This window comes from Lytechinus variegatus, chromosome 7 (genome assembly GCF_018143015.1).
Source record: "Lytechinus variegatus isolate NC3 chromosome 7, Lvar_3.0, whole genome shotgun sequence".
Classification (NCBI taxonomy): Eukaryota; Metazoa; Echinodermata; class Echinoidea; order Temnopleuroida; family Toxopneustidae; genus Lytechinus; species Lytechinus variegatus.
The window spans coordinates 30,974,997-31,119,175 of record NC_054746.1 but is presented as its reverse complement, the minus strand read 5'-3'; the positions used below and the strand labels follow the sequence as shown (position 1 = coordinate 31,119,175).

General features: G+C 34.7%; 4 protein-coding genes and 1 long non-coding RNA gene across 13 annotated transcripts; 4 read left to right on the top strand and 1 right to left on the bottom strand.

Moving 5' to 3' along the window:
* The first annotated feature begins 3,345 nt into the window (after positions 1-3,345).
* Positions 3,346-10,892, top strand: LOC121418999 (thyroid transcription factor 1-like). 2 transcript variants are annotated; one of them, XM_041613258.1, is made up of 2 exons: positions 3,346-4,255; positions 7,016-10,892. In XM_041613258.1, exons 1-2 carry the CDS (start codon positions 3,895-3,897, stop codon positions 7,786-7,788), a joined length of 1,134 nt encoding a protein of 377 aa, XP_041469192.1. In that variant the 5' UTR covers positions 3,346-3,894; the 3' UTR covers positions 7,789-10,892. The 2 variants fall into 2 exon arrangements, with proteins under 2 accessions (XP_041469192.1, XP_041469191.1); XM_041613257.1 differs by having other exon boundaries at positions 3,347-4,255; positions 6,920-10,892.
* Positions 10,893-41,894: 31,002 nt separating this feature from the next.
* On the bottom strand, positions 41,895-109,361 carry LOC121418996 (5'-3' exoribonuclease 2-like). Of its 5 annotated transcripts, none has more exons than XM_041613249.1 (35): positions 109,193-109,361; positions 106,761-106,888; positions 105,745-105,918; positions 104,576-104,687; positions 104,220-104,309; positions 103,305-103,377; positions 101,537-101,587; positions 100,844-100,861; positions 99,894-99,983; positions 99,699-99,748; positions 99,228-99,299; positions 98,768-98,821; positions 98,212-98,291; positions 97,506-97,563; positions 96,195-96,350; positions 95,789-95,833; positions 94,160-94,252; positions 93,184-93,293; positions 92,592-92,676; positions 91,816-91,974; positions 90,261-90,350; positions 89,783-89,855; positions 89,256-89,339; positions 88,599-88,699; positions 87,852-87,940; positions 87,146-87,202; positions 86,598-86,666; positions 85,797-86,015; positions 84,808-84,840; positions 81,641-81,883; positions 79,097-79,224; positions 65,212-65,245; positions 51,243-51,471; positions 42,404-42,760; positions 41,895-42,125 (listed from the first exon to the last, which is right to left on the bottom strand). In XM_041613249.1, exons 1-34 carry the CDS (start codon positions 109,265-109,267, stop codon positions 42,698-42,700), a joined length of 3,285 nt encoding a protein of 1,094 aa, XP_041469183.1. In that variant the 5' UTR covers positions 109,268-109,361; the 3' UTR covers positions 41,895-42,125; positions 42,404-42,697. The 5 variants fall into 5 exon arrangements, with proteins under 5 accessions (XP_041469183.1, XP_041469184.1, XP_041469186.1 ...); XM_041613250.1 differs by having other exon boundaries at positions 79,112-79,224; XM_041613252.1 differs by lacking the exon at positions 81,641-81,883.
* LOC121418997 lies at positions 109,321-134,566 on the top strand. 2 transcript variants are annotated; one of them, XM_041613256.1, is made up of 16 exons: positions 109,321-109,390; positions 111,216-111,400; positions 113,317-113,387; positions 113,939-114,102; positions 114,581-114,693; positions 115,228-115,337; positions 117,440-117,542; positions 117,965-118,051; positions 126,189-126,331; positions 126,676-126,785; positions 127,160-127,329; positions 129,217-129,323; positions 130,323-130,464; positions 131,420-131,503; positions 131,734-131,843; positions 132,257-134,566. In XM_041613256.1, exons 1-16 carry the CDS (start codon positions 109,336-109,338, stop codon positions 132,297-132,299), a joined length of 1,797 nt encoding a protein of 598 aa, XP_041469190.1. In that variant the 5' UTR covers positions 109,321-109,335; the 3' UTR covers positions 132,300-134,566. The 2 variants fall into 2 exon arrangements, with proteins under 2 accessions (XP_041469190.1, XP_041469188.1); XM_041613254.1 differs by lacking the exon at positions 109,321-109,390 and adding an exon at positions 109,743-110,197.
* LOC121418998 lies at positions 119,103-126,182 on the top strand. Of its 3 annotated transcripts, XR_005970538.1 has the most exons (6): positions 119,103-119,427; positions 120,905-121,102; positions 122,648-123,092; positions 123,611-123,777; positions 124,051-124,906; positions 124,938-126,182. It is a non-coding gene; the product is annotated as an uncharacterized LOC121418998 (long non-coding RNA). The 3 variants fall into 3 exon arrangements; XR_005970537.1 differs by having other exon boundaries at positions 124,051-126,182; XR_005970539.1 differs by having other exon boundaries at positions 122,631-123,092; positions 124,051-126,182.
* A 3,438-nt stretch (positions 134,567-138,004) lies between the features above and the next one.
* On the top strand, positions 138,005-142,794 carry LOC121418995 (monocarboxylate transporter 1-like). The gene is made up of 4 exons (XM_041613248.1): positions 138,005-138,330; positions 139,435-139,572; positions 140,669-141,580; positions 142,039-142,794. The coding sequence occupies exons 1-4, from the start codon at positions 138,123-138,125 to the stop codon at positions 142,155-142,157; spliced, it is 1,377 nt and encodes a 458-aa protein (XP_041469182.1). The 5' UTR covers positions 138,005-138,122; the 3' UTR covers positions 142,158-142,794.
* The last annotated feature ends 1,385 nt before the right edge of the window (positions 142,795-144,179 follow it).

Genomic DNA, 144,179 nt, shown 5'->3' with positions numbered 1-144,179 from the left:
ATGGTATATGGACTAAATGGCTATTGGATCAACTGGTTATTAGATGGAATGGCATTAAACTAAATGAAAGTAGACGAAATGATGATGAACCAAATGATATAGTTGACGAGTTGGCAATTGGACGAATTGACATTAGACGAATTGGAAATAAACCGAGCCTTTTAGGGTTAAAGATCATTACCATCATACTAGAACTAATCTGGGTCGGTTCTTGCTTGTTGCAATGGTTTGAATCCCATATCATCCTCCATTAGCTTAGCGTAGCAAGCGAGCGGAGAAAAAATAATTTTTAAGATCAAACTATACATCATGAGCCGAAGATATCTCGGAAAAAATCGTGTATATAATTGCCATCACCGTATCAACGTAGTATTACTAAAATCTGGTGGTTTGTTTCCCGCCTGATTCTACGAGCGAACGGAATGCGCAATTTGGTATTGAAATTATTTTCTTCTAGGATCGACAGTAAGACAAATTGAAAAGAAAAATGTGAAGAAAGGGTCATTTTTTCTAAATAAATTTCAATAGTAGTATGGAAGTGGAATAATAATTTACGATAATCTTTGATTATTATAATGAACACCTGAGACTGTAATGCCTTTGCTATTAAATGGTGATGATGGCTTTACACAAAATCGTGCTTGATTTGACACTGCGCTATATACATTTAAATGTCAGTTGTATTACCACAGTACCCTGTATGTATAAACATGATAAAGGTTTGCGATTTAGTCAAATTGATCTCATCTTGAGATTGATCTCTTTTCTTATCATTCAGGTATTCTACAAAGTTTGATGCATTCTTGAATCTGTGTCTGACTTTATTTAATGTTTTATGCATTACTATGTTGTTAGAAGTAGTAGTACAAGAAGGAGCAGTAGTAGCAGCAGTAGTAGTATAAGACATAGTAGTAGTAGTAGTAGTAGTAGTAGAAGTAGTAGTAGTAGTAGCAGCAGCAGCAGCAGAAGTAGTAGTAGTATAGTAGTAGTAGTACACTGTAAAAACTGTCGTGTTAAAACTGACACCAATTGGTGTTAATAGAGTACCACACCCTGAGGTGTTAAAATAAAGCACTAGAGATTGAACATAACACCAAAGAGTGTAAAAGTAACAACCATAGGCAGGCGCGGATCCAGGAGGGGGCCGAGCCGGCCCCGCCCCCCCCATAATTTTTTGACAACCTGCAGAAAAAGTGTACTCTTTACCTTGATAGAAACTACGAAAAACAGAAAGAAAAGTAAGAAAGAGGTATTTTACCCATGATGTGTAATTTACAGCCTCGTAACGACCGGCCCGACCCCGAAAGGAAACCAAAAAAAAAGGTGAGGGGAAGAATTGGAAAATAGACTTTATATAAAATTTTTCGCTCGCGCTTCGCGCTCGCATTGCCTGTGTAATGAATGCCATTCGAGAGGGTTAAATGACACCAATATATAACCAATATATATACAATATATCCAGTTCTGATATCAATTTGCACACATTTTTTAGCTCGCACATCAAGCTTTCATTATTTTGTTTGATTTACACAAATTGTTAATGTGTATCAAAATGTTCAGCTCGCGCTGCGCGCTCGTATCGTTTGATTTGTGAGAAACCTATGCTCTTTGGAAATTCTTACCAAAATTTGTCAAAATGCTCCTTTATCATGTCAGTATATCAAAAAATTAAGCTCATGCTTTGCGCTCGCATCTAATTGTTTGAGACTCACAGCTTGTTTATTTAAATAAAAACGCTCTTAGACTGTTCATTTTTTTCAGGTCGGAATATCAGAAATTTTGAACTCGCGCTTCGCACTCTCATTATTTAATTGGTGATACTTGTATCCTCTTCATTAATCACTAAAAACAGTCCTAATTGAGTCACTTTTCACGTTACTATATGATAAAATTTCGGCTCGCGCTTCGCGCTCGCATTGTTTAGTTGGATACTTATCTTTGTTCATGATTATAAAAACTGCTCTGAATCTTCAGTTCTAAGGACATAAAATATCAAAGATTTTTAGCTCACGCTTCGCGCTCGCATTATATATTAAGACCACATGAGATACCGTTTTTTTATAGCAATAAAAACTAACATTTTCAGTCTTTAGTTAGGACTACCCCCTGAAAAACCAACAAAAAAAAAGCCAGATTGTAGCGGCCAATCGAGAAAAATGTTGATCAAAATATTTTTCGCCCCCCCCCCTATTGGCGAAAGCTGGATCCGCCGCTGATAGGTGTTGTGATAACACCTATAGGTGTAAAACTAACACCACCAATTTAATACCGGTGTAAGTAACTGGTGTGGTCCTCTATGTACACCAGTTAACACCAGAGTTTTTGCTGTGTAGTAGTAGTAGCTATAGTAGTAGTAATATGAATAGGAGTACTAGAAGTCGTATTAGTCGTATAGTAGTAATAGTAGTAGTAGTAGTAGTAGTAGTAGTAGTAGTAGTTGTAATATGAATAGGAGTAGTAGAGGTCGTAGTATTCGTATAGTAGTAGTAGTAATAGTAGTAGTAGTAGTTGCAGCTGCAGCAGTAGTATAGTAGTAATAGTATTACATCGTTAATTGTTATTGTTATAATTATTACTCTAGAATTATAATCATTACAGCTATTACTTCTATAATTATTGTCATTGATAAAATAATGATTATCATTATCATCATTATCATCATCATTATAAGTAAGTATTATCATAATCAATTACGACTCTTATAGGCTCGGAATATATATTTTACAATGAACACGGGAAGTATTATAATCAATATTTGTATTATATATTGTAATTATAAACTGTATATATACACATTTTTATGATATCTTTTTTTTTGCGCTGAACAATTTTTTTTTGAAATAGAAACGAACGAAATCAAGCATAAGACAAGGAGCTTCTATAGCAATCATGTTTGATCAGTAGCCCGATCGTGCATTGGCCTATTATTATTATTTTTTAGATTACTTGAAAGAGATTATACAGAAGTGTATCTGAAAAAGTTCTATATATATTCGAGATGCGTCTATTTGTTGCACTCAAGAAAATTCAAAATATCATATTTTATTTATTTTTTCACCCTTACGAAGATGGTTGCAATTTTTTTTAAGAGGTGAAATAAGTTTTAAATGTAACATCGTATATACCCCGGATATATAATAACCCATCCAGGGCGAGACTGCATGGAGTAGGCGTGGCCTAAGTGCGAAGCCCTGCTAAATCACACACGCACTTCGCTCTTTCATATGTAAATGCAGGCTTGAGCAGTTGTTAATCAATAATTATTATTGGTCCTAGATTTCTCCCTTCTCACACTCTTCACGCATGCGCTAATCAACCGCTTAGCCGCAAAAGCAGAGAGAATAGGAGATAAAACATGGCAATGCGGGAAACTTGGGTTGAGATTCACAATTTTTCTCTATCTTTCATTTAGGAGATAGAGTTCGTCTTTTGTGTTACATGACAGAAATAGATATTTTCTCGCCTGAGCTCATGAAAATTAATCATCGTTCTGTTGTCGTGTTACAATGCTCCCCTATTCTGCATGGTCCGAAGTTCTCTTGGAGATTGCGGCAACACTTTGATAGTTGGGGAGAGAGAGGGAAAGAGAAAGGAAGCGCGTGGCGCCCGGTACTTAAGAAGACTGCCACTGGTGGTGGAGTGGATTTATCGTGAGAGCTTCCTTACCTGTAGGACACTCCAACGGGGGCCCTCACAAAGATTTAGCTTTGACTATTGAAAGAGAGGAACTCGGTCCACTCATTCATTCATCGACTCACTTGAAGCTACGAGTACTTGATAAGCGCTCTCCATACCAGATAGAGAGAGTCCTTTTCTTTTTTTCTCCCACGGTGGGAGCTTCAGTATCAAACCTCTTCCAGTGCCGTTGATGCCTGGTTTATCTTCTTCCAAGAAATGTCATATAGCCCCAAACAGACCACTTCGTTCTCTGTCACCGATATCTTAACACCCCTTGAAGAGAGTTTCAGACGGTCTATGTTAGATAGTCCAGGATCCGCCTTTCCATCGGTCTTCTCAGCCTCACCGAGCATGCAATCGGCTTACCGTTCCCCTCAACATTCGGCTCATCAAGGCATGCAAGTCTCGCCGATGAACATGGCTTCGGCCAACAACCCATACGCCCACATGCACGTCCCTCAGCTGTCTCATAACTATTGCAACGGATCGGTCGGGGAACTTACCCCGCACTACAGCGATCATCGTCCGTCAGCGGCGAGCTGGTACCACGGCGCCAGCCCCGACCCACGTTTTACAAGTAAGTAATTTCTCTTTATTTTAGGGCCTTCTTTTGCTAATCAATTTATGATCAAAATGGTATCATAGTGCATACATACACTCCAAAGAGTAATCACGCAAAATGGTATTAGGCCATGGTATTATCAAGGTAACCTTTAAACCCCCGCCTGGTAGTGGTAGGCCATACTCATGACTTGTATACCCAGCTGCTTGGCTTTTTTCTTGGTGCAAGTTTAACGACCCATCGACATGCTCAAATATTATGCCAATAAAAATATGACATCAGACGAGTTTAAACATTGGCCTACTCTACTAACAAGGGTATTGTATTCGGTTCCATGACTTAAATACATCTCACTTTTAATATATTACACCTCTCAAACAGAATGTTTCTCGCCTTAGCTTATAGAGTATTATTGTAATCACGGAAATCAAGAATTAGGTATCATTTTCAAAGTTTATATGAATACATTCACTGGTTAAATTTGAACAGTTCTCAAAAGTTTGTTTGCTAGATCCTTCTAAAAATATAAAACCAACATCATTATACTATTTTAAGTAATAAATGTTCTTGCAGTTTATGGTACATATAATTTTAAAGGGGTGCGTTCTCAAAACATCGCTTCAAATAAAAAAAGGTTTTGTTTGAAAAGGAAGCGTAATTATTTAAGAGAATCCAGCATGCTTGTTTTTTTCATCGACATGGGCTAAAGTACATCAAAATGAGTACATTCTTCGATTGACAGTTTGAAATTTGTGCATTTCTTAATGAAGAAATTTTTACATTTATATGTCAAAACTGAACAAAGCAGTTCAGAAATGAATTTCCGCTCTTAAAAATGTCAGTCAGTGTATACATACACATAGATTGGTTTGGTAAGAAACGGTCAGCATAATGCATTCGTCAAGATAATTAACTTTTATGTATTCAATTATTTTCTTTTGTTTTAAAGTGAAAATAATCAGCTATCAGAATCTCCTAAACTAAGTGTTAACAGAAAATAGCAAACAAAAATACTTCAAATACATACAAAATATGCTGGAAAGTAAATTGATTTCTTGATTATCCATCCCAGTGCGTAATCGTGCGTGCATGTGACACAAAATACATCAAAATACCGATTAAATTGGATACATTGCAATAGAAAAATTAAAATCACTGAAGATACATCCATATATCGTGGATTTGATTGAAGCATGGTCTAAGTTGGATTTTATGGGAAATTGGCAAACAAACGTGGAATTAATTGGGATCTTGAGCTGCACTTGATATCCACTCGAGACAAGTATTAATACGTCTTGACCTCTGTCTTGTTAATCTCATAACAAAGAGATCAATGAAGGAGAATAAAAACAAGGATCTAGACCTATTCAAGTTTAATGAAAATGATAGAGAAAAGGGAATCAGTTCAATCTAACTTTGACTTTTTACAAAGCGCTAAAAAGCCCAGAACAGTTTCAAAACGCATAATGTGGGTCTCCTTAAAGTATAAACCTGTTATGTTAGAAAGCAATCGGCGTATAATTCCATGATATTTGGGAATATCCGTTTCGTTTTCGCTTTATTTTATCAAGACAAAATCGGAGGAAGGAATTTCAGAATCACTTAATCAGTCATATTTTACAAATGAGTACGCTTCCTTTTAAGATAATGTACATTAACAATTATCAAAATTCGTTGGCAAGTAAATAACTGTCCATCGAGAGAATAAAAATGAATATAGATTACCTTTCTCGCTCAATGAAATTGGTTAAAATTTATATCGCTGAAATAAAGTATGAAATTTTCAATGCTCTAAAAATGTGTTGACTTTCAACGCAGAGCGGATTAGAAATTCTAGACGGATAATCATTGATGAACAGTTACCATTTTTTGTTAATCTTAAAAAAATTATAATTGTAATCTTACAATAAATCCTGATTTTTATAGTAGATGTTATAAAAGTCAAACGATTAGAACCCTTTATATTTTGAATACAAATTAAACTTAAAGAATATTCAACATAATAATACTTCGTTAAATAATGTAGGATTTATATTTCTAGCTCGATGTAGAAACAAAACTGATAAATTCCTTTAGATATTAGACAATATCAAGTACAATCCGACACAAAACTTCATTACTTTTTATGGTCGCATATTTCTTCTTAAAATCACCGTATCATTTGATTTCTCCCTATCCATTGGTTTGAATAATCAAACTGTAACGTTTCGGCGCGCTAAGAAAATGTGGGTCATTATTTCTGTCAATTAGTTAATGATTCATGAAAGTATATATATTAATCTGTCAAAGGTTAACCTTTGTTATGGAATCATAGCAAGGTTTGCAATATATGATTTTTGGGGTACTTAATACTTGAGACGCAAATGTAATATTATATTTTTTTTACAATTCCCTTCTATAATATAACGTTTCTTTATGATTGCAATGTATTTTCAGCTTATTAGCTTGAATGGTTATGAGCAAAAACAGTTATGCTGCTAATAGTTTCAAAAATTGTTTGCATGGTTAGAGGAAGCTTTAATTATAGAAGATAGAATAAAGTATTTTCGTACTTGTGAAAAAATGGGAATAGTTTCATTAGTTAGTCCAATAGTCTGCATGCATTCTTGTGGAAGAAAAGTTGACATGCTAGAATGACTGGACTTTCCCCCTATTCTCCTTATTTATCATTTTCTACAGTTTCCCGTTTGATGAACCACTCATCCACAATGAACATGAATATGAATATGAACATGAATATGAACATGAATATGAACATGTCCACACTATCCGCAGTTGGCAGTGGGGATCTGGGCAAGCCGCTACTACCGTCCCATCGCCGAAAGCGCCGGGTGCTGTTCTCCCAAGCCCAGGTGTACGAGTTGGAGAGGCGTTTCAAGCAACAGAAGTACCTATCAGCGCCGGAGAGGGAACACCTTGCTAATCTCATCAACCTGACTCCAACCCAAGTCAAGATCTGGTTCCAGAATCACCGCTACAAGATGAAGAGGCAGGCCAAAGAGAAGAACATGCAGGATAGCAACACCATTTGTCATCAATCTCCTCGAAGGGTGGCGGTTCCAGTGCTCGTCAAAGACGGTAAGCCTTGTAATGGAAGCGGTGGAGGAGGGGGTGCAGGGGGAGATTTAACCGATGATGATGAGCGCAGTCTCAGTGAACAGGTGGAGGGGGTTAACGACCAGGGCGTGGTCGGTGGTCCCCAACAACCGCAGCCGCAGCAGCACCAGCAAGCCAACGCCACGCAATCCATGACATCGCAGCAAGCCGCTGCAAACCACCACGTTAGCATGAAAGCGAGTCCCGTGGAGCCGAGCTCGTGCGGGATACCCATCAGCATCCCATCCAGCGATTCAGGCATCGGGCTCAGTCCTGTTTCCGTCCATGCGCATCATCAACACCCTCAAAGCCAAGCTTCGTTGCATCATCAGGCAAGTGCCATGCACAGTCTTTATAGCCCCAGTGCAGGGGCCACTGGTATGACCCATAATGGTGCTGTCAATAACATGTCGGCAACGGCCCCTTTTCTCCTTCACGGTAGAACGTGGTAAAACATTTTATGGACAAAGGTATATTCATGAGGACAGAAATGATATGAACTAAACATAGACCGACATAGACATCCTACCCAGATTATCATGATTATGTTTCCTCATGCAACGATCACAAAGTAGATATGCACTGCAGATGTGAACACTCATAGAACAACTAGTAATTAAAATCATGTAGATTGTCAATCATTGGATGTTAATGACAATTTTTAAAAAATGAACATGATCTCGGGTGATGCAACTTATGTAAGTTTGCGAAGCCAAATTGAATTGATATAATTATTTGTTTTGTTTACAAATGGAGATATCACTGTCAATATTTTTCACCACAAAGTGATTTAAAAATTATACTTCGTTTTCAGTCATGTTAAGTAACTGACCAACTAAAGTAACATATTGTAACATACACTATAAAAGAAAGATTGAGTAAAAATTTACCAAATATTACGATAAAAGGACACGTGCATAGTTTGTTGTGCATATTTTGTCCGATAAGAGGCAACTGCTTTTTTTAGTAGGTTAATTTCAATGCAACCTTGGGTAAAATTTACTCAGTATTTGGTATCATTTTACCCAACAAACACGTATGTTCTAATTTTACCCAATATTGGCCAAAATGTTTAGAGGTAGATTAATTTCATGAGCGGCAAACTGTTCTCACGCGATAAATCAGGAATTCAAAAGGAGTTGAAAATATTTATCCTTTTGGGTTATAAAATACTTATTTAACAGGTTGAATGGTTGCACATGAATGAGTGATGTACTACAAGTTTTCATTCCAGAAATCATGATTTGATCCTTTCCTTTTCAAATAAAATTAAATCAGTATTATTGTTGAATTTAGAAAATTTAGTCATTTGTATACTTTCAAATTTTCTTGGTCAATGCTATACTATGATTTTATTTTATATTTTCAGCTGGGAAAATGGAAAAAAATGTTTTTTGTTATTAATATCACAAGCTGCAGTGTTAAATAAATAGTTAAGTTTGTGGCCAGTGACATGAGATTATTATATGGGAATACGGTTCCAGAGTATATCTGTAAATAGATTTTGGTGTATTAAAAGGAAAGTAAGATTATGGGTTCATTTTCTTTTAATAATTATATTGTCAGGGATAGTTTCGCATTTAACGACAACCTAGTATACTCCTCATGGACGACTCACACATTGCGCCAAGATTAATTTTGTTGTAAATGATATATATTTCTCTTTTTTTATTGTCACTTTTCATGTTAAATGTACAGAAGAGGTATCAAAAAATGTTGATAATACTGATTTTGTCTGTTATATTGTGTAAAGATCTCAGTCCTGGTGATTGATATGTCATTTAAAAATGTAATTTATGATTTATATATTATTTTCATTGTGCTTTCCATGCTGAAGGAAAAGTATTTGATTTGAATTTATTTGTGTTACGATGATCGTTATTGCATGAATGTTAGTTCTGGACACATTTTTTTTTCATTGTTTATGTGAATTTGCATAATGCATGTTTTTCCAGGTCAGACAGTTTCTAATTATTTTTCTCTAGTGAATATTGTATTTGGCATCAAATTTCATAAACAAAAGTCAACGAATTTCAAAATTTTGATACTGACAAATTATCATAAAATATTCGTCTTACAATAATCAACATTATATTTGTTTCAGATCATGTTTTTTTTTCTCTCTCTTTAACTATAAAAACACTATGGCAGATTCAGCACCCCCCCCCTTCCATACATATCTCTGCTGATGACTTCTTTATTGCGATGAAAATTGATATTGAGGGCAAAATTAATTTTTTATATTTTGTCTTCTTTATCTCCTACATTTCTTTATTTTCCCGATATTATTCTCTCTCCAAAATGTCGGCGACAATATTGTAACCACAATAAGCCTTAAGCGAATGATTTTGATCAATTATGTGAATATTTGCCTTAAATTCAAGTTGTATTGGTTAAAATTCCATTTTTGAAAAATTTTAGTCTGATATGCAGGTAAATATCATGGATAATTTAAAGTCGTGCATGTAGTCGGGTGTCGTAAATTAGGTCTCGAAACTTGTACGAGTCTCACACAAAAAAAGGGGTCAGAAAACGTCCCGACGAGAGCTCCCATGTATAATATAAAGCTCCCTTCAGACTTTTTAGGGTTTAAACAGGCCGGGATTATAATTCCAGGAACAGTTTGAAAATCAATCAAGTTTGTATGACACGTTTGTATGAAATGAGCCTGTGAAATTTAATTCACGTAACACTCATATGTAATTGTATAATGGCAAATCGCACTTCGATATTTCGTTATCGCGCAATAGTGATTTGATTTTGTTACCATAGTTACCGGCTGCATCATTTTATCATGATTATCCGAGACGGCTCTGAGTTAAATGTGGAATAATAAAACGATTTTTCTTATTCATCTTTGGTTACATTGAAGCCTTGATCGCGCAATTAAGATATGAAAGCAACAGGGAACCCTTTTTTTATCGCTGGGTCAGGCATTTACTAACACAGCATTATTGGACAGCGAAGAGGCATAAAACAGAAAAATGAAATGTTGTATACGGACCATGTTTATCAGTATGGTCTCATGGACGGGTGTTTCTAAACGAAGGAACCAAAGTGCATCCTGTTCATGAAAGAAGAAATTTTCATTATTTATGTTTCAATGACAGAACGTCTAATTATGCTAGTCATAAGAACCCGATTTAAGAAAACATTTAACATTGAGCATCCGGTAATATTGAAATGATTTGTTGGGAAACTCGTCGTTGTGGAAATAACCTCGATTACGATCGCTATATGTATGCAAGTAAATGATAATTATTATTTTCTGTTAACAATATTCATCGATGTGTAGCCACTATATGTACCATATAGATTCCGAACCTGATTGATGCCAATGTTCATCATAATGAATTTCTTACATAATTACTTTATAGTGAATGTCTTCTTTTTTTTCGATATGTAAGTCTGTCTGGAATCGGCCTCGTGGATGTGACTTCAGTACCGTAAAGGAAATCCGATTCGCTTTATCAAAATGGTTTGTTTTAGCATTGATGGATGGGGTACTCTTGATATTATGTTTTGTCCTTTTATTAAATTGGAGAATCACACCTAATACTTTTCTTCTTTGTATTCTATGTTTGCTTCGTCTTCAGAAATCTACACTCTAAAAAATGATGGGTAAAAGTGCTCCATGAGGGTAATTCTGTGTCCATCCAATATTGGGCATTTCTTTTGAGCATTTTTACTTATATAATGTGATGAAAATTTTGCCCATTTTAAATAAATGCTGCATATTTTTGTTTAACCTTACTGGACAATATGCTTCCAGCATTTGGTAAAATACTGCCCGAAATTGATTGGACTCACAATTACCCTCGTGGTGATAAAAAATGTACCATTTTTTTAACAGTGTATATATATATATATATATATATATATATAGGAGCTTTGATAAATCTATTTCAGTTGAAAGAAATAAGAATTTGAAGAAGCATAATGTTTATTATTCACCGTTAACCTACAGCACCCCTCTTTGTATTCTACATTCTTATCTTATTCTTTTGGCTACTGTATATAGTCAAATTGGACTTGGTTGAGAGTCAAAGTGACACGATATCTGAGCATTTTTGACTAGAATTGAGTTGATTGCCTGTTACGCCTAGATCATTCTGAGTCATATCTATTTGAGAAATCTGAATCAGTTTAATGTAGAATATAGGTGACTTCCCCCAGCTGAAGCAAAATCAAGTTACCTTTGATTTCACAGGTATATAAACATTGACATTATGCAAAGGAAATTATTAAAATCCTTGTTTATGTCATTCTACTTGATCAAATGCTTAATTTTGACTATATAGTTTTGATGCAAATCTTAGAACAAAACTTAAAACAATCGACTCAATTTCAGTAAGCATGATATAAATTAAATGACATGTCTCAGTAACCATGGCAACATTAAAAACTTATGACGACCGGTCAGGTAAACGTACATAAATATTCATATGGAGATGGGCCAATATACATTATACTTTTGATCCAAACTGACTCGATAATAAGGTTCAGAATTTTATCAACCAATACAAACCAGTTAACGATATTAGAAAATTTTCATGATTGACGATCAGATGACTGCATTACATTTTTTCTGAAAGCGTTTTGAAACCACACTAATTAAGTCACCATTTTAAACACCCCCATAAAAGAAAAGAGACTATTCCTTGCATTATCTGAGTTAAAATACACACATCCATGAAATAGGTACAAGCAAGAGAAAGGAATACTACAAGGCATCCCTGTAAAATACAACTAAATAAAACGCAGCCAAATTCTCGTAAAACCAACAAAGAGATTAAAACGTTTTAAAGGGAGATCCCTCGGAAGTAATTGCTTTTCAAATTTGTTTAGTTTTCGTGTCTGCAAGAAACGCTCACCCTGTCAGTCAGGAGATCTAAAAGAGAGGGTGCAGAAAATATAGGGGCGGGTGGGTGAGGGAAGGCTATACTGATTTTAACTATACCAAAGCTTCATATTTAATATAAAAATCACTGATTCGCATTGTTTTTCAGACTTCGTGATTTCCATTAGGGAAAATAGCGAGTACGAGCCAAATACATATAAGATACTGCTGTCTGAATAATATTAAACAAATAAATGAATAAAGGTATTAAACTTTAGTCTTAAGTATTGAGGAAAAGGAAGCTAAATAAATGTGAAAAGAGTCTATAGTGCTTTGTAGTTTATTCTTAATTTGAATACTAAGTATATAGTGCTAGACGCTGAAATATGATATGAGTAAATTATACAGAAAAAAATGTAATACCTAAATTCTTTATTTGGAAATTTGAAGGGAAATGACTACAGCGTAAAACAATATGGAGGAGAGTGAATTTAAAAATAAACAGAACAGGTATGATAACAAAAAGGGTAAAAAACAGGGTAAAAACAATGCTTAGAAAATGATAATAATTATAGAAATACAGGAAAATACGATTGATAGAACAGACCAAGAAAAGGAAGGTATTGATCTATATAAGTAATAATTAAGAGAATCGAGGAATGAGAGAAAAAAATAATCAAAGGAGGGGGAGTGAGGGAAGTGGGCAAAAGAGAAAGAGAGAGCAAAAAGAAGAGACAAGGAGAGAGATCCTGGGGAGATTGACATGGGTTTTGTGTTGGAGCCAGGAAGTCGGATCTGCAGTTTGTCTAAGCGGCCTAGACAAATTTGTACTTCTACTGTGCACAGCCGCATGTAGCCCGACTAAACAACACTATCGGGCATTATACTACCCTTAAAATGTCGCCTCACTAGGACCGTCACCCCCATAGCTCCGGTACCGGGGATCCGCGGCGTCGACTTTTACACGCCATGAAAAAGAAGGCAAGACATTATCTAATGTACAATTACATGCACATATCAAAGGAAATACATTAAGGAAAGTGGTGTGGGTTGAGGTACAGGAAATGTGTTGAACTACAACATCAGTGCGACAGAAATCATCCCACTTTCCCTGTATTTCGTCTTACGATGGCACTGGTCTATTTATAAACCAATCATTATTTTGCGCGTCATCCTAAACACAATTAATGCATGACATTAAGAAAACCTTCGACATTTCAATGAATAGTAACTCTAATCTCGAAATTGGATGTGAAATCAATGAATTAAACTTTTCATTTCTCACGAATGGTGGAACGGAAATAGCCACTATATTTTACTTATTCTCCTTTTTTACGAATGGCAAGGATGTGGTGTAACTGAAGAATAGTCTATGAACAAAGGGGTTGAAGAAGTCATTTCTTTTAATGGATATCTTTTCATCTATAAATAATAAAACAAAAGAACATGGAAATATTCTCGACAGTGCATAGCATTAGTAGAGTAGTCACCCCCGTCAATAAAACATAATTCTGAATATCAAATGCAACTTGATTATCAACCAATCTGGGGCCTTTAACACAAAGCTTAGCAATGATCATTTTGAACATTTTTATGACTGATTGCATTGATTATGCAATGTACAATCAATCGTAAAAATTAAGCGTACGATCAATCGCTAGCCCTTGTGCTATACGGGACACAGAAACTCATATTAAGAACTGTAACTTTGATTTACTGAGTTATACGTTTAAATGCATGTAGACGTAATAGAAAGGAATAGTAATGATAATAAGTTAGGCTGGTATAATTTGACACTTTTTTTAAAAGGAAACACCGGACACTACACAAAATATGTGGGTTGGTAAAGACAGACGGTATATGGTTATACTATTAATTCTGAGTAATAAATGAATCTTATTGATTTAAATTTGAATGCTTCATGGTGACACACGTTTGATAAATATTCAATACACAAATAACAAAAATCAGCGATTGTTCTGATTTCCGATTATCTTTAACTACACCGCATCAGCGCATGGGATTTCTGCACGCCAGTATAAGAATTATTTTTGTAAATTCATTATTTCTTTAAGAGATGATCCGCATGCAGGATACATAATAATGATATCACTGATGAACTGTGAATATCTGTTCATGTCATCGCCGTCTGTACACAAATCAACGTTCAACTAAAACAAACAGAGAAGAAAAAATGGACTAGATTAATATTCTTATCACAGACGGGCAGCAGAAATATTGATCTTTCTTTATCTAAAAGCCCAGCAATTTGGGTAATTATTATTTCACTATATACATAACAGGGTATTAGTTGGCGACCTTTGCCGTATATACTACCTTTAATTTATTTTGAGAAAATGTCACAATTTAAGAAATGGTAATACTTTTTTTTCAGTAAACTGATATACTGAATATCATTTTCCATGAAAAATTATCAATGCAATTGAAAATGCCAATTTCGTTTTCAATACACCGTTTAACATCTATTAACATATTATAATATATATCATCAAACGAAATATGATTTTTTTTATACGTATACTCAGGTGATTTTTATAATAAAATAAACAACGCATTTAAGATGAGATTCAGTGTAATAAAGAAATTAACATATGTATACGTTTAGAGCAAAATTTAGACCACTGCTATTCTATTATCTTTTAATTAAATTCAAATATACGAGATGAAACGTGCAGGCCTGTAACATAAAAATGAAATGTAACACTTTTAATAAAACAGAAATTCAATGGATGTATCTATTCCTGCTAATAAAACCTGTCCATGAAATAATCGTAATAATTTATTTCATATTTCAATGAAGATGATCACAACTCATGTCAGTAAATATACGGGTTATTAGATGACAGATTGATAGAAAAAAAAACAGTTTTGCCGACAAAGGATTGGAAAACATCAAGTTAACAGACATGATTTTCTTTCTTGTTTCGTTATGCTTGATCTATTTCGTGGACTGAAATCTATGTTACGATATTTACAAAGTGTATCCCTGGGGCTTGCTGTTAAACATCACCAAAAGGGCACTGCTTTCAACAGGGGTGTTCAATTTGGAGAAGAAAAATCTTATTTTATCCAACACGTCATCAAAATTAAAGACAGCCAATGCATTTTGGGTTGTTTTGTGATCCCTTACCGATATGCTGGTGTTTTCTCAATTTTTATAAAGATAAATTAGAAGTAAGTTTACCATGTAGTTTCTAGCCTCAATAACAAAACAAAACTTTTGGAACATAAATCATTTAAAGAGGGATGAAAGTGGACGAGAACTCTCAAAATGCGATATCCAATAAAGAACTGCCAATTGGCGTAAGGAAGTTTGACTTTATTTAATAGATATTTTATCTATTAAGGCACATTTTAAAATACTTTTTTGGACAGAGCTCACAACGATACTTATCCATAATATTAAGATCATATTCCGTCTCTACTCCCTTTCCTTTTCTTTTCCCATATTTGAGATTACAAATATCCCTCATCATTTTCTCTCTCTTCCTAGTTTATATAAACTATCGATCGTTTTTTCAAATTTACATTGCTATCTTCTTCTTCTTTTCATTATCCTATTTTTTCTTCCATAATCCCTTTACTTCTACGTGGCGTAATTTGATGGAGATCGAGTCTTTAATACGATGCACTATTATAAAAAAAAAATGGAGTAAGCGAAGCAATTGAGCCAAATGATCACCTTTTAACATAAATTATTAATTCTGTCATATCCATTTTGACTTGGTATGTGAAAAATTGAAAACATATCAAAGGAAATGCTTTAAAATGTATCATTAATAATGAAATACATTGTTTATCATAAGATACTTTTTTTGTTTTACAAATTACGCCATCAAGTCAGGGATATCTTTTTTATGTTTTCCTTCCACTAATTTGATTTCTTTGCTCCTTACACAGTATCACAGAATTGGCTCCTATACACAGTCTTCTTTTTCTTCTAACATTTTTTTTCAATTCCTCTTTTATTTTTATTAAAATGACTATGGAATTCTTCCTTTCTATGTTTATCAAAATACGTTATCACATTATAATCGTCTTGAATATAAAATGAATTTTACGGTAAATAAAAGAACCCCTCAGTCTTTAATCTGAAAGTTCAATATTCGAAGTCGGTTCGAGAAAAGGAAGAGGAATAAACAAATTTTGTAATTCTTTTTTATGGCGGGTTTGCTTTCTCCGATAATATTTCCTTTTGGGTTATGGTCGATCATACGCAATCGAAGGCCACACAAATTTATCGTCCCTGTGTACATAATGTCTATTATTCAGCTCGGCATTTGATGTGTGTAATTTCTCCCCTATGTGTACTTAGTAAAGAAAATAGAAAAGGAGCCCTTACATGTCAAGAATAACTTGCATACAAAAAATGACAGCATTTTTATTTTCTTTTGCAAAGTAAGATTGATGATTGTGTGAGGCAGACTGTCGACCTGGCGGACAGGGTTTGTCGGGGGTTATGGGACGTGCTCTAATGAATGGAAGTGGGGCTGAAATGTGGCTGCCCTCCGTTTAAAGCTCACACATTATTCTTTTATCAAACAGAAGCTACTAAAATAAAACGCGTGCGACAAAAATGATAATCGTTTGATGTCTCGGTTCAACCTATCATTCTTATTTTTCAACACACGCTTTAACTCTCTTTATTTTCCTCCAAGATCTTTTTTGTTCGCTTCAACAAATACGAAGTTTGCTTTCTTTGTTAGACCAGAAAAAATAATCAAATTTGTTCGCGACTGACTTTGGAAAAAGTCCTATAGACAGAAAGCGGTATATTTCTGCATAGCTACTTTTACCAAAGATGACGGTTCAATTCACCCCCCCCCCCAAAAAAAAAAGCAATCATGATAGACCACTTTCGATTAGAATTTTTCTTTGTGTTAACAAAAAATGCACTCCTTTATGTTTCTCACCTACGAAAAACTACCATTTGCCCTCTAAAGCTATAGGGGCCTGGTATATTTGCACTTTTCTCCTAAATTTCATGTTTTTAGGATATGAAATTACATACTTTTTTTGAAAATGATTAATTATTGTGGATTCGCAAAACGGCAAACTCCGCCCCTGTTCTCTGGCCTCTTCTTACTCTATGTTTTGTTCAGTGAGAAAAATGACAAATGACTGAAGATGACAAATCTGACTTTTAATGACGATTGCTTCACACAACTTTCAATTCTCTTTAATTTTGGAGATGACGAAAATATTGATGGGTAAAGACTTAAGGTGTGGAGATAAAATTGCGAACTCGTCCACTCATCACATGGTCTAAATTAATCTAGTCTGATGCCACTCCGTCCATCAACATTTCGTCTAACATTCATTTGGTCCAATCATCACTTCGTGTAATCACCAGTTCGGCTATGACCATTTCGTCTCATAAGCATTTGGTCTAATATCTATTCAATTTTCTTTCATTTCACCCAATTAACACTTATTCGAATTAGACCAAATGGTATATGGACTAAATGGCTATTGGACCAACTGGTTATTAGACGAAATGGTGAGTGGACGAAGTGGCAGTTAGACCATGTGGACAGTGGACGAATTGAGAGTAAACCAAATAATAGTATAGACGAGATAGTAATTGGACGAATTGGCATTGGACCAATAAACCTAAATGGAGATATAATATAAAGAAGATGAACATTATGAGGAAAATAAGAAAATCTAAAACTGAGGAGGAGAGCTTGGAATCTAAATGGGTTGGAAGAGGGAGCCAGGAGTAGAAATCTAAATCCAATGGGTAAATGCAATTATTATCAAACTAAAAACCTTCAGAAGTTATAAAAATACACAGCTGAGTGAATCTAAGTTTTTGAAATATTCTTCAAAATGCATGGTAGACTGGCATTTAAAATTTGTCCCAGCCCTAGCTAAAACTGAGGCTAGATACCAGTATCTTTACACATTTTGTCTTTCCAAACATAATCGCACGACTGAAGTCTATAGAAATCCAATAATTGTGATGTTGTTGATACATGTTTACGACAAACATATCCGATATATGTATTGTTAAAGTTAAATAAATATAACCTTATAATTTTAGTGCCACAAATCTACACACGCATCATAAAATACAAGTCGCTTCAGACATGTCAGAATTGATTTAAAAATGTTGTGTTAGCGTGCCCTTTCTCGAATTTGAATTCTAGGTCCTGTGTGATGCTACGTAATGCAAACTATTTTTGATGATCATTTCACAATAAATATGCATATTCACAATAAAAGATAAAAAAATAATGAAAAATAATATATATATATCATAATGATAAAACACCCCAAAAAACAAAACAAACAAAAACACTGATGACATGAACAGAATCGGCAAACAACTAATACATTGAATTTTAAAGCCAAGCAAATTTCAATCATGCATTTTGGTAGCTATCTTTGTTTTTTTAAATAAAAGGTATAAATATATTATCTAAAGATTATTTAAATTGTTATTTTTGTGTCTGGTCATTTCGAAAAGCAAAAGCTTTCTAATGGAAAATAACATAGGATTAGTTTATTATTATCAACTTAAGCGTCACACGATTATTTTTCATGGGTATATCTTCGACTTTTGATAATTCTTTATCAGGAAAGAATTAAAAAATCATAATTTTGTTCGTGTTAATCCATCTGATTGCCAGGGAAAGCAGGAATGTTTCAGGACCAGTCTATCTTCGCTGGACGGGGAAAGTGGTAAAATAAGAAAGAAATGCCCTACCAATGGGCACACAACATCGAGTATCAGTGACGGTAATGGCGTTTTTGGTGGTCATTAATGAATGAAAATGACGACGACGATGATGATGATGGTTATGTAATGGTTGTGTTGTTGTTTATCATTATATCAATAAATGAAAAAGATGATTGTAATTACGACGACAACGACGTCGACGACGATAATTAATGATGATGGGGATGTGGTTATAATGGTGTTCGTAATTTGAATGATAATGAGGACGACGACGATGATGTTGATGATGATAATGATATAATCCATTACTGGCTAGAAACGATCATCTTCTCCAACAATCGAGTACAGCCATTAAATAATATGATCTACATTAGTCGCACAATATACATGCCCTTCATACACTCCCCTTACGGCAAGGTGATAGATGGCGAACGTGCTTTAATCAAATCACTAATCAAAATGTCATCAAAAAGCTCTTATTCTGCATCCCACACGGCGGATGCCACATTACTCTATGTCTGATGATAAATCTGTGTTGCCATGGATAAATGAGGGTTTTATATTTTATCGTCGTTCGTGAATTCCGCAGTAAGGCCTTGATGAATATCTTTAATGTTAGACAGACATTTTTTCCCCATCTATGATCTTTTCAACGCGGAGCAAATTGAGATCTCTGGAATTTGGAGATGGTCAATTAGCTCAATATGTCCGAAAGTGGGTTAAGGGTTATTTTATGCTTTACACTTTTCCCGCCATTTTGTTGGTCCTTAATTTTGCTTGCCGAATAACTTTGAGTGTAACTGGATGGGTTGATTGTGTCCTTTCGAATCTTTATCTTGTTGAGTCTTCTTTAATAACCTATGTAATAATGAATATTTTCAAAATCTCTGTCAACTGACAATCTTGACAAACACTGATTAAAATTGGATGATGATGATATTTATTGGTTTCATGATCTCAGACTTTTGATGATTCATTCATAATTTAAGGAATTAGGGCTCATCATACAAGCAATGGTTTCAATACAAATAGCTGTACTATCCAACATAGAATTGAAAAAGATACGATGCGCTAATTAAAAGTATTCTGTTCTGTTGTTGTTGTGTTTTCTGTATCTCATAATTTCCTGTTACTAGTTTCATATATTGTATGTTTTTATGCTGATTAGGCCACCCTGTTTAAATATTTGAAAATAAACCCAAAATACAAGTGAATGCAGACACATCATTATCTAACATATGAAATAAAAAATTAACGGAATTATCCACGCTGAAGATATTCGTATTCAAATAAATAGAGTAAAATTCACAAAGCAAAATGCTGAAAATTTGATCAAAATCGGATAACAAATCACGAAATTATTGAATTTAAAGATTTGCATTATTCCGATGAATCAGTTCTCTGCATGTCGTCATTGATATTCAATGAACAAACTGATGATGTCATATCCCCACTTGTTCTTTTGTATCTTATTTTATGAAATTAGGTTTAGTAAAAAAAATTACCAAGCACTAAAACAATTCGACTGAGAACTGATTAAGTGCATTAGTTATTTATTGCTGCAACTTATTTCATTATAGTGGAGACACATCATTTACATTTATTAATGTATGTCTATGAAACAATTATGATTTAATGTAGTAACATGATAAGTGGAAAGTGGGGATGTGACATCATCAGCCCACCTAATAAATATTCATGATGGCGTGCATGTAACTGTTTTCACAACATATTGCTAAACTTTAATATTCAATAACTTCGATATTTTGTTATCCGATTTTGATGGAATTTTCAGCATTTTGCTCTGTGAATTTTACTCTATTTCTTTAGATATATAGATATCTTCAGCCCGGAGCATCCCTTTAAATATCTTCTACTAAAATGGCACGTTCGAGTGAAAATGGGGGGGGGGGGTGTTTGTGTGGGGGGGATAAGGAGTCATGAACTGGAGATCAAGATCCGTAGATTTTATCAGCCGTGAGTTACTATCGACGCAGACTTCAGATTTTGACCCCGGTATAAAGTAAGATAAGCTGATATTTTTTCGTATCAGCGCCACGGCGATAATTTTATTCAATGTCATTGAGAATGGGAAAATATGAAAATACTATGCCGCTTGGGGTGGGGCATTTAAACTTCATATCGCTGTAAATAACAGTTTTGGGGTACTATTTGTATTGGAATGATAATTATAACTAGGTCTGATGAAAAAAAAAGTGAGTAAATAAAGTGAAAATAAATTTGAATATGATACAAAATATAAAAGTATCTAATCAATTCATGGTGTGATAGATAACTATTGATAATATATTGAAGATCAGGTGCACTGTCTTTGATAAGTAGACTCAAAGCAGTTCGGGGTCCATCCCTCCCCCCCCCCCCCCGTCTCTATGCCCCATTTCTATATTCTTACCCCTTTTTTCTCCCTACTTTATATAGTACCTTATAATAAATCAATTTTTGCCTTCAAATCTACCAGCATAATCTATATTCTAGATGAATCTTCCGCATTCGCTCTTAATTTCATTATGGAAAATAGATATAGGCATGTACTGATATGAATCACAGAGTATACGAGCTTTTTTTTATTCGGAAAGATATATCACCTTTCATCGCTGGTATACCGTCAGACGGATCGAAATGGTCGCTGGTTATTAAACAAATCCCTTTGTTTGTTCATTGTGATCCGGGATACATTCCTTCTTAAGTAATGATAACTTGCGAATTTAAAAATAAATGATAAGTAAATTGGATCCAGACCATACATAAATACCAAAGAAAGAAAGAAAGAAAGAAAGAAAGAAAGAAAGAAAGAACGATAGAAAGAAAAGCAAAAGAAAAACCAAACTAATTCATGAATGTGCAAGCACATTTATAGTTCGCGTTTATAATGATAATTGTAACAAATGAGAGACAGTGGATCAGGTTGCCATTGCAGATTTTGCGACTGACTAGAATTTACCCAGGGAGTGGGGACGTGCATACATGGTGAGGCGAGCATGACTGATTAAATAATTACTTACCGTTGGATTTTTATGAGACAAGACAAGTGATTAATAAAAATGACATATTTATCGGTGAAAACTATTCGATTTAAATCGGATTTGGCGCTTTATGTTTATACATAAATACACTGTAAAAAATGAAGTGCTAATTTAGCACTTACAGTGCTTGTATAGTGACTGCACTACGGGTGCTGATTTTCTAGTTTAAATTTGAACTAGAAAATCAGCACTGGTAGTGCAGTCACTATACAAGCACTGGAAGTGCTAAATTAGCACTTCATTTTTTACAGTGTATATATCTATATATATATATATATATATATATATAAAGTGGTACTTTGAGGGAAATGGCGTTAGCATTCGATTTCATTTTCTCATATAATTCAAATTTGATTATAATTTAATTACACTCCATTCAGCATTTCGTTGCCTCATACGAGAGGGGGCACCCCTTCCTTCATTTTTTTACCGACTTGTGATAAAACTGTATTATAGTCGTACCGTTCGACTGTACGTGGAAAGCCCACTCTTCTTCGCCAACTCTGCCGCCACATCGCGATAAGATTTCTACATCCACCCGCTCGCAACGAGGCTACAGAACTCGGTGACCAGACGCACTTCCTTGATCGCACGCAGCGAAAAGTGTCCACTTCTAATAAGCGTAAGAGACTCGAGCATGTCAACAATACCCCATTTGAATGGGGCTAAATGTCGTTACTAAACTCTCATATACCTCTCAAAAGCCTCTCATCCTTAATATTATATCGCTTCACACCAAAGAGTAGAATGTAAAGTGTTTAGATAGTAATTATAACAAGTATTTACTCTTTTAATACTGTTCAAATTGACAAGGGATCCTTCTCGTTTTAACTTTATCGAAGTGAAGGGCTTATAAGGTGTCAATTGGGTATTTTAATGGAGGCTTCTTGTTTATAATATCAGTATGAGATGCATATTTTGGCAATCACTTCAAACAGATTCATATCCTCTTTAAAGTAGTGATCCTTGATAAAGTGATTCGGGCACTCACGTTCCCAACCAAAATAAAACTGCTACTTGTTTTTACGATGGCGTAAAATATTGTTTTCAATAGAACAACATAGGCCTACATTTTCTATCTTGCTATAATGTATGTAGACGTATATACTTCCTTATGTTGGTATTTTAAACACGAATTGTGTGATAACCATAGCATATTTTTCTATTTTAAATCAGTAGAGTAATATGCGTTGAAAAAGAGCAATATTGTGAGGTAAATATAGCGTTAATTTCAAATTAAAAAGACGGCTAGTATCAGCGATATGTATTATAATAATAATATAGATTTAATGGGACGTCAGATGTACAAGAAATTGAAACAGTCGCGCTGTCATTTTTTTATTGTTGTCTAATCTTCACATCTCATCCATTATCATGCATGCAAACTAATATATTTATTTCATACTTTATTATTTTCTTTTTTTCTCTATATATATTTGAATCCGACATACAGAGTACAATATAATAGAAAAACACCGGAAGGACGGGATTGATCCGGTGAATGAATTTATTTACTTTCTTTGAATTGAAAAATTACCATCCAAATTATTTGGATATATTATTTCATATTGTTTTGTTTGTGCGAATTTCAAAATTTCTAACTTACAATTTAGATTAACAATGTTTTTCGAAATCACTAATTTGAAAAGGTACCGTGTCATCTGGTCAATTAATACTATAAATGATAACCAGATTCTTTTTTAAATGAATGAGTTTTTTAATGACCAGCAATTATAATTGTTAATTCTATTTCTATTTATTTTCCCCATGACAAGGCATTTATTCAGATTTGAAGAGAGTTTTTTGCAGTATAGCTTTTCGGATATCAATCCATTTTTTACGTTTGTTTGGTCAAACTACCATCTAACATTTAAAATAACACATAACGAAGGGTATTATTAATTCTCATCATAATTATCATTATTTTGATATTGTTATCGTGACGATTATCATTATCATCATAATCATCATCTTCATCATCATCATTACCATAATCATTATTGTTATTATCATTATCATATATGATTAGTACTATTATTATTATCGTTATTATCATTATTAATACTACTACTACTACTATTATTATGGGTACCCGGCAGGATTAATTCTTTGAATGCAAGGTATCTCGAGCTAAAGACGGGAAATAATAATGATAAACAATGCGCCTCGGAATAGATATTTCTAGATAGATGACGCTATATAGATGCCTAATGTTATGATTGTTATTAATATTATTGTTATTATTATTATTGTTATAGTATTATCATTGTAATTATCATCATTATTATCATTATTACACTGTAAAAAATGAAGTGCTGTTTTAGCACTTAAAGTGCTTGTATAGTGACTGCACTATACGAGTGCTGATTTTTTAGTTTAAATTTAAACTAGAAAAACAGCACTTGTAGTGCTCAGCACTTGTAGTGCAGTCACTATACAAGCACTTTAAGTGCTAAAATAGCACTTCATTTTTTACAGTGTATATCATTATTATCATCATCATTCTCATTTATTATCATTATCATCATAACCATTTCATATCACCACCGTCGTCATAATCATCTTTAATTGTTATAATTAAGATTGTTCTATTTACAGTAAATATTAGAATTTCTACTTTCTAATTTCGCCCATCCCTTCCCCTCTCTCTCTCTTTCTCTCTTCATCTGTACAATCCCATGTACATTGTTTTCTGTCTTTCTTTCGATTACCATGTTTATTGGTAGCTGCCCATAACATGACAGCAGCGAATCATTGATTGTGGAAACCCACATATCGATTACCCCCTGTCCATCATCCGAACCCCATCAGTGTTTACATTCCCATGCCAAAACCTCCTACTCCCCCATTCTACAGCCTTCCTCTGTGAAACAGAGGAACAGATAGATCTGGGGCGACATGGGCAATCTGCAATGGGTGTGGATGGGGGTAGAAAGATGCGACATCCCATCCTTTTGTAAAGGATGGAAGCCAGGCTCATCCCTTTTGGGGTTAATCCTTTCATAGAAACCCTTTCAGTCCTATTCATCGGGATAACCCTCGTGAAGTAGGAATGAATACCACGATGGGTACTCTGCAAGGGGTTACACAATAGGAAGGTGTTGATCAACCGCTTAACAATCCACGCTCGATTAAGCCACAACAGTCCCATATAATTTAGCCCAATTAGCAACAAAATACTCTATTTACGTGCCTCAGAACTCCGTCTTCAAACTGTTTGACACGAAGTGACAGGTCTCTTCCTATTTGCGTTACATCCTGCTGGGCCCAACCCTTGTCCAAAAAAGGAGGGGAAAGAATAAGATTAGGTCGAAGAGGACAATGTATTCCTATCTTCATTGGATGTTTGGTTTGATGACATATACATGCACGTGTGTCGTCCAGTCTACCGATCTAATGTGCCGTATTGTCACGCCATTTCTTCATAACATAGTATCACTGTAAAATGATCATAATGGCGGTTTCTAAAGAACTACTTACAAATACCATATCAATGGATCCTTGCACACCTGCGCGATGGCCTTATAAAAGCAGAATGCCCACCGATTATTTATCAATGAATGTTCATTGTGCGCTGACTATAATTTGGTCATTACTTCGCATATTTTATTGACAGGCACATAATGTAAGACGTCATGGGTTTTCCCAAAGATGGTCAAACGTTGATATGTACTTTCTAAAAGTTCACTTGACCTCGACGTATTGGACAATAGAACCCGTAGAAATGTTCTACGAATATGCATAAAATATGGATGCCCTTTTTGTTTGTCAGATCTTTTTTATGGATATAAAAACATTTTTTGTGGCGATCACCAATTTCTATCTACTTTTTATTTGCTTGTCATTTTTGTAAAACATCAACAACCTTAATTGTTAACTATAACTTCCCAAACGAATATCATATGAATGATAATTATGTTTATCATATAGAAATAATGTATCATCAAAACCAACATATTCTATAAAACAATATCCACATTGTCATGAGATATTACAAGGTCATTATGACCATTATTTTTGGTTTATTTTTTATGTAGTAAGGATTAAAAGGATTTAAGATGCAAGGTAAAATTATTATGTTTATTTGATAAATGAGAAGTTGCATAGCAGAGATCATTGCTTAACTTGATTCATATAGGCCTATATAATTATAAATGACGACAAGGATAAAGGACAAAATAATAACCCCACTTGTCTTGGTATTGGTGAAATTAATGTTTTGGGAACTGGGTTAGAATAAGAGTAGACGTAGACCCACATGCCAGTAGGTGATGAAGATGCGTAGTCACCAACTCCTTAAAAGAGACGACATTATGATAATAACGGGTGATACAAATTCATATAATTTTATTTCAGTGTTTGAACATTTTCACAATTCAACCATCAATATTTTCTTACTCAAAAGTAAACAGTTCTCCGTTTCAAACCATGATCAGATTTAATTCTATAGCATTGCAAAAATATCATCTCTATAAGCCTTCATGTCTGATATTTTTTTTCTGTACTTTGTATTTCCTCAGTAATGATTAGTAAATCAATTTCATTTCGATATATGCCAAATTTATATCCATGACAGAAACTCGTCACTTTTAACAAAACTAATGTAATGTGCTTTATACTTTCTACGAATTCTTTTTTCCTCGCTAATAATGATTAGTAATTATATGATCAAATTTAGTAATATAGACCATGCAAGCTTATATCTATTTTAGAAACTTGTTACTTTTAACAAGTTTTGATATCTCTTTTTTTTCTTCAAGTTTCCAATCGTTTAATCATTTAACGCTTTTTAATAAAACGAATGCACCTGCGCGTGTACCTTTTTATTTTCTTAAAATACTATATAATCCATATTCAATATTTCAATATTGTAAAATAATCTAGGGTTGAACTTGAATTCCCCTTGATCAGGTCTGTTTATTTTTCTTATTATTATTTGTAACGTCAAAATGAAATTATTTTTTACTCTCGATGTATTACGCATTGAACACCTTCACAGTTCCACTTTCACATTATACAAATAGCTGACCCATATCTCAGAAAGTAAATTGATGTTATCTTATTTGTAGTTTGCTCTGATCTGACGACATTTCGCCTCGCGAGTGCACCTTCTCCGTATTATATTCACTTTCATACCAGTGAAATCACATCCCTATCCTATATACATAATGTCTCCCTAGAGGGTCTTCATCACAAACTGATGACCAATGATGATTGAGTTCCTTTCATTTCCTTTATCAAACTTCCCTTCTTTTTTTTAAACCAGCGGGTGGCTCAACGGGTAAGAGGAGAAATGGGTACACTCATGTCCCCCCTTGCTTCTTTCTCCCATACTTGTGTTCCAATCCGAGCGGAACACGGGTCTACCTGTCGGCCCGAGCTGACGGCGTAAGCCCGGTGCAGTTTCGTGACGGTACTCGAGCAGCGCGAACAAATTGACTTGGTAAACAAAAAGCGGTTTGCGCCTTTCTATGTAGTAGCCCTTTTTCCCATCCATCCCTTTTTTTCCCCATCTTGATGCGATCGACCATCCTCTTCATACAATCTTTCAATATGCACAATCTTAATGTTTCTTCTGGAAAGGATGGATTCTTAATCCTGATGATGTTCAGGAAGCCATCGCTGGTTGGAATCTACCGTCTAATTTGCCATTATATTGATCCATTTCCTGACAATTTCCTCCCCGCATCACCTCATAGCTGTCATGCGGATAAGAGATGGGGTGGGGGAGGAGAGAGAGGGGGGAAGGGGGGGATGAAAGAGGGAGAGGGAGTGGAAAACGAAAAAATAAGCGAGATTAAACATGAAGTAGTCGGATATTTCAAACTACAGAAAACAAATAGAGAGAGAAGAATAAAGGGGAAGAAATAGAAAAGATAAGATTATAAGAAATGAAAAGTAATATAAGAATTAAGTGATGGTGAAGACGGGAGGTAAGGTAGGTGCATGATTCCATGAGTAAGGGTGAGTGAGGGTCTGTATGTGAGAGGGGGAAAGAGAAACAAAAATAATAATAAAATGGGGAGATAGCACGCCTATATAAATAAAAATGAATAGTATGGGAAATGTACCATAAGATGAGGGCGGTTGATAGAGGGTGGGTGGGTGAGCGAAGGTTAGTTTGGGTGGCGTGTGTAAGAGGGAGAGATGGAAAGAGAGAGAGAGAGATAAAGAAATGGGGAAGATGATAGGACTAAAATTGAGGGGGGAGTGGAAAGTGTGCTACAGAGGGCGAAGAGAGTGATATGGTGTGAGTGGGTGGGTGAGTGTGCGTGTGCGCGCGGATATGGCATGTAAGAGAGAAAGAATGAATTAAGAAAAGAAAGAATTAAAGAAACGGGGATACGTATACGGGAAGAGAGGCCGGGGCGGGGTAGTGCTCTTTAAAGAGGGCGGGGAAAGGATGTGAGTCGGTAGAATTATGTGGGTGTGTGAGGGTGTGGTCTGCGTGTACAGAGAGAGGACGAGAATGAAAATGGGTAAAACAGAAAATGAATGAGACGATAATATGAAGAAATAAAAGATGAAGAAAAATTGCAGTATATACGGTGGAGACGGAAGGCAGGGAGTGAGTGGGTGGGGGTGATGAGGATGTGTGTGTGTGTCATATATAGAGGGATAGTATAAGAAATAAAAAGACAAAGATAGAAAATGGGAGAGAAAGTACAAAAGATAAAGAAATAAGGAAGAACAAACACGCTCTAGTTGGAAGAGATATAGGGAGTGATTTGTGGGTGTGGGTGAGGGTGGGTGAGTACAGACCTGGAAGAAAACACATTACTTTTATATTGCACGGAAAATTGAACCAAGCCTTGCAACCAATCCACTTTCCCTCTCTAAATGACAAATGGGGTAAACTAGTGATTACGTCACCAGTGTTACAAAACTATAAAAATTGGCATTTACATTATTGAAGGAAATTCAACCTGATGCCATAGACATCAATCATGTTGTTAGTCGTTGAACATGCTTTTGTAGAAACATAATTATAACCGGTTTCTTAACTTCATAGTAGCCTGTGTAAGTGATAATAAATTGATAATATGACGGTCCTTTATTATACCAATCACTGTAATGCAAGTGTATGTTTAGATATTCTTGTGGGCACCAATATACACATTCAATGAATACCCTTCAACTCGTTAACGGCATTGACAGCATTATCAACCCCGGGTACCAACCCCCTTTCAGATTCCTTAACACGATCATTACCCCCACCAATCCCAAAGACTCTATTCATCCCCAGACGTCACTCAATGTCATCCTCACTATCTACTAACCTGTTTGGCATTTGAGGTAACAGAAGAAAATGGGTAAGAAGAAAGGGAAGTGTATCTGCACAAAAACGATTTAAAGTCATTACGAATTTCTTTTGACTCCGTGTAACGGTGGGGGTGACGTCACGCTGCGTCCGGATAAAGGGCAGCGCACGATCGCGCAGTAAGAACACCCAACCAAATCGCACGAAGCTAAATTGGCGGATTGTTTTCAGTCTATGGAGAATATATCATGTCCGATGGCAACTCGAAAAGAGAAATCAATGGCATTTAGTTTGATTATATCATACAATGTTTATAACTTCAAGGGTTCTCACGATGCTCATCATGGCGATGGTATAATAGGATTTTGAATGATGTTGACTGACAGGAATTATTGGGCTTCAAGACCTGCGGTCTTTTAAAATAAGAATGATGCGCTGCATAATATACACGGCGAGGCTAGAGATGGAAATCTAATTTTGACGTCAAGTAAAATTAATGTAAAAAAATATTTGTATAAATATATTTTTTACAAACACATTCATTTGTACGTGCATATGTCCACAGTATTTAATATGATTGATATTGATCAGATATTATTTAATCAAAATCTTTTTTTCGTTGGTTAGATAGATAGAAAGATAGATATAGATCAATAAATAAATAGATAGATAGTGGATAGATATAGATAGAGGAAAATCAAGACGTTGTAAGTAAATAAATTGATAAACAGATTTTATAGATTTTGATTCAAACATTCCCACAATAAACTGAATTGCGTAATTTTTCATCACAATATGGGGAAAAGAGCATAATACCAAGCAGGACATAGATAGTAATTACTGTCTGCTCGCATCCGTGTAACATTATGATGTGCAGATAGAAACGATAAATAAAAAAAATCCGCTTAGCAAAAGACATATACTGTACTGGACATCATCCTCACTCCAATGTTGACGCCATTTGTGCATGTAATAATCATTTTTTGATATAATCATACATAAATATTGTTATTTGATGACAAAATTAGTCCTGTCAACATGAAATAAAGATGAAGAAACATAATTATCGCAAAAATATAAAACAACGTTTTTTCTAATCAAAATCATGTAAATTTACTTATTTATCATCATGGCTGACATTTTCTCATGCTTTCTGTCAACATAAACATGATAAGCATATATAGCTTCAGGGAGAGTCTCATTTTGTATCCTATCATGTCACCCCACCCTCTCTCGCTCTCTCGCACTCTCTTGTCTGAAAAATAATCCTTTGTAAGTCATGCGTTATGGTTATTATAGAGATCCCAATCAGTTATCGGGGCAGCACTATTCCTATACCGTACATGGCATTTTCATTGGAGTTGAAATCCATAGATTGCCTCGGCGATACCGTTACGTAATCAATATTAGACGGGCAAATGGAAATGAAGGCGAGAGATAGGATAGCAACGACAATAATATGGCCATGAAAACCTCATTTAGCGAAAATGTTTCACTCATGATTCTTGGATTTCTATTTTGAAAAGATCTTTTCGATAAAATACCCAGATTGGCTCATTATTGTGGCGTCTGCGTAATGTTGCTTGAAATATCTGTTTCATCTTTTGTCGATGATGATTGTTGTTACTTGCCAAAAAATGGCCAGGTTATGAATAATGGCTTCATATTTATTAAAATATTAGATACCATTGCCGAAGTCGAGTGTCTGATTTCTCTCAGGGGATCTTATACAGGGATTGTACAACCATATGGATGCGTTTTACGGACCCTCCCTCATTGAGAATCACTAACTGTCTCTTAGAAAAATCAGATATAAGGATTGTAATAGCTTATGATAGCTATCAGTGAAAATAAACGACAGGTGAAACGATCATCAAGACACAAAGCCCATTACCATCCTTCATTCCAGCAAGAAATTATAAAATAAAGAATATAACTTTAAAAATATAAACATGATATCATTATCCATCCCTTTCATCTTTGTAACACCTCGAAAAATATCCAAGCACCATGATTATTTTGGGGAGTGAATGAATTTCTTTAAAAACTATGATAAACAATTACTTACATAAGGAGCAAAAAGGCACTAATTGTTAAAATTGACAGATATACCCCCGAAAAACCCCAACAAAGTAAACAAGCATAATATTTATTGACACATCGAGGATTGACATTCTATTCATACAAGATGTTATATAAATTCGTCTAGAGATCAAAGTCATATCGAAATCGATAACGAATTAATTCACAGATTGAAATGATTAAATGATTAATCAATAGAGTTTCGGCTTACAGATATTATCAAACATCAGGTTTTTTTTGCGGAATACACATTTCCAAATTTTCAAAGGTGCTTCAGCACATTTAGGTAAAGAGAAACAAGATATAGTTACTTATTATTCTCACTGAATTATTTTTGCTGGTTATATAATTTTTCTGGTAAGAGCACATAGTGCTTACCATCACAAACGCTAGAACCTCATATTCATTTTTGTTCACAAAGCATATATATATAATATACCTCGTTAGCTTCATTTCGATTATCAAACTTATGAAAGCTATTTTTTGAATTATGCTTAAATTGAAAGTGCACAAAGAATTTGATCTTGCTTTAAAACAAGAACAAAGGAGCCAAAAACTTTTCCAATTACGAATTTGCGCAATTGGCCCTTCCAAATCAAAGCTATCGTGATATAAAGTTTTTGTTATATCATGATTTTAATAATAATAAAATAATTTTACTTGCTTATATAGCGCTTAATACTAACTTTGTCAGAAGTCTCTAAGCGCTCTACAGTATATGCAGCATAATTACCCTGCATGGCTTTAGCAGTGCAGCTGTTACGCGCGCTGCGTTTCAAGGAATAAATTCCTGCCAGGTACCCTTTTACCTCACCTGGGTTGAGTGCAGCACATTGTGGATTAATTTCTTGCTGAAGGAAATTACGACATGGTTGGGATTCGAACCCACGACCCTCTGTTTCAGAGTCCGGAGACTAATCCACTGGGCCACAACGCTCCACAAGGGAGCGTTGTGGCCCATTTTATAAGGGAGTGATTCGAAGAATCGAAGAAAAAAAAATGTGCAACTTCGTGTTAGTCGATGGGAACTTTTCACCTAGAGAACGGAAAATGTTAATCCGCCGACTATGTAGCTCGCGGGTATATGGCATTTTCCCTGCCATTTCGATAAGACTATAACCAAGGTCGAAAATTTCACATTTTCTCGTGAAATTGTCTCATTTTCTTTACCCAGTGTATCCTTTTGTTTGTGAAGTGTTAATTGGAGAGCGATAGAGTAGTGAAGTATATATAATCAGCTAAATCAATGTCTAGTTTGCTCTCATCTACCACTTCACATAAAAACTCTTGAATTGCATCCTTTTCCTCTTCTCTTCACAAGATAGGAAGCTCGTCAAATGAAGGTAAAAGGATCTGCCTTTGCACTCACGGAGTTGGTTCAAGCTTACTATAGAAGTTCCTATTCTATCTTTCGAGTACCGTTGTAATGATACTTGAAAATGATGAAGCAGAACAAGCCAGCTAGCTTGGATATTACCCCCCCCCCCCCTCTTCCACTGCATAACATTGGTCATAGGTTACATCAGATGGCGCTATAATAATTCCAAAACAAGATTTCGAGGCAAGGTTCGAGACTGCAGTAAAAATGCACGCATTGATTACGTTTATTAGTTAGATGTTTATAGAGCCAAATACTCGATTACATTTTTATGCAATTGAGAAGCTATGAATTGTTTTTAGAGTTTTTATCTCGTTATCTTATTAACATTCGTCAAACAGAGAATTAAAAAAAGTAATAATACTGATTGTCAATGCGATGAAAACAAATTATAGGTACGTTACGTTTATTACTTCCAACCCCCAAAATATCTTAACCAGCTCAATAACCAAAATAATTCACAGAGTAACTTAAGTGTGCTGTAATACTAAACAAAAGATTGCTTTGTAATCTGCCAGCCGCGGGTCTGCCAGACGTGCAAGATGTAAAATTACCAAAATAATAATTTCAATTATTGCTAAATGAAATTGGGCTATTGGAAGCTTGATCGATGTCTTATAATCTACACTGCTCATCAAATTTATAATCAAATCTTCGAAATATTATCTTTTCGCTATTTCATGGATTGTTGAATACAGATCTCTTTATTGGTATTCAGTGAGAGAGAAAAAAGGAGAAATTGGTCAAAGAATATTTTAACGATGGAGTGAACGTGAAACTAGTGAAAGATGAATTCTGCTTTAGTTGGAAGATCATTCGGTATGCAGACAACCATTATTAGCGTTGTAATTCGTGTTTTCTTTTTCCCCCTCAAGCATGTCATGAGGCTATCTATCACCATGCAGCCCGCGGAGGGGAAAAAAGGAGCGAAGGGCCCGGTTGCGATTCACAATTGAGGGCCGGTGGCGGCCGGTACGAGCACCGCTCGACACGCTGTACCCTAGCGGCTACTTGCGACTCCCTCGTGTAATTGAGACTATATAGAGCCCGCATATCTGAGAAAATGCAAATCACTGATGACAATGCATACAAACGATATGTAAGGCAGGGGAGAGACGGAGAGAAATGAAGATCGGAGGAAAATATTAAAAGTGAAAGACAGAGAAGAAGTTGATAGAGATAGGAAGATGGAAGGCAAAAAGAAAAGAGAATGAGAGGTAAATTGTGGTAGTAAGAGATCAAGAAGACATAGTAATGCACATGTGACCACTATTCTTTTGTTTCTTATACTTTAGATCTACAGGCTATATAAGCTTTTATATGCAAAATATATATTTTTTAAATGTTATATTTCATATGGCGGTTAATATTCTTGTGTTTCTAAGCGCTTTGATTACTAACCTGCTATAATGCAATATTTTCGTCTATTTCATTTTCATTTTTGTTTAATCCAATTTTACTTTTGCCAATTGTATTTTACCCATGCTTTGATATATTTTGTTTTTCGTTTTTATTTTTGTATGCTTGTTCTATTTTGATATTATTTGTTATTATCATTTGTCCACGGCCTTGCTAAAAAGCAGCTTCTAGCTGAAAGCAGGCTTTTTAAACGTGATTGAATAAATAAAATACAAATACAAAAATACAAAAATTATTATTGATACGATTGTTTTAACAATTGTAACAATAATAATAGTAATCATATTCTAGTTTTATTATTAACCATAGATATACTGAGAAAGCCTACACGTATAGCGCAGGCGAAATGTAAATTCTAAAACGTTAACCCATTTGTGTTCATTTCATATAGAAAATGAAAAGAATATACATATATTATTATTACATCAAAGATCATATCCTGGCATCCATAATGGTAGGCTTATACGTGTATATATATATATGTGTGTGTGTGTGTGTGTGTACATTATATTATATATGATGTATATTATGTATATAAAGTCTACAATGAAAAAAAAATCTAAAAAAGGGTAGGTCTATAAGAACTGAAATATTAAGAAGAGCGAATCACATATTTTCCCACCCTTTTTCAAAATAAGAGTTCAATCGCCCGAAGGCGCCAATCTTGCGTGCATCACAATCAACGATGAGACCAAAATGCTTCCACCTCCGGGTATACTTTCTCATACACACTGCAGACTTTAATAATCCGATCCGTCTATCTCAACAGACTCTTTTCAATTAAATGTTTTTCAAGTTAAGGTTGCTCACACGGTTTTGTATTTTCGGAGAAATTAATTATAAATCAAATCATGAATATGGTAATTCGACTTAAAAATTGATTTTGCTTGTCAAATCAATGCATGTATTTTCCCACGGGAGCAAGCATGCATGCATGGGAAACCAAAAAAAGAAACCAAGGTGGTAATACGAAAACACTTTAGATGTATACAGCCATCTACATTAATTCAACACAAACAACAAAATACACATTTTCATCACTTACGATAATTTACAATATCATTTACTAAGCAAACATGTAATATTTATTTTTGTCTGATAAGAATGTTTTTAATAAGGTCTATATAATACGCAATTGCATATTTCTCTTCTATAATGGAGTAATGTATAGTAGATGATTGAATTGATACTTTCCCTTGTAAATAAAAATATTCTTATAAATTGAAAATTTGGAAAAAACAGTTGTTTGTTTCTCCTGTATATTTCTCAATCTATATACATGTTGTTGTTTTTCACAGGACTATATCGCAGAAAAAAAGGCTATTCACGTGATATTTTATATTTGACGACAGAAAATCCAATATAATATCTCAATATCATTACAGAAACACGAATATTTAAATCGACTGATTTCTTCAAAAAATCCAAAAATAATCTAATATTAGGAATATCGAGGAGAAAAGGCACTAATTCCCAAATTTTTCTTAAACAGAGAATCTGAAACAGAGTTGATGCCACACAGATTTGACGTGATATCCTATAATGTATTTATCTATTTTAAGATTGTTTTCAGCATTGTCCTGTTAACATAAAATCCCCAAGATAAGAATACGGAGTATAACTCAGATGCTACAACTGCTGCAGGTAGTCAGGAATATTAGTATCATTGATTTCACTAAAGAGTCAAATGAGAATCATTGAATAAATATTGAATAATAAAACTACAGTAAAGGAGAAATAAAATAATATAACTATAAAATCATTTTTGATAGACCTATAGTTTGTTTTATCTTTTAAGGAGATATTAAAAAAAAGAATAAGTTAAGTCGCAATTATTAATTCACCGGTCAATTCTGATATCACCATGTTAAGACTTTTTGAGGCCAAGCTGAGAGGAGACGGAGTAAAAGAAAAATATATATTTTAAAGAAAGAGAGGGGGCGAGAGCGGGGGGATAAGAAGAGACAGAGAATGAGACAGCCAAACAGACATTAGACAAAAGAGAAAAAAAAACTTTGGCAGCCGATCACGGCGATGGAATCGAATTCACTCTGTAACGAGTGCATACCGTGCGTGATACGTTTGCTCAGGGAGTCGGCGAACGCACGCAGACACGCGCACGCAGGAAGTCAGAGACCACCGTTTGCATATTTACACGTTAAAGTTGACTCGGAACAAAGAAAGTCGGTGGTTCCTTCTACACAGCCACCAGTTGTATTCGACTAATAGTGATCCTTAATTGTTAATCTATAAATTTTGGTTGAATTCTTTGCTATTTTGACAAAATGTGTATAGGGGCTTACTCAAAGTTACTTTGGGATTAAAACTTCTTTACCAATGCAGTAGCTTTGCTAAATGCAGTCAAGTACCATCAACTCAGAGGGCATTCTATGGACAAATTGTTACGAAAAATAAGTATATACAGCGAAGAAATATCAAAGAATGGTCAATAACAATGATTTAAAAAAGCAGAAAGAGAAGGGGGGATGGGATATAAGGCTATATATTGGCAATGCAAGTATGCAAGAGACAAATTAAGGTTTTGGGAAAATTGATTTATTTCTTGGTTCAAATTGTAAGAGATGGCAAAGGGTGTCGGAACTACGAAAATGTGTATGAATTGGCATTAATACCCTTTTTATCATCAACTTTGTAACAGATTCTTCTCAACCCTGCCCTAGATGAAATATGTTTGTGCTTTTTAACCCTCGATCAAAGTGGAGCGCCTCTGGCAGTCTCGCCTGCATTACGCGATTCATCACAGACCTAAAACATTCCCATAGACTCGTGTTTTAAAGTGGCACTAAAAAAATCATAAGAATAAGGATGAAATTCGAGGGTTGAATGTTTACTACCAGTGGATAGGATGTATGTCTGACATTCCATATCTGACCAGTAAAGGGTACATCGACCGGCCCATTTTGAAAATAAATCGGCATTTATGAAGACTACACCTGACAGGATCAAATTCATCATTTGAGACAGTAAAATGACCATAATTCTTCCGCCAGTAAAAAAAGTTCCAAAGTGGTGACATATCTTCCCAATTTGGAATAAGGAAGTTCAATAGTTACCCTCAGTGTTGAATGGTCAATCATATTCATTTATTTTTGTCAATCAGCAATATCAAAATTAAAAATTGAGAATGAGTTGGCTCGAATGAATATAAATAATGTTGCCTATCTGTTGTAATTAGGCCCGTGTAACCTTTAGCAGCGGAGCTGACTTAGGGTTACTTAGCAAATTGATACCATATCCCCACTTGTTCTTTTGTATTTTCTTAAAAGAAATTAGGTCTATTCGAAATTCTTTAAGAACTGAAAAATTGGATTGACAGCTGATTTAGCGTATTAGTTATTCATTGCTGCCAACTTATTTCATTATAAAGGAGACACATTATTCACACATGTATGAAAAAATGAAACAATTATGATTTCATGTAATAACATAAGAAAAAGAAAAGTGGGAATACGACACCATCAGCTCATCTGATGAATATTCATGACGTGCATATGATTTTTTACAAAATATTGCCAAATTTTAAAATTCAATAACATTGTTGTTACCCGATTTTGTGAATTGTACTCTACTTGTTTAGATATATTTTCAGATAGGAGTACCCCTTTAACTATATCCATAAAATCTAAAAATTGTGAAGGCAATTCAATAAATACCCCCAATAAGGTCAAAGTTTGACCTTAAATGACCTTAGTCATGAGACCTGAAACTCGTGGAAGATGTTAAGTGATACTTGATTACTCTTATGTCCAAGTTTCAAGAACTAGATCCATAAACATTCAAAGTTATGATGGCAAATCGACAAATACCCCAAGATGGCTAAAGTTTATTGACCACAAATGACCTTTGACCTTGGTTATGTGACCTGAAACCCAGGCAGGGTGTTGATTACCCTTATGTCCAAGTTTCAGAAACTAGGTGCATATACTTTCTAAGTTATGATGACCTTTCAAAAACTTAACCTTGGTTAAGATTTCAATGTTGACGACGACGCCGCCGTCAGAAAAGTGGCGCCTGTATAGTCTTTTATGCAGCGCAGGCAAGACAAAAAATAAAATGCATCAATCTCAAAGCATTATCAATACAGCTCATATTTTCAAGGCGGTAAAGATTCAATGACTAACTTCAATCTAATCAATTTCAATCTATTATACCCCTTTACTAAAGAATTTCTTACTCATCTGTCTCAGTTAAGGAATAATGGTTTAAAAACCGTTCCTCAAAGTGAGTTGATGCATCCGATTCATTAAAACATTTACATGTACATCGTAATACTTGTATTCACATTTTTTTCCGCTTGCCCGAGAATCATAAATTCCATTTTTTCCCGTTCATTTAGAACAAATAAAAAAAAACATTGCTTCACCTGACAATTCACCATCGACTCCAAAACCGAAGGAAAGTCCCGTGATAAGTACTGTCATAGAAATACCAATCTCCAATTTTCACTTCGAACACCAGGGCATAAAAAAATAAATCATCCACACAAATTACCCCAAAGACATAATGGAATAATTACAACAAGAACGAAATATTTTTTGTTAATTCAAACATTTTAATTTACAAGTCTTTTTCTGTTCATATATCAAACAATTTTTTTCTTTAAACGATCATTACATTATGTTAATATTTACACATTCAAAAGACCTTAATATGAACGCTTATTTAGAGAAATACCACACTGTGTTATATATCTTTTCTAAATTCTTTTGTTTCTTTTAATGGCAAAGATGCTGAAATAACCAAGTTTCTTACATGAGTTGATGCAACTCTTAAAGATTCATTACAACCAGAATAAATAAAACCAAAACACAGAGAAATTATCTAAAGCAAAACCCATGCCATCACAATCATTTTATCAAGTTTTATCATATAATTTCAGAAGTTATTTTTTTTTTACATTTGATTGAATCACTTGATTTTATAGCCATGGAAATGATGCCAAATGACATTTGTCAATGAGATCCGTCATGTCATATCTGTGTAAGTCTTAGGGCGTTGCAATATACAAAACAGTTTTATTTCATCTAAATTTACTGGAAAATCAGGATTCATATCAAAAGTAGGACATGATAAAATGTTATAAAAGACAATAGAAATAACATTTCAGATGGTGTTTTTGAAATATTTTAAATGTGTTCATTTTTCATGGTTTGGTGAAGAAGTGAAATAAATTGAAGCACATTTGTGATATACACTCTACTACCTTTTTGTCAACAGAGGAGTCATCTACAACCACAAACCTTATTTGTTTGTATTTTACTTATTTTCAATTACTTAAAAAACAGGAAAGATAACTCTTCAGTAAATAAAAAATACAAAGGCATGACACACATTGTAAAATTCGCAACATGATTGTGAAAAAAAATAATTAAAAACCATATAAAAGTTTGGAATGTTCTAATACAAGTTCTACTTCAATTATTTCCTTTTCTTGTGTCATATGTCCCAAAAAGTATATTCAAGAGTAAACAATAATTAATCTAAAACTCATATAATTTGTATGAAGATAACAATACTACCTCACATTTCCCCAAATAAACCCTTTGGTTTTAATGAGCTAGCATTCCATCAGGCCTTGCATAACATTGTGCTATCATCATGTCATCCTTCTCGAATCTTTTATAGGGAGCACCTGTGAGAACATGAGGGTTGGATTAATGGAAGGGGCAATTTCTGTGAGCAAGAGGTTTGGATACTAAACCGTAACTACTTGGCAAATTCATGTTACCAACGGAACACCTCATCTTTGTGATGTCATCACTCCACCAAACGCTCTCAGATATGAAAAAGTTGCTACTCTTCATAATAAAAGTCTACCGTGTTTACACGCTGCATCGGCTTGAGATGCAGAACCAAAAGCCAATGCAGAATCTGCTTTTGGGTTTATCTTGCATCGCGTTTACACACCGTCACAGCTCGCGGTACAGAATCAGCTCACAGGGCATAAACCATAGAGTTATATTTAAACTCTATGGCATAAACACAGATCAGTGGATTAAATATTGCACACCAACAACATACATCATAATAAAGACAACGCTGGATCCGGGCGCTTACAAGTATGTCACAACGGTAAAGTAATTAAAACGCGAGCCAATTGATGCAGAATTGGCTTGGTGTTTACACGTAGGAAAAAAGGCTGATTCTGCATCGGCTTGTGAACCTGATCCTATTATTTTGTTGGTGTAAAATTGCAGATTCTGCACCGAGAGCCGATGCAAGTCAATCACGTTTACATGCAACAAAAAGCCGAGTCTGCATCAGCTCTCGTGACTCGTGAGCCGATGCAGCGTGTAAACACGATAAATATCAATTATCATTTTTATTGGATCATTGCAAACAACATACCCTTACAATCAGAAGAGCAAACTGTTTTAGTTGAAAATTCATCATCAGTAACTATAAATGAAATCACAAAAAACAAATAAAATACCCTAACTTAATTCATACATGGATAAACAACACACTGTGAATCAATTAATCATCTTATACACAGCTTCCGCTTAATGAAAGTACCATCACCAGCCTGTTCAGGGATAAGCAAAGTGTTGCAGCTACGTCCAACCATAAATAAATTAGATTTCAGAATTCTGATAAGCAAAATAAGTCTTTTCAACAGTGCTTCTAAACTGGAGATAAAAAAATAAAATTGTTACGTTAAAAAGATCCATCACTCTCAAACTCTACTTTCAAACCCAATGAATAATGTACATGTATATGGTGTGATAAAGGTTTTTATCTGCATGCAGTTTGCATAAATGGATTTCTATTTCATACAAGATTTTTGGGAAAGTGTCAAAGGTATAAATGGTTTATAATACCTATTTTCTCACTATAAACAAAAGTTCATTAAATAATAAAAAAACATGAAACCTCAACTGAAATAAAAGGCATGACATACTAACACAATGAGTTAAAACATTCCAAAATCTTGAATAGCTTGGTGCTCTCATGCAGTAGTAAATGTGCTACTACCAAAATTTAGTGGTCTTGGCCAAGTGACTCTTCACTTAGGTAATGTATCTTGTCTCTTTCATGAAATATATCTTTTAACATGGCAGTTTAAAACGAAAATATAAAAATACAATCATCTTTGCTCAAGTTAACTCTGTATAGGATAAACAATTGTCAAAATCATCTGAATACTCAGGATTCCTATCCAATATATCTCATAAAAATTACAATTTTCTCCTCAATAGATACTATTTCTGTAGACCCATTTGATTCGACAAGCACAAATTTGAGCAATCTAGGGGTGTTGCATGAAGCTGTTTGTATAAAGTTACACATGACTTTCAGCACAACATTGGCTCCTTTCTAAAAGGAAAACATGGTACACACGATGTCCTATTTCAAGAGAACGCACATGAAATTCCTATAACCCTTATCAAGTTTAACAATGATAAAACTACATTCTAACAGGTGGTAACAAAACAAATTTTAACATACATTGGTTTGATTTAAACTTCAGTTGACGGGAGTCACTATGGCTGAGAACCTGGTGGGTGTTTCATAAAGCTGTTCGTAAGTTAAGAGCGACTTTAAGAATGACTGGTGGTCCTTTCTTGTGGAAAATGGTATACTAGTATTCATTGGCGATGGTTTAAGCGTGCAAGAAAGGTTCATTAGTCATTCTTAAAGTCACTCTTTACTTACGAACAGCTTTATGTAACGGCCCCCTGATTTGGTGCCTTGTCGCTTATCATGCACCGAGACTTGCGTAACTTACGAACAACTTTATGAAACACCATCCTGAGGACCATTTCATGTAGCATCTTTTGAAAAAAAATTTCACTGATAAATATGATCTTAGCCAATAAGAATCAGGTATCGCAGTAGCTTGTAACAGCTCCAAGCAAATTTAACTAGGAAATAACTTCATGAAATGCTACCCATATATTCATTCTTTCAAACCTGGATATACTGCTCTATGCTTAAACTAGAGGAGACTGAAGGCATTTCAGTAGCTTATAACAGATGCTAGTGAACATCACTGAGAAGTTGTTTCATGAAATACTACCAGGATATTATTAATGAACAGGGCCGTCGCCAGGGGGGGTGCGGAGGGTGCGAACGCACCCCCCTTCAGAACCAAAAAAAAAAAATGGTAAATGGTAAGCCAGTATCCTTCACAGACACCGAAACTGCATTGAGGAACAATAGGCATGTTGACCAGTATGTACTTTCTATATCCATTCTGGCCGGCGGGCTATATAACTGCATGAAATTGAGTTAATACGTTGTTTTTTGTGTTTTTGTGTTTTTTTTTCATAAAAAGCACCCCCCTAGAAAAAAGCTGGTGACGGCCCTGATGAATGATGAGATTTAGAGAAAAGTCGATGCATTCTTAAAACTGGGTACATTGCTCCAGTTTGGAAATACTGAAGAACTTCAAAACTATCCATTATTATAGCTTATAGCAGTTGCCAGTGAAAGAAGGATCACTTTATGGATATTATTGAAGAAACATGGAGAAACAATAATTAGATACTCAAAGTCTAGGTGCACTAGTCCAGCTGTGCTTCTACCACAGGAAAGCTTCGAAGCCAGATGAAGATTGGATGATGCTGGTTTTGGTGATGCCTGTATTGGTACCATCGTGATGGCATCTCAGTATCTCCTCTGGGAGTATCCAGGAGGTTTGGGGTATCCTCCACCTCCCTGGTTTCCACCCTGGAGGGGGAAAGGGGTAAAGAAAGGGATAGAGGGGTAAGAGAAGTATAAGAAATGAAGGAGGCAATTGGGGTGATTAAGGGTAAATATGGATCGAAGGGTGTAAATCAGGGGTGTAGAGGGTAAAGGAGAGAGGGGGGGGATAGGTGACCACTCGATGGAAGGGGTGCAAATCAGTATGGGGGGATTTGGTGGAGGAAAATATGGAAAGGAATTGAATGGAAAAGTGCATGGCAAAGAATATGGGATAAACAAAAAAAAAGGAAGGAATAATCAAAGAAATATAGAAAATGAGATTGTGGGGAGAGAGAGAGTGCATGAAAAAAAAAATTTAATTCAGTTAATCAAATGTATAGGACAACTTCACATATTAAAGATAATTATGACACAAAGAAGTAAAACTGATGTAACGAGCATAGTGGTAAACATAGCTATGTATAAGGCAAGTAAGACTTGTGAATACATACATCAAAATCTAAAATGAATTCAATTAATCTTTGTATTCTTTACTACACTTTGAAAAATACCAGTTTGTCAGAAGAAAGTGTAATATGAAACCGATTCAAAGCTATCAATCATCAACCACAGTCTACAAGTTTTTTCTGTAGAATGAAACCAGGAAACGCCATTTGTTCAAATACAAAACTGATCTCTAACCTGAAGTTTCATAAGTGACTAATGGAAAGTGGCATATTCAAACCATAAACTAATTCATTATGAATAAATTGTGTAGAAGTATAGAAGAGAAATATCAATAAAGGATACACCATTTATCATAAAACAAGTGACCACTTCAAGCAACAATTAAATTACTTTATTCAATGCTGCTGAAACATGAATATAATTCAATTTTGTTTGAGAAAAAATATTAATTTTAATCATATTGTATTAATATAATTGAATTTCAAACAAATCATGAAAAAATGCATATAAATCAAACACAATAATTCATTCATGTGTAGAGAAAGAATTTTCTGTTTTAGGTCAAGTGAAAGCTCATTTTTGTAAGTCTCCGTAACTCTCACTCACATACACTCTACTTGCTCTTGTTTTTCCTTTTTTGTATTATATCATTTTTGTATTATATGATTTATATGCACCTTAAGCATTCAAACAAAATCAGATACGGTGTTTTAAAATCATATTCTAAATAGAAATCATAATCAATATCACTATAAATGTATGAAAACCACTTCCAAGTAGAAGTTGAGAAAAGTCAAGGATAAGGCAGAAAAGAGAAATATAAAAAACTGCACATCTTTGTTCTTGATGTGTAGTGAAATAAACCATAGCCCAAAATTGCAAGTGACATTTAAAAGGCAAAAAAAAAATATATATATATATATATATGTATAGAACAGAGAGACCACAAAGTGGTGGACTCCTCCTTGGTTGAAATAAACTGGAAACCAAAATTGGAAGTGGAAATGAAAAGGCGGGAAAATATGGAACGGTGGCAGGCAAGCGAGATAGTGGTCTCCCTCATGGTTGAAGACAAGACAAGACAGCTATGTAAACACAGAGAGAACCTCACTGCAAACTAAACCAAATTCAAACCCATGTACAATCTACAATACCATAATTACTATTTCCACCCTAAATCATTGGTGTGCAAATACTAGGCTGGAAGCTATTTCCAACTATATCTTCTTATTTTACACATCCATACATGTTGATTTATGACTATGGCTTCGTATTCAAGCTTAGAATCTTATTAAATGCAGCCAGCTAGTTAAACACATAGCATGAAATAAGCCAATTCGGGCGAATAGCACACATCAAATGGCACAAAGTGATATTGGAGGTTCACTTTGCAGCATGATTGATTAACAGACTGGGGGTAATAATTATAAACTTTTATAGGAGAAAATCCATGGAATCTATAAATTAAAAGAAAATTGTAAAATAAAAAAAGTGAAAGCTTTGAAGTAAAACTTCTATGATACTCCTACATATTTTGTAAACCAAATCGTTTCAGCAAATATGTGTGAAAAAAGAGGTTACCCCCCTCCCCCTCTAAAAAAACAAGAAAGAAATCAAAACCAGAACGAGAGAAAAGTAGAAATTAGAGAGAGTAGAAATGAAATCAAAAGACAGGGAAGAGTGAGAGAGGGAGAGAGAGAGAGAGAGAGAGGAAACAAGAAATGAAATAAAGAAAAAGATAACAGGTTAGATGGAAAGAAGGAAAAAAAGTAAAAACAAGGGGAGAAGGGGGGGGGGTGATTTAAAATGCCCCAATTCGGTATCTGAAAATCCAATCTATGATATAATTTATAACAAATAATTTGCATTTTAATTTCTTGCGCCAAAACTTGAAAATTTGATTAAGCATCCACCTTTAGAGTGATGTCTTAAAAAAAAAAATCAAACATTCCAAATATATATTGGTAATTAAATTTCCAATGATGGGATGATTCAAGAGTTTTAATATTGAATTTCAAAACTGCATCATGCAAACATATCTCACTGCTTTCCTAAAAATCTATTGAATATTTATTTAAACTTAAGGAAAATATGATTCACACATACTGAGAATTTCTTATTGGCTAGAGGGGACTGGGATGCGAGGAAGGGATTGACTTCATTTTCCTTTTTTTCATTGGTTAGCAGAGCAATCAAGAAAATATCACACTCCTGGGCAAAATAGTCTAATAGGGTGAGCCCACGTGCACAACATTTACATGAAAAACAAAATGGAAAGTTGTATAACGACTAAACCCTGGAATAAAAGATTTTGGTTAGATCGGGGGCGCTCCCCACGTGGTATTAGCCGTGAATTTGATCTCCTGGAAGTGGGATTCCATTACAAGACCCCCCTCAGGAATCAGTACAGCCGTCGGCCCACAGTCCCAATGTTTGCAAATCGTCTTTGTACCAGTCCAGGCACACAATAGACTCTGGCTTTTGTCGCGGTTCCGTGCTGCAGGGGCGCGACATCTGATACGGGAGCCCGTTGCACTGGAAGGGTACGATGCTAGTGGCGAGGACTGCAGAGAGAATGACATCTCAATCGCCCAATCTTTTAACAGTTATCAGGTTAGGGTTTTTTTCTTGCTTTGGGAAGAGTCTAAGAGAAATAGCGTGATGTGCTTGAATGAAAGTCAATGGCTTATGCATACAATCTCTTGTGATAAGTAGAGGAATACAAAGACTGAATAATTACTTAAACCACCTCAGCTGCACTTGAAGCACTGGCAAACTGATCAGGACCTATGACTTGGCAAATTTGAAATTCCAACAAGGAGTACACCTCACACCAGGGCAGAGTGCTGCTCTGCTGGGATGCTAATGGCAGCATTTTAGATACTTTTCAATTCATTGATGAATCTTTTGAAGAAGTACCCAACAGTGCAGAACAAGACCAAGGGTACCCCAATCAGTCAGTCACTCCCGACGTTTTCACGCTTCATCTCATGAAGCATTGGCCACTCTGACAGAAATAGGTGCATGAATATGCACAGGGCTGGCGTGGGAGATGCGTCACATGCACATAGGGCAACGGAACCCCCACAATAGCCGACTTCTTCCAGACTGAAAACCTTCAGGAAACCAGTTAGGATTAGAGAATATCAGCTTTCATCAGGGACAAGATACCCCCTAATCATGATGGAGAGAAGTGAAAGAGGTTGAGAGGAGAAGCTTATAATGAGGCTCATAACTGACTCTCTTCAAGTTGAAGAGAACAACACCAATCCTTTGCGGCACTTCGCTCATGGCCGCAGACACTTCATCTTAATTTCTATTTTCTCTTTTCCTGCGAGCGCATGTTTTTGATGTATTATCATCAGAGTGGCCCCTACGAAGGCTGCTCATGTCAAAGGACAGAAATACCTGTTGGCTCTGCTCCTGTGGGGGTGGGGTGATTTTTGACAAGTGGAGCTGCAAATATAGGGGGGGGGGGGGTGAAAGACGAGATACATTACCTATAGTCATGGTAGAAAGAAATAAGGAGTGTAATTACAGCAATTTGCTGGTGTAGGTTTACGGGCATAAAAGCGCTCCAGTGCCCGCTCTTGAATCTCAAGGACTTGTGGGGATGCGTAGCTAATGGCATACACAACCACAAGTACCTACTTGTGCGCTTCCTGGCAGGGGAGAGACGAAATTTCATTGGCCCCTCCAACTTGTGTGCTCGGGGATGCCCGATCTTGGCATACGCCACAGCGTTTTTTTGCCCTAAAATGCTACGGCAAACTCAGGTATCATCGGTGATTACTAAATAATAAAATTTGCTCTAAATTCAAATTTAGCACTTTAGAAAAAAAATTGCCCATCTCATTTATTGAAATCAGGGGCTCAGAGCTATTCAGAATATCAGTCAGGGCAAGCTCCAAAGAAAACATTGAACTTTTCTTACACGCCTCCATTTTATCAAGAATTGTTTATTCAAGGATGAACAGGAAATGGCACAAATTCAGCCCTCTGGATTTATCAAAACTTTACAAAAAAAAAAAAACGATGACGATGGTTCAAAACCCAGAGGAAAAGTGAGATACAATTCAAGTACTGAGCTGGATGATATTAGATCATAAATTTAATTTCAGACAAATACACTGTCTCGAATAATCTAGGAGCACTTGTCATCAACAATACCTAGTTATAAAGGCCTTATTGTTGACACGAAAGCATGCAAACATGATCATATAAATCAAAGCGAGCTGACAAAACTTACATGTACTGGTATTAACCACAATGCAAATCACGTGAAAGGCACCAGACATTTAAAGTTAAAGCTAATTTATTGACATTATCATAGTCTCGGTGTAATATCTATACTGCTATATCAATTCATGAAAACTGTCTGGGGGTTGTTTGTGCCAACTAGTAAGATCTCGTACATTGCAGACCACTTTCTATCACTTTTATTTACATTACATCAACTACAGTTGTTGGATATAGAGGTTGATGAAATTTGTGACTTTTAATGCACATTTTTTTGTGCAAAGTGTATTCTCTGTTAAAAAAAATGAAAAAAAAATATTTAAAATAAAACTTTGATATCACATTTTGGCGCTTAAAATTTCACTTGTTAATGAAATTATGCAAAACTTTTTAAATGCCCTGACAATCAAAAGAAAATGAATTTAATGAATGGAATAAATACTAATAGAATAAAAAAAATATATGTTATATCTATTAAATGGAATATGGAAGAATTGTTTTGGTCTGCTCTCAGTATACTTAAATTGATGGTTAATATTATACTGCATTGACTAATTTTCCAAACACTTCTCTGGTTGTAATATTTTTTCGTCGTTTTTTTCTTCTTCATATCTGAATATCACATTACATGTATGTATTACCCTTTAAATTCATTTATTATTACATGGTACAAAGATAATTTAGAACACTGTTTTAGCTATGATGTAACAAGATAATATTTAAATGGGGAAACTATAAAAACAAGGAAGATGAAATCCTGGAATCTAGTCACATAAGGACAGGACTGGTAAATCAAAGTTATTATTTAACTTCTAATTAAGGCAAACTGAACACTACACGGCTAATCGGGAAACGCTTACCCTTACAATTTACAGGGATGAGATTTGATTTCAGCCTTCCTTAAATCAGTGTGTTCAAACTTGGCTACATGACAATTAATGAAGATAAGTAGCCAGTAATTGGAGCTGAGAAGTTGAAATTAAACAGGTAGTATGCATGTATTTCTCCTGGTTGGAGTGGGCCAGTAGGAGGTTAATAGCTGATTAGTATGGTTTCTATTAGATTATACATGATTAAAAGCTTCATGCATGATAACACTGTAGTCATATCTTAAACCATGCAAACAATATAGGTACACATACATCCTTGTGTATGCACATTCATACTCTGTACAACACGCATGAAATAAATTAACACCTTACTAAAAACCAAAATTAGAAGAAATCTTAACTGTTTTTTTTTTTCATCAATATTTATTCCAAATGAAAAAAAAATGGGACCACAAAATTGGAGAATAAAAATATTAGGATTATCAGTTGACAGCTGTTTGCTTCTGCGTATGTTTGCTTTATACGTATAAGTACACCATTCATTGTGCACTATTTAGGATAAAATTGTACAAACTTTGTACAACACTTTTTAATAATAAATAATGGCATTTTATTTCAAGACTGTTCGCAGCAAGAGCTGAATTGTACAGAATTTTTGCATAAAAACAATATAAAACATAAAAGTATCAAAATAGAATTATAGAAATACACAAAACATGAATATGAATCAACAGAATATTTTTTTTCAAAAGATAGCCAACAGTGTAATACACTTGAATTTTGAGCATACCCCAGATAATCATAATGCTCATTGTGATTCTATACGGATCAAAGATGTTAATTTGAGAGAAAGTAGAATACAGAAATAAAGTTGAGAAATTGATTGTTGATTGTGTAGGTAATAGCTGTTACAACCATCTCATTAAGTGGATTGTCTGAATTCATGGAAGTTGATAAACCATTGTCAAAAGGACTGAAAATCAACATGGTGCATTTGATTGACACTTTTCTACCCTTAAATCATGGTTTTCCAAGATATTTAATTCAATTTTGGTTGTTCGTAAAAATAAAACATCATTTCAAAATACAAACATGACATTATGAAAATGATGCATTTTGAAAGGTGATTTGGCAAACAGCAGAAAATAAAAGTTTAATCAAACAGAACAAAGATCTAAATCGTGATTCATAAAAAGTCTTTCTTCCAGCCTGGGCCCAAGAAACTTGATTAAATGCACCTTTAGAATAAACCACTTTTATACATGTGTCTCCCTAGATCTTACAACCTGAGCAAAAATGTTGCCTAGGCTTTAAGTCTTGGCCTTGTGCCTAAAAGTGACATCAAAGATAAATTCTAATGCAAGTTTCACACATCAAACAATAAATGATTATCAACAGTGAATTATTAAGTGTGAAGTGAAAGTGCACATTTGCTACAACACCAAAGTAAAATAATGCCCTTCAAAAAGCTTGAAATGTGCCATTATTACCAGACTTTTTCTGATGTTAATGTAAATGTCTGGCATTTGATTGTCAAATTTTATTTCAAAGGTTCCTTTTCTACCATTAAACAACACAAATCCCCACCTCTTATATACTAAATGTTGCATTAAGTGTGATTCTACCTTTAAAATCTTTAAAGCAGTATGCAAGTGTACTTTAGGTGATACTATCTGTGCTACTCTATCCTTGAGGTACTTTAATGTAGTATTTAGAATCCATGAAGTGCTCATTATATTTGTAATATCCTTTTGAAGTACGCTACTTCCTCCCCTCCCTCTACAACACTGAATGAAGCATGCAGTGGACAGGCAAAAAGAATATGGAAACAAGGCAAACTTTGTTCTTATTTTCTTTGTTCTTAGAGGGGTACTCCGGTTGAAAATATTTAAATCTAACTAAATTGAGTAAAATTCAGAGCAAAATGCTGAATATGTCATCAAAATCGGATAACAAAGTTATTGTATTTCAAAGTTTGGCAATATTTTGTGAAAATAGTGATATGCAAGTCGCCATGAATGTTCATTAGGTGGGCTAATGATGTCACATCCCCACTTTCCTTTTCTTATGTTATTACATGAAATCAAAATTGTTTCACTTTTTCATACTTTATGTGTGAATAATGTGTCTGCTTTATAATGAAATGAGTTGCAGCAATGAATATCTAATGCGATAAATCAGTTCCAATTTTTAAGTTCTTGATAGAAAGAAAACTGAATAAACCTAAGTTCTTATAATAAAATACAAAAGGACAAATGAGGATATGACATCATCAATTTGCTCATTTAATATTCATGAAGACATGCCTAGAACTGTTTCACCGGAATAATGCAAATCTTTAAAATACCATAACTTTGTTATTCCTTGACCGAGTTTGATAAACTTTTCAGTATTTAGTTTGTCTGATATTTCTTTATTTGTTTTTTAAATTAAATCATATTATTTTCAGCCTGGAACATCTCTTTAGGTCTGATTTTAATAACATGTTCATATTCATGCACATATGATTGTTAGTATGCACTAGTCAATATAGGAAGACTGCAAAATTTCCATTATTTTAGGTGATCCTCATGCATTGGCCAGTGCTCAATCGTGTGTGTGTCAAACATGTGATGTGTTTAAATTAAAATTGAAAATTAATACAAACTGGAGTAATTAAAAAAAACAAAAAATACTATAAAAGAATTACAAGGTGCATATTCTTTTCAATGGTAAAATTAGTATTAAAAATACACTACACTACTAACAAGGAATAAGATTAATTTCAATCAAAAAATCTTTTGATTTATTATTGTTTAGGGGTAAAAAGATCTAATGAAATGAAAGAGAAAAGAAAGGCAAGCTCTAGAGAATTTATTCTGTGGGTAAATGCTGTTTTCATTTCATTTTCAAATCATCAATATGATATGCAGTTTTCGGAACTAGATTTTATTTTTATTTTTAAATTTCCTATAGTTTTAGATCTTGATAATCAAACATCAATGTCTCACCTGCCAACCCTGATTCCTATTATCTCTGTTGCCATATTGGTTTCCTCCACCTCCTCGTTGGTAGCCCTGACCTTGTCTCGAGCCCCCGTAGCCCTGCTGTTGGTTATAACCACCATATCCTTGGCTGCTATGTCCCCCATAGCTCTGGGAGCGTTGATGCTGGTTCTGGTGGTACGCCTGACCCTGCGACTGCTGGTTGCGGTTCCATCCTTGATTGGACTGTTGATTTCTGGAAAAACAAAGAAAGAAACACAAAATAGAAAGATTTCCTAATCTAATAATAATAATATATAGCATTTCTGAGGTGCCGGTTATCTAGTTGCCAATTTAATGGCGCACAATATATCAACTCAGCTTTAGCTCCAGCTGCTAAAGGCGCTTGGTGCATTCAAGAAATTAATCCTGCCAGGTTCTTATTCACCTAACCTGGGTTGAGTGCAGCATAATGTGGGTAAATTAAAAATTTTTACAAAACTTGTACAAATCTACAACTTTCTTTGATTCAACGATACAGCGTCATGTTGTATTGAAGGTAAATGTTGAAAACATGACAGAAGGTAAATAGGACATAAGATTCTGATAAAAATATATCTATGCATGCTTCGTCCTACCTGCTATACCAATAATTATATAGACTAAGATTGGCTTAGTCATTATTGCATACATTTTTGATTGATAAATATAAATGTAATTTTTGTACATTTTAACGCATACAGAGAGATCTTGCCCAGAAAGCATTTTATTAATCAATCTTTATCATGTCAGTTTTTAATGTCACAATATTTAAAGCTGAATAAAGGCTACCAAATGACAAATGAGTACACCAGTTATATAAATTGAATAATCATTATTAGTCTAAACACATTTTAGATACAGTATACAGCAAACGAAAGTACATGTAAGTACATGAAAGTACATAATAAAAAAATACAAATAACAAAATTGCTAGCAAAGATCAAAGAGATGTTTCAGAAGCTAAAATGGGTTATATCTTGGGAAGCTCCATGAGAATACAAGATGGTAAAAACCATCATAAAAGAAAAATATGAATATTTGTACTAAAACGTATTACAGTAGCTCAGAGCTTTGAGCATTTACTGAAATATGAGCATTCAAACAATTAGTGAGCAGAATATCAAGTAGAGAGAGAGAGAGAGAGAGAAAGAAGAGATAAAGACAAAACATTTGTCATCAATACTGGTGCTTAAAATTGCCTTGAGTCATTCTACTTTCTCTCTGCCCTGCCCTTCTTCTCATCCCCATGGCAACAGGGCTGAAAGCCGATACTGGGCGCCAGGACTAGGGCCTCTTCAAGCCACTTCACTGCAGAAAATTTCAAGGTTCAGTTCTACCAACCAGCAAAATATTCTCCTTCTCTTGGGCCAAGCGAGCGCACACTTGCCGCCGCGTTTTGAGTTCAGTTTCCTGCGCAGTTTAGGGTATAACTATGAGCAATATGAATCTGCTATGGAATTTAAAGCAATAAAAACAATGACAATTGCGGCGGATTTGAATTTAATTTCTTTTATGGGAACAGAGACTAACCAGGGTAAAACCAATATAAGGCAGTTGCATTGAATATCATGCCTACTCTGCCTCTTGATACCATAGTAGTATCATTTGTAAGTTTTAACAGAATAAATGCCATCATATTCCAACAGAAAATGTGATGTTAAAGAAGCAAATCATTTGCCACAGAGAACTAGGGAATACTGAAACAGACTAACAGACATCATCAATATCACATATTAAAATATGACAAAGAAAACAAAACAAGAGGTACAGAGAGCAAGAGAGAAAAATATATATTTGTGTTAGATAAAAATGTGAAAGACAAGGATATACTGAAAATATTTACACTTTCAAGAAAAGAAAAATAAAACAAGTCAAGCATTCAGATGGGTAGTCCCTTCACCAGCTGTACTTTTTACCCTTAACATTTCAACACCTGTGTCTTTAATGACTAAATCTATGTGAGAGGGTATTAAAGCCAAAGTCTGTTATCCCAGTGGTAAACCAACAGTTTTAAGTGAAAAACTATACATTAACAAAAAATCAGGGCAAGCTACACTCACATTACAATGTTAAGTTCTGGCAAAGTAAAAATAAACTGTCTTCTGTCTTTAGAAACCACCTGTTTAGAAGGGCCACCTGCGGACACAAACTACAAAGTAGTTTTTCCTTAAATGGTATTACCATTTGAAATGTATTACAGGAAATGTCTAGAAAGACAACCTACTCATAAAGACCATGGCTGGAATTTATCTTTAAAATGCATTGGTTGCATCGAATGAAAAAAAAAACAGAAAAGACACCTGGTATTTGAGTACCTTTGGAAGAAGTATCTATTACATATTGGTAACCCACAATTAGATCAATAACTCCAATATGCATTCTCAAAGAGGGTTAAAAACATAACAATACAACAACCTCCAAAATGAAACTGAACAACTAACAATAACTAAAACAATACCATGAACTTTTGTAACTAATGCCTCTTGGAAATGCAAGCAAATGTGGATGATTTCTAAAGTTTTACAATAAAAGTTACAAATATCCTTTAAAATTTCTACAATAGTATTAGTTTTACAATAGAAGACTTGACAAGACAAGGAGAAAAACTGTTCTATTTTGGGAGGCAAAGAACATATAGCAACTCATTGTAAAGTCAATCCTTCACAAACAAAATACACTTGATAAACTGCATTTTCTTGTAACCTGGGAACACAATAGCCCTTTTCCCTTCCTTCTTCCTGAAGTTCGATGATGAGGTTTGTGCCCCATCAGATTCTGATTTCCCCACCTCATAGGTACCCACCATCCGACTTGCGTCCTATACCACAGTTGCCATGGCAACTGTATTGAAAGGAGATAGTGGCTCACTGCACGAGGACCACTTCAGTTGAAGCGTGAGACGAATGTAAGGGTTCCGATCCCTGGCCAGCATCGCAATGCCCGAGAATAGCTCGGGAGATGTGTATACCATAAAGCAGTGAAAAAAACGAGGGTATAAGACCTCCAGTGAGAGAGCTTGGGATAGTTGGGGTAGTATTGCAAATTTAATTGCACATACAATCTCTAAACTTGTGTGATGGCTCTATCTACTCTATTCTTTAGAAGCAGAAATAATAATAATAGTAATAAAAGGATAATTTCAATAAATACAACACTGTATTTTGACCATTAAAAATATACCAACTTTCAACTAGACACCTAGTCATAATTTAGAGTTGTGGTCTTGCTTGAACAGGAATCATCCACACAGTTTTTCATTGACAATCTTCATATTTCATCACAGACAAAATAAAGAATGCAGGGGAAAAAAGACTATAAAAAGATGGAAAATGCTCATGATAGTGTTTGTTAATTGACATAAAGGGATTCCGATGAACTCAAGACGGTTCAAATTTTAAGACTGAATTCCCTCTTACAATAGATATGAATCAAAGGTAAGGTTAGGGCTTCTTTACTGTTCATCACATGTGATGACTCATGGTCACAATTATGGCAGTATGCAAAATCAAAATATGACCTAAGCTATAAAACTCATGAATTTCAATCCATATGCATCTTCAGCTCCTAATGAACTTAATTCAATTAATGTAAAAGATGAAACTTTTGAAAATAGTAAAGAAACACTACATAATTGAAATCTAATATCAAGAGGAACAAGGGGCAGAAGGAGATAGATCTACAAGACTGACAAAAGGAGATAGATAGAGACAGGAAGGGAGGTAGAGTAGGAGAAAGAGAGAGAGAGAGGGAGGAAGATATATGCATCATGCTATCTACTTAAGATGTTAAACTATCAAGATTGTGTAAAAGAGATGTGATAGTCTTCTTCTATCATGAATTAAAAAAAAACATTTCAATGTTTGGATTTATGTCTCGAGGAACAGGCTGAAAATAACCACAAAAGAAAATCTGGTGGGAATGGGTTCATTGGGACCAGGGGCAGATCCAGGATTTTCCAAAACGAGGGGGGGCACATTTTCCCAAGAAATAAATCTGAAATGCACACACACAAAAAAAAGTTTTCAACAAAAAAATAAAGGACATTTCGTCAACGAAAAAACTTGAAAAGCAAAAAAAAGGTCTTCACTTTCAAGGGGGGGGGGGCACACTTCTGTTTTAACAGCATTTTTATTTTACAAATTTGAATTGTGCCTCTCAAGGGGGGACACAGGCCGGCTTTGAACCTTCAACCCCCCCCCCCCCCCCTTGGATCCACCAGTGATTGGGACCCAAGATGTCAACAGAATGAATACTTAGCCCACTTAACATCAATTTAACTTAGTCTGGTCGTGAACAGTAATAAACCACACCGATATACACTGATTTTAATGGGAGCAATTACTAGGCATTTGTATGGCCATACCCTTGGGTCAACATGAGCTGAGTCATGTCAAATCTAGCATGTAGAGGTCTTTCATCACACACTACCGAAGTAAGGTCATGAAAAATGACGATGATAGCAATGATAATAATAACAATGATAAAATAATAAAACCAAAATAATATTAATATAATAACAAATAACCATATAATTTATAATATGCCATTGATCTAATACAACACTGATGCTGAAACAAATAAGGAAATCAATACGATGGCGGAAAATAAGCAAATTATGCATACAGCTAACAAATATACAAACAAAAAAGAAAATTCTTTCAAAAGAGATAAAAAAAAATAGTTTCTCAAACATACTTGGACACATTTTTGATAGTTCTTTTAATTCCATTGGGAACCTCCCTCCCCCTAAAATGTTTAGAAAATTGAATATCTGCCATGGACTGAAGAGAATAAATTCTGAGTCAATTGAGGGCATTCTGATGAAGGTCATACCAATTAAACGTGGTATGATTGATACCCATTAACCATCTTGATACCTCAGAGACATCATATCATACTTACATTGTAGGTATGTCATCATCAGCCTAATTTAGCTTAATTACATATAAATTGGATACAGAAAACTGCTAAGATCACAAGGGCTGCTATAGATTAAAATCAGACTCAAAATCTCAACCTGAGTTATCACGAGATAGGAAGTGAGATCAATTTGAATTTGATTCAAATATATTGCATCTCTTTGTATTATTAAAGATGGAGCCAAAACCTAGCTAAAGGGAGTATGCAAGGAAAATAAACTTTGTGCGTTAATTATATTAGTAAGTTGCTTCTCGAGATTAAAAACAATCTTTAAAGGCTTGTTTTTATTGTAAAATTAACATGCTACTTGAAAATTCATATATACCACAATCATCAATAGTATGTTTGAAACATGGGATCTAAAGTACACATAAGTACCCTACAGCACAACATCATATTTCATGCTCAATCCAGTATAACCCCACTTTCATAGAGCAGGGTTTGAAAACCTAACCTCATTTCCTCAAGCAGGGCTGGAATCTTAAACCTTCGACTCAAGCTAATGAAGACAAACCCTTAGAGGTAGACTGTCTCCGATGGTTACTTTAAGATCATGATTAAGTTATCGGCCAAAATTTATCAGCAAAAAATATCAGTTAATAGTCACTGAAGAGGCTTTCTGTTGAGTCTTTTAACCTTTTGACTTCTCTTTTTTGCCATCATTATGCCTGTATTAAACTCCTATCGCCAGCGCAGTAGGGAAGTCGTTAAGTAATTATCACTCTCTGTAGGCGATATGGGCGATTACTGACACATTTTAGATCTGTTATTTCAACAGTTATGCTGTAAGGTAGGATACTATCATCTTTATTATCTAATCTGATGCCTTCATCAAATAAGATACATTATATCCAACTATATGAAATTTGTATACGTATACCACAACAAATCTTTATCTGAATTTATACCTTAATTTCAATCAGTTTGATTCATCTTTGTTTTATAAACCATCATCAAATGCATACAAAAAAATGTAGGCATATTGCCTTGAAAAACAGCCATACAAAAGACAAAAAAACTTGAAAAGACATATACAGAAAAAATCATAAGAACATGCATCTTAAAAAATGTATGAGGTAAACACTAAACATATTTTTCAATGTAAAATGAGAAAGCTACTTATTTCCAATCAATTATATCAATCACATGTTTGTAAAAGATAAATTTACACTTTATATTGGAAAAATTAGATCAGAAAACAATTGTAAACATATTAATGATTTCAAGGCTTATGATTGATTTTAAGAATCTAAAATTGACTCATGGTTGATTGCATTTTTTCCACAACCACACCAAGTGAATGACATTCAAATAAAGAAAATCAAATGCAATTATTATAGACAAGTAGCACAACATGTATATAGACATATATTGTTGCTAAGATAAATGTGATTGCATAATCTTGGAAAGATGACATTATTTTCTGGCACGTTTAATAAAATTCTTGCATTGTAACTTGTTATGTACATGTAAGCAAAATAAACTAAGAATTGTCATTCATGAGTAATACATTCTTTTCAAAATAGATTATTCAAGTGAGGCATTAACTACATGTACATAAACAGGATTCATTGAACGTACAATGTATCTCTATGAGAGGTGCAATGGATTAAAATCTATGGTGGCCAAGAGAATATGCTATTCAGACGATCATAAAGATGAAAAAAGTTTTGAGGAGTGATATCAGCTGAGAAATAAAAAACAAATATTGCTTAACATGGACAAAATCATTTCATTTAAAGGTTTATGTGTGTGTGTGTGTGGGGGGGATTATATCATGCATGTACACCAACCCTGAATGATGTTTGTCTTACAAGTGCAAGGGGGGGGGGTCTTGATTAAAGCAGCTTCTAGCTTCACATTTATGGTCTACATGTACATGCATATTCTTCTTAGCAGTTAAACTTTAATAAAGTTACAAAAATAAAAATATGCAATATAAGTTGACATACCTTCATATACACACACACTGCCCGCTACTTGTCAGAGTAACAGACCTGCCCACGACACAGAATAACACACAGTGGGCCCAATTTATGATCTCCACCAAGCTAGTACTTCCCATATATCTCCAAGTATAATCCTTAAGTTGAAAATTTGCAAAACTCTTGTCCCAGTGTATAGCATGGAAATCACAAGGACGAGACTCTAAAAAAACCCTAGCTTACAATGGTGAAACCCAGCTAAGACCTGTGAATTTTATACCCAAGAACTAGCACTACAACTATAGGGTACTTCATGCTTACTAGTTCCCCTCCCCTCTCCCTCCCTCTCCAAGCCCATCTTATAGAGCCCTCCAAAACTCACCACCGACTCTCATGTCATGCCCACTCACCCTCTTAGGTACCTTTCTACTTTCATACCACTAGTCATACTTCAAACCCAGGCTCGATAACCCGTCCTCCTCATATTCATCTGATCTCAAAACTCTCCCTATACTTTTCCCTGTTGCTCTCGACCAGTTCTTATCACAACAGCCCTTGTACGGAGTGTGAAGGAGTCCTTCCCGAGTCCTCACCACAACAACTACCCAACACTAACAATCTCGTGTCCCTGGTAGAGGATTCTTCAAGTCCACTCACACTTTCTCTCTACACAATCATTTCTTCTCCCCCCCCCCCGCCATCCTTCCAATTCTTCATCCGCTCCAAACTACTTCTACTTTTGCCCACTGGCATGTTTTTGAACAATCACTACGAGCCTTCTTGTTCCCCATTCAGACTACCACTCCACCACAGCTGACGACAACCTCTACTTCTACTTCAACTTCAATGACGTTGGTTGGCACGCCAGCCACGGCCCTCGCGACCCCGCTCCCCGCCCTCTTTTACCACTGCTGAGAGTCCTAGCAGACCCTCAGCTTACCTAAATCATTTTCAATGACCATTAATGCATGATCATGGTGATATCTATCTCCCCAATGACAGACTACGGTCCTTCAGCATGTACTCACAATTTGCTCAATAAATTCTGATGCTAGTATTTCATTGAATACCTGGGCACGGGTGCATGTTTAATAATTAACACATGCTACATGTACATGCACGTTTTGGCTCTCATTTTCTGTTTCATACCAAAGTTTGGTTGATCTTTTTACTTTTTAATTGGTTTGAGGAAATACAAGAGTATACATGTACATCAGACACCGGCAAAATTTTTCATTAAAAGGAAAGTATTTCCTATACAGTTGTTATTTGTCAAAAAAATGAAAATGTCAGTATTGTTAGAAATGTTTGATGAACTTTTTATGTAAGAGTTTTGTGAAAAAAAATTATTCCTGGATATTGGTAGTACAAAGCAACAAATATCCTAAATATGATACTAATAGCCAAACATTGGGTCCATGCAAGTGTGGCACAATATTTGTTTTTTTATGTCTAAAATGTACTAGGTGGAATACATAATGGCCTGGGACAGAGGTCTGATGACTACCATTATTTAAATGAGGTCGAACGTTTTTATAAAATAGGTGTATTATTTCAAGCATCGCGATCGGCCAATACGCATCACATGACATCCAACTTTTTTGTGCATACATGGCAGTGCAAAAGGTGCACAACGAAAATGGACATTGCACGCTCAAGCAGACCAGTGCTGTAGAAGTCCCAGGAGAAGTCCAACAAAACTGTACTGTAACTTCTTAAGAATTTGTTTCTGTGTTGCTATTTTATAAAACAAATAAATGCACTTGCTCTGTCGTGCATAAAAGTAAATGCAGAGAAAGCTCGGTTTCTTCTGATGGTGCACACTGGGTAAAATCTTAATATTCTATGCTTCTATGAATATAATGAAGGAGCTTTGATTGTAAGGAGAAATGGATAAGAAATTATAACTAAAACAAACTTTGCACCTTTCGGTATAAACTAAGAGTATAAGTCATTACAAATACATGGTTAAATGTATTATAACAATAATATAATCAGTTGTATTGATTCCTGATGCCATTACCAACCATACAAAGGTGTGAAACATTTGTCACTTTGAAAGCTTGTGCATCTGTGTATAATTTCAACTTCAGTGAAAAAAAACAGATCTTGGTTCTTACATGATCCACATTACACCTAGCATTTTACATCAGTGTTAGCTCAACACCTAAAATGTTCTGTTTTTCTGTTTGTTATATACACTGTACACTGTTTAGTGTAATATATTTAAAACCCATGGTGTATTACTAACACTTGATTGGTGCAATCCTCTCATACTGATGTCGTTCTTAACGAAAAAGTGTTTACAGTATACTTGTATAACTATACATGTACATGTACCTATACTTGATCATACATGTACAAAACAATCAATCTTTCATGTTACAGGGCTGAAGTTATACATTATTCAAAATAATGAATGCATAATGGTACATGTATCCAGTACACAGTGTGCAAACAACAAAAAGGCATGGGTGCGATGGTGCGAGATTTTGCATGTAAAAGGTGAAAAAATATGCTCTATTCAACAAGGCATTAGCTGAGTTGAATCGGGTGTCTCTTTCTTCCATCAAATGTGAAATGTCGTACCATTGCACGAATAAGAATATTCACTACTTGCGTTGTACAACACCTCGGAAGTTAGCAAAAATACAAACAATTATCATTTTTTTCCTATTTTTTCATAAATCTATGAAAAAAAGAAAATTTTGAAAACGAAAGGAAAATCCTTTCAAATGTACATCTGATCTGCAGCAGCAATGTGCATTCAGCCAATAAGCCCTACGCATATTGCACCTGCATTTACAAAGCACATGCAATGTATTGAATCATATTTTTATAGTGACGTCACCTTTTCCTGATCAGTGCAACAGTACATTACGGACAGTAAACGTTGGATGGTACATGTGCAACGGTACAAATGTTTGACATTCAGCTTCTAATTTGCTCACGTGCAACAAGCTTCATGTAAGTGGGCGTTGTATAATATGTAAAAAGTAATATGAAATAGATTAGAATTTGAATCCACAGTAATGAAGTTACGATTCTTAAACCAACATTTTCGTATGAACAGCATAATGGGATATGAAAAACATTGTTACACTAAGAGAGAGAGGAATTTAACATCATGCATGGACCAGTAGAGTTAATCTATCCCCGATTTTATTGTGAGTTTGAAAATGCATGTGTTTATTTTGTGAAAAAATGGGAAAATTTTAGATATAACTTTCCTCTTTCAAATTTTTGGTGCTAAATCACAAAATTATTGATTTCTAATTATCTCAAATAAAATTTATGACTGTAACACTTTGAGTGGTCTGCAATACAAAGCTTATTGATTGATCATATCACTGATTTTTTTATTACTAATGAAGTAATTTGTAGAGATCATTATATGCAATGCAATCAACTGCACAGGCAATTAATCAGCTTAAGCGTTTCTGCACAACATACAATATGCAATACAAATACAATAAAAATAGAAAAAGCTTTTCTATAATTTAAAATAATTATATATTTAATGGCTGACAATAATTTGTTTTTCATTGTGTAACCAAAAATTCAAAAAAAAATGCGAATTCAATGTGCCTATTTGGTTATGATAGCCGAAAATTGAAAAATAACTGCTAATTTAATGTGTCTATATGGTTAAGATAGCTGTATTCTCACAAGATAATGATATCATGATGTGAAAATGTTCAATTGCAGAGCCTCTCAAATAATTTGCAACAAGCCTGCATTCCTGGAAAAGACTTTGTTATATCACGATGATGATTATTAAAGTTCAAATACAATGCCAGCAATGCAATAAGCTGGCGAGATAATTGGTCGTAAAAGTTAAATCATGTAATGCTTAGATCAAATAAAAAGCCTCTCATAACGTATGCAATGAGCTGGCAAGAACATAGATAGCAATTATTAGAAGATGATGATGTAAAATTCGCATACAAAGCCTCTCAAATAATTTGCAATGAGCTGATGAGAACATTACTGCATACTTGGGTGAACAGAACATTAACACTTTTTTGTTTGGGTAGGTTTTTTTTTGTTTTGTTCAAGTGACAAAAACAAAATCAGACATCTATTTTTCATCTATTTCACCCACTCACTGATCCATCTGGTGTTCACACACAAAAGAACAATCATCATCAATTTCCTTCTCTATACAATGACAAATCCCATCTCCTCCTTCCCCCCAGATTCACTACATTTCTTCTGCCATTGCCCTTTGTGAAGAACCCCTCTACGGCACATGAGGTATTGATAGATCACACTCCAAACTAACAAGTACCTGCACGTTCTGAGCTAAATCACCTTGGAAGAGCGCAATATGGCCGCCCAAGAGGTCTTAACAACCCTCACAGAGCAAGACAAGCCACTCTTGAACGGATGATTTGATACATCACTTCCATTGTCTCATCGTTACATTGCATATTATCGCTCTCTTTTTATTTTATTTTTTTCTTTTTGAAAAAAAAAACAGATTGAGAACGGTAGTTGGGAATGCAAGTCTGAGGAAAGAAAAGCTCATATTAACACTGTAAAAAGGAACAAAAGGAAAACAAAATAGGCTCTGATGGGTACAAAAGACACACACAAAAAAAAACCAGAATATGATGGGTAAATCACAGAAGGTACCAAAAAAAATGGCTGTGATTGGTAAAACAGCAGTATCAATGAATGTTACAAGGAATCAATATCTGGAAGAGAAATTCAAATCTATCAATTAATTATTCTAAATAAAGACCCAAATCAGACAAGACATAAAAATCGAGGTAGGAATTATTTGAAATTAGAATTTCTTTACATACAAGATTTTTTTACTTAGCTGAATAATTTTGGGGACAGACACCCGAGTATTTGCTGCAGTGCACAACATTCTGGGGTAACATTATACAAAATAATATGTAAAACTTTTCTTAAGTTGTATCACCATTATCAATATAAAAAAGTAATTTACAGCATTTGGGACAAAACTTTTATGTTCTTAATCAACCAGTTTTGGTGCATATGAGATCTCTGAAGCAAAAGGCATATTAGAGCATTTATACACTACTTAATAGCAATCAGTAACTTAATATCAAATTTGATAACATAGACCTTAATTAAGAAAAAAAAAACTTTCTTATTGCTTGTTCAATTTCTTAAAATCTTTCACCACTCATGTTTTTATTTTTCTTCTTTCGTTCTAAAGTAGGATTGCTCTATATGTACTATCCAATGTTTCCTTTTGACACTAATGAAATGACAGGACATTAAGAATCACACATCACATTGTACTTAATGATGAGAATTGTAAAGCCTGTTTAAAGCTTAAATAATTTCTAATAACATGAATTACGTTGGACTAAAATTCTTACATTTCTAATTTTACAACTTGGTCATTATATCAGATTTGTACTCTTTTTGTGATGTTATTTCCTTAAAGAGGCCCTTCAAATACTTAAATGGCAGATTTGCTAGTCATTGAATATGAAAAAAAAAATACATACAAAGAATGTATTTAAACTTTCCATCTCATTCCATGCTAAAGAGGTGATTACATATAAAAAAAAATGAGCAAACAAATTTTGAGCCCTGAATGATAGTAGACATTTCAATTGTACACTTAACTCTATTTCTATCAGATTTAGAATCACACTTCTCACAATTTTTTGTTTTATCATATAATCTTTTCATTCTCTCATTTCTCATTCTCAATCACTGTATCGAAACGTGAAGTTGGATGATTTCCATATTTACCAAACCTGAATACAGGCTCTAAGGAAATCTCAGTGTTACGTGCAAATGTTGGTGAAATGAAAGGGCATTATGAAATTCTATCTGAGATCACATCTTGATTGTTTGGTTTTCTACATTTAACAACAGATGACCATGATTATTACAAGGTTATGGGCTAATCACCAGTCTTGAATAACAACATAGGATAAAGTTTTATAACTACCAGGGAAATCTGTGACAGAGATTGTTTACATTGTGAATATACAAGCAAAAGCACATTGGCTTTATTTAAGAAAGAGACATTGGGCAAGCCTACTAATATTGACCTTTTTGGCTTGGTCCTTCATTTTGAAGGGTAGTTTTCCTACTTGGAAGAAATTCTGTGACATGGCAAAGTACAGATGCTGCTCTGTTTAAAACATCTGGAGATTTTATTACCTCAGAACTACTGTAAAATCAAATCATATTGCTGAGAATCATAAAACACAATATTTTTCATTAAAGGACAAGTCCACCCCAACAAAAACTTGATTTGAATAAAAAGAGAAAAATTCAACAAGCATAACACTGAAAATTTCATCAAAATCGGATGTAAAATAAGAAAGTTATGACATTTCAAAGTTTCACTTCATTTCACAAAAACAGTTATATGAACGAGCCAGCTACATCCAAATGAGAGAGTCGATGATGTCATTCACTCACTATTTCTTTTGTTTTTTATTGTTTGAAATATGAAATATTTTTATTTTCTCGTCATTGTCATGTGAAATGAAGTTTCATTCCTCCCTGAACACGTGGAATTCCATTATTTTAACATTTTGTGCTTCAGGCAAGGAGGTCCCAATCATCAAATTCGTAAAAATTGAAATATTGTATAATTCAAACAATAAAAAACAAAAGAAATAGTGAGATTGACATCATCAACTCTCTCATTTGGATGTAACTGGCTCGTTCATATAACTATTTTGTTGAAAATAAGCGAAACTTTGAAATGTCATAACTTTCTTATTTTACATCCGATTTTGATGAAATCTTCAGCATTGTGCTTGTCTGATTTTTCTCTATTGATTCAAAGCAACATTTTTCTGAGGTGGACTTGACCTTTAATTCAAAGGTTCAGGTATGTTCTATCAATGCTACCCTCTTAATAAAATGAAAACTGGAATAAGATTGAAATAATAAACCCTACAGGTAACCTTTACTGGCATTAACAGAACAAAACCCTCCTTTTGGGCAGCAGACCATCATTGACCAACTTTTATGGGGGAAAGATAGGGGAAAAATGTAAAGGAAATAGCAAAGGGTGAAAAAAAATAGAGAGAAAAAGAAAAATAATTTTGAACCTATGTAAGTAGGCAACAAAGTAGGGTATAATGTATGAGTCTTACCTGTTATATGATTGTCCTCCTTGATTGTAGCCTCCTGAATATACAGAATATACAGAAAGTGAGAAGAGAAGGGGAGAAAGCAAGAGACAGGAAGAGAGATAGGGAAAAGAGAAAGAAGGAAGCAAGGATATATATGGACAAAGAAGACAGAGAGAGAGGAAAAAAGATAAAGATAGAGAGAGTGAGAAAAGGAAAAATTGTTACACATATACATTCTCCAAATAAGAAAAAAAAAAGTTATTGACTGTTGCTCAAATTCAGAAAATAAAAAGGACATAAATATCTCACCCCCTCCTTTCGTAATTATTTACATCTTCACCAACACAAAATATCAATGTGTGACTGCCTGTTTTTCACATTTCTTCACCTACAAGGTGCTACAAGGTAAAACTCGATCTTAACACCAAAAATGTACACGTATATGATGTGGTATGAAATATTGGCATGCTAAGTTGCTAACTGTACAGAAATACAATCAGCACCATATTTGGTGGATGAAAAAAAAAAACATTCCTTAAAAAAAATCATGTCATATACTTCTTGTTTTTATGTTATAAGGGAGCTTAAAGAGAAATGCCAGTAGTTGCAGTAAACACTGGTTTCATGAGAAAGTCTGTAAAACCAGGCTTAATTGTCAGAATATCATCGAGGATCTAGATCTGGTACAGTTACATAAACTGAACTTTTTGAAATCTTGAAATCTACGCTGAAAAACGTTCACACTGAAGATTACCAACACAGATAGGCACACGTGGGACAGTGTACTATTATTATTGCTGGAATAAAGACCCGACGGAAGTGACCGAATCCGCGCTTATTTTGCTCATTTCTCAGTAAGTACACAATTTCTCCCAGAATCCGTTGGCATATATTTTTTATTCATACAAACAGACACTTGGGTGGTCATTATATTAGATTCTGTAAAAGGTCATTTTGAGATCGTTACCAAAACTGGAATTTATCTTTAATATCTTTAATCCATGATGCAGATTCTTCTGATTTCGGGAAATCAGCCTTACTGTTCTGATGAGAACACAACATTGAAGGGGTACTCCAGGCTAAAAATGATATGATTTATCTACAACATGTAATGTCAGACAAACAAAACACTGCAAATTTCAGCAAAATCGGTAACGAAATAACAAAGTAACATTTTTAAAGCTTTGCATTATTTTGGTAACAAAGTTCTATGCATGTCCTCATAATTATGCAATTAAAAGCTGATGATGTCATGTCCCCACTTAATATATTATATTTTACTACATATTTATAATCAAAGTTTGTCCAATGAGAATGGAAAAAAATGTATTGACAACTGATTTAATGCAAAAGATTTGTCATTGCTGCAACTTTACAAGGGAAACATAGTTAAACACATATACATGTATAAAAGTATCAAATGATTATGATTTTATGTAATAATATAATAATAAAGTGGAAAGTGGGGTTAATGACATGAGCACACCTAATCAGTAACCATGATATCCATAGAACTGTTAAAAAATATTCCTAAACATTGAATTTCAATAACTTCATTTGTTATCAGTTTATGATGAAATTTTAGGTGTCTTTCTCACTGAATTGAATCTTATTTAGACATAATTATTTCCTGCCCAGAGTACCCTTATAAGTGAGAGAATACTTTGCATTATGGGCTAGGTAATGAAATCTAAATCTTTTATCACTGAAGTGGAGGGGGTGGGGCATTGCATTTTTTTTTTAATTTCAAACTGTATACAATAGTAAATGTACAATTATGTGACCAATATACACATTGACTTTTTTTTTCTATCACTAAGTCTAACCTCACCGCCACATGTACCCCAATCAAAGGGGATTAATGCTATGACTAATTTGAAGGGAAACCCAGGATGGGGAGGGAGAGGGTACAATGACGTGGCTTTGCAGACAGCAAAAAGTTTGCCTTCAAATACTCTGTGAATACAGTTAAAAACCACATCAGAATAGAAGAATCAGAGGTCATTACCACTCGTCTAATAACAATAGGCATCTATTATCCATCACTCAATATAACCGTCTAGCTCCTAGGGCTTTGCAATACAATTATTGGGAGTAAGGACAGTTTCTCTTACTGTCTTACTGATTTTGGAAAGCATTTTTATTTCATTTTTATTTATTTTATTTCATCTATTTCATTTATTTATACATTAATCTATTTTTATATATATATATATATATATATATATATATACATACATATATATATATATATATATTTATTTATTTATTTATTCACTAATTTTTTTGGAGGGGGAGGGGCTGAATAATTGCTTTTAATCAGGGCAGATTTCATTGTATTTCATACAATAGGGGCAAGATTTCATCTCATTTAATTCATTCCTTACATCTGTGTGGTTTATAATCAATCTACCATTTTATTAAAAAAATATTAAAAAAACAAATGCCCTTTCCTAACTCCAATTCATAATTGCAATATCTTGTTTGGCAGATGTTTGTATGTTGGTCTATACTTACCGATAACTATTAAATACAATAATAAAAAATAAATAAAAAATACAATAATTATGCTGAACAATATATTTGATGTCATTTCTTTCAGTTTACAATCCTTCAACATTTTGCACTTTCCTATTCCATCTCTTCTCTCAATCTCTCTCTCTCTGTCTCTCTCTCTATTTCTCACTCTCCCTCTCTCTTTCCCCTTCTGCAGATAGCAAAGCCCCTATAACTTTCTCTTTAGATGGCTGATACAGGCAGTTGCATGTAGCCTACCACCACCTACCACCCTACAATCACCACCACCAGCACCCGACCCCTACCCTCATTCCCCATACCATCATCACCAATCTGTTTACCCCTCTCCACTCCAAACAAAGGTTGCTAATTACAAGGGTTTGGTTCTGCCCCCTCCCCCCATTCAGGATAGGGGGCTTCCATGGGATCAGTCCATTCATGACATGGGGGTGGGAGCAAACACTACCACCCATCAATCAACTTGACTGACAGGTTGACTAACTCTTCTCAGTTCCTCTTCACATCTCTGTAGATACTAGATAGACGTGTCATCATAGGCTAGTCTATGGGACTATATCCCTAGTCTAGTGTTCCACTGAAGAGGTACATGTAGCAAGTGTAATTTTCTTGATTATTGCCCCAATCATTCACTTGTCTCATTGTTGTCTGAATTCATGTACACAATGGGCAAAAACAACAAAAACCCTCATTTTACACGTCATTGCTTGGAACATCAAGTGAAACCACATTAAAGGGGTTATCGAACTGATTATCATTTTTTGTTAACGTTCAATTGTAATGTATTACTTTAACTATTCCATGACGAAAGTGAAGGCATCTACCCTGTCAAAAAAAGTTAATAAACAGCTTGAATAGAATACAGTAAGATTTTGTTCAATTCCAAATCCACTTTCAAAGAAAAGAAATGCCTCCGGAAGACATTGGAATATAATTTCATCGTGTTTAAATCATTGTGGAACCAACAAAATATTACCAAAGAAAAACAGATTTCTATGTAAAGAACTAAATTGGCAAGACAGAATCAAAGTAAATGATCAAGTGCTTAATTTTCTGTTTTTATATAAGCCAATCTCAGGAAATTAAATGATGTGAAGAGGGTTGTCTAATTTTGCAAGAAATTGAAAAAAATAATTGAAAAAACAATTTCAAAGAAATTAATACAAATCCTACAATTTCTTCATTTCATTTGCCTATAGAAATAGAGATGAAGAAAATTATATCATTATGTGGGTGCCTGTGGCTACCAGATAAAACAACGATTTTCTGAACAAATAAAATAGATTTCATAAAACACTTAAAAACATAAGTACGTGATGAAGAGAGGAAAGGTAATTACAGAAGCTAATCGAAAGGAATACTTCAAATTGAGATTATTCTATGAGAGAAAGGCAAGAAACTTGAAGAAAATGCTGCTAAATGCTAACTTCTAGTAGAAAGAGTTCTCAACATCCAGTCATTAATACAGTTATGTGACGTCACAGAAATCCTTCATAATAACAATAATGATAATAACAACTCTTCATAAAGCACTATATTCATTTTAATTTAATACTCAAGGGCAATGCACAAGTACCTTATTTACTACTTACTGGTAAAAAAAGTCATTGAAATATTAGATTATTAAGAAATATCAGGTTTGGGAAAGAAAAATCATAGAAGAACCTGCAAATATATAACTTGTAAATAGAAAAAACATTTTAGACTTTGAACAATTTTGAAGTTACAATCACTTAATGGATTTTACATTATTACAAATTATATCATATATGATGCAGTGATCAAAAAAGAAAGAAAGTCTAATGCAGTTTTATTCTTTATCAAGACTTTGCCTAAACCTAAAAGTCAAACCTGTATGCTTCGTGAAATTTGACGACAAAACTTCTTTCATAAATGATATGGACTGTTTGAAGTAATTTATCAGTATAATATTATTCTAATAGGTAACACTGTGCACATATCCTGTCATATCACCACTTTGAAAAATACTGCTCTGTTTGGGAATACATTCCTTCCTAGTTTTTGGTATAATGTTCCATTTCTAAAAATTAACTCTAAAAAAATTTGCCTAACTATACCAATCACACCAATTATCACTGGCAGAACAGACATTCAGAATTTCTGGTATTCTGCCTAACTCTAATAAACTGATTTCATGGAATGCTTTTCTTCCACCATCCAACCTTCTGAATTCACTTCCTACTACAATGGTAACAGTTATTATAATTAATGATAATAAATATTCATTTTTATTACCAATTTAGGTGAAAATGAACAGTTAGAGATACGATTTAAAAGGAAGGTAGCAAGGGATTGCAAGATAAAAAAAAAACTCAGGAAAAAAATAACTGAAAGAAAGCTGAGAGATGGAACAGGGCAATACAAGGATGTGAAGGAGCATGAAATAAATGAAAAAGAGAGACAGAAAGAGAGAGAGGGGGTGGGGGAGAAGAAAAGAAGTGAAAGAGAAGCAAAATCAAGGAACTGTCTAAGGGGTGAGAGAAAAGTTAGAAAAGGAAAGTGGGAGGAGATTTAGGCCTAAAGATGAGTAACTGATGACAGAGAAAACAAAAATTTTGATACAATAAAGTAAATAAACAAGTAACAAAAAGAAAATGAGATTAAATGAGAGAAAATAGGTAACCAGAAAATAGTGTGAGGGATGAGAGGGGAATTGGAGGATAAACAAGAGTAGGAAAGGGGAAAATAAGGAAAGCAAAAAATAATATGAATAAATGGATAGAAAAGAGATTAAAGGAAAATCAGTGAGGGGGAAATGAAGAGAATATATCAAGACAGATGGTAATATTGTGCATACCACCCAGCCTTCTTTTGAACCTTCTATTGAAATGACAAGGATCCTTAACCAACGAGGATGGCCCTCGTCTGATCTAAAGAGAAGAATGAAATCAACAGGGTGTTTGGACGCAAGCATACTCTATCATCCTGGCAAGTTATTGTTGTCAGTTGAGGGACTAATGTGGAAACAATGGGTGCTTCACACCTGCGAAGGGGCCCCCGATGGGGATCCAAGGGCCCTTGAAGGGCGAGATGGGGAAGGGAAGCTGGGCGGGAACAATGGGCTAGAAATAATGGTGCTATGCATGGGAAGGGGGCAGGTCTTGGAGGCATTATCTAATTGGTCTGATTTGCTGTATCATGTCAAAACTTCCAATACAACATATCATCATCCTGAAATGTTTCAACTCACAATTCGCATTTCATGAAAATTATCAACAAGAAGACCAAACTTATTCACAGAATGCACCTGTTTTGACAAAACTCAGCATAAACAGACAATATTTGTATCAAGACTGCATACCGGTCGCCTTGATAGCGTATCTATTCTTAAGATAACAACAGTCAAAGCCTATCCGCACAGATGTGACCAAAGGGGGGGGGTATGTCCCCTCTTCATTATTCTAAGGGAGATTGTCCCTCTAACTTATATAATATGGGCAGGATTTTTTAAAGCTAAAATGATAAATTCAAACCAATCTCGTAATATTTCAATTGATTTTGATGGTTAAATTTCACCTTTTCCATAATTTTTCCACAAAAATGTTGAACTCTCTTGCATAACATAAATCATTCTTCTTTTAACTCTTTGAACAGTTTTGGGGCAGTGAACTTTGGTGTCCTGCCCCCCTTCTTACATACAACATTAAATCATTGTTCTTGATGATTACCACTTTTCTTACTCATCAACAAATTTTGTATTCAGGTTTATATTGAAAGCTCCAGCGCTTGATGCTGTATAATGTAGAAAATTATATTAGTAACTGAAGTAATATTCTCATTCCAACCAAGATGTATTCATTGCAAAATGGATTGCATTAGGAGCATTCATTCTATGATCTGCTTTACCAGCAATGGTAACTGATATATGTCTTAGAGATATAGATTAATCATAAATCAATTGTAAAACACTCATATATAGCAGAAGGAATTAGTTTTGATTGTCTTTCAAAATAATCAATGCCCTGGAACATGGCTTTACTTCAAGATGAAAAAGATATGTTAATCATACATTTACTTTCTTCAACTGTAAAAATGTTCTCCATATGTTCAGGAAGAAAATGGCAAAAGTTATTCAATCATTAATCAGGGCTATTTTTTCATTATCTCTAGCATTCTTCATACTCCAACACTAAATTAAGAGTTGTTCAGGGACACGAACAGGGGTAATCTATCACTCCAATAACACAAATATGCCCTGCTTGGAGTGTATTGGTAGGAAATGATTTGATCAAATGCAGTTTCTATTCACAATGAGCATCATTAATCCTTACTCAAGTAGGCAGAATAAACAGAACTTGAGAGAATAAATCTACTTGCGATTGTCTAGCACTTCAAATCAAAGCTTGTCCATGAATCTTCTCCACATTGGGAGAGGCAAGGAGTCCAGCTCATAAGGGTATCTTAACCATCCTTTGATTCTGTCTTTTTTTTCCATATCCCTGATACTGTTAGTTGCTATGGTCTTGGCAACGAGAGATGGAAAGGGGGAGCAATTTGGGGTGACCCCTTCATGAAAAGTACAGGGTGAAAATAAGACCGAGGAAGGTTGGGTCGTTGCACTATCAACTGTTTTTTGCACATGCATGTCAGCATTCCTGCGGAGGAAGAAGAGGCGATTGAAGAGGCACTTTGGACTGATTGACAAGTTTCTCCCAATCCCTTGGGCAAACCTCCTTCCCCTTTCAGGCCCCCTTATTTTCTTACATTCAGATCTCTCACTGTCTAGCAGTTGACTTGGGTCTGGACGTAGCGGGGCATTGGGCTGGGTTCTCTAACTGACCACCATTGCACTTTGATGACCAGTCAATGGTCAGAGAATGAGAATCAAGATGGACATGGGATCATAAGATGGATGTTAAACCCTGGTGTTTGCAGACAACTTGAGTGTAACAATCAAGCCCTAAATTTTCCACAGGAATGTCCACAGTGCAGGACAAACTGCTTCAATTCCTCTTTTTAGCTACCTGGTGTTTACATACCCAAACAATGAGACAAACAATACAACCCATCATGAGTGTCCCCCTTTTAAATAATTGCCATTGCTTTCTTCTACTTCAACAAAGGGACACAAACCAAAGCCATCGAAAAAAACAGTGTCCCCTCTAACCAAAGCACACAAACATACAACCAGCTATTAGAGTGAAAGCACTAGGCCACAAAAATAGCTAATCTGTACTCAGCAGAGGCCTTCTATGGCACAGTGTGTTTCAACTTGGTGGGATATTGGCCATCGTCTCAATAGGGTAAAACTTTCACTAATAGATGAGCGAGACATAGTTTAAATACGCTGTAGACAGGAAGGTTTTACTCTGCGTGCAGTAACAAAACAAAAACAAACACAGGATGGTTGATGTGTATCCAATCTTCTCTTGCTTTGACCTGACTGGCGTCTTTATCCTAGAGACCATTTAGAGCATCTTTCTGTCTTTTGGACATATTAAGAAACAGTTGCATTTCCCAAAAACATTTGGAAAACAAAAAGTGTTTTTGTATTTATGCCATTGCCTACAGACTGCTTGTCTCCAGTTGAGTTTGACTTCTTTAAAAAGCAAGCCATACAAAAAAGAAAACATTCTCTGGTAATCCCATTTCACCATTTAATATCTTTGACGGTGGTCAAATGAAAACCGACAATTAGTCACCCACACATCCAGATAAGATTTACAGGAACAATTGGCTCTTTATAAGCTCCAAAATGGACACTGTAATATCTGATAAGAATGGAAACAAACTTGCACCAATACCATTTTCCTAGCAAGTACATGACAGTATATCTAAATTTAGATTGTCACTATAACTAAAATAGGCAATCATGAAACTAAAATTTTATTTCTCATTTCTTCCTTTAAAGGTCAAGTCCACCTCAGAACAATGTTGATTTGAACCAATAGAGAAAAATCAGACAAGCACAATGCTGAAAATTTCATCAAAATCGGATATAAAATAAGAAAGTTATGACATTCCAAACTTTCGCTTATTTTTTAACAAAACTGTTATATGAACGAGCCAGTACACATCCAAATGGGAGAGTCGATGACGTCAATCTCACTATTTCTTTTAATTTTTATTGTATGAATTATACAATTTTTCAATTTTTATGAATTTGTCGATTAGGACCTCTTTGCCTGAAGCACAAAATGTTAAAATAATGGAATTCCATGGCCAGTATTCTGAAGTCGGGTTTAACTTAAACTCAGGTTTAAAATTGTGGTTTAAGTATGGGGAGCCAATTGTTACATAAATCCCTAACATTAGAGATATCATATTTCAGCTCATTCGGCTCTCAAATCATTCATAATTGTCTAGGAAGTATATATAGATTATTGTCTTCACTATCGATGAATCAAGAAAGAGCACAGTAAACATAAGTTTTTAAACAAGTGGAATGCCTCTGGCCGTCTCACCTGCATCACACGGTTCAATATAGCAGCAGTGCTCACTTTGAATACTACTCTAACTCGCACAAGATGTTCAGTGATACATGGTTACTCTTATTTCCCTTTTTAATGAACTAGACCAATAAACTTACAGAGATATGATGATTATTCAACAAAAAACCCCAACATGGCCATGGTCAAGTTCATTGACCTTACATGACCTTGACCTTGATCATGTGACCTGAAACTCGAACAGGATGTTCAGTGATACTTGATTACTCTTATGTACATGTTTCATGAATCAGATCCATAAACTTTCAAAGTTATGATGGTAATTCAACAGATACACCCAATTCGGCCAAAGTTCATTGACCTTTGACCTTGGTCATGTGACCTGAAGCGCGCACAGGATGTTCAGTGATACTTGATTACTCTAATGTCCAAGTTTAATGAACTAGACCAATAAACTTTCAAAGTTATGATGGTAATTCAACAGATACCCCTGATTCGGCCAAAGTTCATTGACCCTAAATGACCTTTGACCTTAATCATGAGACCTGAAACTTGAACAAAATTTTCAGTGATGCTTGATTACTATTATGTCCAAGTTTCATGAATCAGATCCATAAACTTTCAAAGTTATGATGGGAATTCAACAGATATCCCCAATTCGGCCAAAGTTCATTGACCCTAAATGACCTTTGACCTTGGTCATGTGACGTGAAACTCATGCAGGATGTTCAGTGATACTTGATTAACCTTATGTCCAAGTTTCATGAACTATGTCCATATATTTTCTAAGTTATGATGACATTTCAAAAACTTAACCTCAGGTTAAGATTTCGATGTTGATTCCTCCAACATGGTCTAAGTTCATTGACCCTAAATGACCTTTGACCTTGGTCATGTGACATGAAACTCTAATAGGATGTTCAGTAATACTTGATTAACCTTATGGCCAAGTTTTATTAACTAGGTCCATATACTTTCTAAGTTATGACGTCATTTCAAAAACTTAACCTCAGGTTAAGATTTGATGTTGACGCCGCCGCCGCCGTCAGAAAAGCGGCGCCTATAGTCTCACTTTGCTTCGCAGGTGAGACAAAAATTGATACTTTTGGCTCCCCATACTTAAACCACAACTTTAAACCTGAGTTTAAGTTAAACCTGACTTCAGAATACGGGCCCATGTGTTCAAGGAGGAATGAAACTTCATTTCACATGACAATGACGAGTATATAAAAATATTTCATATAACAAAATACAGAAGAAAAAGTGATGTCATCAGTTCCTCATTTGCATACCGACCGAGATGTGCATATAACTGTTTTGTGAAATGAAGCAAAACTTTGAAATGCCATAACTTTCTTATTTTACATCCGATTTTGATGAAATTTTCAGTGTCATGCTTGTTGAATTTTTCTCTTTTTATTCAAATCAAGTTTTTGTTGGGGTGGACTTGTCCTTTAAGTACAAAATTTCTCTTGTGCATGAACAATGTTTATTTAGTTTCCTCTTTCTTTTTTTCAAGCTGACATTGTGTAAAACTAACCCTTAATTAAACAATATTTATATGATAGTTTCCATTTATTAGTATCTAATTCACTGATAATTCTACATCATTAATAAATCCCTATTAATATATTTTTAAACGACTGCACTGCTTAAAATTAGTTTGTTAAAAATATCTGTGTGAGCTATCACTACTCTCCACTCAGCTCATATTGACTTGTAACAAGTTTTTTATTACTTAATTGAATATGATTTATGTATTAAAAGACTAAGCAAGAAATACATATAAAGGTACAAGAAAGTAATTGCAAAAACAATTACTTCATGAGAAAGCTTTTAAAACCATCAATAATTACCACAATATTATCATAGATCTAGATCTGGTACATTGAAATCAACTCATCTTTGTGAAATCATGAAATCTAGCTGAAAACTGAAATTCTGATAACTAACACCAAAGAATATGTGGGATCACAGTGTATTAAAAATGCTTTGAAAAATACATGATATTTTAAGGAATTTTGTGGTTATTTTGCTCATTTCTCAGCAATTACACAATTTTTTTTCCAGAGCCAATTAGCAAATATTTTATACATGCAAACACTTGGGGGTCATTTTATTGGGTTCTGTTCAAACTCACTTTCAGGTTGTTACCACCACTGGTATTTATCTTTAAAGAGATCTGGAAGTGAAAATAAATTATCCAACATTATTTCCAAGAGGCTTAAAGTTTTCTCTGTTATGTTTATTTTTCTCATTTATGATCACATCACAAAAAATATAGAAATATGACGTGTCCAAAGGACACAGATGCCCCTGCGTAATGCGATCAGAAATCAATTCAATATAATTGAACTCAATATCGTGCAGAAACCAGTATGAATATATAATGAACAAATTTAGACCTTTGAACCAACTCGAATATATGAGCTGTGACCTTTGACCTGTGGACTCCAAATTCGAAATACATGTACCTACACACCTAATTATTTTTTACCTGTTGAATATTTCATAAGTTAACATGTGGAAACCAACTCGCATATTTTAATGAGCTTTGACCAACAGACTCTGAATTCGAACTTAACTTCTATGAAATGTTATTGATGTAGTGAATCTTTTCAACAAACACTGCTCTATATCTATTTTATTTTCTACTTTTTGGTATGAACATTTTAGTTGGGTATTAGGTCATATGGAACAATCCAAAATCCCCCTTTAAAAAAAAACTGCACTGCAAAAAACAAACAAACAATATCAATATAACACTGAAACAAGTGCAAAAATCAAAGCCATGGACAAATCAAATTCTTACAAAGTTTTTAAGATTTAGGACATTGTAAGAATACCTATTCAGCTTTTGGCATTACATAGACTTGCAAAACTTCTAGAAAACCTCAAGTTGAATTTAATATCTAAACAAAAGTTGAGGCTCAAATGCACAAAAGACCAAATTCACAATGGTGCCCACCGTGCCCTCCTGGACCATGTCACATCTACAAGTATAGTAATTTTACCATCCAGTGTGTTGAATCATTTGGTAGAGTGTTCGACTCACAACCAGGAGGTCGTGAGTTCAAGCTCAGGCTGTGTCAGATCAAAAGATGGAGTTGCTGCTACCATGTTAAGTGTTCAACAATTCAAGGGATAGAGCTACATCGATCTGGCACTGCACAGTGACTGCCGAGCCAACGATCAATTTGGCAAATAGAATTTTCTGAGTTTGATCTATTTCAGATTTCATTTCAAACAATAAAATATGGATTGTCATAGATTTTCATTTTCATCCAATGATAAGTTGCATGTATCCTTGATTTTAATCATCATAGTAGTAGCCATTGAAAGGTAAAGTTACCATAATACTAATACTTATGTGCAAATGCCATCCTGGATTAAAGCCAATACTATTAGTGTTTTGGTTTGGGGCACTGTGCCATCTCCAAACTTTTTGCCAGATAGTGTCAGAAAATGGTAAATGCAACATTTCTCAGCTGATACCATTAGATGATAAGTGACAGGGCCTTAGAGGCCACAATCAACCCAACATCTAATTTATTAGTTTACTTTTATTTTGTATGTGATTTTTTGTGTTTTAAAAATTTCTTTTTTGTTGTATGTAACATATAAAAATATCAGCAACATCATTTTTTATTTCATGCTGTGACAACAAAATAATTTTACTATGAAGTTGGGTTTGAGACACATATATTTGATTTGTAAATAATATTTTGCACACATTTGGTCAAGTGCAGAATGTGCAAGTACAAACTGTTAGTTAAAGGGGAATGAAACCTTTGGAAAAAGTGGGCTTGAGTGTACAGATAAAAATCAAATAAGATCAAAGAAAGTTTGAGAAAAATTGGACAAACAATGAGAAAGTTATGATTATTTGAACTTCAGGTAATTATTGTAATGTAGATCCTCCTGTTGGCAATGGGAAAAGGATGTGTGATGTCACAGGTGAACAACTTTCCCTTTGATGGACTACAAAATACCCCGAAGTGTCTCCTTTTGCTCTTCTAATGGTGATGCAAACTCTTTATCCATAATGTATTCTTTGAAAATCTGTATTACATGCCCTCCTAAAAAACAATACATGATCTACTGATAGCTGTGATAAAAGAGGCAGTTTAAGTGAAATATCTACAAAAGTAATGGGAAAGTTGTTCACATGTGACATCACACATCCTTTTCCCATTGCCAACAGGAGGATCTACATTACAATAATTACCTGAAGTTCAAATAATCATAACTTTCTTATTATTTATTCAATTTTTCTCAAACTTTTGTTGATCTGTTTCTTTGATTTTTCTGTTTTCACACAAGCTACATGTATCTTGTTCCAAAGGTTTAATTTTTCTTTAATTAAAAAAAAAACTTAACCATCAATCTCCAACATACTCCTAGATATCAGCAATACAAATGTAAAACAAAACGATACCACAATAGCCCCATACCATATTTCATAGATCTCCTGAATAAAGCCATGCCCAATCAATAAACTCATTACTCCTTTGAAATACCATAAACATGCCTACTTCCAATTTCAATTTTTGATGAATGAGGAAAGCTCACCTTCATTTCATATCCATATATTTTTAATGATCTTTTACAACTTACTTATTTTGTTTTTATTGTTCCTTTTTATTTTACCACTTCATTATCTTATGTATACTTATTTCATTCCCTATTTCAGTCTTGCCTCTTACATACATTTTTCCTATCTCAATATTTACAAATGTCACTGCTTTTAATGTTTGAATTATGTATTAATTATTGTACTTCAGCAGTTTGGCTGCGACTCATGTTTTTTAATAAATCTTGAATTTAATTGAATTGAACCACATGACCAGGCATCGCAAATTCAGTTCCAAAAATTGTGTTAAGACTTTTTTTAAATGCTGTATTGCACAATATTTTGAAAGGGGGATAAATATTAAGAGTGACTTATGATTGAATCTTACCTTGCCCACCATATCCTTGCCTCTGATTGTATCCTCCATAACCTCCTCCTCCTCCTCCTGATTGCTGCATTAGGGGTGGGGCACCCAAGAGAGACTGATCATTCCTTCCTTGGTTTGAACCATGGTGTCTGCAAAAGTGACGATTAAAATTGAATTTTAGAAAAACAAACATCATAGTTCGTTTAAACAACTATAAATATATATTTTTGATAGAGTCAATAAAATAAAAAATATATATATATACATATAATATATACAATTTATACAATGAATATTTTCAATTTTCTTTAAATGTCAACACATCATTAGCATGAAATACGGTACACGTATATAATCAAACACCACATGAAAGAATAAATCTGTAGGTTCAAGACAAAAAACACATGAAATCTAGTATGAGAACATTTTAATGTATTATTGAAATGATTATCTGATTGGAGACCCTGGATCCACATATGCTGTGTGCACCATATTTACTGTGACAGAGCAAGTATATCATTTACCTGTGCAACATGAACAAGCTTTTAAATATGAAATTAAATAAGTTTAAACTATGGCTTTGCTAAAATGCAAGGGCTTTTTATTGAAGAATGTTAGAATAAATCATTTTATCTGGATATTTGGTGAAAATAAAGTATTAAAAATGATGCAAAAGCAACTGTTTATCTTGAATGTTTACTGAAAAGTAGACACATTATTCCAATTGGATATTTGTTGAAAATGAAGTATGTCTAAGTGGTACTGATGTTCATCTGGACGTTTGTTGCAAATGTTCTGTGGCAAATCCTTATCTTGACTGTTTACTGAAGAATAGACATTTTCATGATTATAAACTGGATGTTTGTTGCAAATTAAGTAAGTAAAATTTAGGACTATGACACTTCTTTATCTTCACTGTTTATGGGAGAAAGGATACATAAATTAAATCATCTGGATATTTGGTGCAAATGAAGGTGATAACATCTGTACTGGAGGCTGGTGCACATCCATTTCTTTATTATTAATTGAAGACACATTAATAATTTCACACAGACAAGAAAAATGAGTGAGGGAAAAAATGGTAAGAAGTGCTGGGCAGATATTTCTGTTGTACAGTTGATTATCTCTCCTCATCTGTAAACTGAAAACTGACAAAAATGACCAAAGACTTCTTTGCACTGTTCTTTTCAGTGTTTAGTACTTCCAACGGTAATGCTTAAGGATACTCCTAAGATGGACAAATACATCAGTCAAATCTTAATCAATACACATATACAATTATACACTGAGCATCACAGCAGGAAAACTATGACCCATTTCGGTCAAAATGCAAGTGAATAGATGGAAAAAACAAAACAGATATACATGAATTACTGCTTAATTGCATGATGATTTCATGCCTCTGAAAAATATTTGTATGGGGACTCGGTGAATGGATGCTAATGACAACACTATCTGAAAAGAAAAAGACAAAATAAATGCGGAAAATTCTCATATAATTGCAGGAACAGCACAATTCTCTGGAAATCGACCTCACTGACCAAGAGTTTGGCTAAAGTATTCCAAAATTAGTAAATAAAAATATTTGTTAATCCTAACATGTACAGATGAATTCTGACCATGAGATTGATATCGCAGAACAAACTTTTTCAAGTTGACTGTAAAATAGTAATAATTACAAAGAATTAGTTTAGGATGCAAGTCTTTGGAATCACCAAAATCATCAGATATTAACTGAATATGCACTGGACAGATATACATGTCATATATGGGACTACACTCAAACTTTCAGCCCATGCATTTCAGCTGTTTTGGGGGTCAACTTTTGAATGTTAGGGCATCTGAAGGGCAATCCTTAGTCGAGGATCTTATTATCATAATATTCTCCTTAAATTGCATGAATCCTGAAAAGAACTTGAAAACTCAAATTTATTGTTTCCACAAAAGGAGTTTCGTTTTAAATTTCTAAAATATGTTTGTCTTCTCCATTCAGTACTCTCACTGACCTTACCATAATCTGCAACTAACTGGATAAAATAGCCCCATGTTAGAATACAGACATTCTGTCTTACTGTAATTAAGTGTGTACACTACGTTACTGTTTCAATCTGTCTGTATGTGTATGCAAATATTTTCACAAACATACATACATCTATCCTAAAATAAACAAGGCTATTTAATACATAACAAGCATTTTGTCAAAACAACAACTATCAGTAATGCATATCATTTATTATTGAAAAGACAGAAAAATATGAACTCCCTCATTAAAATACTTTTCTAACCAAATAATGGCAAAACTGCATCTCAGTATTTTTTTTTTTCTGGAATAGCACATGACAGGAAAAGTATCAACACAATTTTCCTACCAAGTTCAATCCCCCTATCCAACTTAACCAACTCTTATAATACCCCAAACTTCTTTGACCACCCCCCTCTTTTTTCTCTATTCATCTCCTTCTCCAACCCTGATTACAAGACCTCACCATACACCCAGACGATGTCCCCTTAATACCTACTATTCTCACTTCTCCAAACCCAACCCCTTACCATACCCCAGACTACCTTGAAAGACTTGCTTGGGGCTGGCTAAGGCATGCTGGCATGGCATGATTGCTAGGGAGGTAGAGGGACTGACTGGAACAAGGCGGGGCACCTTGCTGGAACAGGGGGAGGGACTTGTATTGGTCCACAGGTGCAGCTTGGGGTGCAATAGAGGGGTGCGGGGCTGCACCCTCTTTTACAAGCTGTTGTTTCCATTGGTTGAAGAGCTGGGTTGCACCGAAATATTCCTGGACATCTCGGTCCCTGGAATGAAGGAATGAGGTTTCAGGAAAGACATAGGGGAAGGAGAGAATACATATATGTACATAGTAAAAATACACCTAAAGGATTAATGATCGATCAATTGCAAACTATATATTTATAAGACTTTATTTTAAGGCAGACATTTTATATTCATTTTGATTAGTGAAAAAAAAAATATAGTATGTTTTGCAACAGGGACAGATTCCAGTCCCTAAATTTTCTTGCTTTATACATGCTGTATCTATTACTGTGAGCATACTGAAAATAAATGACTGCTCTGGAAATATATCAATATAAAACAAATTTTATTATTCAATATTCTTAATCATTGTATCATGTCACTGTTGTTATGCTTAAATATATTTTAGCAATCAAACTAATTAGCTTCCAAAAATTGCTGGGATATACATTACCACTGTGCTAAAATACAATATGGATTGAATGCTGCATTATTTATAAACCATAGAAAGGTTATATTCCCAAGATAGAAAAAACAAAATTTTGAAGTATATATCACTTCAAATACACCTAACAAAAAATACAGACCTACAATGAAGAATTATATAAAACAAAAAAACATCAGCACAGTGTTATGACGATGATGAAGATAATGATGGTGGTGGTAAAAGAAATGTACATGCAAGCTAATATACGTTTCTTTGAATGTATAAAAAATGAGAAAATACATGAAATCTTGTAACAAAACAAGAAACATATATATTATATGTGTAAATGTTAGAATAATGAAAAACATTTTACAAACAATGTACAATATCTGAAACAAATTCATGTAAAAGATGAAATAACCTGAAATATAAAAGGAAAACATGAATATTGAACACCAAAAACATGATGCAATGCTATGAATACAACTCACAAAAATGATGATCAGTAAAAACACAAAGCGGTGAATAAACACACAAAAAAAATCATTTAAGAATTGAAAAAATAATGTTCTGCTGTAATTACATCTGAAATAGAAAAGTGAAAAATTGTATCATGTATCAAATGAATAACAAGAGGCAAATGCCATCTCAAATACACAGAATATTCAAGTATTTGCAACTGGCATTTCAATAGAATTTGAATTGTAATTAGAATGAAGACATTTCACAGAATAGTAATTTATGAACTTGCAAATCACACAACATGGAAAACAAGAGAATGAACATACATGTAACAAGCACATACATGCATCTTTGAACATATCTAAAAAAATAAAAAACATTAAAAAACTCATAACTCACAAAAAACTCATAGAAATTTTTGACATATTAATGAATACCAGGTACAAGTAATCTAAAGAATTCATACTGTACATGTAAGTATGTAATTCCTTCATTAAAAAAAGTTTTAATGACAATGATATAAAAGTCACGATTTTACTTTATCAATTAAAAAGTAACATAAATAAAATGTAACATCCTAAAGGCAGTTTCACAAAGATGTTCTTGAGTTTAACACAACCTTATGATTGACTGGATAATGGTAAGGATATTATTTTTCTTGATTGCATAAGCCGATATTCAAATGTGCAGATATTCATGAACATATCCATTGTAAAACACATTTTCAAGTCAAAGTATATTTTCTGCCCTTATATAAACAAAATTATATTAAATACATTCAGTTTGCTAATATTTGGTGGAAAAACATGAACTTCCATTTTGAAACTTCACATTCCCTTTTGCTGAGAAAGTCATGAGCTTTACAGAAAGTTTTGAGAAAAACACTAGTCTGTAAAATAAAACTTAGTCAAAAAGATCATCAAAGTATCAGAAATTTTGTAAAAATTAAGCATATCTTGGGGAAATCAGTTATTATATTACTTGAAACAAAATGTATCGAATGTCAAAACAATTTTTCAAATGTCAAAGCAATTTCCAAGAGATTACTCAACAACAGCTCAAGGATTTCATTATTATTTGCACTTCAAGGGATTTTGTAAACAAGTAAAGATGAGACTGAAGATTTAATTTTGATGTCTGTGTTTAAAAAAGGATGCCAAGGAATGATTCATTGATCCCGTCACATACTGCTATTAAATGATACTATCTGATACTATCTGAGAAAACAATGCATATATTTATTTCAAATTTTTAAATCGTTCATGAAATGGTTTATAGATGCATATCCAAGTTGACAGGCATTCTTATCAACTCGAATCTCGGACATGTTGAAATGGAATTGGCAGCGGTCTAACACGTCCTGATAAAATTGCTAGACAGAGGCATTCATTACCATGAGATGGTAGCATGTATGTGACAGAGCCTTGAACTGTCAGAGATGTACAGATTTTGAAATGTGGAAGTTATAAAGATATCGATGATTTCATACAGGTACCATCATTTAGTTCATTGACACCCTTGATCAATCATTTGATACTGTAAGGAATTACTTCTATGTATACCTAGATATATGACAATTTAATAATATCTCAAGAGGTTAATCAAGTAAGGATATAAATTCAATCAGCCTACATCTTTTTCCTAGTATAAAAAACACTAACAATCAAATTATGTTTCAATGAAAAGGAGTATGATTTACTTGAAACTGGAAGCACATACATGAATGCAGGGAAATTTTCGAGCACTCAAAAAAAAAATCATTTTTTATTTTCTGGGATTAATCTTTACAACTTATTGCCTAAATTGGCAACAATTCATAAGCTTTTACATCTAAAAGAATGGGAATTTTCCAGGGCTCCTTTTTTAGTTTCATAGGCTCTTTTGAGCATTTCAAGGGGAAAATTACCCCAAGCCAACATACATTTTCCCCCTCTTTTCAAGTTTACCTACTACACTCCATTAAAAGGGAATATGTCAAAAAATGAGAAAACTCATGAGGTTAGTACAAAATGAAAAGATGTTTGAATGATCCACTTTGAAAAATAGAAAGAACAGTTACATCAGTTAAAAGGTTACCTTGCTGGAAAATAACCAGTGTCAAAGCCATGCCTTGGGGATAATGAGAGGGGGGAAGAAAGGCATGCAAAACAATAAGTTCTAGTACATCATGCAGATGTAGTAGGCAAGCAAATTAGAATGCTGAATCAATGGATTCCATCACATTTACTCCAGTGAAAATTGCTCCAGCAGAAAATCTCCAGGGCCCTGTTGCACAAAAGATATTATGGCAACTGTGCTCTTTAATGGTAACTGCCATAGAATCATTGATATCCAATATCTGTTTAATATTGTTACCATGGGAGTTACTGACTGGATTGTTACCACAATAGTAACTTTTATGAAATGAGGGGCGGGGGTGGATTAAGCTAAACACAAAACCATACCTCACACTGAACATCAGCCATAATCTTTCCCAGAGTACAATTATGAATAGAACCCTATACAACCATAAGCCTATGCCTTCTCCAGAGAAAGTATAGAACAATTTTCATTAGAGCAAATGTGGGGTTGCTGAATTATGATATTACATGCAATATAATGGGTACATGCAATACTTCATGGCTATGAAATATTTTATATTTTAGAACATCAATACCCAATGTCATGGACATGAAGTGCTGCAGCCAATTCTCAGTAGCACAATGTGTCAGAAAAGAATATTGGCACTATGGTTTGTTTCAAAACAAATTTCTATGCCGTTTTTTCAAAGAATTCCAATGACTGAAAGTCAATCTCACCCTGAGATCAATTGAACTCTGATCATAAAGTGCATGTAAACAAGAGATACTCATATAAATCTCAATATATGAGATAGCTATGAGTTTGAGAAACCAAGAATAAGAAGGGCTTTAAGGTGTTGCTGCATTGAAACTTGTATTTAATGCAGGTCAAAGAATCGAATATGTGTGTCTGAAATGCATGCTTGAGATTCTGATTGGTTAGGTAACAAGTTGCACATCATTTTTAAAGTAGTGATTGATTTTAACTTTTTCTGAAAGTCTTACCTAATCATCCTCTGAGCAGCACTGGTATCCAATCCATCTCTGTATCCACTATTCCTCTGGAATCCAAGCTGAGGTCTGTATCCATCCCTTCCGCCACCACCACCACGACCACCATAGCCCAGGCCTCCTCTACCACCGTACCCCCGTCCACCGCCACGCCCACCTCGGTACCCGTTGGCATTCATGAAATCCTCGGGCTTCAGCACCTTGTCTGGCACCCTGTGAAGTTATTCAAAAACATATAGCATGGTAAACTCAAATGCTACGCTACAATTTACATGTACATGTATTCCAAACTAAAGAATTTCAATCATCATTATTCTCAAATACTGGGTCTTATTGTCTTCATTTGATATTCATGGCAATGATTATTAAATTATAATTCATACTTCTCAAAAGGGTGAATGAATTAGCTCCAGTTTAGCACCATGTCTTGTCCTGTATACCATTAACCCACATGTCAATTTCTATTTTCCATACATAATCAAATTATAAAGTCGATGAATGACAAATAATAAATCCCATTATTTCATTCATTGAGCCAATACATAAAATGAACTTATTACAGAATAATTCATTCTAAGCTGGTTGGCAAATACAAATAATCACATATTACATGAGATTGACTGATTTCAAACTTCAAAGTACTACAATGAACACAATTTGGAGATAAATTTCAAATTCCTTACACATTACATGAATATCATCTTACATTTGAAATAAAATGAGAATAAATATATACATGTATATAAGCTAATATATAGAGCATCTGAAAATGCAAATCTGCATGAAGTTACTCACTTGGCTCCGGGTAACCTCTTAGCCTCAAATATGAAACCTTGCGGGTAGGTAGGGTCACGGAATGTCACTCTGGTGAAGAAATAGTGAGATTTTATTGGACGATAATAGTAACAGTATCAAACATAGCCCAGATAGAGAAGTATTTACTTTATTAGCCCATGTATGAATATTTGATATTTAGTAGGAGCACATTTGTACAGGCTCAGTCAACAAAACCATGTGCTGAATTTCTTCTGCAATATGAAGATTCTTGAAACGAAAGTAATCACTAGATTGGCCTTTTCTAAGGGAAATCTATGAAACTATTTTAGTTTAGAATTTAGATATTTTATAGCATGTTTTGCATATAAAACTTACCTGACAAAATAATCCAAGAAGAAAATTTAAGTTTGGAATGACTCGGTTTGTCTTCACTGTTGATACAGTGCATCATATTTTTTTTATATAGTCTTAAGTGCCATGAGCTTCATATCTGGTGCTCTTGAAAAGTTAACCATTATCATCTCCTTCCTTTTTATTAAATTTCAAAATACTGTTATGATACATACCCTAAAACATAGCTCTCTGGAATGTCTCTCAGTTGAGGAACAGGTGACCGATGAAGTCTGCCAAAGGTGAGATTCAATAAGAAAAGGGATGAAAGAGGTAAAGAGGTGACAGAGGAAAGGAAAATTTCCAAGAGAAAAGATCATGAATTATTAGCTTGGACTTATGCAGGAGTATAAGCAATTGAATGAAGGTTTTACAAATGTCCAAAGACTATAATGTTAGGATTTTATTAGAATTCGATTTTGTGATGTCACATACGTTTTGATATTCAAGAAATAATGCATCAAATTATATTGTGAATGCAAAAAAAACATCTAATCTCAAGTTTCAAAGAAAATGACATTTTATGGTATCTACATCACAAGCATATGGGAGTGCTTGCCGCATTTGACATCACAAAAAGATAACTAAAAAATCTTTACTATGTTACTCCTTGATGGATTCTCACTCATCTCTCATCTACATGTTGCTATCATTTTCTGCTTTTACAAACACCTATATGATGTTGAAGTCATCTCTGTTAAGTTTTTGAGATACAAGTCTTTATCGACCAAGGGCCCTGTTTTACAAATACGATAGACTCAAATCAAAATCAAATTGTGACTGAGAATTTGAAATCAATAGAAATTTGATTTTCGCAACTCTTTGCAATGCATACTTTGATACCATACAATAAATCAAAGAGAAGTAAATGATTCTACTCACTTTCCAGGCATGGTTACAAATTCATCCTTTCCAATCTTTCCTCTCACACCATTGGCAAGTGAAGGGCAAATATCAGTGTCTGGTTCAGCCTGCATGGAAAGAAAACAAAATTCAACTCCTGCTGGATTTCTGAATAATCTTACAGAAATGTGACAAAATCAAGTACAAACCAGGGGACCGTTTCATCAACATTTTCGTCTGACAGGTCAGGTCTGACAACTTTCCTCGATTATGATTGGCCGAGAGGCACTGTTGCTGAAGTAACTGTCGGATAAAACAGTACTTGTCGGATAAAACGTCTGACAAGTCCTTTCATGAAACGCTCCCCAGGAGTAATAAGGAGTGAGACTAATATGTAATTTAGGACTCTTCAGGTGATTTTTTTTTCTATTCATTTCAGTGTTAAATCATTGCCAATCTTGAATAAACAGACGCAAAATTGAACTGAATATACATTCATTATCCATGATCAGTTGAATATATTTTTCATTAAGTTTGATAACTTACTACACTGCCCTGATTTGATTTCTAATGTTTGATAATCATAATGAAATAAAATGTAAGAAGAACGTTGTTCAAAAACTACATCATGCCCTGATCAAAAAGTTATATGAATCTAATTCTAAGAACCCTCAATTTCAGCAAAAACATAGTTGGTGAGATAGAATGGCACTACAATAACACATTTGATAATGGTTTATAACCTTCTGTTTCTTAGCAAAAGAGATGTTCCCTTGTGTGTCTTACCTCTTTAAGACTATCTGTCTCATACAGCTCCCTGATGAAGTTATAGAGTGGGTGATGCTGACCCACAAACAATCGATCAGGACCATTGCTGTTTCTCTTCCCTGTAATCACACACAAAAAAAGGTTCATCATCATCTTCATCATCAATAATGCTCGTATCCACACATCTTGGTTTAGTTCTGCCTCTTTCTACAATTATTATTCTTATTTCCTATATATGATTAGAATCATAACACATATAGACAAATATACACCCAAAACCAACATCACAGACATTAACATCCACCACTAGCTACATCATCACAAGCATCTACACAACTATCACCCCCATCGCAGCCACCACCACCATTTCCCCCACCACTTCTACCATAATCTTCACCATCATCATCATCACCAACAACAATTGCAACAACATCATCATCTTCTTCATTATCATCGTCATCATCATCACCATCTAAATCATTGATTTCATCGTTGTCTACATCATCATCATCATCATCATCACCATCACCATCATCATCATCATCACCATCATCTTTGTTATCCCTACTACCACTATCACTTTCACCACAACCATCACTTTCATCATCTTCATTATCATATTCATTACAATTACAACCATCATTACAATCAAATCCTCTATATCAATATACTTACTCTCTATTGGTGTGAGGTTAGGATAGACCTCTGCAAGGGTCGTAAGGAGTCGATGCTCATCTACAAATGGCAGGAGTGCCACACCTATGAAATAAGAAGAAAATATTGGTATTCACATACATTCACAAAAACTTATGATGTATTTTAAGTTGAAACTCATCATTGCACCATTTAGCAAACAAAAGGTTTAATTGCAAATAATATACATAACTATGCAAACCCACTACTATATCTTAAAGTATTTAGTCGCAGAACATACATTATTATATTCTAAATCTAATATAATAATTTGCTTAAATGAGGTATAATTCAACCAAAGAAAATTTCTACTTGATTAAATTTATTAAAGATCTGCTATAGAGAAGGATACTTATCTAGGAGAAAAACCTCTGCTAAATGTTTCTTTGGTTAAGTTTCTAGTCTGGTGGTGCACATCAAATTTCAACCATAAGATAAAGTCTGGATATGCAACCAGAGAGAATGGAGTGGAAATCTCTTTGCTAATACCATATGAGCACATGCCGTACCTTGCCATGCATATTTCTTCCCATTGAGATCGATCTGGAAATCATCTGGATAGAAGTCAATGATTGGTGAGTCCTAGGATTTAAAGAATAAAATGGTTTGAAATATTGAAAGATGATCAATGCTAAACTTCATCAGCACATATTTGTACTTTTCATCAGTCACATGATAATATTCAGCTCAGAGACATACTCCAAACACAAAGAAATAAGGTTGAAACATGTCTAGGCATATCAAAATAAACAATTCATGAATATTAAACTATTGTTAAGTATCTAAAATCATATGAAAAAACAACTTAGATGGAAAATATACTTCACATCATTCAAAACTTAATTATTTAAAAAAAAAGAAAATTGTCATACTTTGTAAGAATTAAAGAGCTTAAAGGTTGGCAGTTCATGATATAATTTTCAAGTTGTGCATAAAAGAAAAAAACATCAGAAAAAGAATTATGATACCTGGGTTTTTGTAACTTACAATGTCCATCATTTTTCTCCTCCATGATTCTGGTAGGAAGTTACCACTGGCTGCAGGGAACACACTCATCAGCTGCTCTAATGGCTTGAACTGGTAATACAAACAAAATGTGACAATTGTTGGGTCAAAGGTCAGGTTTAGGGGTCATTAATAGAAGGCCAGTTTAGGATAAAGTTTGACTTTTATCATAATTTAATTAGTTTTAAGGTCGAATGTCTACATTTTCATCATCAACAGATGAAAACTTTTGTTGGCCACCAAATGCTTTATGCTTTATATACTAAATATAGTCACAAATTGAAGTGAAAACTCAACTAAATTGAACATACTTGAAGCTTGATTATTGTAAAATGCTCTTTTAAGCTAGTAGTATTCATGATAAGCAAATATTTCTGGTATACAGATATTCATGTAACTTTTCTGATCAATCTAAACTTTAAAAAGATATCATTCATTCCCAAAATTCTGGTGTTCTTTATAATGGCAGCAATAGTAATTTACAGAATTAGAAGATATACGTACAAAATTAACATTAATAGAAGGGTGCCACCTTAGATTGAATTCTGCTTGCATTCTCCACATTCAACTCACAATAACTTTTTATTAAAGAATTGTAATAAAAAAATGTGTAGCGGTATTGTCGAGAAAATAATCATCCTGCCAATTAGATTTTCAGAAATGTAAACCTGTATCAAAGTTATCATAGCTTAGAAGGGTACTTTATACTTCTCATATCTAATACTTTGTAACAAAGGTTCATTTTCTAAGACAGCTCACTGAAATGGTGGATTTACCGGCTTTCATCACACACTAGTACCAAAGTCATGTCTTGGTAACCATGAGCCTTGCAAAATTAGGATTGACATGAGGGTTTTGATAAAGAGGAAGCCAACAATGAACTGAACTCCTATTGAAATTTACCCAGGGTACTTCTGAATAGACTTATATTCTATTCATAGCACCCAGGATACTTCTGATTAGATTTCATGTCCATTCATACTTTGAGGTCCTTATTGTTGTATGGGAGTACGGAAAGGAATGAATAGATCTTATTGATTTTCTTCACAATAGATGAGTCATGAACAGCTTGTTAATGTACTAATCTAAAAATTGTGGAAAGCTGTTATGAAATGAAGTGAATTTTAAATATTTCTGTCTATACACATCATATAATTATACTGTGGTCTCCTAGTAGAGGCCAAGCCAGTTTATCAGAACATTTCTGACAGAGGTTTAAAAATCTTTCTTTTTTTCCAAATATCTCAATGTTAATGGCGTTGGTGAAAGCTTTGTAATGGACGATGGATATGCATACAATGTGATGCACACACTGTTATTCTACGTGTATACAACAAATCTAAATGTGTCCTGTGCACATGTAATGTGAATGAAATGTGACTTGAGTCAAAAGTTGGCAGCCCGCTGTATACATTATGCGAGTCAAAGCGGGTACAGAGTCAACAAAATCAAATCTGACGTGAAAATTCAGCTCATACAGTATCCCACAATGAGAATCTACAAAAAGTCAAATTTAAATTCCCACAAGAATACTCACAGGTTTTGTTCCTTTCTCAAAGTCATTAGGAAGGCTGCCGATATCAAGGAAATCTGAAGCAAAGGGAGCGTAGTGGTAAGGAAAATACCACTTCCATGATGCACATCCTTGATAGTAGTACCTCAGTACCCAGCATAGACCTTCAACATAGCATCGCACCTGATGGATCAAGATGTGTACATTAAACATGTCAACATTAAATATACAAATATTTGTTCTCCATAGATTAATAAGTCACTTTTACATTGATCTTTTATTATGACAATGGGAGCATTTGTTCAATTGAATTTTCACATACAATTCAGATCATTCAGATATGATCATTCACAAAAAATACATTACTGAATATACTGAAAGAAGAATTATTGGAATATATTAAAGCTATCAGACAATAAACATTGTTTGTAAAAGTATAAGGTCATGTACATGTAATTCTCTCTTTGACATAAACAGTTCATTCATGTTTCATTTCCTGAAGATGACCTCAAAATAGAATAAAGAAATTAATAAATAAATTGAACATGATTTTCAATTGGACCACTATACATGCTCTGACATGATTAGAAATTGTGACCAAATACTTGTTACTGTGGCACGTGGCACTTATGTTTTTAGAAGACACAGAGTTGGGTTAGGAATGTGAGGGTTTGGTTCAAAATAATGTGAGCATTGCAATTGGGATTAGTGTTAGGTAAGAGGTATTGTTTTAAAATACATCTTAGGAGATAAATGTCATGGAACCTTTATGATAATAATGGATATCATCAATTACTTACAACTTTTGCACGGAAATCATGGTCAGACGAGGGAACATCAAACTTGTTTTGATAGTAACGCTCCTTCCAGCCATCTTCCCATAACCTATAAACAAGAACAGCACAATTCATTGTTTCAAAATTGGGTATGTAGTATACAATGAAAAGAATCTCTTTAAGATGATCACTGTTTTGATTTGGTTACTTTGTACAATTTTGAGCTGCATGACCCTACATTCTATAAAGACCATTTACATAATCTAAAGATGTAACGCTGAAAACCATTGTCCTGTGAATTTGACTAAAACTGATTTTTTTTTTAAATACAATTTCATGAATGATAATATTCATTCAAAGATATCTTGATAGTATCTTTCATTATGATTTTTAGGCATCTTCCTGTCTCTTCTTTATATTTATTTGAATAAATTTTTCCAAATTATCAGTTTCAAATTATACTTCAAGTGATTCACTCAAAATAAGTTACACCCTTTTAATCATTACAATGTATGGATGATAGAGTTATCATTTCTGTGATGAGGATGAATTTTTTTCAGAATGATAAACCATGGTTTATCCTCTTTATTCCTGTTCACTCTTCCGATCTACCAACCTGACGGTATCATCCTTGTCTTCATCTTCTTCCTCAGCCTCATCATGACTTCTCTTTGTTCCTCTCTCTTCACCCCCTTTCAACGAAGCTCTTATCGCATCAGCTGCATTCTGAGAACAGCACACAATAATAATAAAACCCCAGGATTTACATTACCTTCCAAAACTAATAAAGTTAACTTATTTTGTATAAAATCTAGATAAAAGAGTGAACTCAGACTTCGTTGATCATTCTGCCATTCATATGTTGGCAGCATCAATGCAAATTTGCTCAAGTTAAAAGCTCAGTCAAAAAGTTTCAGCAAGAAATGATTATGTGAGGAATTCTTTACAATTAAGATCAATTATTGCATTGTAGATGATCATTGTTTTAGTTAGTTCATGTAAACTGAACCTTGTGAAATAATGAAATCTAAAGCTGAAAAGCGAGCATACTGAAGATTGCCGGCACAGATAAGCACATTTGAAAATGTGTATCATCACTTCTTGAAAAAAGACCCGTCATCCACAGGAATGCCATGCATTTTACGAATTTCCCAGTAATTACACATTTTAGTATATTCAATATATCTTTAAAAAGAAAAAGAAAAGCTGGAATTTACATTTGATATATGATTAGTATTTATACAAAACACTTTCATGGTCAATCCAGTAAAATGGATATAACTGTGCAATAAATCTTTAAAAAGAGAACCTTCATACATTTTACAACTACGAGGTACATGTGCACTTCCATCAATTTTGTTAGACAGAGACCATGTTATTGTACCCTTCTTTCAAAATACATGCATATCTAATAAAATACTAACTAATTGGCTTATAAAGCTCTTCCCGTAACTGTCTAACCTAAGTGATTGCTATTATGATTGAATAAGCATCTGAATCAGTGATTTGGATTTTAATTTCTTGACATCTGCCTTTGACAAGACTTACTAGGATTATGAATAACCAAATCAAACATTAGTGGAACCACATACCTTGTTAGCACTATCCCTTGATGTCATCCTGGCATCTCTACGCTGCTCCAAGATCTGCTTAGCTGTGCTTGATGATGGTCCACCAGTAATGGGCTTAAAGGAAGCAAGAATTGGATTTGAGAGCAAATAATACTAATAATTGTACAATCATTGCACAATTTTTATATGCATATACTCAACTGCACATTTCAATAATATCATTATTATCATTATTGCCCTGGCTATCAGTAGCCCTGTTGCCAACAAGCACTCTGGCATTCAAGGAATTTCTTTCTACCAGGTACCCATTCACCAAATTCATGTATCTATTGCGAAGGTAATCTGACAAACTTCAAACATTTTTTTTATCCACTCGAATTTTCAACATTATTCAACCAAGGTTCTAAGGGTTCACTGTTGATGTTGGCTCACATAATGCATATCCAGTTAACTCATTATCGATTCTCACAATATGCTATCAAATAAAAAATGGCATAGTTATTCTATATTACTGTAAAAGTGGAAATTTTCACAGATTTTGTGGCAAGATCGGCGAGCGCGATTTTTAAAAACACACAAATTTAAGAGCATCTATTTTTAATGCAAGCTTTAAACTGCAGTTTAATAGCATGTACCATATTGGCAAAGGGACTGCATAATTTCACCTACAGAGGGGACATTTAAGAAAGCACGCTTGGGCTCCAAAATTACTATGCATCGCGAGAAAATGCGATCATTTCTTTCTAACAGTTGCAGGTCGGCATTCAAATTATGATTTTGCTTGAAATATTAGTTGCCTTTGTTGTTTGATTGGTGAGTGTTTAGATCTGTTTAGCTTTTAAGAAGACGTCTTGTCAATTGCCCATTTTTGTTGATTGGTCCCAATCCCTTTGAATAGCCGTAATCCTCAGTCCTTACCCAGTGCTCGGCCATCCATACCAGGCCAGCAGCGCCTCCATTTTGCCTTCCCCGATGTCCGCCCCGCAAACCATGATTGGATCAAAACAATGCTGAATTACGCAGCTTTAGAGCTAGAATTATGATCAGAAAATACAATTTCCTTGCTGAAATGTTAATTAAAACCATTCACAGATGGGGAAGAAGGAAGTGACTTTGTGATTATGGAGTGTGCTGCGCAAATTCAAGAACCCACAAATATGTTAAAAAGCCGCCAAGCACAAAAAAGTAATCCCGTTAAAAAAACAGCGTTTACAGTACTGCCATGAAAAGAATTATGATATTCCATTACATCTTAATATAAGCTGAATATAAAGTGTAAGCATATTACACAATGGATCAAGATTACCCACTGGAACCACCTGGTCCTTGTACAAAGCCTATGGAAAGTACAGAATTCAGTATTCGATGGGTAAAAGGAAGTGCATCTTTGCCTAACTTGCAGACAAGACAAGATGGATGCCAGCAATTGTTTTGAACTTCTGGGTCCCATAAATATAAAGCATAGTGAGTGATTGTACAATTTGTTTTCACCCTAGATAGTACATTGTAGTCTATGCCATCATTTGTGAAAAATTGTTCTATAATAAACTGCTATGCTTTGTGTTAAGAGGCTCAATGCATATATTGCCTTGTTTGCAGGTGTCTTGACTACGCACTACCTCAAAGAGAGTAAATGAAAGGATTACTTACTGTGGGAGCCAATACACCTGCTGGTATGAAAGCTGGTGCAGTATTCTGAAAAAAAAAATTGGCAGAATTTTAACATACAACTACAAAATTAAACAAAAGACAGCACAAAACATTTACATATAAAACCCACTAACAACATTGACGTAAAGATTTGAAGCTGCATAAAGGATAAGTACAAATTATTTTCTATTCAATTCAGTGTAAAAAAGTAAAAATTAACAAAAAAATCTTTGTCATCTTCCAGATTCATTGCATTATTGATTATATAATACTTTTCTATTAGTGTCCATACCACAGTCATTTTTCTAATGCTATAAGCAAAAGAATTACAAGCTTTTTCTATTTTTTTGATAGAAAAAAGCCTAGTGAGAATAGTACAGATTGAATAAAATGGAAAACTACTCACAGCTCTCATTCTCTTATTCCTCTCTTTATTTCTCTGTCTGAAACCAAGTTCAGTGACTCTTCTCTTCTTGAAGATCTCATCTTCTGCTTCACCTAGATCGGTCATCATCAGCTGGACACGTTGAAGGTTGACCACTCCATTCTCTGTCAAGTAGCCCTAACAATAACACACAAAAGAGGTTTTACAACAAATAAGAGGTATGTGTGTCATATGTGACTAGCCAACCGAAAACCAACAATAAGTCAACCAAATGAATTTTGTGATATCCATGGAGCTTGAAATATCACATCCTAAGCTTTAACCCTAAAAAGACCGGGGGGGGGGGGGCTGATTCAGCCCCTCCCTCGACATTTTCACGATAAATCTGCCGCGCGAATTTTTTTGACCGTGTCGCTCACTGACTTTTTACTTTCACGTCTCGTGCAACTTTTGAGACCAAAATTGTGACCCCCGGGTACGCGGTTCCAAAATTACGCAACATTTCTTAAGTGCATGCCGACCCAAAATTATAGTGTTCTTAGCCAAAATTCATTAATGTATCATTAGTTTTCCTTTTACTGCTTAAAATCAATCAATTTTATCTTTTTCATGGTCAAAATAAAGTCCCAGACAATTTCCATTGACAAAACAATAAAAAACAAAAAGTCAAAAAACAAGGAAATACATAAGAAATTTAGAAAACAATAGAATACATAAGAAAATAAATGTGATTTTGAAATCTTTTAAAAACAATTTGATCAGATGCTTATCTAGAGTATGTGAAATAAAAATTAGCATTTCAGAGGCATTATTTTATTAATTAGAGCAAACTTATGATTTTACACATAAATTAGCATAATTAGTGAGACATGAGATTTTTTGCAGAATTTGATGTTATAGTTTTGTAGGTAATGGGTAACGCGTGTGCCAATTTTCGTCGCGATCGCGTGATCAACGGCCGAGATCATAAGGGGGGGCCCCCCTCATCTTCCTAGGCGTCGAAATAGCCCAGTCTATTTAGGGTTAAAATGATATACAACTTGTCAAAATTGATCAACAACCTATATAAGTTCTTGATTAAATGCGGAAGAAATTCAGCGCGAGTAAAGTTAAAAAGTCAATAAATTGATACACAAGACAATGAAACTTCTTCAATGCTCATAGGTTAGCACACATAATCCTTTATGGTGTTTTAATTAAAGAAATGTTTTAAGTTACACACATTTATGCATGATTTTATAACATTATGGAAAACACTATGCATGACTGGTGACCCGTTCTTTGGTGAAAAATAAAATGACAATGACATTATTTTCATAAAGTACAACATACCTTTGTCTTGTAAACAGCTTTCTTGTACAGTCGTATCAGCCTGTCAATGGCCCCTTCCCTGTTGATAAAAAAAAAGATTTCTAAAAGTCAATCACCTTATTTTAATATTAAAGGAAATTTACATAACATCACAGAGAAGTAAGTAATCTTCCCTGGTAATGAAACACTCTAAAGAGAATATCCTGGTATTTGCTTCAAATTGATACAGTTAATGGATAACTGAAAATGAAAATGGATTAGTGAGATCCAAAATTATTTCTGATCAAGAAATCATAATTAAGTCTTATTTATGGAATTGTTAAATGTTTAAATGACTCATATCAAGATATACATGTAATAAGAAATATTAAAGAAAATATAGGATCCAGACAAATTTAGTGCATCATATTTCAGAAAAAAAATCTTGAACGATAAAGGCTAGGAATGGATTTAAGCTGTCATGACAAATGATTGCTATGCTATTTTTCAGCCAAATCTAGATTCTGTAACACAGATTCCAATTCATTGTTTCAAATACTGAACCAATACGAACCAATATTCATTGTTCTTAGATATTTTCAATTCATTGCAATCTTTTGCATTACAGGGATAGAACCGCAGTGGATTGTAAAGCAAGTGTGAGGTGAGCTCAAGACACAGACAGCCCTATATCACAGACGAAATTCAAAACTTATGAACTCGTGGTATGAATCATGAAAATACATACCTGATTTCAAGTGAAGGAAGATGAGGCAAGAAATCATTACCAACAAAGAAGCACATGAATACCCAGTCGTCTATAGCTCTCTACAAGTGATAGAAATTAAAAACAAGGAATAAACATTAAAATGCCTGGTCCAAGGGCATTCTAAACACAATCCTCAATAAAATATCGATGCAATATTTTTGCTGTGAATGGTTTCCTTACACAACAATAATGATAATTATGCAACTGAAAAAGTGCTTGTATCCATATACAATATTTGAAAATACACATTTTTCTTCTTAGTCCGTCTCGTAGTAGTGGTTTAACTCTGACAAATTGTTATTTATACAATAAACAATAGAAAATATGAAATTCAATAACTTTCCTATTGTAATATCTAATTGACAGACAAGTGCATCCTTAGCAAAACAATTTGAATGAATAGTGAACAATCAAACATGCCTAACACTGAAAACTTTAATCAAAATCAGATGATATTTTGAAGATAAGTGTGTGTTGCCCTTACTGATATGACTTGGGCAGTGTACTTCTAAATGTTATTCTAAAGTTCACTCACCTCTAGGTCAAAGGTGAAAGGTAATCCTGTCATCCACAGCTCTTTCTCAAGGTACTGTGAACAGAAACAAGCACAAGTCAGATATTAATATTGCTTATATCATCAATAGTCATGCAGGTAGAAAATTACAAATTTTCTTTTTTTTTTCAGATAAAGACACATTAAGAATAACACATATCAGGATTCAATCATTTCACATTGTGGTGAAGTCTGAATTTAAGTTTTCACCTCATAACAAGTATTTTGTTTCAACATTACCATTATTTATAAAAAAAAACAAATTTAACAATTCATAATACAAACAATGCAACAATGATTTATGCTACTTTTTTTCCTTTCAGAAGTCACCATCTAATATAAATAGTACCTTCAATTTCAAAGTTAAACAGACAAATTATACATTTCTGTTCCTTGAAACATATCAATTAGAATTAATAATCAATTCAGTTATTAATGTCACCTCTTTGAGAACATTGAGTCTGAGAAATATGAACTCTGTCTCAGCACCTTGAGGCACAGGTATGGTATCCAGCTGTAAAGATGAAAAAACAATTTTATTTTATATGTTTATGCATGGCAAATCCATCTATCCATTCACCCATCCATCCATTTATCCATCTGTCCAATCTATCGAATAGAAAAATTAAATTTACTACTTCGTGAATTTTTTTATTAAGTATGACCGCGTTTTAGATTGACATTTATTAATATGAAGGATAATAAATTTTCTTGATATAATTTTGGATTATTTTATGAGTCTGACATTGCAAAAATTAATTTGTATATTTGTACTGCTGCACAGAAACAAAAAAGAAATTAAATCCATTTTAACAATTTATGACCATACAAAATGAGTCAGTGGCCCCCAAGAATCATTGTCCATACCAATAGCATTACTCATGGATAGTGAGCTTGATCTGAATAAACCTACCTCGTTTGCTCTTTCCTTTGGCAGCCCCTGGCATTCTTTCATTTCATGTCCTAAAAGAAAAAGTTATATATAAATTAAAAGAACACAATCAGCTGACTTATAGATTTCAATGCATGAACTACCAAATGTCATCTTAGCACTACATCATTTCATCAAATTTCATAGCGATGAAGAGAATAAGAGAGTTCACATTACCTTCTTGGTTGCATAGCTCACAAGGTCTCCTCTGATTTGGTTTGAACTCCTCACGGATGATCGTGAAGTTTACCTCATGGGTAGCAAGACCTGGGAAATAACAATGCAATAGGATAAATTTTCTGCATTTATATAAATATAAAGTTAACCAAATATCTGAGTTATGTGTATACAATTCTCTTGTAAATGCAGACTCAATTTATCTTTACTTCTCATTAAGTGGTCAAGTTGGATGATCACTGCAGAACACGTACATGTATTTGGGAGATAAAAACAAATCGGGCCATTATCAAGAACATTAACTATTATGTCTGTTTCACTCTTGGGACTGTACTGAGAGTCTGATGAGACAGACTTGGATTGCATAGTGAGTTGAAAAAAAAAACATGTTTTAAAATGCAAACACGAAACAATGACCTAGATAGCCAATTCCATTGACATTAAAAAAGTCAACTGAACTTCAGCGGGATTTCACTCATTATTCTACAATGGGCCTTCTTCCCAAATCTTCTTCTTCAGACATGTATTGCATACAATTAAAGCTTGACCTTTACTCCCCAAGTTAAATGCAATGGGGATGTAAACTCTGGATGTTAATTCACATACATGTATACGCATATAATTCCAATGAAAGAGCATGAAAATTTATTGATCATTCTGTAAAGGAAGGTCAAGGGCAATGAGAAAGTTCAAAGCTAGCATTTACAGATAGTACTGTATACACATTAATTCACCAGATAGGATTAGTAATCAAATGATCTCAGGCATTAATTTTTATGTGCAAGGAAACCAATTTGACAATACACTCTATCAGTTTCAAAGCAAAACTTTCTTTCGCTTGCAATACTACCAAATGAGCTCTAATAGAAAAAAATCACTTATTTCGGAGGAAATTAATTCAGGTTGTTGATACTAAATCATCAATTCATATAAATGAAATGTTCACTTACCCAACATAATCAGATCAGCTGCAGATATCAAGAAACAAAAAGACAAAACAATTATATTGGTTAACTTTCTTGAAAATAGTAAACAAAATACATTGCTAAATATCTTATGAAGATATGTTTACTACTGGAACATCATATATATTACAAATGATACTGAAGGATTATACCATTCACCCTGCATGCATTACACAGGCACCATTCACTCCTATCTTGCTAGATGGCCACCATTTGAGATCTTTGTCAATTTCATGTCTTCAAGCCATCATGGACATTGGTGATGTTAAACAGAAAAACGAGGAGGTGCAATATGCTAATCCTATTCCAATTTATATCATCAAGTTTTGGAAATCAATGTTCTTCAACAACGTTCTTCAACAATATGATAGGGAATTTTAGTTCGGAATATGAGAATTAATCCCAACCATGTTTTAATGTGTTCAAGATCTTCATCAAATTACCAAATTATGACCAGTAAGATGCAATCAGAATCCCCTCTTCCTTAAAAAGAAAAAATATATATATAATAAAATGAAATAAAAAATAAAAGAAATAAATATACAAATTAATAAAAAAAAACAACCGAGCATTACTCAGCCCTTGTGTGATGAATAAATTAAAATATAAAAAAAAAACAATTCAAGTATGACTCAGCCCTTGTGTGATAAATGAAGATTATCATATTACAGTACTTACCATCAGCACCACACAGACAATGATGAGTGTTTGGGTCATGGTCTGGATTGGCTGTTAATACAATCAAGGAAAGACAGATTTCTTATCTTATACATATATGTGAACATCAAGCTCAAAACTTACTTAAATTGAAGTTCATGCTTATAAAATAGTTTGATTGAAAAACGAACTGATGGTGAGCTTCAATGACCTGTCAAGTCTGCTCAACTAAAACCCATAACATCAATGCATCCAAGAATTTCAAAAAGACAGAAAGAAATTCAAATAACCAGAAGAAAAACTTTTAAGGTTCCCTAAAAAAAAGAGTAAGGCAGGCATACAGTGCAATATCTGTTGAAACTCTCAGCGATACTAAAAATTGTGTTACAGAATTTCTTGTATCTCCTGTTTTCCATTGCCAGGGTTCCCACAGAAATTTGAAAACAGAATTCCATGACTTTTCCATGACTAAATTGCTGCTTTCCATGACTTGCTTTCTGGCACGGTTTCCAAAATCACACATGATGGTCTCCATAACCTCCCCTCACAGCCATCCATTCCACCCACTACCTTACTCATGACATGTACATCTACATGTATTATCATTGGTATATGGTCTGTTTCTGACCAGGGTACAGTACCATTTTCGTTTCACCAACATCAAGATTCAAAATTGTCTTGAACACAAACTCATGTAATTTCTTGAACTGACAGATTTCCATGAACTATTTCCAAATTTTCAGAGCATAGTATGCAGATCTTGTCACAAATTTTAACTATACAATAGATGTAAATGTAAAATTTTCCACGCATATTGAAATTAGGATCCTGAATTCACCTTTACTACAAAACTTCCACATAAAAGTCATGGAATTATGTTTTCAAATTTATGGGGGAACCCTGAATTATATAAAGATGAAACACTTTACATATGTCACACATGAACCAATTATTACAAAAGAGTGACATTAAGTTTTACAATAAGGTGACATGAAAAAAGGCTAACAAAGACATCCTCATCCTAAAATTCTAAACATAATGCTGTATTTCACTCTAGAAAAAATGAGGCCATTTGTGATACAACTTGAGGATACCAGCTAAATTAACAAGTGTATTTCTCTACATGCTCCAAAAATAATGAAGATATCTTGAAAATTGGTTATTTGATGCCTATTTTGGTATTTCATTAAACTTCATTTTCAAGTAACTTTTCCAGAGAGGACACTTTATTTGACGCTAAAATAGCAATTGAAACATCTTGTGTAACCAAGAGATTCAGAACCTTTTGAATGTATTGTGGTCTGATAGCCATGCTGGTAGTGCTTGATCAGTTGTGACTTGATATGTCAACTAATTGCCTTAAATATTGAGTAAAATTCTACAAAACTTGAAATTTAAATTCTCTAATAACAACTAAGAACGCAAAACTGGTTACAAAATGTGACATATTAAAAATACATTGACTGATTGGCATCTTATATCATTGCAAATTAGATTAAATTTTCTGTAGTCTGGTTGTCCGAATTTAATGTCAGGAGCAATCAATTCATTCATGGCCATGAGTAATTTGAGTGAGGAATGTGGATTGTGGCTGTGTTATACATGTATTCACAAAAACCTTTTTTATTAAATGTTATTTCAACCTTTTCCCTGATTTTCCAGGACCATAAATTTTTCCAGGATTTTCCATGACCGTGGGAACCCTGAGGTCCAGAAAATTGATTTGCAATTTGCAAATCAATTTTCTGGACCCTTTATATATAACAAACAATATGAAATGTATCCTTACCCCTTTGCTTCCTTATGTAGTCCATTATCTTGTGCTCTCCCTCTCCTGGGGTATTAGCATCAGAAAGGATCACCTATTACAAAAGAACAAAAAATCAAATCAAATAAATTAACGAACAGCGTACAACTAGATGGATAATTGATTGAGCGCAGTCAAAATTCAAGCCTCAAATATCTATATTTTTTCAAGCAATCTGCTTATGATAACAATCCTTCTCCTGCATATTGCAGATGATTAATAATTTGGTAGTAGATCACATTAATTTTTTGTTTCTCTTTGATTCATGCAAAATAAATAAAATCAAATCATTTTGATAACAATTGGGTAATAGACCCAAGCATTCCTATCATAGATAGCAACACAAAGTATTATCTATTATCAGTATGAATATCATTAATTGTGGTTTGACTCTCGTCTTTCAATCTGAGGGTTGCGGGTTTGAATCTCAATCAAGGCACATTTTCCTTTATCAAGAAATTTATTCACAATCTGCTGCACTCAACCTGGGTAGGCAAAAAGGCACCTGGCAGGATTAATTAAAATTGAATGCATCAAGCAATTGACCAATAGAAGCTAAAGCATGGGTAATACATCATGCATATTTAATTTTAAATAGGCAACAAGTTTAACAGATGTAACAAATTTATAAATGATATAATATAGAGAAAAATATGAGGGGACAGGAATGACGTAAGGAAAAAAATTATCTTTTAGATTTAGAAAATAAAATCTTATTTCACCCTATCCTTTCATGTTCTTTGATTTCCTTCTTTTGGGGGTTATTTTCTTGGTCAAAAATTTTTGGGGAGAAAGTCTGTCTCCCCTCCAACTTCACATATGCTAGTAATTATCATTATTTATTTATCTTGTAATGATGGTGGAGAATGAATGAAATATGAGACAAAGCAAACATACCTTAATGTTCTTCCAGCCAGGATCATTGTTTATTCTCTCTGTCACATAATAACGCAAGCAGTCAGCAAGACGAAACATGAACTCTGTCCCCTGTGAATAAATCAAGACACATAGGGTGATCAGGTAATTATTCAATTGGTCTATTAGCAGATGATCTAATTCTCATATCGTTTAAAAAACATCCTGGTTACATCCACTTGGTCAATTCTGTCCAACTGTCACTTGGTCCAACCACTAAATGGTCTCATATTCACATGGGTTGTCTTTTAGTCTAATGGTCAGATGGTCTAATTTCCATTATGTATCATTTTTTGGACTCTGTCAAATGAAAGATTGATTAATAAACAGTTGCTTACCGGTGTGATACAGTTGCTATCAAAGTGACTTTCTTTGGGCTTAGGAGGAGGCAGGTATCCACCACGTTCAGCAATCTCAGATCGTATCCTTGCCTCATCTTGTCTCTTATCTCTACATGAATACACAGAAGAAAATATATATATGGTTTGGAGTAGGATTAACATTAACTAGTTCTATCCCATAAGTCATTCTGCCTATACTTCTAAGCCTAAACTTCATATTTCTTTATATAGTGCATATAAAAAAAAGTTTACACTTAGAAATAATCCTGTAAAATAATATTTGTAATATCCTGAAGCTTTTTCCACATTTAAACATTGGTGCAGATCTCTTAAAGCAAATGCCGATATCACCGTCGAGAAATCTTTCCGCTTGAGTGAGCACCACTTACTTTTGATAAAACTTCATGAAAACTGATTTGCATAGAACTTGGAAATAATTATATGAATAAAAGCAGAAGTATGATGAAGAACACATGAACTTTAGCCAGGAAGATTGCTTTGAAGATATCTTTCACCATTTAAATTTCTTTTCTTGCCCAAAACACTTCATAGAGCACCATTGCACCCCCCCTCCCCACACACCGAGGCCCTTGTGATATCTACTTTACATGGAGCTGTGATTCTCATGAAATGGTTTATGCTTGATTTTCTTTGTTAATTATTATCAAGCTTGGGAAAAGTGTGGAGAAAAAAGTATTAAAGAAATATGAAATGTAAACCCAATTTAAATGATAAAAACTTAGTGAAGAACTGCTAGGGATGTCTGAAATAAACTGTTGTTTCCATTCAATTATGTCCTCAGATCCAGCTGGCACAAAAAGGTAAATGTTATGCAGAACTGGGGTTAAAATGTAATTTTGGGTGTCAAAGTTGTTACAAAATGTTCAAATGTATCTTTTTTTTAATTTCAATTGGCTAATAATGCAAAAGAAATGTAACGCGCAGTCATTTTTTTTTGCTTTTTTCCTTGACACAGCATGAAAAAGAGCATTTCTGCGCAAACCAATATCTGCCAGCTTTACAAGAATGGACAGTGCTCACTCAAGTGTAACATTGCTAGGAATTATTAATGATACATACTGTATAATACTCTATGCAGATAAGAATTTGAAGTAAATTTTGTAGGTTCACATTGTTCATTCTTAAAAAAAAAAATCCCCTCATACCTGCTTTCCTTTGAAGCTCTAAATCGACGTGAGCGCTGTTGATTCATCTTGGCACGAGGAGCGACTCCATCAATGGCCATGTATAGCAATCTGCGAGGGCGCACTATACTGAACAAACGATCGATGTACAAGAAGATCTCACACATCATCTCATCTTCGTTCTTTGGCGCAGGTCTATAATATACAGAGAGAGAGAAAAAAAAATCAATGGTACAGACAAACTAAAGCTTTGGTAAAAGTTAATGTAAATTATATCTAAGTATTATCAAACATGGCAAGTTCACATAAGAGACCACTAATTTTACATTTGTAAACATATTGTGCCTTCTCTTACTGATGTTTTTTTTCAATCAGTCTCTTTTCATAAAGCCCTTTGAACATTCACATGTATTAAACAAATATAATGACTGCCTATCAGAAAGCTACAATAAAGATTCAAAGTTTCAATCCAATCTGTTCATGAGAAATAGTTAAATAACTGATAGAAAAATATTTTTCATTTTTCATGTAATTCTACTTTTAACACCTTTCTTTATTTCTATCATTTTTAACATCATTTGAATTACTAATAAATAGAGGTATAAAACATGAGGAATAAAAAAATAATGAATGCATAACAAATGTGTTAAAAAACCTAATACTAAACAAATTAAAACATGAATAAAAAATTATCTAAAACCAATAATAATAATATGAATGAAAAATATATATATTTGAAAAAGTAAATAATTCACAAAGGAAAATGAAAAAAAATAGATATTACATGTGTTCTTGGTGTTTTAGAAATGTATCAATTGGATTATATATGCGAAGGAAAAACAAGCTGAATACAATTTACCATCAAACTGTTTAATGAAGTCCAGGGGCCCGTTGCAGAAAGAGTTGCAATCAATAGACACTCTAAAAATCATGCAAAACAGCACGCATTTGGGACTTGCTATTGATTTTTTACTTCCGATTAAACGCAACTCTTTCTGCAACGGACCCCTGATAGTGGAAAATGATTGTGCACTTACTTATTTTCTGGATGACAACATGGATGAATAATTCCATTCATATCCAAATAGAGATTGTCAAACTCTACATCATTGGGGTTAGGCTTGGTACTATCAACTGGAATCCTAACTCCATCTACTTCTTTGGTCTGTAATTTTAAAAATAATGGAGGAATAGAATGACATCAGATGCACATATAATTACAAATAAAAAATAGAACAATCAATAAAAAATGTAAAATATCCATGCACAAGACAATAAAAGGCTGGAGGCCTCATTTACCTTGCAACACTAGCTGAAAAACATTTTGCAAAAAGCACATAAAAAAACATTACAGTCTATACCTTTTCCAGACATGACTAGAATCTAAACAGCAGTATAGTGAAGTCTTTAATTAACTTCTCTACCGATTCCATGTACATGTAGTAAAGCTGGTAAACAAGTCTGAATATTTATTTTCATTATTATTTGATGTCCAGACAAGTGTTTTTTCCTAAAAACAAAAACAACAAACTTAAATCTGGCCACACAGTCATTTACAATCAAATCAACTGTGTGTGAGGTGTGTCTATGTACAGTGTACCCAAATGGTATACAGTGTACATACTCTAGGTCGAACATACATACGAATGACATTCCATGTCTTAGCATGAATTTTGGATACGGGATTACAGGAAGGTTCAAGAAACAGAGAAATTGGCATTTTTTCCAGTTGTTTTTTACGGCTTTGTGTCGTTCTCTCGTGCGTGGTGTACATGGTATCTTATGAAAAGCAAACGGGAAAGAAAAAATAAACTGGCTTGTATAACAGGACTTTGGGGAGCTAGGGGGTAAAATGAATAGCCCAGCTTATAACCACAATACAACGCAAGCTCTCAGCTCACTCAACTCTTGCTCGGCTGTGACAAAATATTATCGAGTATGCTTGGTGTCTATTTGAACTTAGCCAGGGAACTTCACTGCTTTGAATCAAGAATTAAGTCGAAATTAGTGTCATGAAGGTGGGTGCGTTTGTTATAGACATTATTTGATTAAGATTCTAAGATTCGCATTACCCAAGGCTCATACCCCTATAAACAACATTGCCCTGGGCTGCTACGCCCAGCCACTCGATGTGTTGTGAACTGGCAGATGTCTACAGTACAAGTTTGGGAGGGGTTACGACGGGCTGGCTCAGACCTGTCACCGTGGATAAACCGCACCCCGGACTCTTGCTTCTATCCCGCCGAGAAAAAGGTGCGGTTAATAGACCGTTACGGTATTTCCTCTCTCATATTTTTTTATGTACTTTTGTATATAACAGCACAAAAGAAAGAGATAAAAAAAGAAAGAAAGATAAATAAAGAAAGAGGAAAATCAGGAAGGAAAGGAGGAAGGAAGAGAGAATAAGGGAAAAGAAAGAAAGAAGAAAATGTAAAAGAAAAGAAAAAGTGAGGAATGGAAGAAAGCTCAAACTTGAAACAAAAACTCAAATCATCTATCAAAAATATTACTGATATTTTTCATATATATTTCAAAAATTGTTGGAAAACTAAAATGTTTTTTAAATGAATAGAATTTCAAAGTGAAACATTATCAAACTTGAAAATTATGTGAATCATAATGGCAGGGCATCACACACACATTTTTCTCCCCATTCAGCCATTGCACCAATCACATTACTCATAACAGTTGAAACTACAAACCCAGTAACTTGCTCCTTTAATCACATCATCAGTTATCTGAGAATTTATAAAAAGTATTCTGCTGATTTGATTACTTTGGTGGAAAAACTCTTGGCCAAGATTTTTGGAGGTAAGCATTAATGATTATATTTTCAAAACGATAGTTCTAACGTTAGACAAGGTAGACTCTAGAACTAACCGATGAACTGAACTTTTGGGGAAAATTTTGGAGTGTTTTATCAACCTTACATCATGTAACGAAGGACAAATTAAATGTCCATCGTCAAAACAAATCTAGGTTGTGCAAGGTTACTCGCATGTGTGTGGGTGGTGGTAGCGCTGCACTGATTAGTAACATTAGTGTATTAGTAAGTAAAATATATAATTTCTGTAAACTTTAGATTCTATTTCTTTCAATTCAATTCATAATAATGTTATAAATTAATATAAATTATATTAATTTATAACATTATTAATATTCATAATCATTCAACAATTTGTACCACACATGAATACACATGATTTTTATTTGATCATGTTGATTCAATGATTGTATTTTTGTTTTGGTCCAATTATGCTTAAGTGTCCAATATTTGGGCAGTTTTCTCTACCACTGCCTCACGAAAATCCAATCGTATGGCGAATGCCTGGGCGCCCGGCTTCGCCGGGCCTTGGCGCTCATCGATTCTGGGTTTACGTTCAGTGCAGCTGCAGCTTGCACTGCACTGCACTATTGCTGTTCGCAACAAGCCGGCCCAAGGTTCGTGTAAGTACGTAAGCCAATTTACCTTTTCTTCCACGCAGTGAACAATGATCGAAGGATATTTTTTACTAAGCCATCTGAAAAATGCTGGAACACCCATCCTTTTTGCAAGTGTCTTCCACAAATACGAAAAATTCTTTGTTTTTACTTTCCAACTACTCGTGACGCATGCAACAGCAGAGACACAGACCGGTTGATTGTTGCCAGATTGCACAGATCAAAAGTAAATTTTCGCAATTTTATTAAATATAAGATTGATACATCTGTTTTTAAATATACTTTATTTTAATTATTAATTATTTAATAACTTATTTAATATTTTTTCTTATATGATACATAGAAATTATTGTTTTCATATGTAACTAATATGTATCGAGATTGTGCGACCACAGGTAGATGCGGCTTTTGTATCTTTTTACATTGACGTAGAGAGTATTTTGTCCACGCCGGCCGTACGCGTTATATGACAAGAGTGTATACAGCCAAGCTGCCTAAGCAGCCTATGCAAGCAGCGCAGCAGCAGCGCAGCGTCATCGTCGCGTCGAGTACATTCTACGGCGTATAGTATAGCTAGTCCACGGCCGGCCTCCACGGCGCAGCACAGGCACAGTGCTCAGCTTAATCAAGACAATATCGATCAAGTTCTATTGACTTTATTATTTGATACATTGCAATTAATTAGGCTCTGTGGAAAATACATGAACATTCAACATGCATTGTGGAGAACAAAGTTTCCTTGACTTACTTCTCAGTACCAGAAAATTAGACAGAGATAAAGGACTTGAAGAATTGCAAACGAAGCTTCAGCGGAGCAGCGCCAGTGACCAAGCCGAGATCGCTGGCGTCGAGAGTACGCTCTTGTCTGCTCTGAAGGATTCTCATTCCAGTTGGGAGGCTAAACATGGCGCTTTAATGGGAGCCAAAGTTCTTAGTGGGTTTGATGGAACCTCAAAGCCTTTTTTGAAAGAAATGCAGAACTGTGCAATGCATTTCCTGAGTGATAATGAAGCCCGTGTTAGGATTGCAGCAGGTAGATTTAACTAACTTGTTAGATTCATTTCAAATTATTTACGCTCATGATTCCCAGCAATGAGAATTTAATTTGAAAAATAAAAGAAAAAAAATTGTTTAAGAATTGATCAGTTCCGAAACCCCTCTCCTTTCCTATGCTAATTATATATGCTCTAACAACTTAGATCTACCTTTATGACTATACCGATACTAAAATATTCTATTTTTATTCTAACTCGTGTATTTGTAAATCATGGGACACGGCCATAGGGGTCAGGCCGCCAGCTCTTTATAGGTAATGAATGCTTCTCGCGCTCTGCCAAATTTCAATTTTCATTTATTGGTGCATTTTTCTATATCTGATTATGATTTTGTATATTACTTAATTCAGTTCTGATCTCTTGAGTGTAGGAAGAATGCAAGCGAGAGTTTATTAATTTTGATTGTTTATAAACAAAAGAAATGGATTCAAAATTTTATTTTATGTTTAAGTATCCCTTGAAATCTTGTACTAACTCTGAGTGACTGAGTCTAAAAGCTATTTAAATTAGGAGTGGATGATCATAACAATAGAGAGCATGGATGCAAGTTTGTAATTGTTTTAGAAAAGACTTCAAAATTCCATTTGATCCAAGTTCTTGAAATTAAAAAAAACATAAAATTTTTCTGAATTTGCCTGCTCTGATAACATTAGCAGTATAAATAGAGCATTTTATTTTTTTTATTTAATTTTTACCCTATCTGACATGCTGCTGAGGGACCTTTCTCTTAGTTCTGTGATTCTGTCAAAAGTCTAAAATGTGTCTAGAATCAGTGTTGTGAAATGCCTCATTGAATTTATCATGATAGAAACGTTCACACATCTTCACCTTTACATTCTTCTAATTTAGTACTATCATCTGACTGAAAACTTTCTAATATAAGCTTGCAATCTTATTTGAATATTTGCCCAAGTTAAAGTCAAGCAATTTTATGACCAGATTATGCAAAACATGTGTATCCAAGGACCAATTCTATTTTTTCCTCTCTCCAAAAAGGTGAATTGCTTGGATCATTGAGCAAATGGCTCGGGTGTGAAGTTTATCTGCAGTGTCAGGGTGCAATACTCGATGGAGTGAAGTCCAACCTAGAAAGAGCCCCTCTTAGTGATTCCTCTCATGAAGAATTAGTCCAAGTTGGTCATCTGGTGGAGAAGCTTGGTGGAGGGGCAAGTCCAGATCATGTAAGAGACAGTGACTTGAATAAAACTACCACTACAATGTACCATTAATAAGAACAGGGCCCTGTGTCTCTCCAACTAAAATTTGACTTTATGTAGGAGATAAATTACACATGAATTTCTCAGATACTCCAAAAAAACGTTATGTAATCATGTTCATTGTGCTTTAAAGTGTATGTATGAAAAATATGTCATAGAATACAAGAGTAGAATATAGGATTTTTACAATGGCCATCATCATTTTCAAATTAAAATTCTTGCCCTACGATGACAGCGTGTCTATTCATTCTGCACTCTAGCTACTAGTCTAGCTACTATAGTCGTTTTCAAAGTCAGCACTGCTGGTAATTGAATCCCGTAATGCAGGTGAGACTGCCATAGGCGCTCCACTTGTTATGAAGAAGAAAAGGCATTTTATTTTTAGTCCTGTGCATTAGCTGTCTGAAATAAAGAATATTTCTCTATTTAGACCCAGTTGAATTAGACAGATGCATGTACATATCTGCAGACAAGGGTCATACTGTACCATTCTGGAAAAAATGGAATATTGAACTTTCAACATTTGTCATTTTTGTCTCACCTGCGAAGCAGAGTGAGACTATAGGCGCCGCTTTTCCGACGGCGGCGGCGACGGCGGCGGCGGCGGCGGCGGCGTCAACATCAAATCTTAACCTGAGGTTAAGTTTTTGAAATGACATCATAACTTAGAAAGTATATGGACCTAGTTCATGAAACTTGGCCATAAGGTTAATCAAGTATTACTGAACATCCTATTAAAGTTTCATGTCACATGACCAAGGTCAAAGGTCATTTAGGGTCAATGAACTTAGACCATGTTGGAGGAATCAACATTGAAATCTTAACCTGAGGTTAAGTTTTTGAAATGTCATCATAACTTAGAAAACATATGGACCTAGTTCATGAAACTTGGACATAAGGTTAATCAAGTATCACTGAACATCCTGCATGAGTTTCACGTCACATGACCAAGGTCAAAGGTCATTTAGGGTCAATGAACTTTGGCCGAATTGGGGATATCTGTTGAATTCCCATCATAACTTTGAAAGTTTATGGATCTGATTCATGAAACTTGAACATAATAGTAATCAAGCATCACTGAATATTTTGTGCAAGTTTCAGGTCTCATGATTAAGGTCAAAGGTCATTTAGGGTCAATGAACTTTGGCCAAATCGAGGGTATCTGTTGAATTACCATCATAACTTTGAAAGTTTATTAGTCTAGTTCATTAAACTTGGACATATGAGTAATCAAATATCACTGAACATCCTGTGCGCATTTCAGGTCACATGACCAAGGTCAAAGGTCAATGAACTTTGGCCGAAGTGGGTGTATCAGTTGAATTACCATCAAAACTTTGAAAGTTTATGGATCTGATTCATGAAACTTGTACATAAGAGTAATCAAGTATCACTGAACATCCTGTTCGAGTTTCAGGTCACATGATCAAGGTCAAAGGTCATGTAAGGTCAATGAACTTTGGCCATGTTGGGGTTTTTTGTTGAATAACCATCATATCTCTGTAAGTTTATTGGTCTAGTTCATAAAAAGTGGACATAAGAGTAACCATGTATCACTGAACATCTTGTGCGAGTTAGAGTAGTATTCAAAGTCAGCACTGCTGCTATATTGAACCGCGTGATGCAGGTGAGACGGCCAGAGGCATTCCACTTGTTAAAGATTATTGGTATTAGATGATATGAACTATATTCAAAGGGTATCTAACCCAGATGGTTATAGATAAAAAAAAAATATAAAAATCAGACAAGCAGAAAGGTTAAAGCTTGAACAGTTCATCACACTGTATATGGGTCAGGTCACCATGAGACTAGCTCTCAGCTCGTTATAATCATCTTTGAGTGCTTTATGAATATGAATGTGATTTTGTTTTTAACCCTAGTCTCACAGCAGTAATGCAGATAAGATATTTCATGACACTGCAGGATGGAAGAATCTGGAAACTTGGATGAGGTATGCTCAAAATTTCATGTCCATTCTCATCACTTTAATTCTTTCATTTTTCTAACATACCCCCTCCCCCCTGAAAAGCAATCTTATTCATTGTCATATTGTTCCATGATGTTATTTATAGTCAGATAGTATATATTACAATGGGTATAAAGATGTCACCAATGGAACTGTCCCAGTGCTTAGATTACATTTGTCATTTTTAATAGATAAGAAATTCCAGAGGCAGAATTTAATTAAGATTAGTTATAATTATCATTAATGTAGGTCAAATGTGACAGTTATTTGGAACATTCCAAAATTTCCTTAAAATTCTCCATAAGTCATGGATAGAATCTCAGTTGATCTCTCACAGGCATTGTTTTATTCAAAGCAATCAAATTTACTCTCAATTCATTCAATTTCAATATAAATATTTGTTATGTCACTAAAACTGAACTTGCCTTTTCTACCAGTTTCTGGATTTTGTATCTTTTGTTACATGATAGGTTCGTTTATGTAGTATGTGATCTACTTATTCAGAGACAGGATCCTATTATTTTTTTATTTTTCAGATGTTTGCAGTCTGTGATCGAAGGATGTGGGTCAAACTTTCTCCCATTCATCGATCAGGACCTACTCGACCTCATCTTTCAATCTCTTACCCACACCAATCGTTTTGTAAGAGAAACAGGATACTATGTCTGTGCCACTCTCGTCAGCTGCGGTACTTCTCAAGGTGAGTTATGTCAATAGTTAAGTACAGATGTGCTGACATCATTCTATGCAGGTTGCTGGTTCTTAATTAGTTTGTGTATTTATAGTTGTAAGCCAAAGTTGAAAAGTGTTATACATTTCTTTAATACTTTCTTATGATGCCATCTATTTTGGTCTCCAGCATGGTATGGGTCAAAACAGTTCCTATTAACTTTATTTTTAGTTTTTATTTATTTTTTATTATCATTTTTAGATGGGGAAGGGGGGAGGGTGTTCAGTAACAACACACACCAAGCTCAATGCTAAGAATGATTTAGTGAGCTGTATGTAACCCAATTTGGGTTTATAGGCACTAGTCCAATATCAGTTGGTCTTATTGTTATTTCAAAGAATTGATATCAAAGGAAAGTTTGATGAAGCACCCTCTGACCTGCCCATTTGTTCCTAAGCCATGAGTTACATACAAACAGCTTTATGATATGCCCCTATGTTCTTTGTAGATGAAGGTGAAGAAATGGAGCTGAGTGAAGGAAATGCCATTAATACCATCCTAGTCCATGGTGACCAGCTGGCTTATCACTTCGCCAAAGGATTGGCTGACAATTGGAGTCAGGTGAGTCTCGGGAGCTCTGCACTAAAGATTTATTTATATTTTCATGGCTTTATGCGTATCAGTGTCAAAGAATCATTGATAGACTATTGAAGTGTTTCAATGGGATAACTTGCAAATATTAATTGCAAATTAGCATCTGATAGATCGATGTAACATTGGCAAAGTAGTAGATCACCAATCAATTGCAATTTTTCCATTGCTTGCAAGACTGTTTTGTTTCGTTTTTTTCTGGAGACTAACAAGAATAAAAATTGATGATATATACATGTTTAAATGCACATTTGTAAATTTCATATTTGTAATAATTTTGAGTTGCCACAAAAGAGCATGGTTCATGTAGCTTACATGTTGTTACATGTAGGTCAGAGTGAGAGAGAAAGAGGTAGAAAGATAAGTGGATAGGGGAGACTTGAGGATGGAATAGGAGAATGAAAGGGTTGAAAATGAGCAAGGTAAAGCAAGAAAAAGACCAAAACACAATTCATTTCACTGCAAAAATGCATATCTAATGAAAATTGAATGTTATCATCTTAGGTTCGTTTGGCCGCTTCTACTGCAACCAGACAGTTCCTGGTCAATCTACCGAATGCTGCGGCCCGTCAGCGGTTTTTCCCAGCATTACTTCCTAGGATGTGTCTCAACAGGTATTTCGTATTTTCAAATAATCTATTAAATACAGTTTCTACAATGTATGAACACACATTAACTGAAATGCTTGGTTTTCATTGGATGTAGCATTATGTCTTTTTCAAGAGAAAATAATAAAATTTGATGCACTTACTGTGATGGAGAGGTGAAATATTCTCTGCTCCCTTCTGTGCATGGTGAGAAAATGAAAATTCCATGAGAGTGAAGCATTTTTTGTCTCACCTGCAAAGCAGTGTGAGACTATAGGCGCCGCTTTTCTGACGGCGGCGGCGTCAACATCAAATCTTAACCTGAGGTTAAGTTTTTGAAATGACATCATAACTTAGAAAGTATATGGACCTAGTTCATGAAACTTGGCCATAAGGTTAATCAAGTATTACTGAACATCCTATTAGAGTTTCATGTCACATGACCAAGGTCAAAGGTCATTTAGGGTCAATGAACTTAGACCATGTTGGAGGAATCAGCATCGAAATCTTAACCTGAGGTTAAGTTTTTGAAATGTCATCATAACTTAGAAAATATAAGGACCTAGCTCATGAAACTAAGACATAAGGTTAATCAAGTATCACTAAACATCCTGCGTGAGTTTTATGTCACATGACCAAGGTCAAAGGTCATTTAGGGTCAATGAACTTTGGCTGAATTGGGGGTATCTGTTGAATTCCCATCATAACTTTGACAGTTTATGGATCTGATTCATGAAACATGGACATAATAGTGATCAAGCATCACTGAACATTTTGTGCAAGTTTCAGCTCTCATGATTAAGGTCAAAGGTCATTAGGGTCAATGAACTTTGACCGAATCGGGGTATCTGTTGAATTACCATCATAACTTTGAAAGTTTATTGGTCTAGTTCGTTAAACTTGGACATTAGAGTAATCAAGTATCACTGAACATCTGTGCGCATCTCATGTCACATGACAGGGGCCGCGGAACCGGGGGGGCTGGGGGGGCTTCAGCCCCCCACTTTTTTCCAAAACCGTGTACAAAAACGCAAAAATTACCATACGATTGTGATTTTTAGCATGGTCAGCCCCCCCACTTTTGGCTCAGCCCCCCCACTTTGAAAACCGTTCCGCGGCCCCTGCATGACCAGGGTCAAAGGTCAATGAACTTTGGCCGAATTGGGTGTATCTGTTGAATTACCATTATAACATTGAAAGTTTATGGATCTGATTCATGACCTTGGACATAAGAGTAATCAAGTATCACTGAACATCCTGTGCGAGTTTCAAGTCACATGATCAAGGTCAAAGGTCATGTAAGGTCAATGAACTTTGGCCATGTTGGGTTTTTTGTTGAATAACCATCATATCTCTGTAAGTTTATTGGTCTAGTTCATAAAAAGTGGACATAAAAGTAACGGTGTATCACTGAACATCTTGTGCGAGTTAGAGTAGTTTTCAAAGTCAGCACTGATGCTATATTGAACCGCGTGATGCAGGTGAGACGGCCAGAGGCATTCCACTTGCATTTCAATCATAATGTGTCCTTGCAAAAAAAAATCCCCCTGTGTACACAAGATCCACCCATCCATTTCTATTTCAATCGATATTCCTTCAGTGTAAACACGATTAGGACCAGGTGACATACAGATGCAATTAATCACTACAAATCATTTATTGTACTTTCTATAAATGCGTTGCCACCAACGCATTTATAGAAATGTCTAACTCTGTGCTAAAACTATGGGGAGCCGAAAATTCTGCTTATATTGGATATTTCTTATGTTTACTGTTTTGTTTCCTTTTGCTTTCATTATGAAGAAAAATATTTAAAATTACGTCAGTTATCATTCCCAGACAATTTGGGCGTCAAATGAATTAATGAACTGAATGTGCACTCTTAGAGATATGTACCCCGATTGGCTCTCCATAGTTAAACCACAACTTTAACACGGGGTTTAATTTAAACCCGAGTTTAGAATACGGGCCATACAGTAATTATGCTTATCTGTACAATTGATTGCAACCTTTATGTGACATAGCCCAGGCTAGTAACCTAAACCCCGTTCCTACTCTGTTCTCTAGAATATCACAAATACACATAAGTTTGTGCATATACTTCTTTATGAATATTGTTCTTTGTTCAGGTACTATGTAGCAGAGGGTGTAAGGATCTATTCTCAGGAGACTTGGCGATTGGTTACTGGTTTGCATGGCAAAGAGCTGGTAGAGCAGCACATTGGTGATGTTGTATGTTTGTTTTCTTTTATACAAATTTTCTCTAAAAAAAGCCATTATTTATGCGAAGAATCTGATTTGTGTTTCATCTTTTGTGGGAGTCAAATGCACACATTTACAGCAGTCTTTATATCAGTAAGACTTATCATTAACTTAATGCGTTTTCTAGTTATGACTATGTGAAGAAAACAACAGATATGAACTTTATTTTGGGCTATATCAAAGGTTTATTCTGAAGTTATTCATTTATATATTTTGTTCCATTATGAAAAATGAAAATAAAAGAGTATCTGGTATATTGTGATGGTTTCGACCTGTGAGGAAGCAAATGTACTGAGGAGGAGGGGGGGGGAGGAGTTGACTGCTTATTTATCAGAGAAGGAGCAGTAGAATTACATGACATACTTCTTTTGTTTATTCGCTTGTGTTGTTAGGTTGAGTATTATATTGAAGCAAGTGATGCAGACAACCATGCTGTAAGAGAAGCCGCATGTGCATGTATTGCAGAGCTTGGTGCAAAGGTATATATTTTCCTCTGTAAAGTAATTTTTCATTCAGTTCATAAATGTATAAATGTTTGTAGTTTAGCACTTGTGTTTTAAAAATAAGTGTGTTGGCATGAAAATAAACAGAAGCTTGTGATTGATCTTATCAAATTTTTAAATTACACTGTAGTGTGGAGTTATTGTATTCTCAATTTCATTATTACCTTTGAAGTTTTGATGATGTACAATGTGTACTTTCTTCAGTTAAATTTATTTTACAAATTCGTAAAAAGAAATTACATAGAAATATGTAAACATGCACTAACACTGCAAAATATCTATAACTATTTTCAGTCTTTATAACTATATTTTCCAAATATTGTGGGACTCGTCAATATTCAAATATGCAGAAAGTAACCCATTGAGCCCTTATGCTAGATATTATTTGGACAAGGTCTATATAAAATGTGAATTATACTGAAATTATATTGTGTTCAATTATGGAGGTTTCACTTTAACTGGAGTCACAGCAAACCGTAGCTCCTTTGATCCCAGGAGTTCTGATGTGATGACAGCTGTTTGAAGGATTGTATGCGCACGCGCCTTTTTAGCTTTCGCTGTGTGTGACATCCCCATGTAATTTTAGGAAGTCAAAGTGGCAAAGGCTGATAAGTTTCAAGACAATCTGACTTCAGACTAGGAATTAATGTTTTATTCTGAACTTGATGAACAAGAGCTGCAACCAGATGAGTGGTGAGTGTAATTTAACATATTTTCTGAAAAGGGACAGAGTTATTTTATACGCCTTGATGAAGTCTACAGTCCCACATGTTCAAGTTCATGTATTGCGCTGCTGCAAGCTGGGTCCCAGTCTTCTGCTTGTAATAGCTGGGTCCACGTTCTTGGGCTCCGCTGCTGAAGGCTTCTTGAATCAAACCAATGCTAGACATATTTGTTTTATATCTATGCAGACTCTAAAGAATATTTATGGAGTACGTTTGTTATTTGGAAAAGAATGTTTGAAACTAACAGCTTCTTTCAGTTTCCAGTGAGCATCTCAGCAGAGCTTGCATTCTCTAGAAGTGAGCATCTCAGCAGAGCTTGCATTCTCTAGAAGTTATTTCTGTGCCAATGTAGGCCCTATTTTTAATTTTATTTATCAATTTCAGTTCGGTTTATTATGAAAAGACATCCTTTAAAAAGCAGTTCATTCACATCAAAGTTTGATTAAATGATGATATCTCTGAATAGGTTATATATTTTTTCATTCATATCAGGCATTTCTTTATTTCCAATGGCTGCTGATTCACCTCAAGAAAGGGAGGGCCGTCATGCAGCTGGTAATGAGCTGGTTCAAATAGGTACAGATGCTCTGTCTAAATCGCATCTAAAGACCTGAAAGAAGTATGTTGGTATGTACTGTATTACGTATATAACTCTTTAAATATAAAGAACAAAACATTCAACTTCAATAAAATATACAAAAGAACATATCAAAATAAAGAAGTGGAATGCCTCTGTGAAAGTTTGTAGTAGTTGTAAGCAAATATGGCACGGCATTGCAATCTTATTTCCATAGTATCACTTGGTTGAATGAAATATGATATATGAAACTTTTGTGAAATGTAGTTCTCAAAATGGTTTATTTCAAAGGTCTTTGGCAACAAATTACCGATAATATTTCTTTAGTTCATGGGTCCACTGGTCTGTTGGAAATTGCACTAGTGATTGGCGGCCTCAGTCTGGCACCCATTGACCGACCAGTTTGACTCGGGCCTATTTATGTTGTATATTTTTTTATAGATTTTTTAATTAAATACTATGGAAGCTTAAAAGTGCCACCGAGATGTTGAGATAATTATCTCGGAAAGTCGACATCTTGATAGCAAAATATAAGATGACGAGATCCTGGATCTCATCATGTTGACATCTTTTAGAAGAGATGATGAGATGACGAGATCCTGGATCTCATCATGTCAACATCTTTTAGAAGAGATGTTGAGATGACGAGATCCTGGATCTCATCATGTCAACATCTTTTAGAAGAGATGTTGAGATGACGAGATCCTGGATCTCATCATGTCGACATCTTTTAGAAGAGATGATGAGATGACAAGATCCTGGATCTCATCATGTCAACATCTTTTAGAACAGATGATGAGATGACAAGATCCCGGATCTCATCATGTCAACATCTTTTAGAAGAGATGTTGAGATGACAAGATCCCGGATCTCATCATGTCGACATCTTGTAGAAAAGATGATGAGATGATGAGATGATCTTGTCATCTCAACATCTCTTCTTAAGATGTTGACATGATGAGATCCAGGATCTTGTCATCTCATCATCTCTTCTACAAGATGTCAACATGATGAGATCCAGGATCTTGTCATCTCATCATCTCTTCTACAAGATGTCAACATGATGAGATCCGGGATCTTGTCATCTCATCATCTCTTCCAAAAGATGTCAACATGATGAGATCCAGGATCTTGTCATCTCATCATCTCTTCTAAAAGATGTCAACATGATGAGATCCGGGATCTTGTCATCTCAACATCTCTTCTAAAAGATGTTGACATGATGAGATCCGGGATCTTGTCATCTCATCATCTCTTCTAAAAGATGTCGACATGATGAGATCCAGGATCTCGTCATCTTATCTTTTGCTATCAAGATGTCGACTTCCCGAGATAATTATCTCAACATCTCGGTAGCACTTTTAAGCTTCCATAAAATACTGCATGAAGATTTTAATATTTTGAATTTTATTCATATATTTTTTTTTTATTATTAAGTAAAATTTACTTAACGGACATGTAAAATCTCAATATTGACAAATATATGAACATAATTAGACACATTTTAATTTCATATAAATATGACAGATGTCCATGTTAAATGGAGACAACAGGTTCCAGCAAGATTACAAAGCCCCTCTATCAAAGAGTACTCTAGTTACTACATGTAGGGAGGCCTATTTCTATGAGACAAGGAGATGCTACTTACCATTGGACCATGTCTAGTAATGGATTGTTAATCTATTTGGCAGTGAGATTATTTGATGATCCTCAATCTGGAAGCGTGTAAGGATTATACTATATGTCTTTATTTCTTTGTTTGCTAATTTGATAATTTTTCAACAGTTAATCAAATGAAATTAACCATGTACTTCTAAGTTTTGATGTTATCAGTCCATATACAATGTGTTTCTAAAAAAAAGGTAAATGCAGTTCAAAGGTTAACCGTATCTGGAATACATGATTAATTCTTGTGATTTCTATTCTACATAACTGAGTAACTCATCAACTTTAATTTGAAACCCTGCTTGCGTCACATTTGTTGCGGATAATAGAGTTATGGTCCTTTGAATGCAAAGGGTCCAAAACCTACTTTTTCCAAGTTTTGGGGTTTCCATGTCCATGCACGAAACCAACTTTGTTATAAGGTTTTGGTTTCATTAGTTTTCACTTTAAATTTCAGTGAAACGCTATCCCCTCTGTTAACTTTTTGTGAGTGACTGACATTTCCATATCAATTGCCTAGCTTCAGTCTGTTGAGCATTTTTTCATCCCTAACTTTTGCACCAATACCTTCAACGATCTCACAGTACCTCCCTTGTCAAAGCTGCATGTCTTGCATAGCTCTTCTAACCATTGCAGGATTGTGACATAGAACATCTATCTCATGCCAAACATGTGCGTGCAAGTCACCAAGGATGTGCTTAACCAAAATTGCAGCTAGACACCAGCTATGTAACATTCACTCGCAAAAATGTAGCAGAATGGATAACATTTTAATGAAATTTGCAGTGAAAAACTCTGATGAAACCAAAACCTTACAACAAAGCGGGTTTCTTCCATGTTCGTTAAACCCAAAAACTTGAAAAAAGTAGGTTCTGTACCCTTCGCCGGACCATAGCTCTGTGACTAGTGACAATTGTGATGCAAGCAAGGTGTCAAATTAAAGTTTATGAGTTGTTCAACATGTAGGAAAAAAATCACATGAATAAATAATGTATTCTTAATAAAGCTGACATTTGTACTTTGGTTACCTTTTTTTTGAAACACCCTGTATAGTGGCAAATGATTGAGAAATTTTAAAAAAATTGAGACATTGTCTATCTTATTCAACATAGTGCAATGGAAATATTTTTTGCTAAAATATAAACATGGGGTATTAGGTATGGATGAAAAATAAACCCAATGCCTTCAAGGAAGAAAGAAAAAATTTTAATGAAATAAGGATGTTGGCAATTATGGTATAATACTAAATAGGTTCATTATTGCGAATTGAAATAATCGCTAGAGGGTATTCATTTGTCTCGCAATCTACTATGGCCATAGTAGATTGCGAGACAAATGAATACCCTCTAGCGATTAATTATGGTATAATTTTAATATTTATTTTCAAGTTAGCTTTTTCATTTATATTTTAGTTTCAAATATTAAAACTGAAATTGAAATGAAAATAAAATTAAATATAAGATGTTGTGAAAAAGATAATGATGCTTATTTTCTCCTATTGCTGTATTTTGTTTATTCAGTTGATTTCATAAATATGTATATAACATCGATATTTAATATAACATACATTGAGATTGATTATACGTAGACCATTTTTTATTTCAGGTACTTCCTTCTGTATAGACCAAGCCAGGGTGAACTGAAACTTCATTTTGCAAACATTACTGGATGAGGTTGAAGGGTTGCCATGGTTCACAGAGGAACCGTTGATCACACAAAACAGCATCAATGATGATTCTTCAAGGAATTTGCACTGGTCACTACTGCTTGATGCCATGTCCATCAAGAAACAAATGCAATAAGACAGGACCATTGATAAAAACACTGGATTTACACCTATGGGGATCACCTGCCACCCAAGTCCTGGTGTCCATGGTCCATTGACTAGGTTGTTTCCTGATTACCAAGCCTCCAGCAACACTCCAGGCAGCTGTAATAAGGGAATGCCTGTTGCGTCAGCATGGCAATGGCATCCACAAATAAAATGCTAAAATTTGTGACGGGGCAGTCCACAAGCTTGGAACTAACCTCGATCCAAAGAATCTGAAAGGTAAATTCACTCACCAAGCCAATAGCCATCCTGTCACATGCATTTTAAGCAAACCTCCATGATTATGTTATATTTGGTCCTTAAAGTCAAATTATAGCAATTACATTTTAGGTTCTGTTGAACAAAATTTGCATGTATATGCAGATTAATGGGTTAAGGCGGATCACTACATACATCAAATTACTTTTGCATATTTTGTTTTGAACAGGAAACTACCATTTTTTACTTATGTGTATGTTGCTGGTGTCTACCTAACAATTTTTTTAGAGTGGTATTCTGTCAAACGATCATGACCAAATGGACAATGTGTTTTCAGCACTTTTTTTAAAATCTCATCACTATTTTGCCACTTCAGTGTTCTAAATTTTCAACCAGCAAGAAATTTGTAATTCCTTGTCTCTATTTTTTTCTCACCTTTTCACCATTATATTTTCCTATTTTCTAGATATACGCTAAATATTTCATTGTCATGGTTGGATTATCTAATGTTCATAACTTTTGTTTCTTTTTATCGACAGTACTGTAAGGAATGCAAGGATCAAAGCACTGCTGGACAAGGAGAAACTCCCTGGAACAGCATCTGCAATTAATTCACATCAAGAATAATAGAGGCCTGATATATCAGGTTAGGGTAATGAGTTCTACTAAATCTGCTCCAATACACAGATCAACCTTACATTTACATGTAAGTGTCATCTTTGAATTATTTTTTTACTAAGAGTGGTATTCCTTAAAATGAACATGACCAAAGGAAGAAATGTTGTCATCACTTTTATAATCTACGGTAATCACCATTCTGCCACTTTATCGATCAAAAGTTTCAAACTGCGAGAATTTATTGTCAATTCTATCTCTCTTTTTTTACCATTTTGTCTTCCTATTTTTCGAATTTAAAACACTAATCATTTCTTTGTCATGGTTTGAGTCTCAGTTAATGCACTTATTTTTGTATCAACAGTACTGTGAGGAATGCAAGTATTAAAGCACTGGTGGACAAGGAGAAACAGTCCCAGGAGCAGCATCTTCAACTAATTCACTTCAAGAATAATGGAGGCCTGATATATCCATCCTAGTCATTTCTAATCACTGCAATGGTTCCAGAGAAGATGATACAACAGGAGGGTCTCCAGCCTACCACTGGAAAAGGAATCAGAAAGAAAAGTTGCCTAAAGTTATCACTTGATTGAACTACAGGATACTTTTTCCTGGTCATTAGTGCCATATGTTGCAGCTAATGAAAGTTATAGTTCATTACTACCTAATAACAAGGCTAAACTATGTCATTGATTCCTACTCGACGGATATTCGTGGACAGAAAGTTAAGAATCATCTATCAAGAATGGCAACACTCCAAAATCAGTAAAATGTGCAGTTTATGAGGTTTAACATTGAAAAACTAGGGCAACTACTAACATGTAATCAGTGAAAAGTTGATTGCATGATGTCAAACATAATCTCCTTGATCAGGAAAAAATAAGCAAAAAAATTGTCCAAAGATGACAAACGTATTTCAGAATATTACCAGAGGACAAGGTTGTATTATAACCTTGTGCATCATGCGATCATGATAGGTACAATTATTTTGAGAAGGCAATGGGTTGCCAATCATCCTCGATGTATGTTACAGCGGCCCACCTCAAACAGCGACTTCTGGTGCATCAACGATAATGCCAAGTGAAAAGTTTGGTTTTGAGTGTGAAAGGAGAGTATGAGCAAGAGTTGCTGTCAAAGAGTGCATTGAGGGCTGTGTTAACAAGGTGGATTGCTTTGATTTTCTGCTTGCATGCTAAAATATAGGTGAGTGGTTAGGAGATGTTTGCACAATCAGGAATGAAATCGAGATAGGCTTTACATAGTCCAAGAAATTCCTTGAGTTTTCAAAGAGAATCAGGGACAGGGAAATTTTGGATGACCATGACCTCCTCCCAGAGAGGGTGAATGCAGTTTTCATCAATGATTTGTACAAGGAAGACAAGGGAGGATTGCGCCAAATTTACTCCTTGCTGAGTTGTTGATGATGCCATGTTTTAAGAGACGAGCAAAGAGTTACTGGAGGTTTGCTCCTCAGTGATGCTTCATTCAAGTATGTGTGGTCGGATTCTGCTTTTGGTTGCTAAGAGGATCAAATGGATAGGCATTTCGTCATTGGTGATGTGATTATAAAAAAGGCGTGGAATGTTGGGAAAATTGCCATCAAATTTACACTGATGACGCCATATTTTGAGGGTCTAGCAATGAGTAAATGGAGGATTAATGGCTCATCCTCAACGATGCATACATGTAGTTCTAGGATGTGGTTGCATTCCTGTAAGAATTTACAAGGTGGTACACATTTATGAGGATTGGTACTAACGCTGATGATAATAGCATTAATCTTCATCGTGTTGATGTGAGGGAGAATGGATATCACGGTTGTTATGATGTTGATAATTCATGGTGTCAACAAGATTCAAGAGTTGTACATTTTTACTGATACTGATACCAAGATAATTGATATTCATGAAGATCTTTCCAGTGACATGGCAGAATTCATTTCATGAATTATTTAAAAGGGCTTTTTGATCTTCAAATGATCCTGATGGGCGAAGCCTAAAGGACATTTGTTTTGCATTGAACGTACTCATAGTGGTCTAGTAACATATACAAGCGTCTTTTGGCAAGATCGAGCGATAAGTCGATAAGCGCTGGAGCGGCACTTTCATTTCGGCTCCTTTCTCATTCGTTGCATAACACTTTTTAAAAATTTTGCTGTGACTCCAGCTGGGTATAACCTCCTTGGTCGGGCTATCATTCAAACAGAGTGATTGATACACCTGGGCATAAATACATGTCACACTATTCAAGTGGGTATGGGGGAATGAGACAATAGTTCACCCCACACCTCCCCTCACCCCCTGAACAATAGATTTTCTTCTTGAATTTTATGCCAGTGCTGATACACATGTTTGCTGATGTTAGGAAATTATTTGAAAAACAAACATTCATCTAACATATTAAAGATACATATATCTCATAGAATTCTTCATGTAAATCAATCTAAGAAGAGCCCCCGTTAATGATTGCAATGGCTGTTTGACATCTACATCCATTCTGCAGATAGGGCAAGATGTTGTACGTGGCCATGTTCCTAGACTGCTAGACACTCTTCTAGTATGCTTCAAAGATGATAGCTGGCCAGTCAGAGATGCTGCGTGTGTTGCATGTGGGAACTTCATCAAATGCTTTCCAGAAGAATCAAGGTACAGTTGTTTGGTGCTGCTTTATATTTGTTGTTGCAATGTGCTTATTAGATTTAGATATTCTAGAGATGTTATGTGTCAGTGCATATGTCAATGGACTTCAAATTTACAAATACATTTAAGAAAAGAAAAGAAAATTGTTTCACTGTTCAGTAAACCTGGAATAGACTTTTTATTTGTGCTGTTGATGACAGGAAGTTGATGTCAACAAGAACCATTACTGACTCACATTTTCTGCAGCTTACCCTGATAATTGTCCAAGAAGTAATTTTGCATTTTCATTATATTTGGTTGAGGGGAGAGACCACCTCGATATTAATATTCTTTTTTTTATTGCATCACAGACAGAGCATAGATGCGCTTTATCCCCTCTTCTATGAGAACTTACAAGACAACATTCCATCTGTAAGACAAGGTGCAGCGGCAGCCCTGGCTAATGTCACAAGAGCCTATGGTAGGTATGAAATGGGGATGAAAAAACAGAGATTTCAAACAAGATTTTAATAGGGGTGCATTATAACTGGAAACACATCAGGGTGGTGTTTCACAATGATTTAGAACTCAAAATGATTAAGGTCATGCTGAGCCACCAATACTTACTGCATTTTTTAATGCATTGATGTAGCACGTATCCCCTGTGTATTTTCTTACCAATTAGATGATGCCCTATATACTACATGCTAATATTAATTCAAGCTTGATATGATGTTACAGTTACATCTTTGTAAAACACTCCACATTAGTATTATGTCTTTTTTTTAATTCAATTTTTATCTTCTTCAGGTTTGCCTTTGTCTCCATCTCGTTCTTTTGTTGATTTCTTTACAGGTGAAGCAGCTTCAAGCATTCTTCTGGTAAAGGTTGCAGAAGGCTTGAAGGGTTTGCAGAACCAACCCAAGACATCTGAAAGGTATAGCGGTCTTGACAAAGGTCCAGCCACATATGGATTGGTCAAACAGCTCAGAGATAATGACATGGATCTACATTCAAATCAACAGGTTGGTATAGCTAGTTCTCCAGAAATGATTCTGATGATTAATGTGTCTGTTTGTTCTTGGTTTAGTGAGATTCTCTGGAATTTAAAAAAAAAGTAATTTTGAATGGATTTTTTCATAGATATTGGATCCCTACTCATTTATTGTCTTGTTATAGTCAAGTTTGGAATACAATCTGAAGAGTCCCCTCTCTTAGTATTGTATCTTTATTTTCTTTATTGAAAATGTGATTGATTATTGTGATAAAGAAAAACACGAAATTATTAAAAACAAAATTATTAACTCAATCCCTAGATTTACCTTCCAAACTTTTGCATATGAATGATAAATTATCAACAGTGGCACTTAGTAATATAGGATATAAAATGGAAATTCAGAAGATAGTGAAAGAACTGTACTGTATTTCATAAGGTCACTAACCTGGAGAAAGTCACCTTCAGGAAATATACCTTGAATCAACGCGTAAATTTGTTATTAATTAGGTATCTGGGACAGAGAGAGTAATATGCAAGCAATTAATTGTCAAGAAATCTATCAGGAGAGCATCTTCCCACATTCCACATTCCACCTGTCAATTAAACAGTGATATTTACTCTCAGACATGAAGAATCTACATATTCCTCCCCATACTTCCTGTGTAATGTACACCAATGTACTCTCAGGCAGGAAGGAATCTACATGCATACCCCTCCTCCCTTCCTGTGTAATGTACACTATATCTGTAAACAAGGAGGAATCCAGGTCACAGTTTGCACTGTTTTGTGGCTAGAATTGGTTTTGCATGAATTTAGCAAAAAAAAATGGTTTAAATAAATCTTGAGAAAGGCTATCCCATGAACAGATGCAATGTAATTTGTTGTTTGATGCTTTGTATTCTGTTGTACCAATCTGTTGTGTCTGATTTCTCAGCATCTGCTACATGTACTTGCACATCTTATTTTATTTTTATATTGACTAATAATCATATGTAATAGAATGTATAAATTTAATCATATGAAGAAGTTTTAGCCTGAGTTCTAATGAAATAAAAACATTAGACTAGTGGCTGAGTCACTATTGATTGGTATTTCAAGTCGTCTTTCAAAAAACTGCTTTCAATAAGAAATTGTAATCTTTTTTGCACTTGTCCAATCAAGTACTTATGGCTGTAAATTTTGAACACATTAATATTAATTTGTAACAGGCCTTAACTACAGTGGCAGGCTAGCCCCAAGCTGTCTGGGGCCTGACTGAATTGCAGTACTCGGCCTGCATTTGCATGTGTTCCCACTGCCTTGGAAGGGGGGAGGCAAGGAGTTTTTTTTTGGCATGTTCTGCTTATGTTTTATTACACTGATGCATGTGACATCAGCTCAGTGGGTTTGACTGCATCTTTGAGTCTGCGTAAAATAATATAAAAATAAAGCAGGCCTCAGTCAGGTCCAAGACTACCCGTAGTCTTAATACCACAACTTTTTTGTCGCTTTTGGGTTTCATATTTCAATTTTGTTTGTTTATATCAAAATTAAGACAGACCCATGGCCAGCAATTTGCCCTCTCTAAAAACTGTCTGTGTGGCAAGTCACATTAAATAGGGCCCATGATGGTACTTGCTCTTTATGTTCGTGGGGGCGTCGTGGTCTAGTCTTTCAATCTGAAGGATGTGGGTTTGATTCCAAGCCATGGTATGTTTTCCTTCAAGAAATCTACCCACATTGTGCTGCACTCAACCCAGGGTACAGGCAGGAAGTAATTCCTCAAAAAGCTGTGCGCACCGGAATCGGTAGACTAGCTTAGCTGGGGAAATATAGGAGCGCCTTGAGCACCTTGTATGGTGAATACATTTGCTATACAAATCCTATATGATTTATTATAATTCCGCAATTTGTCTTTATCTTTGATTGATTGTAGATGTATTCATGTGGATCTTTAGCTCCTAAGATGGGTCGTGGTAGGGAGGGAGGCTGTATGGATCACAAATTCAGAAGACCATCAGAACCGTGGGAGATGTGTGATGGGTAAGTCATCATTTATCATCATATTATTTCATTTTGATTCATTGAAGTTTGATCTGGTGACAAATTGATCTTATTGAATAATCTGTACATGAAGCCAAATTTATATCCTGACTGCAACCCTAATCCTAAGCTGCCTATTTTGAACTGATTTTCGTCACCTAGAGTTTGAAATCCCAGACATCCGCAGTCGTATTAAGGGGCAAACTGAATTCATACCTTTATAAGATTTCTTTTTGACAGAATTTTTTAAATCATTAAAGTGTTTAACCTGTAAACTATTTTTGGCTATTGAAGTTCTTTGAAAATCTAATTAGTAGGGAATGTCTTATATATATATATATATGTGTGTGTGTTTGTGTGTGTGTGTGTATCTGATAGTTGTTCTTCCATTCAGGACCTAAATCATGGAAATCAGACCGGTGCAATTTTTTTTACACCTCATATACATCATAACATGTGTTATATATGAAGCTAGTAACATTGTGTAATCTATGTTTGTTTTGAAAAATTCCTTTCATCCTAAATAATATTTCTGATAAGTTGCTTTCCTGAAATTCTTGGGTTTTTTTTCCTAACATTGTTAACAATATATGTATGTTAATTTTAGAAACTTTTTCAAATAATCCATTTCACTATTCAATGCTTCAACTGTCCATATATAAATTCAACAAAATTTGATTTTCTTTGACATGACATGATGAATGATATTTGAATATGTGATGGGGAAATTAGGAGGGCATTGATCAATCCCAACTTTATTCAGTAGCTTGATTCAGTAATAACAAGACTTTGACTTTGAAAGCTGCCACTCTCTATCCAGGTCTAGCTATTGGAATGCTTGAACACGTGATAACAGTAGCCATTTTTGACAGGGTTATAAAAAAGATGTCCACTTAGTAACATTTGTGTTGAGTTCTGTACACAATCCAAATGTTGAACATATTATGATTATGATAAAGCTGTCTCCCATAAATGTTACTTTTTCTGATATTCATTTAGCTGTATTCATCTGCTATCAGAGCTGTCTGCTATTGAATCCCTGGCAGCTGAAGTAGCATCATTACTCCCCCTTGTAGCAGAAGCAAGCAGAAAGCAGGATTACCCACAACATGTCTGTCTTCTAGAAACAGTTTGTAAACAGGTGAGTGTAACTGTGTTGGCTTGAATAGCTACTTGAGTGACTGGTGAGTGACTGGAATACTCCTCAGGAAGGTGTATACATTGTGTAAAGTTAAATCAAAATCTGCACTGCAAAAATGCCTGTGTTAAATTAACACCAGAGAGGTGTTGAAACACCGGTTTGGGGTCATGCTGACTTTGTGAGCAGCTGATTTAAAAAATTCTCAAACCAAGATGAAACATGTGTACAAGTGCCTGTATTAGAACTAATAAACCCTGAAAACAACCATTATTGAGAATGAAAAGCTAAAACTACAAGGCAAACCCCGATTTTGTAAATAGGCATCTTATAGACACCTAAATAGTACACATAAGTGTATGGGATGAAATTAAGATGGTGTTTCCGGTCACTTTATATTTCAATTTTTGAAGCACTAAATTATTTTCGATTTTCAATTTTTTCTGTGCTTCATTTTTGTAACATATCACAGACACAGGTGACAAGTGTGACCTTCCAGCTTAGATTTTTTAAAAGTCAAACCAATGTTAACCAATCACTTTAAGCAAAACTAAAATCTGTTTGATTCTTAACTGGTGTTGTTTCAACACTTCTCTGGTGTGGACCAATGTAGATACCAGGCTTGTGTTTTAAAAAAAATTGTGTTTTTGCAGTGTAATAACCGGGATAAATGATTTATTTATGACTCTTGGGGCGGATTTGTCCAGCTCAGCTCAAAACTCACTTTCACAGACCTTGTATTTGCCTCCTTTTTTGTGTTTGGTATGTGCCATTAAATTGTTCTAAAAAATAAGATATTAGTACACTTGTTGACTGAGTTTTGTGAGTTTTCTTTTAATCCTTTTTTTTTTGTTCATTATAACAGTGAGCTATTGTCCTTTATATATTTTTAGGACTTCATTCTAAATATATGCACGTATATGAATACATATATATTTTTTTTCATGTATTTTTGCAGCTCCCTGTATTTGGAAGAAACCTAGGGAAAAGACACTTTAAACCCCATCTGGAATCTTTCTTTGATCCCATATTTGAAGCTTTGGTGAGTAAAACGTTCTCTGTGTGTATATCTGTGACATATTTTTCTGATTATATCTTTCCCTAAAAGAGTCTATATGTCTCCAATCATTTTTTTCTTGTCTTTGTTTCTCTTTACTACATATGACTTGCCATGCCTCTATATCTGTGTACCCCCTCCTATCTCTCTCTGTACCCTTGCTCTCATGACTCACATATGGTCTTCTTTCTTTCTTCCATGTTCTCCTGGTTTAGGGTTGTGACAATGCATTGACGAGTGCAGCAGCTAACCAGTGTCTTGATGCATTGGGTAACTTTCTTGGTGTTAACATCCTCAGAGGAAGAATAGAACAGTACAATCCACAGTAAGTAGACCTGCGGCATGTACACATCCATTCACCAACTACAGTTGTGCTCTAGAGTTTAGTGAACCCCCAACACAAACTCCTTCATGCCGAGTGTTGAATGTAGACAGCAACTCTACATTGTTTGGCAAGTCCAGAGAAACTAGCTCTATTGCTTGTAATATTTTATCACCTGACTTCAAAATCAAAAATCCAAAGCATATCATAACCTTCTTATTTAGCATCCAATTTGGATAAAATCATTATATTCTCATATGAGTTTTATGTTTTTATGCAATTCCAAGTTATTGTTCTGGTTGCCTTGATCCTGAAGGAATTTTTCAACGTCTAAATGGTAAATTATGTCATAAATTTGATGCATGATTATCTGTTTATATTCCCCCTCTTTCCCTGTCTCTTTTTTCTTCTCTCAGTTACCTGTCTAAAATGAGAATGGGATTTCCTGGAAGGCCCTGATATCAGAAGACAGCATCCCGCCAGTCAAAACCTGTTCTGTGCACCTATACGTCATGATGAAAAAGATGATACAAGTGATGCAATCAAACTTTTGTAGCTTGCAGCCAATCGGCTTGATTTATCACTGTAGCAATGGTGCCAAGAAATCACTAGCTTTCACCCAACAGACATTGTATTTTGTTACTCTTGCTGCTCTTGCTCATATTACAGAATGAACAAAATTTTATTTGAATTTCTAACCAAATTTTCAGAATGAATGTAGAATGAGTTAATCTGCAAGGAGTCAATGATTGTGTGATATTGAATGGTTCAGAATGGGATACGGGATTATGTTCCATAAGATTGGGCCAATATTGCAGGACGAGTGTGATAATGACCCTGATGAGTGGAATATTATTGTTATTCCATGCAATACAGCCATCCAATAGCATCGTTAATCTCTACCCCATAACAAAAGTGAATGAGCAAAATGTCACCTATCATACTCATTTAATAGGCCCCCACTATATAAGATGATTTTGATCGTAGACTATGCGACTTACATGAAACTCTTTTGACATCATATAGTATCATTTCGCATTGCATTCCATTTAGTGCATTTGTATATTCATGGAGACTATGTAACACAGTACCATATTGAACAGCAAGTTTTGAACATGAGCATGTGGGATATTTGCCATATTTTAGGGCTTTAATATGCTCTCATATTACATGGGCAAATCATTCAAATATGCATTTGTAATGCATTGTTTAAACACCCATTTTAGAGACACATTTTGTCGATCTAACTCAGCACAAAATATGTCACAATACCCAAGCTAGGGTTGAGCCATATGACTAGGGACCCTACTCTTCATGCACTCTCTCCTCTGCAAAATTTGTCAGTTTTATATTGCTCCTCTATAATAAATTATCAGTCTATAATCAAATCCTTGAAGAAAACCCAAGGTGCAAGATTGTGTATGTGTGCATCATGCATGGTGCATAGCTGTGCTGTATCATACGTCACAATTTCTTGGCAAGGATATGAATAGTCTGAAATCAGCAAACTGGTGTATTAGTTGCTGCAAACAATTATTTCAATTACACATTATACAGCTGCAGGTAATAATATTTCTGTTGACTGGGAATAATTTTCAGGAGATACCACACACTGAGTATTACATATTTTCTGCATTTAGTACTGAAAAATGAAAATACTTATGGTGTCATGCAAATTATTTATTTCTCAAGTTTCAGTTTATTTTTTTTCCTAAGCTACTTCTTTGAAAATACTGATTTCTGAACTAAAATTTTGATTTCCAGCTTTTAAACTACTGAAAGGTACTCATTCAAGTTTGCAGCTCTGCATTTGACCCATATTGCCCTTATCATGGCTAAGATGATATTAGACTACTTTGAGAAATATATATGTTTAAAAATATATCTCCCTAAAGCCAGTCAATATTAGTATTTTAATGAATGTTTCATACAACTAGCATACAATTAGTTTAATTGCATGCAGTGCCAATAACAATAAATTCTTCATTTGTACTTGGAACATTTTCTCTGTATCAGTATACTATCAGTGTCATATTAAGAAACTCTTATTGTCAAATCAAGATTTTGAGCTTGAAAATATATATATATATTGGTGACCATGTATAGAAATGTCTGCATTATTGTATCTGTCTGTAAGATGTTTTGCAAAACATTTGTAATGGTCGGGATACAATGACAAAAGGAGGCTAAAATAAATTTGAATTGTACGAAATGGTGTAAGCTGCTGAAATAGTGATACTTGATTGGTTGGGAGCACTCTGTCATAGACAATCTAGCATTTGATGTTGATAAAAGGCTTTGTGAAACAGGGCCCCTAGTCCCTTATAGTGTTGAAGAGACTTTAAAAAGATGTTAATTGAACTTGATATGTTATGTACAATATGATATGTTATGTACAATGTGACATGTAATCTGTGGACAATGCAAACCCAAATCCATGCACATTTTCTAAAATATTGAAAATTATTGAAAATAAACTTTGATTTTCTAATCAAAAAGTTGAATCTAACTGCAACTCTTTCTGCATCTGGCGCAGAATAGTGAAAAGGGCACAGTTTGATATTGTTTTTTCTATTTATTATTAGTTGTTTGTGTTTGTTTATTGATTATATATATTTTTTTCACCTATTTCCTTTCTCTTAATCACTTAGAGGCAATTTGCACTTTGCGGATATAAAAGGATTATTTTTTTTTATTATATCACTGCTTGCTATGTATGTGTGTTTGTATTTTCAGTATGTGTATGATATGTATAATATATAAGTACATATCTCTATCAAATATCATAGTGGGAAGTCAACAGCATACATGTCAAGTAAATGTGCTTATCTTGAAATACAAATTTGTGAATATGAACAGATATACCTTATGGCCCGTATTCTGAAGTCGGGTTTAACTTAAACTCAGGTTTAAAGTTGTGGTCTAAGTATGGGAAGCCAAAAGTACCAAAATCTTTATTAAGTTGTATGTTTCTTATGTTTACTGTGCTCTTTCCTGATTCATCGATGGTGAAGACAGTCACCTATTTATACTTCCTACACAATTATGAATGAGAGCCGAATGAGCTGAAGTACGATATCTCTACTGTTAATGATTATGTAACAATTGGCTGTCCATACTTAGACCACAACTTTAAACCTGAGTTTAAGTTAAACCCGACTTCAGAATACGGGCCTATGTATTCACCCTTAGACAAAAATGAAATATGAAAGTGCATGGGGGATCCATGTGTTTTTGAGGCATTAAACATTAGGAAGTTGTTTTGTAAGATTGATTGGAATTTCATAGTTCATTTTCATAAAGACGTTTTATGCATTCAAATTTGAAATGTACAGTGTATTTGGATAATTCAATTACATATTCAGCCAATCGAAAGATTTTGAAATTGATCATTTTTTACTAGTCCTTACCAACTTGTTTTATTTTTTAAATTAATCATATAAGCTGAACATAACTCAATTGGTTGAATTGAAAAAAAAAATGGGATTAATCTAGTGGGAATAGACAAGTTTAAATTTATCAATGTAATTTACAATTTGTACATAATTGTCATAGCCCCTGGAAGCGGGGATGAAGCCCCCTCCGCGCCCCCCCCCCCACCACCACATTTGTCCGGGGGTACTGTTTTTGTTATACACCAAAGGCAAGCACCACCTGGCAATGAGGTTGGTATGCTAAAAGTAGAAATTTAACCAAAATCGCCTTCATTTTATAGTGGAACCTCCTTTTTTTTCTTGTCAACTTATTCTTCCAAACCAGCCCCTCCCCCCCTATTAAAAAAATTGTTCACATGGTCCTGAAATTAGTAATAGTGTTCTAATATGAACCATGATCCTTTTATGGCCACAGGTCACGTTCAATTTGTTCTACTCCTTGACTAAGATTTATATTAAGAGCAGTATTCAGCGTATTTATGACTTTGATTACATTCTTGTATGTTTAAAATGTGTTTATTGATGAGAATGTAAAATAAAAAGAATAATACTCTCACAGTCAGGAAATCATTGTCATTCCCTCTGTTAGGCTTTGGTGTGTATTTGAGTAGCTAGTATTATGTCATGAATTCTTGATTGTTTCTCCCTTCTTCTTGGAATATGTTTTTAGCCGTAGGAAACCCGACCAAACTAAGTTTGAAGATAGGGATGTAGGAATTACCTATGGTCATTGGATGGTAAAACATCTTAATAGAGATGGAGAGAGAGTATAAGACAGAAAGAATGAGTCACTGAAACAAGAAGTGAAGAATGTATTTGTTTGGATCGTCCTAGGACAGTGGAGAGATATGTGGGAACCAAAAAAATGAGAATGAATAGGTCATGGCATGATAGGCGAAGAATTAATGTAAAAAAATAATATCTGTTTGTTGGAAACTTGTCATCAATACATCTATTCATATGTAGTTGTTTGGTCTATTTTTGTTAAAGTTTAAATCCCAACACAACTGCTTTTTCACTGAATTCATATTCTGTGAGGGAACCGTCTTTTGGCGAGGGAGGGGGGTTGTTGTCTATTGCCAGGATGAGTCCAACCCCCCCCCCACACACACACACACACACAAACAAAAAAGGAAAAATGACAAACAAGAACAATGAAAAGGAAATTCAGAGACTATACAATTACAAGATAATTGAACGTCAATTAAGTTGACCATTACAGGTTTGAACCACTTTATTTTCTAGTAGTGATTTTATCACAGCGATGCCTTGAAATTCAGTTGTTTCAATATTCCGGAGCGGATATTTTGGTAGATAACACCACTTATACCTCGGTCACATTTGCTCTACGGCGGCCGTACGGCAAGTCGAAAACAGCCGTTTTATTCATGTTAATTTCAAACCAGCTATTTGTAGCTGGTACAAAAAATATAAAAACGACTGGTTTCGACTGGCCGTAAGAGCAAATGTGACCGAGTTAAAAATCGTCTCTCACGTAACAAAACGAAATACAAAGTTAACGTCAATAACCTGTGGTCGGTCTAAGCAGTGATGCCATTTGAAATCTATTGCTAAATCAAACAATTAGCTATTTCTAATTGCTACTGAATTTAAAAATAAAAACCTGAAAAAATGAAATGCATTAAAGGCATAGATATATATTTTTTTCTTTTATATTCGTTTATTTTGACCAAAGAGACCGCCATTATAGGCTTGTTCAGTATCAATAATCGAATCTGTTTGGGCGGTTAAACAGATTGTTCATTAGAGTATACATTTTTTTCAAATTTTATTCTAGTCCCAATAAAGCCAGTTGAGATATTGTCTTTATAAAGTTCAAATAAACGATGTCAAGGCGAATTCGAGTGTTATTATATAACTAATTAAAGGTCAATAGATAGTTTGATCCAGTTAGGCTACCTTGTGCTCTTTTTTTGAAGGTGATTCGATTTTAATGAGATGACATGAGATAACATTGACTTGATATCAGATAGACAAAGAATGTCACCCTTTTCTCTCTCTCCTTCTGTCTTCGTACCCCCCCCCCCCTCACTCTCACTCTCTCTCTCTCCCTGTATTGCTGCTCCCCTCTCTGATGTGTTTTACCTCAAGTAGAAATACTAAACATGTTTGTATGCCCAAAGTTGTGGTTTCACAGACATGAGACCTTATTGTGAGGGAAAGAAAAAAACATGAATATAACAATTCCCATAGTTACATTTTATACTAACAGATGTTTACCAAAGTTGTGCAGGAGCCCACGAAGTGTGGTCAGTCGACAATCGTTGAATTTAATTTCTGCAAAATTTAAAGTCCTCGTATGCCTCTTTCTTCACAAATCGTTTCGTCATCACGTCACCCATTGATTTCTTCCCTACTTTTCCATAAATAAAATGAAAATTAAGATCTTGCCCCCGGACACCCAAGTGATGAAAGTAGTCGATTGGTACCCACACTCACTCACACACAATAGCATGTCTGTCATTCTATGATTGGAATCCAGCTTGCTTTTATAGTAGCTGTTGCTATGTCGGACCATCGGCAATTTTCAGATCGTCAAGGGCAACATCTATTCAAGGGCAGCGTGCATAAAATTGAATGCATTCATTGGCTCGTGAAGTAACAAAAAGAACATGCTGTTCTCTCGGCCTATGAATAGGCTGCATTTGAAAACAAGCTCATAGATAAAGGGTTTCAAAACAAGTATAGAATCTTGCCACTGGCTGTCGGCTAATCCTTGGGAGCCAATAATCTGGTGGTAAGTTAAAAGCGAAATTTACCTTTGACACCGTGGCATACATGGAGGATCAAGTTTGAAATTAAAGCGAATACGAACGTACAAAGACGGATGATGGCGGATCAACTGACAAGAGATCGAGGGCAGATGAGGAGGATGTTCGTTTCAGTCATGGCGCTGTTTTTCATCAACTTCTTTGAGATGGGTGTTCTGAAGAGCTTTAGCGTCCTGGTGGACGATCTTGTCATCCAACTCAACACAAATCTTGGTACAATCGGGGCCATAGTCGGAATCTACAACGGCATCACATATGCCCTTGGTAAGTCTTTATTTCAGCCCGTCATGCTGGTTGTATTCTCGAAACGTAGAGACTAATTGCTAATATCTCGTTCATAATCTCTGCATCTTTCTTTCCTAGGCGATTTGCAGACCAAAATCAGATTATTTAGAAAATATATATTTCTTTGCTAGCTTATGAAAAGCGGCATTTTTATTTATTTTGTGATAGAAACCAAAATGTACCATATTGTGGCTAAAATAATTGTAAGACAAGCCTCTCTTCTATGTAAGTTTTCTGATAATTTAAAAAAATCATTAAATGAATTGTTATTTTAGTAAAAGTTGTGAATATGAAATGACTTTCTATCATTGATTCGTATTAGAAGTTCTCATACCTATAAACACTGGTGAATGAAAAGGAGATGTTGGCCTTTTTACTTGACGAAGGAGCGTATAGCGACTGGGGATCCAATAGCTTGATAATTTACCAATTTAAAAGTAATTTTTACGTTCTTATGAATTTTACAAATGTGATTGAGTTTTACCGGACAGAAAACAATAAAAAACAGTAAACTACGCATAGGCTTCATCATTCTTCTAGATAAAAAGAACAGCACTTCAAACCACATTAATAATATGCAAAATGTATGTTGATTCCTTGTTCTCAATAATCATGTGTATTCGAAGGAGCGCAGAGACTATACAAGAAGATAACCTATTTCCTCATGAAATGAAAATTATTATGTAAAATGGAATGCAACTGCGGTCGTGGTGTTATCCTTAAAAATATATATGCATGCATAACCTGTCTGCGAGGAAGTGTAGTATGTGAGAAGAATTGTTTTTGTTTAATCGAAAGTTAATGGTAAAAAATCTTATTTTCCAATAAGAATAAAATTTAGCAATATTTTTTGAAATTTCTGTAATCTTAGAATCTATCTTCCCCTTCCCTTCCTCCGTCTCTCATCTCCTACCCCCGTTTCCTCTCCGCTTATCTATCCACCCCCCCCCCCCCTCATCCATACAGACCTACCCAGCTTCAACGTTCTGCTATACTGAATTGAACGCTCACCATTAATGCGCTTGTTTTAAACATCTTTAATATTCATATGTTTTTTTTCCTATTGTCCATTTCCTGACATAGCACCATTCATCGCACCGTTTGTGAATATAATGAGTGTGCCTCTCATCTCTGTCATCTGTGCAGTGGGTTCGATGTCACTCAGTCTAGCGTATTTAGCTTCTGATGTCATCCAGTTTGGTACGGTGTGTCTACTCTCTGGTAAATCTCATTTCCTATAAACGTTGTAATATAAAGAGTGGAAGCGTCGTGGAGAAGTGATGATTACACAAAGAGATATGTCCTTGCTGATACCTCAGTCTTTTCCTCAATCTCCAAAACAGTGAAGGGATCACCTAAGAGAGAGAGATTAAACAGACCACAAACAAAAAAGGCCTGTTCATTTTTATTCTTAAATTTCAGGTCTACATCCTGGTGCTCCCTGCTTAAATCAATACAGTGTCCCACAGTGCACACAACTGTTTTACTACCAAGAAAAAAGAAAACAGAAAACAGAAAACAAAAGGAAAGGGAAAGAGTGAAATATATATTGTAGTATTTCTTAATATTATGTCAATAGCTATCAAAAACTTAGACTTTTTTTTGGGGGGGGGTTATTACATCATGGGTCCCACCACAATCACATAAATTATATTCATGCTATGGAAATGCTTATAATAACATTTTGAATCTGATATTAACAAAATCCACTACGTGAGCACATTGATAACGCTCAAACTGCAGTAATGCCCACAGTGTAAAATTACCTTCACTTTGTTAAAGTATTTCAATACGGCATCATATCTTCACACGTAGATGTGAACACACTGTGAAAAGTGGCGTAACTACAGGGGGCACGTGCCCCCCCCCCCACCTCCCCCGTCGGCTGGCCAAAAGAAAAGGAGGAAGGAGAAAAAGAGGGAGAAAGAAAGAGAAACTTAGTGGGGGAGAAGAGATTATTGGACATTATATTATGTTAAAATATTGTATATATATATATTATATTACATAGATATTTGTTCATAATTTTATTAAACATGATTTGCTTGGGGCCTATGTGTTCATTGTTCCTTAAATGATATTAAAAATAAAATAACCTGTAGTCATAAGATTATGTTCACGTTTTGAGAAGGAGATGAAAATTATAATGTATTAGCCAAAGTGTACGAAACTCCTCGCCGATAGTTAACCCAGTCAACGCGATTTAAGATCGTTTAAGAGAAGTACTTCATAAAGTTGGTTCGAGTATTAATCATAAACAAATTGTTTGAATAAATTCTTGTGATACAATACATACCTCTCTGTCTCTCTCTGTTAGGAATTTGTTACTCAGTCGTCCGTCTGGGAGGAGTGATCCTCTTCTATAAAAATGTACGTAGGAACTTCTCCATCACGTTTGGCATCGCAGACACCGGCAACGCCATCGGAATGATGACTGTACCCATTCTGACCGAATTTTTTCTAGAGACCTATGGTTGGAATGGAACCATTCTTCTACTTGGTGGGCTTCTCTTCCAGAACTCCATCTTCCTACTACTCATGAAGGAACGTCCTCTAGAACCCCATGACGACGATGACGACAACGACAACTCTGAAACGCAAGAGACGAGGGTGTCACGCCCTGTTGATTCCGAAGCAGAAGATGATGTCTTTGATGAGGATGACGACCTACTTCAGCGAAGTCTTGACGGTGGTGGAAGACCTCATGCTACCACGCCCTCACCCTCCATATGGAGATGTTGTTACTGCATCTACTCATACTTCGGCCTCTCCTTGTTCTTCGAGTGCCGATACACTATTGTGGTCATGCTACTCATGGTGTTCCTTGGTATGGTCAACACGTCTTGGCTCGTCTTCCTCATTCCGCATGGTGTATCTAGGGGCTTCCGTTTGTCAAGGGCGGTATTCTTGGCAACTTGTGGAGGCTTTGGAAACGTCTTGGGCCGCGTCATCCAGGGACCAATCATCGACTGGGAGTGGATGACATCCTTAGATCTCACCATCATCTTCACCGCCATTAATGCTGTGGTGTTTCTCGTGGACCCTCTGGTGTTTGATTTTGTTTTACTGTGCATCGCTGCGTTTGTGGGAGGGATAACCATTGGTGCAAGAACAACGTTGACAGTGGTGATTGCAAAGGAATACTTCCCGCCAGACACATTCTCAACTGTCTATGGATTACAGTGCCTGTTCTACAGTGTGGGTGAACCTCTTGGAGGTATCCTGGCCGGTAAGCACCCAAATAAACTATCATTACAGAGATTTGTCTAGTAACTCAATAGGTACGACAAAATCTTTTCATTTAACAAAATTCATATCTTTTATCCGGTTTTCTATGTCTGCTGGTCAAGTTGGTCAAGTTGGTGACCGAGTTAATTGTTGTTCTAACACTGTCCTATCTTTCATAATTATGGAGTAAATGAGAGGGAGTGGACTATCGTAACCCCTACTTTCTTTAAAGTATGCGTAAACAAGATCAGATTTACTTTTTCGAATAGCAGAGGAGGTAAATGTTTAGCACATTACTAGATTTTCATTTTCATTTTATTTTCCTGACAGTTTTAGTTTTACCAGACACACCGTCGGCCCCACCTGTAAAGTGGCTCGTGTAGAGGGGTCATAAGTTCATGGATTTTGTTTTTTGTGGTTTGCTTTTTAATGTTATACTTGTATCCCTTTCCTTTTCAGGTTGGTTGGCCAATCGAATGAGCTTCAGTGTCTCTTTCATGGTGCTGGGTGGAGTTGAAGTCCTAACCATTCTGGTGTTGATGCCAACACGATACTTGATCAATAGAAATACGACTTAAACTTCCATCAATCCTGATGATGCAAAAGCGGGTTGTATCTGCATCCTCACCATTAATAGCCATAAACAACATTAAAGCAGCCTTATTACCCGAGAAAATATGCACTGCAGAAAAGACGAATGAGCATTGCAAATGGGGATTCCATTCCCCTTTCTGTATAGCCCCCCCCCCCCTCTCACACTCTCTCTCTCTCTCTCTCTCTTCTTTATCGGTAATGTGCCAAACTCATTCGCATGAAAATCAGTAGCCATGATCTTGTTATTTCGCGTGACCGTTTTGTTGATCTGAAATACAATCCGTTTCTATGGTGGTTATCTAGTCATCTGCATTATATATTATTGTATCGTTGTGGAGAAATTAAAAGAATATCATCTTATGACTTAAGGCCTTTATATGGAAGATCTACACTTTTTGGCTATAATTATGGAAAGCGCAGAAAGTAATTTTTGATATCGTGATAGAGCCTTCAGTTGCGTGAGCTTTCTTGATGGGCCATTTGAATTAGGAAGCTATTTGAAAACGCAAAAGAAAGAAACCAGGAATAATTCTCCCCCGGTAAAGTTTGACAGCCAAATCGGTCCATATATGTCAATTCAAAGGAAATATTAATTGGATAAATTGAGGATATTCAAATTTACGTGAATTTGTTTATTATGTCATTTATTGAGCTTTCTCTGCCTTCTACAAGTACTAGACGATGAATCACGTTTTGAACGACATATCCCTCATAATTTAATAGGAATTTAAATTCCTAGAAAAATTCGATCTATTCAACATATGATATGCTGAGTTTTGGTTTACAAATTGTTTTCAGAATCGCATGTGGTGAAAATCAAGTTCCCGTTTCGTGATTTGCTTTAATATTAAACTATTCCTTTACATTCCCATGCATATATGCATACAAAATGGTTTACAGGCTTACTTATGTATTGTAAATAATTATAAGAAACGATCATCCAAAAACTAAGAAATATCGGCATATTAGTGCCAATAAATCGTGACAAATATATATTTGTTTATTTTACATCGATTTCATGCCGAATTTTGACTCTACAAATATTTTGTTATGCAGACTTCACTTGAAGGAGAAATTACTCTTTACAAATGGGTAAGGGTAAAAACGTGAAGGAAAAATAAAGTCTTTTCGAAAAGCCATTCTTGCATTTTAGTGATTTTATTGATTCTTTTGGGCACTTCAAGAGGGACCCTTTTCCTTTTGAACTCCGAGTTATTTCGTTTTTGTAGATTGTGAAGATGATGTTGCAGATGACGATGATGATGATGTACATACGAAATGATATTTTTAGCCTCAAGACTGGTGTTCATAAATTACAACAATAATGATATGTATGTTAGATTGTTCCTTAAAAACACACAAAATAGAACTGAATTGAATGCTTTGGGGTTTTTTCTTGTGTTTAATTGTACTGTACGTGGCAACAAAATATATTTACAAACTGTAATCAAATTATCATGTACATGCCAAGAGTATATGAACGAATTAAACTTTTCTTTTGAAACAACCAAATACTTTACACATTAAAGTACTCAATATATTATTTGATAATACAAATTATAGAAGCATTATATCTTACTTTTTCAATATACTCCATACTACAATATTGACGAGACAGAGTATTCGAAAATCTGATACCCAAATCCAGTTTGGGTAACATAACATATTACACAGACTCTTTTCGACAATTTCGAATTGACATAGTTCATGATTGATTTACATAATGATCTGCACAATAAAACAAGTAAATGAGAGTGAAAACGTGATTAGATAACCCATAGCTGGATTTTCTATCCTATACATGTATACAGGATTTCTTTGACAATCTACAATCGCCCGATGTGCTAAACTGTAAAAATGAATAACTTAACAAATGACAACTGAGACATAACACGAGACCCGGAAAGAAAAACGCGAGTTCTCACAGAAAATTGATGTAAACAACAGTGTACCAAAGAGACGTTACATGTTTTGGTCCATTTGTGATACTTTTCATTATTTAGAAA

Bases quoted from the DNA above. Each gene is read 5' to 3' on its own strand.
- LOC121418999 (XM_041613257.1), top strand. From the start codon at position 3,895: ATGTCATATAGCCCCAAACAGACCACTTCGTTCTCTGTCACCGATATC. The intron at 4,256-6,919 runs GTAAGTAATTTC...CATTTTCTACAG, and splicing joins CCCCGACCCACGTTTTACAA to TTTCCCGTTTGATGAACCAC.
- LOC121418996 (XM_041613249.1), bottom strand. From the start codon at position 109,267: ATGGGTGTTCCAGCATTTTTCAGATGGCTTAGTAAAAAATATCCTTCG. The intron at 91,975-92,591 runs GTAAGTAATTGA...TTGATCCATCAG, and splicing joins ATGATTTCCGTGCAAAAGTT to GTGCGATGCTATGTTGAAGG. The intron at 65,246-79,096 runs GTAAGATTCAAT...CTGTATATTCAG, and splicing joins GCAAGGATATGGTGGGCAAG to GAGGCTACAATCAAGGAGGA.
- LOC121418997 (XM_041613254.1), top strand. From the start codon at position 109,879: ATGCATTGTGGAGAACAAAGTTTCCTTGACTTACTTCTCAGTACCAGA. The intron at 111,401-113,316 runs GTAAGAGACAGT...TTTTAACCCTAG, and splicing joins GAGGGGCAAGTCCAGATCAT to TCTCACAGCAGTAATGCAGA. The intron at 114,694-115,227 runs GTGAGTCTCGGG...TTATCATCTTAG, and splicing joins TGGCTGACAATTGGAGTCAG to GTTCGTTTGGCCGCTTCTAC.
- LOC121418995 (XM_041613248.1), top strand. From the start codon at position 138,123: ATGATGGCGGATCAACTGACAAGAGATCGAGGGCAGATGAGGAGGATG. The intron at 138,331-139,434 runs GTAAGTCTTTAT...TTCCTGACATAG, and splicing joins CGGCATCACATATGCCCTTG to CACCATTCATCGCACCGTTT. The intron at 139,573-140,668 runs GTAAATCTCATT...TCTCTCTGTTAG, and splicing joins TACGGTGTGTCTACTCTCTG to GAATTTGTTACTCAGTCGTC.